This window comes from Nicotiana tabacum, chromosome 3 (genome assembly GCF_000715075.1).
Source record: "Nicotiana tabacum cultivar K326 chromosome 3, ASM71507v2, whole genome shotgun sequence".
Classification (NCBI taxonomy): Eukaryota; Viridiplantae; Streptophyta; class Magnoliopsida; order Solanales; family Solanaceae; genus Nicotiana; species Nicotiana tabacum.
The window spans coordinates 168,541,477-168,685,655 of NC_134082.1; the positions used below are offsets into that span (position 1 = coordinate 168,541,477).

The 144,179-nt window shown below is 39.2% G+C and overlaps 3 protein-coding genes, 1 long non-coding RNA gene and 2 pseudogenes across 6 annotated transcripts in view; 1 reads left to right on the top strand and 5 right to left on the bottom strand.

The window, feature by feature from the left end:
* The window catches only part of LOC107790222 (protein SRG1-like), a 2,342-nt gene extending 2,274 nt beyond the window's left edge, over nucleotides 1–68 (bottom strand). The window contains exon 1 of the mRNA XM_016612129.2: nucleotides 1–68. This exon is cut by the window's left edge and continues 181 nt beyond it. Within this exon, the coding sequence (XP_016467615.1) occupies nucleotides 1–65 (65 nt within the window). The 5' untranslated portion in view covers nucleotides 66–68.
* Nucleotides 69–5,642: 5,574 nt separating this feature from the next.
* On the top strand, nucleotides 5,643–9,124 carry LOC107796174 (uncharacterized). The gene is made up of 2 exons (XR_001650332.2): nucleotides 5,643–6,157; nucleotides 6,803–9,124. It is a non-coding gene; the product is annotated as an uncharacterized LOC107796174 (long non-coding RNA).
* Nucleotides 9,125–17,645: 8,521 nt separating this feature from the next.
* Nucleotides 17,646–66,066, bottom strand: LOC107796175 (protein SRG1-like; annotated as a pseudogene).
* Nucleotides 66,067–66,905: 839 nt separating this feature from the next.
* LOC107831060 (protein SRG1-like) lies at nucleotides 66,906–69,866 on the bottom strand (annotated as a pseudogene).
* A 410-nt stretch (nucleotides 69,867–70,276) lies between these two features.
* LOC107831059 (protein SRG1) lies at nucleotides 70,277–73,835 on the bottom strand. Of its 2 annotated transcripts, none has more exons than XM_075250177.1 (5): nucleotides 73,711–73,835; nucleotides 72,683–72,959; nucleotides 72,054–72,301; nucleotides 71,190–71,514; nucleotides 70,277–70,689 (listed from the first exon to the last, which is right to left on the bottom strand). In XM_075250177.1, exons 2-5 carry the CDS (start codon nucleotides 72,938–72,940, stop codon nucleotides 70,426–70,428), a joined length of 1,095 nt encoding a protein of 364 aa, XP_075106278.1. In that variant the 5' UTR covers nucleotides 72,941–72,959; nucleotides 73,711–73,835; the 3' UTR covers nucleotides 70,277–70,425. The 2 variants fall into 2 exon arrangements, with proteins under 2 accessions (XP_075106278.1, XP_016514266.1); XM_016658780.2 differs by lacking the exon at nucleotides 73,711–73,835 and adding an exon at nucleotides 73,549–73,699.
* Nucleotides 73,836–74,049: 214 nt separating this feature from the next.
* On the bottom strand, nucleotides 74,050–80,549 carry LOC107832557 (transcription factor GTE12). Of its 2 annotated transcripts, none has more exons than XM_075250175.1 (11): nucleotides 80,271–80,549; nucleotides 78,319–79,244; nucleotides 78,121–78,184; nucleotides 77,937–78,038; nucleotides 77,791–77,843; nucleotides 77,639–77,699; nucleotides 77,465–77,548; nucleotides 77,247–77,365; nucleotides 77,094–77,160; nucleotides 74,749–74,870; nucleotides 74,050–74,513 (listed from the first exon to the last, which is right to left on the bottom strand). In XM_075250175.1, exons 2-11 carry the CDS (start codon nucleotides 79,228–79,230, stop codon nucleotides 74,280–74,282), a joined length of 1,818 nt encoding a protein of 605 aa, XP_075106276.1. In that variant the 5' UTR covers nucleotides 79,231–79,244; nucleotides 80,271–80,549; the 3' UTR covers nucleotides 74,050–74,279. The 2 variants fall into 2 exon arrangements, with proteins under 2 accessions (XP_075106276.1, XP_075106277.1); XM_075250176.1 differs by having other exon boundaries at nucleotides 80,256–80,389.
* Between the last annotated feature and the right edge of the window lie 63,630 nt (nucleotides 80,550–144,179).

The following is a 144,179-nucleotide window of genomic DNA, read 5'->3' on the forward strand; positions in this document are numbered from 1 at the left end:
AGCTCTTGAACGCTAGGAACTTTCAATGTGCTACCTATCTTTCTCGAGCTTGCAGCTTCTTCCATCGATTAATGAGGTTTTTTCTAAGAGAACTTGTCTTAGATAGCAAACGTATATATAGAGATCTGAAATGATTGGGGTGCGTGTAAAATACTATATAAAAACGTGGGTGTGTGTATATATATATGATGTCCAACGTCAGTTTTTGCCAGCATTAATCGACACTCCATTGACGTTCTATTTTTTAGGAGGTAACAAATATTATTATATGCAGTACAAAGTAGTGCTAGGCCATTTTAAGGTTGTATTGTGGTCCGGGCCTGGCCCGGGACCGGCCCAGGACCGCAGGCCTAACGGGCTGGTTCAAGCGGGTCTGGGCTTTAGTGGTGCAAAAGCCCATGGTGGGCCGGTTCAACACAAATAGCCCGTGAGCCCGGGACCAGCAGGAGGGCCTGGGCCGGTTCAACCGGGCCCAACGGGCCTAACGGGCTCCAATGGCTAATTTTTTTAAAAAAAAAATTAAAAAAAAAAAAAAAATTAAAAAGACAAACGGTCAGATTTTTAAAATCTAGCCGTTGGCCTTCAAAATTTATCCGTTGGCCACTTTAAAAAATAGTCATTTGGCCCCCAAACTTTTTATAATTACATTTTTTCCCAATTCTCAACTATAAATACCCCTCATTCTTTCATTTTTACTCACAAATTCATCAATCTCTCTCATTTCTCAAACTCAAATTGAAGTATTCAAGTCTTCACTCGTCTCTCATTTCTCAAACTCAAATTCTTAATTCAAGTTAAATCATGCCCGGTGATTCTACATTGCACCCATTTGTTTTGGAACACTTTAATGTGGTAGAAGAAAATGAAGAAGTTTACATAATAAAGTGCAAGAACTGTGGTCGAGTCTACACTCGTCGTCGAAAGGAGGGCACAAGCTCTTTAAGGAGGCATATAAAGAGTTGTCTTGCGCGTTCTCCAGACGTTCGTATTTAAGATTTTAAGTTGATTTGAGACAATTTGTGCTATTTAAAATTATTAGACGTATTATGCTTAATGTTCTAATTTGTTAGATTAATTTGAAGTATTATGTTGAAGGTATTGAACTTTAATTTGAAGTATTAAATGTAAACTTTAATTTGAACTATATCTATAGCTTATATATGTATATAATACATATAAACTATATATAATATTTATAATATTGTTAAAGCTATATACCCTCCTCAAGCACAAGCTCTGACCACGTTTCAGTTTTATAATCAGAAACAGTCTCAATTTTATCAATCCTTACGATTCTAGAACATTTTAACGGTAGATTTACCCTTGAGCTTATTAAGCTCTGACCATGTTTCAGTTTTATAATCAGAAACAGTCTCAATTTTATCAGCAAAGTTTTTTGATAAATCAATTGGTCTAATATTTAAACCAGAAAGTTTCTTATCAAGAAGGTTTGCTAAGTCATCAAAAGATTTGATGATAAGTCTGCTATTTTTAATAGACATTTAATTATATAAGGCAATATATAATTATATATACACATAATACACCGTTATATATACATACTATATACATACTATATATATATATATATATATATATATTTATATAGCTATATATAAGCAATTTATAGTAGTATATACATATATAGTTTACAAGAAAGTTCCTTAGATAAAAAAAAATTTAAAAAAAATAGCCCGGAACAAAAAAAACCCCGTTAGACCCGACCCATTTAGCTCGGGACCATGTGGGCTTAGGACCACCGTGGGCCGGTTCCACACATTGGGACCATTTGGCCCGGGACCGCCAAAGCCCGGCCCGCCTAAGCCCTGGCCCATTTGGCACGACCCGTTTAGGCCCGGGCCCGAACCACAATACAGCCTTAGCCCATTTCTATAGTTGACAAAGAACTAGAAGTCATAGCTTTTTCTGAGTTTATGTACAGGGTTGACTTCAGAGATATTCCAAAAGTTAATTTTTACCGGCACTACTTGATACTATTGAGTCGCTCAACCCTGTCGATTTCTGTTTTGGGTTTTTGTTTTGTTTTGAGAATGGTAACAATATTATATTATATATGTGTAGCACTAAGGCTTGCTTGGCCATCTTTACAATTGACAAAAAACCAAAAGCTATAGCTTTCTCCTAACTCTTACTACAAGGATTCTCTAGATTATATAAATATATGAAATCAGAGATTTTCCAACGATAATTTTCGAATTAATATAATTGACACCCCATTGATGACTCGCTCAATTCTGTCGAGTTGTCGTCTAGGAAACTTGAATATATAAATGTTCAATGTCAACAAACTGCCAAAACCAGACTTATAAAATTCTTTAAGCTATAGATTCCAGTTAGCTTCTTTATCAATTCCCTAGCTAGTACCTAATCCATTTATTTATTAGTGTTTTTAACTTTTGTTTTTTTTTTTTTTTTTTTTTTTGTCTTAGGTATTACATTGCAGCCAGCACGCTACTCTATTTGATTCTCTACAATAATGACAAATTGAGGTCATGTACGTGATCCAAATTAAGTTTTTTTTTTATCTTATTTTTTTAGTTTTCAAAAAATTCCGAGGAATTATCCACTGCCTCGTTGCCATCTTCACAACTAGGGGCATTTGAAAATTAAAACAGTTAGATATTGAAAGTCGAACATACAGATGTTACGATGATACACTATAATTATGTATTTTAGTTAGTCGCTTATTACATTCTAATGTACTACACTTTAATTGAGTTTGAGCTTCAATCGCTAGTGTTTTGCAATAAATTGTGTATTTTATGCCTTGTAGGAGTGATTCCGAGCTATGTAGATATTATGGAATGAATTCAAGTGATTTGGAGCTTTAAAGTCTGAGTAAAAGCCCAAGGAATTAAGCTGAGATTGTGTTCGGGGATTAACAGATGATAGTTAAGAACGAAATGGAGAATCGAGCGAGCATACGGTGCATTGTCTAGTAAAATACACATAATTTTTCGCTTAGAACTCCTTTTGGCCTCCACAATATATCGTTGGAAAGCTATTTGAAAGGGCTACAACTTTCATGTTTTGCATTTTTCCGAATTCTCACTACTGCGGCGCATGTGGAAATTTTCTGCAGCCTGTCAGAATCAGCTCTCTGAACTTCCCCACAATCACACCGCGTAGCGCGTCGCCCCATGCGGCACGCCTGTGCAAATTTTACAGAGCCAGAGTCCTATTTCGTGCAGGAAAAGGTATTTCGTCTGGGCCCGACCCTATTTGGTATAAATACATGTAAAAACGCTATTTTGAGAAGGGGGACATACTTGTTGCGTTATTATTAAGGGGTATGAATGGAGAATAGAAGAGACACCTCTTGGATTGCACCTCTTCATATCACCCTTTCATTTTTTCTATAAATTTAGAGGCTTTGCCTCATTTTTCAGATAAGAAAATCTGAAAAATTTCTCATCTTTTGTTCATTGTTGCATTTTTTTTCCAAATAAACAAAGTGTCAAGTGTGATGTGCTTCGTTTGTTGAGTTCGCTAAAGTTCTGTAATTTTGATTGCAGTATTACAGAATAGTTTTTTCGTTCTATCCTGGGAGGAAGTAATCCATAACCTTGGGCAACAGTGAGGGGATTAAGTTCGTTAAGGACACATAAGCAACTTGCGGGTTCGGAAATTATTTTATGTTTTGTTTATTAAACTAACATTTTTTTCTTCTCTTATTTTCTGGTTTCGAACACAGATTACCAACAATACTTTTGACACAATTTAGACCTAAGGAGGCTAAGGAGACCGGGGATTCGACCTGGAGGCAAGAACACACTAGGAGTAAGGCGGAGAATTCTTCTACGAGTTTTTTACTTCCTTCTTCCTATTTTCATTATTGGTTATGGATTCTAGTATTGTAGTTTTGCATACTATTATGAATAGCTAGTTTGTTATCTAGGGTTTTGATGGAACCTATTGGATGATGAATTTCTTGTTATGTTAATATAGATTTGCTATAGTATTCTCTCTATTTGTTCAACTATATGCTTATTGCTGTTGGTTGAAGGGCCCTCAATTAACTGTTCCTATTTAGTATATATGTATTACTTGGGAGAGAGTGCATATTTAGGTAGTTGTTGAACAACATCACTCCTAACGTATATGAGGGATCAATACGAAGGGTTTAAAGGTGAGATTAGGGATAACGAAACCTTGGTGCGATCTAAGTGAGCTCTACTTAAGGCTAGCTAGCGTAATTCAGGAGAATATGTTCAGTATATTATTGTAATTACTCGGGAGAGAGTTACGACAGTCAGAGTGCTCATGATCGATAGAGAAAACTTAGGCAAATTTATAGGAAACGTAGCGGAAAGGATTCCGACAATAGTGGAAATCATAACTATAGACCACCTTAATCCTGTCTCCAATCATTATCCTTGTTAATTGATAGTTTTACTACTTTCTAGTATTTTTTAGTTAGTTAGATAAAAATAAATATTATAATCTTTATAATTAGGAAATTATTTGGACTTGTATTTCTTAGCGATATTGAACAACTGTAGTTAAGCCTTAGTTCTCTGTGTGATTCAACTCCGAACTTGTAAACCAAATTATATTTACAACGATCGCTTAATCCTTTTTATAGGGTATAATTGGGCGTGATCATGTTTACAACATGAAATTCAATTTCCTCATACATAGAGTCAGTCACTTAACTAAAGTACTCTAAAAGTAAGAAAAGAAGATTATTCCAAGTCTAAGCAGTCTATCTATTTACATGACACTGTTTCATTTTGGGACATCTCAAAATGTTTGACATTATACCCCTAGTAATTTTTTATACAACAAGTTTACAAGTATGCAGATTTATATACTATTCAATAATTAACATTACTGCAATCTTTTTCAATCAAACTAACTTCTCTCGACTATTGTTTTAATGTTTTCTTCCATCACGCCAATATAATACAACAGTTAAATTGACATTTTAAACCCTCATCAAGTTAAACACCGTCAAATATATATTTTTCTTCTTTATTACAATCATCAAACTGTGGGGTCCAGCCCCATGTTTTAAGGAAGATGTCTTCTTCCTTTTTTGGTAAATTGTCCAAGTTTTGGAGATATGGCCAACCGACCAAATATCTTTCCACAGACTATTTTGTGCTTGCTTGAGTCACTGCTTACATTAGCGAGCCCATTTTTTCCGTACAAATAGGTGTAGATATGTGATTTTTGACCCTCCCCAAAATTTTACATATTTTAGTATGTAAATATTTAATTTAGGCCTAATATAGTTATTTCAACTCATTTTTACTCTTTTACTTTTATTTTATTACAAGAAAACAAAAATTACAAAAAATAGGTTCGTTAATATTTTATAATCATTTTTTTAACCTTGAAAAAATACCAAAAAATAGTTTTTTTTAACGGTCAGTCTTATTTTAATAATTATTTTTTACTTAAGTAGGGCTAACTAATATTTTTAATAATATTTTTAGTTAATTAAACTAATTTTAAGCATAACTAGTCATAAAGGCCCAAGTTTCTAGCTCATTCCTTAAACCCAATACCCAATACCCATTAAGCTAATCCTAGGGACCCTTCTAGACTTTTTTTGGAACAATAAATAAATAAAAAGACTCTAAGGACCTAAGAGCAACTAGAACAAAAATATACATTTAGACCTAAATCTATATAATAGGAGTAATGCCTAATGCTGGAGGGGACCAAAAATTAGAATCCGCCGCTGAACCTAGAGCTAGACCCCTAAAAATCAACCGCAAATCTCTTTCTTTTTTCAGAAAAACGGCAGTTTCATGCCCAAATTCCACTTTTTTCTGATTCTTAAACCATCTTTCCTTTTCCATTTGAAGACACACACATATACAGAAGGAGATTAAACAAAGGAAATGGAAGTTTAGCCATCAAATAGCTAAAAATAGCTTTAAACCCAGCTGACTACAAAATGAAAAACAGTCTTCCCCCTTTGATTTTTGGGTTCATCTCCTATCTCTCAAAATTCAACTCACACATATAAATACTACACTAGTCATAACAAAAGGGGAGGGCACATCGAGTTCTGGTGAAAGTTCGAGGTCGATAGTGCATGCCTTTCCGTCGAGGTCTCTATCGTGATTCCATCTTTGGAACAAATCATCAGTTAAAAAATCAAAAGTGAAAGTCTAATATTAAGGTTGTTTCCTTTCTCTGTTTATCAATTAGTATCTAGGTTCTACTTTGTTCTTGCTTCAAAATATTTTTCTTTGGACATGTCTCCTCTCACTTAAGTTTGCTTAAATTTTGTTTGCATTAATTTTGTGTCAGTTTTTTTTTTTATCTTTCTTTTATAAAAAAAATGGCACAATTTAGTTTATTGTGTTAATACATTAGAGGGGCGTCTTTAATAAATATTAAGCAGTAGTAATTTGAGGCCAATTTTTGTCAAAATTAGTGATTTGAATTATGAACTTTTCATCTATGTTATTAATTTAAAATCATTTAAGAGATCCACATTGGAATTAGGATGTTAAATAGGTTAACTTTTTACAGGGATCGTGTGTAAATATTTCTGTACAATATTTTATTCCTTAATTGATATTTTATTGCTTTGTTTTTTTTGTAATTCCTTATTTTATGAGTTAAATTTATTTTAATTTATTTGACCAGAGTTGAATATTATCCTTTAGGCATAGAAACTGTAATATTTCTATTATATAGAAATGAGAAGTTGGTCGACCAGGGGTAAAATTGACATTTTACTCTATCATAAAAGTGCTTTAATGTAAATTGACATTTTACTCTATCATAAAAGTGCTTTAATGTAAATTGCTCACTGCAGTATTTTCCATTCCACATTGGTCTAGAATCATTTCTATTCACGGAGGAGTACTTTTCAATTTTCAGTTCTTCAAAATATTTACCTCTTCATTTTCTCATCAATCTCCTATAATTTCAGGTATGATTCTCTCCCAATGTTCTCTCTGTCTACTTTTTTTCTTTGATTTTTTCAGATCTCTGAATAGTTTCCTATTCGAGGCTTCAGGTTCGTCCAAGAAAAAGCCCTAACAGATTCAATTCACCCTTCCCGAACTACACACCATTTTTTATTTGATTTAGGCAATTTTTTAACTAATATATTGATATTCTTTATTATTTTGAGTTATGTGGACAATATATACATATACCGAGGCTTTGAATATTTTGGATCCCCGCTAATTTCAATCATTTTTATTTTTGAGAATTTTTTGCAAATTCAATTTTTCGGATTCCCAGATGCATATCTGTTTATACAGATTTTGCTCATTCTCATCCTAAAGTTTGCCCCTTTTGTTCCTCTCAAATACCGAATTGAATGTTGTTGCTTTGTATAATATTTTCTTGGTTGTTCTACTATGGTGCCATTATTCTGTCTCTAGAGAGAAGGAAAAATTAAAATGTTAGTTTAGCCTGAAAAGGCCTTTTATTGCTTTGATATGGTTTCCCTTTCTATTTTTTGTGGCATGGTTTATTCAATCTTTTAACTTTTCGTTTCTGCCTAAGAAGTTCTCTTATTCAGGAAGAAACTCAAGTAGATCAAAATGCATTTCAAAACACCTATTAATGAAAATTATACTATTTTTTGGAAATGATCCCATAGAGTAACATGTTGATCCTGCATCAAATTCAATAATCAAAGCGTTTCTTTAATTGTTGTTGGTGTTGTTGTTTCAGTAGCAGATAAATTCAGCCACTCCTACCTTTCTCACTTATTTCTTCTTTCATTAAACGGACTTGCACTCATACTTTCAGTTTGCTTTTTCATCAGACAAATTGATGATAATACGAAGGAAGAATAATTCTATGTTTCCACCATCTATTAGTTTCTTCCATTCCTTTTTTTTATTACTATTTCTCTCTGGGAATCATAAAAATGATCAAATAATTGAAAAAATTCATGCTAACAAAAGGTTTAGGCAGCGAGAATTATATAGACTGATGCCAATTGTCAAAAAGTCCTTTTAATGCAACTATGAACAAATAAAGCTGAATTAAAAGACATCGTCTGTGACAATGCAATTATTGCATAGTTGCAATAACACTCCGCATAGATGAGCATAATTAGCCGAAATAGTATGAGTCATTAGAATATCCTAATTCCTGGTTCAATTTGAACTAAAGGAACAAACAGTTAGGAAGTTCTCATGTATCAACCTTCAACATATTTATTATGCAGTTCCTCCTTACTATTGAGTAGAAAATTTGCTTTCAACACTTTTTACATGTCAAAGGATAATTTGTATTTGTGTAGGAGAACATTCACGTCTGATGGCTTTAAGCTAGCAAAGAATAATGTTAACATTCTATCTAATAACATCATCTTTTCATATCAAAATTTTGTTATTTTGGCTTTTGCTTAAATGTCATAATTGTTTTAAAAAAAAACGGATATTCATGAAATTGAACGTTGCACATAGATATCAATAGTAACTTGAAACAAGTTTATATATTGCATGAATTTTGTGCTTATTACTCATCTTTATTTCTTATATTGTAGTTGCGCACTAAAATACCTATCCTGCATTTTGATATTATAAATTCAGGAAAAAAGTTTATCAATATAAAGTGTTAAAAAGCTGCTTATGCATCTGCTAATGGACTGATGCATAAATGTTAACCTAATTAGATGTACCCCTTTAAGGGATTGGGTAATCTAGAATTCTTTACTTTAATCATCTGTCAATGCTATATATTAAATTACTATATGTTGTTGCACAATATACTCTCTAATTGATTTGGTGGCAAAAGCTCCCTTTATTAAAGTTTTGAAATTTTCTTAATTTTTTAAGATGAAATTAGTGGCTAGACCAAAGCAATTTAATATTTAATTCACAATTGATAGAGCTGGAGGGACAACAATAACTAGCACGTAAAATTGTTGTGACTACTCCAATCAATTCTACTGGATAGTTAGGTCACTTCAACCCCAACCCTCTTGTGATGATGATGTAACACATGATGTTGCCGTAGTAAGTAGTACTACCATTGTCTAGCAAGAAATAAACAATGAGATGTTACACATCAATATCATGTTTACAGTGATGTAGAAAATATTACATGAAAGATTGTAAAATTTGAGACATTGTACTAAAGGAATAGGCCACAAGAGGCTAACTTATGAGAACTTTTGCTATGCATTTATAATATAGAAGCTTATATCCTACACTATATATAAGACAATTGACCAGAATGGGTCATAAATTATATGCAATTACTTCATTAAAGAGGATGTTAGGAAGACATGAAAACTGAAGGCACATACTCTGCATATAATTGATTGTTGCTACTTGTATTTTTACATGTACCTGAAATATGTTCTTCTATGGGATATGATATCGAGTAATAGGATATCTGGCATAAGTTTCTTATTTATTTGGGACTTGAATATTGGTGTTCTTCTCACACTTTTATTATATATATACAGTGGCGGAGGCAGGATCTCCAGGGAGGGGGTTCAATTTTTTTTTTTTTTGTAGTTAGTGGAAATTGAACCTATGACCTTATAAAAATTTTGAACCCCCTTGACCACTTAACTACACTTTTGGATTGTGTTAAGTGAGTTCAAAACTTAATATATAAAGGTAAAAAGCAGATTTTGCCTTATATATACAGTGTAATTTTTCGGCGAAGGGCCACCGATTATAGCTCGATGGTGGTGAAAATAGTGTAATACTGTATATATATATATATATATATATATATATATATATATATATATATATATATATATATATATATATATATATATATATATATCTTTTCTAAGCCTGGGTTTACAAGAACGAAAATTTGGTGCAGCTTGCCACGGTTTGAAGCTCCAACTAGAATTCATGACATTTAACTTCTCAATGTATTGTTGGACCTTTTTTTCTTTCTATGTTTTCGTATTTCTTTATTTTAATTATTATGGACATAAATATGTGAAGTCGTCCACTAATTTCGCAAGTGAAGTATATGTATTGAATTAGTTCAAAGTACCCATGAGCATTATGTAATCCCTCTGAATTTATCTGCTAAGAGGATAAAAAAAATATTTGCAAACAGAACGGATTAGATTGGTTATTGTGGAGTAAAATTGTGAACTACATTGTTTTAACCCATCCCATTATTTTTTTAATAATTCTTTATAGTTATGAAATTTATTAATTTGGTTGTCGTTGGGTACGGGCTGCTCATATCTAGTGAAGAAGCAAAAGAAGAAGGGGCTAGGGGGTTCATTCAGTTAAATTGGGAAGAATTGGGTTTGTTGGTCTTTAGAAATAGTTGGAAATGAGTTTTCCTTCATGTGTTTGATCGTGGGGGGTGACATAAAAAATTAGATCTGGGCCAAATAATAAGCTAGTCCAAATATCGATATTGCTACAAGCTAGCCAGCCTTTCCATGAATTATTAACCTTATTTCCTCCATAATATTATTCATTTCCCATGGCCCTCGCAAAGTTGAAGTGCGTAGTTGCTTTAGGCACTTTATTTTAAAAAACTAATTTTCTAAACTCGGGTGCGCATTTATATGACCCAAATCCAAATCCCAACAATGTTAGATAAAATGTGTTGCGAAACTGCGGGTGCATTTATGTGACGTGGTTTGAAACGCGTTTTATGCGACGTTGAATCTTCCTAAAAATATTAAATAAAAGCGGTTATAAAGTTGAAATTGAACCATAGGCTAAAACATGTATTAAAATCAGATAATAAGTCGATTGTAACAGTTGAGCGACCGTGTTAGAACCACGGAACTCGGGAATGCCTAATACCTTCTCCCGGGTTAACAGAATTCCTTACCCGGATTTCTGTGTTCGCGGACTGTAATACAGAGTCGATCTTTTTCTCGATTCGGGATTTGAACCGGTGACTTGGGACACCATAAAATTAACCCAAGTGGCGACTCTGAATTTAATAAATAAATAATTCCGTTTCGATTGTCACTTTAAGTTAGAAAAAACTCTCTTATATCCTTTTAGGGGTGTAAGAAAAAGGAGGTGTGACAATAGGGATGCATATTTTCAGTTGTAGACACACCAACAAAGAGAGAAAAGATAGATAGAGAGAGAGAGAGAGCAAGTATTCCATAGACTATAAGAAAATAGTCTGTGAAGAAAAATAGAGTGTGAGAGATGTTGTAGTGAGGTGAAAAAAGTAAAAGAGTATTTTTTCTTTTGAGGGTGTAGTGGTCTTAGGAGTATTTGTACTCGTTACTACACAATGTAAAATTCTCGCTATAGTGACATCAATTGCTCTTCTTAGCCGTGGTTTTTTCCCTTATTCAGAAGGGTTTCCACATAAAATCTTGGTGTCATTATTGCTGCATTTTTACTCTTGTTGATTTAACCATAACTTAGTGTTTCGCGTTTATCACTAATACCGTGAATATTATTTTTTACGGGGCTTATTACCAATAAGTGGTATCAGAGCTAAGGTTCTGTCTAAATATGCTCTGTGGTTGCAGCACAATCTGAACTTCCACATAAGAAAAGAATTACTTTGGCCTCATAATAAATAGTATTTGTATTTGTGATAAATGATGGAAGCTAACACTAGTAGAATTGTTTCTTTGAATGGCACAAATTGTGCCATTTGGAAGGGCAAAATGGAAGATTTGCTCTATGTCAAGAATTTTCATCAACCTGTCTTCACCACTATAAAGCCTGATAATAAATCAGATGAATAGTGGAATTTGTTACACAGGTAGGTTTGCGGCTTTATTAGACAATGAGTTGACGATAATGTTTTGAACCATATTTCTAGGAAAACACATGCTCGGACCCTATGGGAGCACCTTGAAAGTTTGTATGCTCGAAAAACTGGAAACAATAAGATGTTTCTGATAAAGAAGATGTTAGGTTTAAAATACCATGATGGTTCCGCGATGACAGATCATCTGAATAATTTTCAGGGGATTATGAACCAGTTATCTGCTATGGGCATTAAATTTGATGAAGAAATTCAAGGCATGTTTCTACTTGGTTCCCTACCAGATTCTTGGGAAATTCTTAGACTCCATTATCAAATTTTGCTCTGAATGATGTGATCTCTATGGATCTTGTCAAGAGTAGCTTTTTAAATGAAGAGATGAGAAGAAAATCTCAAGGTTCCTCCTCATCAAATGTCTTGGTGACTGACTCTAGGGGGAGAAGAAAGAATCGGGGTTCTTAAAATAGAGAACATAATAGAAGCAAATCCAGAAACAAACTTAAAGATATTGAGTGTTAATTGCGGAAATAAAGGGCACACAAAGAAGTTCTGCTGGATTTTGAAAAAGGAGAATAGAGACAATGAAGAACAGAAAGAAGATGGCAATCGTGTGGCCACCGTCACTACATAAGATCTTGTTATTGTCCTTGATGCGGATCTGATAAATATTGCTTGTGATGAGTCAAGCTGGGTTGTGGACAGTGGTGCCGCATCTCATGTGACATCAAGGAAGAAATTTTTCTCATCCTATACTCAGGGTGACTTTGGAACTCTGAGTATGGGTAATGAGACTGTATCTAGGGTGGCTGGTGTTGGAACGATTTGTTTGGAAACTAGTATTGGAACTAAACTAGTTTTAAACAATGTAAAGCATGCACCTGATGTTCGTTTGCACTTGATCTCTGTTGGTGTTTTGGATGATGAGGGATATGTCAGTACCAATGGTGCTGGAAAGTGGAAGCTCACTAAGGGCTCCATGATTGTGGCTCGTGGGGAAAAGCGTCGTGGTCTATACTGGACTACGGCCTCTACCTGTGTTGATATGGTGAATGCCGTTGAGAGCCATAACTCTTCAACGTTATGGCATAAGAGGCTTAGCCACATTAGCGAGAAAGGACTAAATGTTCTGGCCAAGAAGAAATTGTTGTCAAATTTTGAAAGTGCAAAATTAGAAAAATGTGAGCACTGCTTGGCTGGAAAACAAAAAAGAGTTTCTTTCCAGTCTCATCCTCCTTCAAGAAAGACAGAGTTGCTTGAGTTGGTGCATTCAGATTTATGTGGTCCAATGAAAACAAGGACTTTGGGGGATGCACTTTATTTTGCTACCTTTATTGATGATTGCTCAAGGAAACTTTGGGTCTACATCTTGAAGACTAAAGACCAAGTGTTGGGTGTCTTTAAGCAGTTTCAGGCTTCAGTTGAAAGAGAAACTGGAAAGAAGCTGAAGTGTATTCGTACTGATAACGGTGGTGAATATTGTGGACCATTTGACAAATACTGCAAGCAACGGGTATCAGACACCAGAAGACTCCTCCTAAGATTCCTTGGCTTAATGGTCTAGCAGAAAGGATGAACAGGACCTTGATGGAAAGAGTAAGATGTTTGCTTTCTGAAGCAAAGTTGCCGAATTCCTTTTGTGGTGAGGCTTTGTTGACCACCGCACATGTTATTAATCTATCCCCTGCAGTTGCTTTGCAAAGTGATGTTCCAAACAGAGTTTGGTATGGCAAGGATGTTTCCTATGACCACTTGAAAGTGTTTGGTTGCAAAGCTTTTGCACATGTGCCCAAAGATGAGAGGTCAAAATTAAATGCTAAGACAAGGCAATGCATCTTCATTGGTTATGGCCTTGATGAGTTTGGTTACAAGCTATATGATCCAATTGAGAGGAAGGTCGTAAGAAGCCGTGATGTTATCTTCATGGAGGATCAAACCATTGAAGATATTAACAAAGCGAAGAAGATAAAATATCCAAGTTCTGAAGGTTTAGTTAATCTTGATCAAGTTCCTCATACAAATGCGGATGATATTGGTTGGCCCAATGATGATGGTGATGCCCAGAACCATATTCCAGATCAGCATATTGATGGTGATGGTGATAACAATGCTAATGCTGATGAGGTAAATGCTCCTACTCACGAAGCTGTGGACGAGTTAGATATTCCACTCAGGAGGTCTTCTAGACCTCGTACTCCTTCCTCCCGTTATTCACCCAATGAGTATGTATTACTCACTGATGGAGGAGAACCTGAATGTTATGCGAAGGCCATAGAATATGAGCACAAGGATCAATCGATTGAAGCCATGCAAGATGAGATTAAATCTCTGCATGAGAACCATACTTATGAGTTGGTGAAATTACCTAAGGGCATGAGAGCTTTGAAGAACACGTAGGTGTTCAAAGTTAAAGCTGAAGAACATAGTTTGAAGCCCAGATACAAAGCTAGATTTGTTGTCAAGGGATTTGGTCAAAGGAAATGTATTGACTTTGACGAAATATTTTCTCCTGTTGTGAAAATATCCTCCATTCGGATAGTTCTTGATTTGACTGCCAGTCTTGATTTGGAGATTAAGCAGATGGATGTGAAGACTGCTTTTCTTCACGGTGACTTAAATGAGGAGATTTATATAGAACAACCTGAAGGCTTCAAGGCAAAAGGTAAAGAAAATCTTGTATGCAAACTTAAGAAGAGTCTATATGGATTGAAGCAAGCTCCCAAACAATGGTACAAGAAGTTTGAGTTTGTTATGGGGGAGCAAGGCTACAAGAAGACTTATTCAGATTACTGTGTATTTGTACAAAGATTTTCTGATGATGATTTTATCATCCTCTTGCTATATGTGGATGATATGTTGATTGTAGGCAGGAATGCTTCTAAGATTGACGAGTTGAAGAAACAGTTGAATAAGTCTTTTGCAATGAAAGACTTGGGTTATGCTAAGCAGATTTTGGGCATGAAAATTACTCGTTCGAGAAACGAAAGAAAGTTTTACTTGTCACAGGAGAAGTACATAGAACTTGTACTGGAGCGCTTCAATATGAAAAGTGCTAAATTGGTTCGCACGCCCCTTCCTAGTCATCTAAAGTTGAGCAAGAAGATGTGTCCAACAACAACGGAGGAAAAAGAAAGAATGACTAAGATTCCTTATTCTTCTGCCGTCAGAAGTTTGATGTATGCAATGGTATGCACTCGACCAGATATTGCTCATGCAGTCGGTGTTGTTAGCAGATTTCTCAAAAATCCAGGAAAAGAGCATTGGGAAGCTGTAAAGTGGATACTCAGGTATCTAAGAGGAAGCTCACATGATTACTTATGTTTTGGAGGATCAAATCCAATTTTGAAGGGTTATACAGATTCTGATATGGCAGGTGACCTTGATAACAAAAAATCCACTACTGGATATTTGTTTACTTTTTCAGGTGGAGCTATATCATGGCAGTCGAAGTTGCAAAAGTGTGCCGCACTATCTACAACTGAAGCGGAGTATATTGCGACTACTGAAGCTGGCAAAGAGATGATATGGCTCAAGAGATTTCTTCAAGAACTTGGATTGCGACAGATGGAGTATGTTGTCTATTGCGACAATCAGAGTGCAATAGACCTGAGCAAAAACTCCATGTACCATGCGAGAACAAAACACATCAACGTCTTATATCATTGGATTCGTGAGCAGGTGGAGAACGAATCTTTACAGTTCAAAAAGATTCACACAACTGAAAATCCTGCGGATATCCTAACCAAGATAGTACCGAGGGACAAGTTCGAGCTTTGCAAAGAGCTTGTCGGCATGCGCTCAAACTAGAATCTCTGGTGTTACCTCCTTCAAGCAAATGGGACTGGAGGGGGAGATTTGTGGGGTCCAGCCCCATGTTTTAAGGAAGATGTCTTCTTCCTTTTTTGGTAAATTGTCAAAGTTTTGGAGATATGGCCAACCGACCAAATATCTTTCCATATACTATTTTGTGCTTGCTTGAGTCACTACTTACATCAGCGAGCCCATTTTTTCCCTAAAAATGGGATGCATATTTTCAGCTGTAGACACACCAACAAAGAGATAAAAGAGAGAGAGCAATGTATTCCATAGACTATAAGAAAATAGTCTGTGAAGAAAAATAGAGTGTGAGAGATATTGTAGTGAGGTGAAAAAAGCAAAAGAGTATTTTTTTTCTTTTGAGGGTGTAGTGGTCTTAGGAGTATTTGTACTCGTTACTACACAGTGTAAAATTCTCGCTATAGTGATATCAGTTGCTCTTCTTGACCGCGATTTTTTTCCTTATTTAGAAGGATTTCCACGTAAAATCTTGGTGTCATTATTGCTGCATTTTTACTCTTGTTGATTTAACCATAACTTAGTGTTTCGCGTTTATCACTAATACCGTAAATATTATTTTTTACGGGGCTTATTCCCAACACAAACAGTGGAACTCCAAATTACAATAGCAAGAGTAACTTGTAAGAATATCCCACACGATATAGGTAAGGTAATAACCAACTAGAGCATCAAATGCTACCTTGGATTCGTAATTTCTTTATTCTCTCGTCCCTACCTTTCTGAAATCAAGTTATGATTTTCCTTCAAGTTTTCGTTCAAAAAAGTCCTTAATATATTTTTTCACAGGAACTCTTCGGAAAATTGCAGGCTTATTTGGTCTAACAAGGCTGTGTGCAGGTCCCAAGTTGGAGTTATAGGATGTCTCAACAGATAGCGCCTCACTTCGTTTGAATTTACAATTGCTCTGTGCTCAATGCTCCTATAAACACCATTGCTCACTATCTGCCAAGTCAAATAACACATTTACAAAAAATTATAACTTGCGCCGCAAAACTGTAATTGTCATTACGGTACCATCCTTTGAAAAATCAGTTACTCAAGAAGGAAATTCTGATTTACCTCCATCATGTCGCCAATATTCACAATCAACGCATTTGGAAGGGGTATTAATTATTATTATGGGCATCCAGATTCAGTCTTTTCGGACTTGGAGACCTTCAGTTTCATTCCATGCTTTTTTTCTTCATCAATATCCTAATTCCAATGCCATTTATTCATATATTTTTTTTGGTCGAAATGGAGGTCACATACGTGATCCAAAGTGAAAAAAGAAGAACAATTTATAGTTTTCAAATATTTCCGAGGAATTGTCCGCAGCCACGTGCTATCTTCACAATTAGGGCTTTCGCATTTCACACATGTGTATATAAGTATATTATATACATATAATATATTTTATATACTTTTTGGCTAGCGAATGTAATTAGTTTTAACTGACCGGCCAATTTTATATTTTGGCAAAAAAATACATAGACGGAAAATGATAAAAGGAATAGGATAGGAAGAAAACTATAAATTCAAGGTGGAAATGTCTAATAGGATATAAGGTGGAGATGTCTAATAGGATGCAAGGTGGAGTTAAATAGAAAAAACAGTAAATGAAACAATAGGTTTATAAAATAATAAGTAAAGGCGTAACAAGAAAGAGAGATAATATAACGATTTCACCATACTATATCGATTGTCACATAAAATTGATTTTTTCATTATTACCTAACAATGGATTTACAAATACAGTACAATAAAAAATAAATACAATTAAAACAACCATTATTTTTTAAAATACTAGTTCGACAATATAGAAATATACAATACAATACAATACAGTATAATCAGAGGCGGAACTGGGATTTTAACCTTATGTTCTGGATTTAGTATACAACTTTAAAGTGTTAGTTAATGGGTTCTAAATTTAATATCTCTACATATTTGATGAATTTTAAACACCAAATACATTGTTTGAGCAAAAGCTACTTGATTCAGCAGAACCCGTAATTCGGCTTGTGCTTCCGCCCCTAAGTATAATATAGTTTAATACAATACAATACAATACAAGGGGTAACAACCATCAAAACAAGCTGGAAGTGTAATTTATTAAAAAGTTCATGTGCTATTGATAAGCTAATAAACCAAGTAGAATATCAAATGCGACCTAGGATTCGTCATCCTTCGTCTCTAACCTCATGCAATCAATGAACAATTTTCCATCAAGTTTTCGTGCAAAAAATTCCTGCAAAAATTTATCCACACGAACACTTCGGAATTTTGTAGGATTATGTGGTCCAATGAGGCTGTGTGCAGGACCTAACTCAGAGTCGAGGTTAAAGATATTGAATGTTGCAAGAGTTAGTCTCTCTTTGTTTGAGTTTACAACTGCTCTGTGCTCAATGCTCCTATAAACACCATTGCTCACTATCTGCCAAATCAATTTACACATTTACCTTAATTAAACACTTTCAAGAAAATTTAGAAGTTTGAATATCTCAAGTAAGACTTAACGTATAACAAGGAAGCCCTTATTTACCTCCATCAAAGCATTTGAGAGGGGTTTTATAGGAACCCAAATACCGTCTTTTCGAACTTGGAGACCTTCAGTATCATTAAGCTGGAGAAGGATGGTGAGGGCATCAGAATCAGAATGAGGACTTAAGTCAATGGTTTTGTCTGGCTCGGGGCAAGGAGGATAATAATCCATCTGTGAACAGATCTTTCATTTCCTTTTCATCCATCTTTAAAGCCTTTGCCAATTGATATAGGATACTTATTGTTAGGCTCTTGATTTCTTGGCAGTGTGCTTTCATGGTGTCCCTAAAGTATCCAGTCATATCATACAAACATTAAATGAGGAACAGAGTCATTTTTTTAGTCTTTCTTAATTCTTGGAGTTTTTAAAAGTTATTTTTTATACTGCAATATTTTAATATTCAAATATATATTTAGATTCAGATATCTTAATCTTAATATAAATAAATGAGTGTAGACTATTTAGATGGACTCAAGTACATTAACTAGTAAAATGGTCCACGGATAGCGGCTAGCTGTTTATAAAATTTTATTTCCAAAAGATCTTAAATGGTTAGTGCAGAAGCAAAATACAACTGGCAAAATAGTATGTATACCTTGTGTAATTCTTTCATGTTGTATTTTTCTTTTGGTTTCGTAATCTCTTGTAACTCTCTTTTGTTTTGTAACTTAGAATTTTGTGCGACTTATTAGAGAGAGAGAGAAAGAGAGAGAAGTACCTACGTGAGAGAGGGAACTTTGGGAATAAGTGAGGTTTTCTCAAATGGGTTGGGAGAGTGGTCATGTAAAACATATCTGCCCAGTCTAACTTTTGCTCTTCAGAAAAAACAAAGTTTTGTCCATATCCTTCAACATCCCTTTCTACTTGCTCAAACTTCTTCTTCTCTTCCAATGGTAGATTGAAAAATGCTCGGATTTCTGACTTCACTTCCTCCACCAATGATGGACTCACCCCATGATTCACCAACTGAAACAATTATTAAAAAGATTGTTAAATTTTATTGTAAAATAAATATATTCTTTGGGTGGTGGTTGTTGATGACTAATAAGTCATCACTAACAAGGGTGGACATGCAGTTGAAGTTACGAATTTGGCAGAATTTAATAGATTTAGCTCAAATCTTTTATTTATATAAATAAATCTACTTAATATGTATAAATAATTTATCCAGATAACCAAACAAGATTATGATGTTGGTTTCTGGTATCTTCTTACTTGCTGTATTTGTAAATAATAATTTTGGAGAAAAGAACGTTAGCGTATAAACGTAAATATAAATGAAACAGTAATTAATTCGAGCCCATTAAATTCACAGTGTTTCCTTAAGGAATTTAATCCCCTCCTAGTACCCAAGGTTATGGATTATTTCCTCCCAGGATAGAACGAAATACAAACTGGTGTAGCGGTACTTCAAACCCCAGTGTTTCAGCGAACACAAAGTTCGGCAGCAAATCACACTTACGGTTGCTTTGTTTGTAGTTTAAAACAATGCACAACAAAGGAGGAGAACTCAAAGTCGAATGGAAATTCTGAGAGGAAGGAATGCAATTTATAGCCGATGTTGAGTTCTTACTGAAGAGGATATCAACGATAGCCAAACTCTCAAATTCGTTTCTGCCAGTGCCTTCTCCTAACAGCTCTTATTCCGTTTTTCAGTTTTGTGTTTGTGTTCTGTGTCTTTGCTCTTGTGAGCACGTGATTTTTTCCCTATATGTATTACTCTCATAAGTTCAAACAAAATAATTTTTTTTATTGTTTGCAATTTTGTGGAATTTTGTGGCATTTTCTGTCAATTGTTTGCATTTATTTGTGCATGTTTACTTTATTTAATTAATGAAAAATACCAAAAAAATAAATATGTTGGATTTGCATTAAAGATTTAATTCTACATTTTAGGATTAATCAACAAATTAGTTGTTTTATAAAAAAGGGAAAATCGTAAAAATAGTTTATTTTTGCATTTTTAATTTTAATTGTTGAACTTTGGTAGTTTTCCTTTTATTTGGTTTTTAATTAATTGTGTTAATTGTTAATTAGAGTTAATTAATTTAATGTGATAGCATAATGTGATTAGGAATTAATTTAGGTTTACTTTTCTTAGTTTTAAATTAAAAGAAATTAGAAAAAAATGAAAAAAGAGAAACAAAGAGTGTAAAGACAGATTTGGGTCGAATTTAAGTAGATTACCCAGGCCCAAGTCATTCTCCCCCATGTCCATCCAAATTGGCCCAGACCCGCTCCCAATTACCCGGTCCACCCCCTTACAATCCAAACGACCCCGTTTTGTGTTGAGCAGATCTCAACCGTTAACTTTCCTTGATCCAACGGTCGCGAAGTGGGGGGGGGGGGTCGATAGTATTTATATGTCCGAACCTCTAACCCCCCTCCCAATCGTCTTTCTCACACCCCCCTCTCTTCAAAGACTAGAACCCTAATCCGCCGCCACCATTCCCCCACCGCCTTAGGGTATTGGCGCCTTCTCCAATCCCTCCCAAAATTACACCCTATAACCACCTCACTCCCCTCATCTCAAATCCCCATTCAGTTTCTTTCAAATAGCTCCAAAACCTTCTGAATCTTAAATCTAGGGTTCGAGTTCTAGAGGTCAAAGTCAGGGTCATCCATGCAAGGTCATCCCTCTAGTTCCCCCAAGTGTTCCAAACCTGGTTCGTCTCAGAATGATGTTCTTCGTGTGTTCTTGACAAAGAACAGACGATTTATACCATTTCGAGACTAAATCAGAATTGCCCGGTGTTTTCAAGTTTAAATCGGTAAGTTTGTTCTTTTTTTCTTCGCTTTTTGTTTGTCTTTCTGCCCCGCCTTTGCTTTTTCTTCTTGCTCTAGCATGCTTTGAGTGAAATCAATGTCGAGTTTAGTTTCCCCTTTAGGGATAGTTTGTTCCGTGTGTGTTTGCGTATTTGTTCCCATTTCTCCAGTTCTTCTTTTCAATCTTAGCCAATGTCCTTTGTTTTCTTCTTGATTTTAAGTTAATTTTTTTTCCTGATAAATAGTTTAGGATTAGATTGTTAATAAATTGGTAAATTAGTGTTACTTTCAATTTGGTATTTTAGCTTAAGGAAAAAATCATCATTTGTTAGTTTAGTTCTGAGTTTGAAATCACACAAATTTTTCCTTTGTTTGCTTATCTTTAATTTGATTGGGTTTTGAAAGTTTAGAGGCCCAAAGAAGAAGGGTTAGCCCAATTGGCAGGCCAGGGTTTGGGTCCTGGGTCAACTTGACCCGGGTTGGTTTTAGGGGTAAATAACAGGGTTGTTAAGGGTAATTTAGGAAATTGGGGTAAGGAATCTTTTGTACCTGCTTGGGAAGCTTCTAGGAAGCAGGGTTGGGGGCTATTTTGAAATTCTAATAATTAAGATAGGGGTATCTGAGCTAGAATGAGAATTGAAAAAGATTTTAGGTGCAAAATTGAACCATTAGGGCTGCCCAAAATGCCTGGCCTATAAAGGCACTCTACCTTGATATTCAAGGCAGACCTGAAAGGATTAGAGAAGGAAAATTCTGCAAAACTGAAACAACTGAAAACTTTGGGAAACACGCTGATTTCTCTGCATTCCTTTATGGGAAATTGTTCAAAATTCTGAGTGATTTGAAATTCTGACCCTCTTCATTAGTTTAAATCTTTTGAAAACTCTAATTCTGTACTTGGGTTAAAGATGGTTTGATTTTGGGGTTTCGAAAGTGGGGTTTGAGCTGGTTTTATGTGTAGTAATATCTAGTTTGCTGGTTCAATTCAAATTCCTTGGTTTTGGCCGATTTCAAACACTGTTTCATTGTTGTCCTGCTGTTTATTGCCTACTAATTTCTGCACTTCTCTTGTTTTCCCTTTCATTTCCAGGTATTTTTCAGCACTATGGATGTCACTTGAGTGTAATTTGAAGTGTGGATCTGGAAAAGTTGATGAAATTTGAGGCTATTTGTTATTGAGCTTCATTTCTCCTGCTTTCAATCATATGCATAACATGTAACACTTAGTTTTTTTCTAGAAAGATTTTGATTAGTATATCTATCAATGAATAGAATATAATTGAAATATGGAATATGTTAGTTTTTAAGTGTTGTTCTTTTATGTTTTTTCATCAAACTATGTAGTCAATATTGGACTTCTTTGCCTTGTTTGCTCATCTCTATCCTTGCCTCTTGAATCTGGTTTGTACTAGTGGATGAATTATAAGTTTATCTTCTTTGGTTTACACGAGCTAGAATCGAAATATTTCCAGTCAAGTTGTAGGTGTTGAATCTGTGCTAGTTCAGCTAAAATCAGTGGTTCGTTTGGTGTAGATTTCTGATTTTTAGCTTTGCCCAGTAAAGACTGAAATATGACCTCCTGTTAGTAGTATAGAGTAGTAGATGTCTTTCGTTTTCTGTCACCTTAAGGTTATGCACGTTGTTGGTTAAAGTTGTGATGGTATTAGATGCTGGATAACAAGAATGAGTTGATGCTTAGATTGTGTCTCTTGCATAAAAGTAAAGTGATGATAGATGTATTCTGGTGTTTGTTTAAAGGACAATCATTAATTGTTTTGATTTTCTTAAAGCAATATGATTGGTAAATTCGAATTCGAATGCATTGGCCTTGTGCATTGTGGGGAACTCGATACTGAGTCTTTCACTCAGAAATATTGAGGTTCTGAATTTGGGCTCATTCCTGGGTCCAAGCTTGACAACCTCCTTCGAATGAGACTTAGGTTACTTCCTTCTCGTAGGGCCAATTATTCTAGCCCAAGGCTCCTTTGCGTTATTTCTTAATCATCATGCCATTTGCTCGTCCTTTCTCACATTGGTCTGTTAGTTAAAGTTGGTCCATATTTTTAGTCCAAAAGTAGTGGTAATTTTTGCCCTTAGTCAATTAGATTTCACCAATTAAATCATGAGGTGCGCCATGCCAAACAAAATCTTGAAATGCATGGCATCTCGCTTAATTGATATTTTAATCCTTAGAAATTGAGGCGTGCCATTTAGTTGAATTCTTCATGGCCCTCGCACATTTTAAAGTGCATAGTTGCTTTAGGCGTGCTATTTGAATAATTTACCTTCCTAAACTCGAGTGCACATTTATGTGACCCAAATCCAAATCTCAACAATGTTAGATAAAATGTGTTGCGGACTGCGGGTGCATTTATGTGACGTGGTTCACAACGCATTTTATGTGATGTTGAATCTTCCTAAAAATATTAAATAAAAGCAGTTTCAAAGTTAAAATTGTACCCTAGGCTAAAACATGTATTAAAATCAGATAATAGGTCAATTATAACAGTTGAGTGACCGTGCTAGAACCACGGAATCCGGGAATGCCTAACACCTTCTCCCGGGTTGAATGAATTCCTTACCCGGATTTCTGTGTTCGCGGACTGTAATATTGTGTCAATCCTTTTCCTCGATTCGAGATTTGAACCGGTGACTTGGGACACCATAAATTATCCCAAGTGGCGACTCTGAATTTTAAATAAAGTAATCCAGTTTCGATTGTCACTTAAATTGGAAAAATTCCCTTATACACTCTTTTTCGGGGGGTGTAGTGAAAAAGGAGGTGTGACAGCTCCGGCGACTCTGCTGGGGATCGAACCCAGAATCTCTGGTTCAGGGTTCAAGAATTCGAGCTTAGATGAATTATGGTATTTGGCTTTATTTATTATCTGATTTTATTACATGTTGGATCTAATGTGCTAAATGTTGCTTTTTACCGCTTTGATATTATCTGAACTGTATATATAAACTGCTACGAAACCCCTCTATTCTCTCTCCCGAGGAGTGCACACTGGTCGTGACTTCTTTCTGTTAGTGTCATGTCCCAAATAGAATGAGGTTCGGACAAGTTGCAAAGCCAAATGATCTTTTGGTTACTGGTACGCAGCCCCCCTCCCCTGGTTCGAGTTGTCCGCTCGGGTAAGCCTGGTCTAGAACAATACACCCAGGTTTTAAACCTAGAATAACTCAGCCTCATGCTGGATCCCTAGTAGGAACGCTTATCTGCGTCATGTGCATTTGACTTTGGAGACTCAACACAGGGGTTGGGTCTGTCTAAGACAGGTGTACCCGAAATGAAAAGACCATCATGATGCATCCTACTTGCTGCTTGTGCATTCATTTGCTTCGGGTTGCATGTTGACCGGCTTATAGGGAAAAGGTTGAGAGAAGGAAAGTCAATGTGAGGGCTAAGAGAGATAATTGCTTGTTTTTGAAAAATCGATGTGCCAAAATATACTGAAACTCTTTCGGAATTTTGAAAAAAAAACTTTTGTTTTTTTTTGAAAAAAAAAAAAGAAAAAGGTTGGTTTTCGTTTTAAATTGCCCGAACTACGCCAGTTTGATTCCCACCGGATGTGGGATATGTAGGCAACCCCCATCGGGTCCAACTTCCTTTTTACAAAAATAGCCCAAAAGGCATCAAAATTTTCTTACTTTGTTGGAAATAAGTAAGGTGAAGTCATTCTTGTCGAAAATAGCCGAATGTCCCCAAAAGGATGCCAAAAGGCTATTTTTGCAAGAACATCCACCTTTGGCCTCTTTTTTGACATTTTGGCCGGTTAGCAAGCACAACCTTAAAATCTTCTCCCCGAAAGTGCTGAAAGGCCGTATTTGCAAATCCGGGTTTTATTTTGAAATGAAAATTTGAAAAGAAAAGAGAGAAAAATAGTGTTAACTTTGTTTTTGAGTCAAATGAGTCTTGATTTTGCTTAATCACCCTAATAAATATGCAGAATGAGCACGAGTCAAAGTTTGCCAGTAACAATCATGAACAAGATCCCTTTGGAGTTGCATATGTGGTGGGAGGATCTTGGTAAATCAGAGCAAGATAAGGTCAATCTACATTTGGGAGGCCTCGCCGGGTTGTTGAAGATAAGGCCTAGAGGAGACATCATAAAGGCGTTGGTTACGTTTTGGGACCCAACTCACAACGTCTTGCATTTCTCGGATTTTGAACTCACACCCACCTTAGATAGAAGAGATAGCATGTTATATGGGAAGTACTGAAGGTCTGAGGCATAAGTATCTGATCGCTCCAAGTGCCGTTAACTCTCACAAATTCATGGATTTGTTAAAAATAAGCAAGGGAGTCCTGTACTCCGAGTTGGAGGTTGGTTTTTCCACTCTACGTTTTATATACCAGAGGTACGGACATATAAGAGGGTTCAAAAACCCAGAAAGTGGGGTTTGTAGCAAAGGGAACCGAGCGAAATGGGATGAGCATAGACGTTTCGCTTTTATGGTAGCTTTCTTAGGCCTCGTGGTGTTTCCCCGAAAAGATAGGAATATCGATCTGTGGGTGGCTGAAGTCGTCAAAGTCTTGATTACCAATGCCAAGAGCACCCTTGCCCCTATGATAGTATCTGAGATATACCGAGCTCTCACATCTTATAAACCTGGGGCAGATTTCTTCGAGGGATGCAATTTGCTACTACAAATATGGATGATCGAACACCTGTGTCACCGCCCTTAGTATATGAGTTATAGGTCCGCAGAGAAAAGTTGCATTGAAGAGTTCGACACAAGGATTTCAGGATTCAAGTTACCAGAGGGGTTTGGAGATTCGGTATCCCGCCTTCGCTCCATCACTGCGGGGCAAATAGAATGGACACTGGGTTGGCTTCCTGTTGAAGAAATTGTGTATATGCCCGCCATCGGTCCTTACTTCCTCCTAATGGGTCTTCGAGGCATTCAACCTTATGCTCCATACTGGGTGATGAGACAGTTGGGAAGGTGTCAGGTGATGCACCCAGATGAAGATCTTAGTATTTATGCGGTCGAGGTTAGCTCTGACGGCCAATTTCATGAAGAAACAGTTCGTTCTATTTGGAACGAGTGCCAATATTTGACAGCTAATACTTGAGTGCGTGACCTATCTAGAGGCGAGGTCTCACCCGCCTATCTTTCCTGGTATAGAAAGAAGAACGCCACAAGGGTTGAACCTGAAAGACCAGCCAAAAAGCCTCACATTCAGGAATTCGTTGAGGCGTCGCAAGAACAGTGGGCTTGGTTGGCCAAGGAGAATGAGTACAGGGCCACCATAGGAAAACTGGAAAATCAAGTCAGGGATCTCCAAATCGAGAATGGTTTGCAAGCCGCGGCAGATGAAGGTGAAAAGAAAAACTAGCCAAAGAAAATGAGGCCCTTCGAGCCCAGATTCGAGAAATGAAAACAACAACTGAAAATTCTGCCAGAAGTGCAAAGGATGAGAAACTTATAAAAAACCTTAGGCAGAAGGTGGATGAGTATGGTTTTGATTTGAACAAAGCAGAGGGTGAACTAGTCAGGGCTTGAACAAAATTGGCTAAGAATGCGGAAGAACGACCGCGCTTGGTTAAACAGTTAAAAGAGAAATATGACAATGAGATTGTGGGGTTGAAGAAAAGGGTTACCATCTTTGAGAACAAAATGATCAAACAAGCAAAAGACTTTAAGGCAGAAAGGGAACACTGTTACACAGCGATGGCACAGTTAGAAAGAGATTTGCAACAACTTCAAGAACAGAATCATGTAGCCGAACAAACTTTGGAAGCCAGGGCCCAGCAGATTGGGCGTTTGTTGCAAGAAAAGGGTGTCATAAGAGATAGAATCAGAAGGATCGCCGACTACATCGCGATGAAATGTAGTAGTTGTGAGGATATGACTAGATCCATGTTCTTCGCCACCGCGATGACCTTTGTTCGCCAGATAATGGAAGATCTCTACCACCTCCAAGGGGATTTAGCGCGTAGGCCCGTGGCGAGACCGAATGATGTCCCGCGGGCCCGAGGAGCAGTTGAAACGTTGATGTATTCGTGATTTTCATTGAAGTCTGTTAGTCTGTTTTCGAGTCTGTATTTTTATTTTTCTGTTTGAGTCTGTATTTTCAGCTTTTCATCAAAGTCTGTTAGTGTCTTTTTGAGTCTGTTAGATTTTTGAGTCGTTGTAATCAAAGCATTTGCTTTTTATGAAAATTTGGAAAATCCCAAAATATTTTATTTTTACATTTATTTCTCAGAACTACGCTTGGTCTGATTCATGCGGGGTCATGATACATAGGCAATCTCTGTAGGATTCGACCATAACCAAAAGAAAGAAAAAAAGAGTGATAAAAAAGATGAGGAGAAGAAAAAGAGAGGAAAAATAAGAGCGAAAAGAAAAGGAAGAGAGAAAATAAGAAACCGTGAGAAGGAAACAATGACAAAACAAGAGAGGGAAATGAGAGAATAAAACAAAGGGAAATCAAGCAAAGGAAGGCAAGAATGAAAAAGAGAAGAAAAAAAATCAAAAAGAAAAGAAAAAAAGAGAGAGAAAAGAGAAGTTGCAAATGGAAATAAGGAAAAGCAGGGATGACGCAAGCAACTAATCAAATGCATAATAGAAACGGTTAACTGCTTAGGTGCATTCACTCCTCAAATGTGTGGTTGCCTATCTGTTAAAACCCTAATTCTATGGCACGTGATTTTTGCCTCGCATGAATTACTCCAACAGAATCTCCAAAATTAGGAATTTTCTTTTATTATTTTGTTTTTAGGAATTAATTGCTCAATTTTCGTGTTTGTTTATATTTTGTGTGCATAATTAATTTTATTTAAATCATGAAAAATAACAAAAATTATCACGCACTGCATTTAGGATTTAATTTTATATTTTTCAGATTAATTAGTAAATTAGTTTGTTTTATAAGATATGAAAATCACAAAAATAGTTCATTTTGCATTTTAACTCTTTAATTTTGAATTTTACAGTTTTTCTTTAAATTTAGAATTTAATTAATTATTGTAAATATTATGATGAGTGATTAATCTAATTGGGTAGGTTAATTTGGTTTTAAAAATTAATTTAGGTTTTATTTTAATTTGAAAAGAAAAAGGATTTGAAATTGAAAAAGAAAAATAAAATAATTTGAATAAGAAGTCTTTTTGGGCCATTTTTATTTAAAATTTCCCAGGCCCAAACGATTATGCCTCATTACCTGTCCAGAACCGGCCCAAACCCGCGTCTCAACCCGATCTGGTCACCCCTTCATCCGAAACGACTTCGTTTATTACCCTTTGATCACAGCTGTTGGATCTCCTTAATCCAACGGTCCGGAACTGGGGAGTCAATAATATATATATGTCCAAACGTTACCCAACCCCCAGGCTTCGTCTCCCCCAACCCCTTCTCTTAGAGACCAGACCTGAACCCTAGTAGCCGCCCTTGAAATCCCACCGCTACTGGTGGCGGTGCCACCACCAACCACCCTGAAATTAACACCTCATGATCTCCTCCACCTCCACATCCCAAATCCCCAAACAACTCCTTTCAAATCCTTCTAGAACTCCTTGAATTTCAGATCAAAGATCGAAACCCTAGCGCTGCCCTTGTTCTCTCCGGTGGCGGCGCCACCTCTGTTCAACCCCAAACTAACATCGGATAACCTCCGGGGCTCCCTCACTCCAAATCCCCATGTGTTTTTCTTCGAATCACTCTATCTTTCGTCGAATCTTGAATCGAAGTTTGACGTTTTAAAAGCCCAAAATCAGAATTTCTTGAATCTGTGGCATGCATGACCTTAGGCTCCCGAATTTTCGAGTTTTCAAGGGTTAATTTGACATAAAGCAGTGTTGGTCATTTGTTCTTAGCAAAGAACAAGTGATTAACACTGGTTGTGTTAAATCGAGATATCCAGTATTGGTTTCAAGTTTAGTTGGTAAGTTTTCGTTATTTTTCTGTCCACTTTTGTTATTTCACCTCTTATTCCTCTTCTTTTCTTCTACTTTTCTTTAAATAGACTAAAAATTAGTCAAGGTTTGAACCTAGATTTTCCCTTCTCGATTGATTCATGCTCGTATTTGTTCCATTTGCTTTCTCAGTTTTCCTTTCAATTTTTGAATGTTGTTTTCTGATTTTTGTTTAGATTATTCACTCGCCATGATTATGTGTTATTTATGACATTTAAGTTTTCTGATTTTTCTAGTCGTATAATTAGTTTAATCAGATGTTTTTATTTCTAACTCATTGTTTAGTTTAAAAGGAAATCAGTCATTTAGTTTAGATTTTGGTTTTGAAATCATTTAATTGGTTTCTTCTGCTTCTCATGAATTACCAAATGGATTTCTGATTGGTTTTGGGCCTTGGGGTCATTTCTGACCCATTTTAAAGAAAGCCCGTTCGTCGTGGTTTGAGTCTTGGGTTAGACTTGACCCATGTGGTATGTTGAAGTAATTGGAAGGAGTTTAAAGGGTAGTTTAGGATTTTAGTTAAGGGGAATCTTGTTGAAACTGCCTGAGAAGCTTCCTAGAAGCTGCATGATATACTTACTTGACCAACAAGTCAGTAAATGAAGGACTAAGCAGCAAAAAGGAAAATTAAAAAAGGACTAAAATGAAAAAACTGAACCCTTAAGGTTGCCCTAGTAACTTGCCTATAAAGGCATAGTTACTTGGGGTTCCATGGAGATTTTTTTTAGATTGGGAAGAGAGGAAAAATTTCAGAAAACAAAGACGGCTAGAATTTCAGTAAATAACTACTGTTTCATTGCAATCTTTCCGTGATTTTCCAAGCATTCCATTTCTGAAAAGATTTGCTGGTTGATCTGGTGTTAAAAATGGAGTGAAATTGTTTGTTTAAAGTTTGGTTTTCGAAGTTGCTTTGGTTTTGGTTTGAGTGAGGCTGTTTCTATTGCTTCCATACTCCTTTCGGTTTAAGCTGATTCTGCTATACTGCTGCTGCCTGTTGATATCTCATTCTTTTGTGGCTTTGTTTGTTAAACATCAGGTACACACTCTTGAAACTCACAATGTGATGTTCAAATTGGAGACTTGGAAATGGAAAATGGAATTCTTGATGTTTGAATATTAGACTGTTAGTTTCTAGTTAGTTTTATTTCTGTTTCTCTGTATTTTGCTCTTCTTTAGTGATATATGTTCAGTTGAGGGTTTTGATCTGATTCTGTTGAAATAATAATGGTTCTGAACATGCTAGACACCATGTTAGAGTGTGTAAAGTGATTCAGTATTTAGATCATACTTTTCATTATGTAAATTAAGTGACAAGAGATTGTGTCAAATGCTATTTTGCTGGGTTAGTATTCCTTTTCTTCATGAAGTAGTTCTGGACACGAGCTTTTAGTAATATTTGAAGCATTTTGTGTGTGTGGGTCACAGGGTAGTGATGATATCTGGTAATATCTGTTGTTTGTCAACTGTTGTCGTTTTGCACTAGCCTGGGTTCGATATTGAGACTGAGGTTCTCATGCTTTATTATTCAGATGTGTTGATATCTTTAAGCTTTGAAGATGTGAATTCTTTTGCTGGGAAAAGTTGTTTGTCGTTAGTGCTTGGGCCCCTTTTTTAGGCCCAATTATTCTTATATCTGTCCATCAAACATTCCCTGCATAAACATGCTTGGCTAGTAGGTGTTGGGACTGGCGATATAATTTCAATTAGGCAAGTTGTGGTAATTAGTTAAGGTTTGGGAATAATTGTTAGTTTAATCTTACTTTGCTTTAATCTAAATTAATTAACGATGGCGGGTGATTTGAACAACAAATGTTTAGTAGCAAGAATGGTTTATTTGTGATATTCAGTTACTAATTGTGTGATTTCTTAAAAAGCTCAAATTGTAAATTGGGAAGCAAATGACTGCCGTTCTACTGTGAGGGGATTCGAAATGGAATCGGTTTATTTCTCCAAATTTGGGCTTCCAATGAGCCCAATGTGATTCTGGCATATGAAAATATTAAATCAGAGTGGCCTTGCACGCTGCAGGCTGTTGGGCTTCATGCTCAATCCAGACGTCCCCTCAATCTTCAGTCCTTCCTTCTTGTTTAAACAACATTCTTGGTTAGTTTAAGTGATAGTAAAAGCCTAGTTCCATTAATGTTAAGATAATCAAACTTCTCTGACTAAGGGAGGTGAGCCATATTAGATAACACAAATAGCTTTTGGCCCTCCGAAATTTAGTTTGAATTCTCTTTTAAAAATCGAAATGGAGGTGCGCCGCACCAAATAAAATCTCAAATGCGTGGCCCTCATTTAACTATTTCTTTAAAATCCTTAGAATTCGAGGCGTGCCATTTAGCAAATTTCTATGGCCCTCGCAAAGTTAAAAATGCATAGTTGCTTTAGGCGCGTTATTTTAATAACATTACCGTCCTAAACTCGGGTGTGCATTTCATGTGACCCAAATCCAAATCTCAAAAATGTTGAATAAGTTGTTTTTCGGATTGCGGGTGCATTTCATGTGGCGTGATCCAAAGACATGTTTTAAATGATGTTAAATCTTCTTTAAAATAATTAAAAGCAGTTAATAATTTCTAAAAATTGTACCATAGGTTAAAACATGTACTAAAATCAGATAATAAGCCAATTATGATAGTTTAAGCGACCGTGCTAGAACCACAGAATCCGGGGGTGCCTAACACCTTCCCTCGGATTAACAGAATTCCTTATTCAGAATTTCTGGTTTGCAGACTTCAAAAGGAAAGTCGAAATCTTCCTCGATTTGGGATTTAAAATAAACCGGTGACTTGGGACACTAGAAAATAAACCATCCCAAGTGGCGACTCTGAACAAAAATGAATAATTAATCTCATTTCGAATAATGTCACTTAAATTGAAAAAACTCCCTTGTACTACCTTCAGGTAGTGTAAAAGGAGGTGTGACGGCTCTGGTGACTCCCTGGGGATCGAACCCAGAATCTCTGGTTCAGTGTTCAAGAATTCAAGCTTAGAATAGCTGTTATGATTGGCTTTATCTATTATCTGATTTTCCTACATGTTTGAGCCTAACGTGCTAATTGCTTTTACCGCTTTAATATTTTGTGAACTGTATATAAACTGCTACGAAACCATTTCTTCTCTCTGAGTCTTCTAAATCATGGAGAAGGGTGCACTTCGTGTGGCTTCTCTTCTTTCTAGAGTCTTTTCCCATTTTAGAATAAGGTTCGGATAAGTTGCTAAGCCGGTGAAGCTTCTGTATTCCCGGTACGCTGCCCCCCTCAGCTCGAGTTGTCCGCTCGGGTAAGCCAGGTCTAGAACAATAAACCCAAGTTCTAAACCTAGTATAACAAAGCCTCATACCGGATCCCTAGTAGGAACGTTTGTTTGCATCACGTGCATTTGACCTTGGAGACTCAATACAGGGGTTGGGTCTGTCTAGGACAGGTGTACCCGAAATGAAAAGACCATCCTGATGCATCTTACTTGCTACTTGTGCATTTATTTACTTCGGATTTGCATGTTGACCGTCTTATGAATAATAGGAGAAAAGTTAGGAAAAAGAAACTCAATTACTTGTTTTGAGAAATCAGTGTCCAAAAAATACTAAAACTCTGCCACAATTTTGAAAAAAAAAGAGAAAAAGAAAAGAAAGTTTTATCTTTAGAATTAGTTGGTTTATTTTCGTCCGATCTCCCCGAACTACGCCAGTTTGATTTTTACCGGATGTGGGATATGTAGGCAACCCTCACCGGGTCCAATTTCCCTTTTTGCAAAAATAGCCCAAAAACAACAAAATTTTATTTTTTGTCACAATAAGCAGGGTGATGCTGTTCTTGCTTAAAATAAGTCGAATGTCCTCAAAAAAGGGCGCCGGAAGGCTGTTTTTGCAAGAATAGCCCCTTTTATTCATTTTTGTACGGTTAGCAGGTACAACCTTAAAATCTTCTTCTCCGAAGTGTTGAAAGGCCGTATCTGCAAAATTGGGTTTCATTTTCAAAGTAAAATTTTTTTAAAAAAATGGTATCACTTTTGGGTCAAAATGAGTTACTAAAACACCTTAATAAATGTGCAGGATGAGCGCAAATGAAATTGAACCCTTCACAGTCCTTAAAGAGATCCCCTTACAGTTCCACATGTGGTGGAATGATCTAGGAAAGGGCAGTAGAGAAAGAGTGGTAAGAGTTCTGGGAGGCCTCGTCGGACTATTGAACACCAAGCCAAGGTTGGACATAATTGAAGCTTTAATACCTTTTTGGGACCCGACTTGCAATGTGTTCCGCTTCTCTGACTTTGAGCTCACACCTACATTGGAGGAAGTTGCAGGTTATGCGGGCCTTAATGGAAACTTTAGAAGTCGATATCCATTGGCACCAAGACCGGTATCCCCCCACAGATTTTTGGATTTGCTGAGTATTAGTCGGGATATTCGGGATGGAAACTTATCTGAAGGGTATTGCACGCTCCAGTTCTTGTATCATCGATATGGTAACCCCCGGGGTTTTGAAGAGCTGAACACTGGTCTAACCCATGCTGGAAATAAAGACAAATGGGAGGCAAGGCGGGGTTTAGCTTTTATGGTAGCCTTCTTGGGTGTTGTAGTTTGTCCGCGAAAAGATGGTAATATAGAGATAGGTCTCGTGGGAATGATCGATGTTGCAATCAAGAAATCCAAAAGAACTGTGGTTCCTCTAATCTTATCTGAAATCTACCGAGCCTTAACTATCTGTCGGGAAGGAGGAAAGTTCTTCCAAGGTTGCAATCTGTTACTACAATTATGGATGCAAGAACATCTCTGTCACCGGGTTGGGTATATGAATTACGGTTTGACCGGTCTAAGCTGCATTGAAGAATTTGAAAGCCCAGTGGAAGGTATTGAATTCCCCGAGGGTACTGAAGCTTGGATTGCACATTTGAGATCCTTGACTGAAGTTAAAATTAAGTGGGTATTCGGATGGCTTCCTGCCACCGAAGTAGTGTACATGTCAGCTGAAGTGTGTTATCTCCTCTTGATGGGCATCCGGAGCATCCAGCCTTATGATCTACGCAGGGTTTTGTGCCAATTAGGAAGATTTCAAACCGTCCCCAATGATGAAGATTTGAGTAAACATGTCATTGAATTGGGCCCAAAAGCCGCATTTCCAGAAGGGAAAATTCGCCAAGTGTGGAATGAATGTAGATTTCTTGAACTTAAGACCATGGTGTGAAATCTAGCTAGAGGTGAAGTGAACCCTAAGTACATTGTCTGGTTCAGCAAAAGATTCCAGATTCCTTAAAGGCCCGCAAAAGACCCCATATCCAACAGTTCACCAATGGGGCACAGGTGCAATGGGACTGGTTGACCAAAGAAAACGAGTACAGGGCCAAAATAAGCCAGTTGGAAAGGCGAGTCATGGAGCTTCAGTTTGAAAATGGTGTTCAAGCCGCCACATACGAGGGAGAAAAAAATTTGACTCAGGAAAATGAGGCCCTCAAAGCTCAGATCCGGAAGATGAAAATAGCTGCTAGAAACTCGGAAAGAAGTCGGGCTGATGAAAGACTTATAAGCGGTCTGAAAAAGAAAGTCCTTGAGTGTCAAGAAGACTTGGAAAAGTCTGAATCCAGTCTAGCGAAAATCTGGGCACAATGGACAAAGAAGGGAGAAGAGCGGGCACGGGTTGTGCAACAAATGAAGAGGAACTATGAAGGGACCATCACTAGCCTAAGAAGAAAGGTAACCACTCTCAAGAATGAGGCAGCCAAACAGGCTAAAGATTTCAAAGCTAATAGGGAATACTGTTATGATTTGATGGCTCAAATGGAGGAAGGAACGCAACAGTTGCAAGATCAACACCTTCATGACTCTCAAGTGTTAGAAGCCCAGAATCAGCAGATAGGGTGGTTGCTTCAGGAAAAAGGCAGAATTAGAGAAAGGATAAGAACCATCGCTGAATACATTACCATGAAATGCCAAGCGTGCGAGGACATGACTCGTACCACCTTTTTCGCTGCAGTGATGACTTTTGTCCGCCAAGTTATGAGTGATTTGGAGCGACTGCAAGGGGATCTCGCATTTAGGCCCGCGGCGAGACCGAATGATGTCTCGCAAGCACCAGGAGCATTAATGTATTCTTGATTTTACTGGAGTCTGTATCTTTCTTTTCTGTTGAAGTCTGTTAGTTTATTTTCGATTCTGTATTTTTCTTTTTGTCAGAGTCTGTTAAGTCAGTTCATGAGTTTGTATTGTCATCATGTTTTTGGAGTCTGTTGTTTTCCTTTTTGAGTCTTTTAGCTTTAAATCATTGTAATCCAAAATATTTCCTTTTTATGAAGAATTGAAAATTCAAAAATATTCTATTATTTTTTTTTTTTACATTTTTATCGCCCCTTGAACTACGTAATGATCTGATTCATGTGGCGTCGTGATACGTAGGCAATCCTCATCGGATTCGGTCATGATTTTGTTAATAACTCCAATGAGATAGGGTGCGAAAAGAAAAATCCGAAAGAAAAACCCAAAAAAAAGAAAAGAGGAAAAAGCAAAGGAAAAGAGAAAAGAAAGCGAGGAAAGAGATGAAAAGAGAGAGAGTGGAATTGGAAAGAAAAAAATAAAAAATAAAATATAATAAGTAAAGTTGGGATGAAGCATGCAACCGTTGCAAAATATGTTATATAGGTGCATCACACCCCAACATGTGATTACCTATCTGTTATTTGTTTCAAACTAACCGTTTGCTGCTGTTATTTTGAGTCCAGATTTTTATAGAACGGTGGTTGGTTTTTGTGGTAACCTGGATTCACACCCATACTTTACTAGGTCAAAGGGGAGCATCGGAATGTCTTCTAAAATGACTCTTCCAACAATTCCCATCACGGATGATAGCCCAATCTCGGCCATCCCGACCTTAGAATCGGCAGTTGCCGAAGAAAACAGAATCCTGCGTCTTCGGGTTATGGAGATGTGGTACGCTTGGGCAAATGGAAGAGAACTGCCAAGCACCATCCCGGGATTCCCCGAACTCTTTCCTAGAGCAAGCGGTACCTCCACTATACAGATCAGTCACTCAAATACCCCACTAGGACACCCAACTATTTCAGCTCATTTTGTGGGAACACCTTTTGAGGTTCGCCCCTAGGTATCAATGTCCGGTGCAGCTTCGAATATCTTCACTGCTTCCCCATGCTCGGCCACGGCACAACCTACACTACCTAGGCCAGTTTTGACCCCTCAGCTTTCACCTTCCAAACACCCACCTTCCAAATGGAACCTCCTCCGTTTCCCACTTATATTTACTCTCAGCCGCCCCAATTTGAGTTCACTCCAGTGCAAGAAAAGACCGCAAAAACTCCTGAGCAAGAAGAGATTGTGAGGAAGATGAGAAGTATGGAACAGAGTCTCAAAAGCATACAAGGCTGAGTGGACAGAAAAGTGTATCCTATGCCGACTTGTGCATGTTTCCCCATGTGCACCTACCATTGGGATTCAAAACCCCAAAATTTGAGAAGTACGACGGGCACGGTGATCCTATTGCTCATCTCAAGAAATATTGCAATCAATTGCGAGGGGCCGGTGGAAAGGAAGAACTGCTCATGAAAGTCTGGTTGGCATCGCTTCTAGGTGGTATATGGACCAGGATATATCCCGCTGGCACATCTGGGATGATCTTGCTAGAGACTTCGTCAGGCAGTTCCAGTACAACATTGATATCGCTCCAGATAGGAACTCGTTTAACGAACTTGAAAAAGAAATCCTCGGTAAGCTTCCGGGAGTACGCAGTTAAATGGCGATAGCAGGAATCTAGGGTAAAACCTCCGATGGATGAGGTCGAAATGGTCACAATTTTCTTACAAGCTTAGGAAGCTGACTACTTCCAAAATATGATGTCCGCCATGGGTAAACCGTTCGCTGAAGCCATCAAGATTGGCGAAATGGTTGAAAACGGGTCGAATTCTAAGCCAATCCGCTATCAGAGCTACTTCCCAATCCATTCATGTGGGTCCGTAGGAATAGCAAAAGGCAATAAAAAGGAAGAAACATCCATGGCAGCGTCAGGTACAAGAAAACACCGTACTCCCTGATCCCTTCTCCCAGAAAGGACCCCGCAACACTATTACCCCCACCAAGACATGGCCTATGCTCCTCATCCATACACGGTCATGAATGCTCAACATTATGTTCGTCTACATCAACAAGCCAACCATAACCAAGCTCCATTTCCTAGAAACCAGCCTCCTAACCAAAACCACTACAACCCCCGTCCTCCACAAAATAATTTTCCCCCTTGTGAACCACCTAGAAGGCCAAATTTCACACCAATCGGCGAATCCTACTCCAGTATGTTTCCAAAGCTTGTACAAATAGGTCTGCTACAGCCGGTTCCTCAAACCAGGCAAAACCCAGCATCACCCGCTTACAGAGTCGGTACCCGATGTGCCTATCACTCAGGGGCAGAAGGGCATGACACATATGACTGTTGGACTCTGAAGAGAGTCGTAGAAAACTAGATAGAACAAAGAAAGATAGTGCTAAGGGATGAAGATATTCCCAATGTGACTAACAACCTGCTGCCGGCCCACAACAACGGGCTGGTTTTCGGAGTGATTTGTGAGGACAAGGAATTTGACCCGGCATTGAAGGCCATCATTGCCATTGATGATGTAGAAAATAAACCAAAAGCTGCCCCGAAGCAAGACAAAGGGGAGAAAAAGAACAAAACCACCCCTCCAAAATCAGAGAAGAAAGTTGAAGTGGGGATTGGGGCAACACCTCCCAAAGATGGTGTTCTCTATGTCCCTCGGGGTCGCAAAGAAAAACAGATGACTTTGAGTCCTTCTAGGAGATTCGAGCTGAACAAGGCAGCCCAAATGTATGTGCCCAGGGGAGCCTATGTGATGCGGGGGCCAATTAATCCACCAAGGCTAAGTGAGCCCATGGTTATTGGACGCGCACCACAGAGGCCCATGACAAATCCTACCGCTGTGCCCTGGAACTACAACAAAACGGTGGTGACCTATGAGGGTAAAGTAATATCAGGAGAAGTTCAAGAAAATAACCCCGTTGAAAAGTATTCTAACTTGGAAAAGGTGAACAATGGCACTCGAAAGCGCTTTCCATCTAAGAAGCCCGTGAGTGCCGAAGAAGCGGAGATTTTCTTTCAAAAGATGAAAATGGCGGATTATGAGGTGATCGACCAGCTTCAAAAATTTCCCGAACAAGTCTCCTTGTTGGCTTTGCTAATGAACTCCACCGAACATCAGAAGGTATTGGTCAAGACCCTTAACGAAGCATATGTTCCTATTGAGACTTCTGTAGAGCAGTTGGAGAGGATGGCAGAAAGGTTTTTCGCAATTAACCAGATTTTCTTCAGCAAAAATGACTTGCCCCCAGAAGGGGCCGCGCATAACAAAGCCCTACACCTGACACTCAAATGCGAAGGGTACTATGTGAAAAGGGTTATGTTGGACGGAGGCTCTGGGGTAGATATCTGCCCACTCTCAACTCTACAGCGCATGGAAATTAGGACCGAAAGAATTCGACCCAACAATGTCTGTGTATGGGCTTTTGATGGTATAAAAAGGGACACAATTGGAGAGATCGATCTGAGTCTGACCATTGGCCCAGTAGATTTTGAAGTAACCTTCCAGGTTTTGGACATGGACACATCCTACAATTTTCTCTTGGGAAGGTCATGGATTCATGCAGCGGGGGTTATACCCTCTACCCTCCATCAGATGGTAAAATTTAAGCATGAAGATCAAGATATTGTGGTCCACGGGGAAGACGAGCAATCAATTTATCGGGACCCATCAGTCCCATGTCTTGAAGCGAGAGAGGGGAGTGAGCACACAGTTTATCAGGCCTTTGAAATTGTGGTTGCAGACCAGTACGAAGAGGGAAACCCTTGCCCTCAACCCTTTCTTTCTAATGCATCCATCATGGTGGCCAAAGAAATGATCAGACATGGCTTCGAACCGGGGAAGGGGCTCAAGAAATAATTGCAAGGAATAACTGAACCTATCACCCTAACCGCCAGTGAAAAATTCTTTGGGATAGGCTTCTGACCCACTCCAGCTGATGTAAAATGGGCAAATGATAGAAAAAATGATGGGTGGGTCTTGCCTCAGCCGGTGCCGCATTTGTACAGAACATTTGTCAAGCCAAAATACCATGAGGAAGAAGAATATGAGGTCTTCACGGCCGCAGAGATTGAAGAGATCTGTGGGGCGATGAGGAAGATACTGTATGAAGCCCACATGGTTCAACCAGGGGAAGGCTCAAGCACCATTGAGGTGCTGTATATGGGACCTAACGCTAAGCTACAGAATTGGAAGGCTACGTCATTCCCGATCAGGCGGGAGTCCCGGTAGACCTGTCCTGCCACCTTTTCTGCATCACAAGTTATTTCAGGGTGTAACTCGGATGTTTCCTTTAGCTTCTTGTCTTTTAATTTTCCAATGTAAACCTTGTTATCTTCAAATTCCAAGAAATGAAATCAATATTTCATCGTTCATCTTTCTTTATTCTTTCTGATTTTGTCATTTTTCTCTTTTCTTTCAGTTCTAATAATGCGGCTTTAAATAACATGACATGATTGCGGACTTCATGCCCAGATCCAAACATGCTATCTAATTGCGAAATAATGAACCAAGAGCCAGAATACGATGAAGAGGAGGCTTTTAGGGAAATAAATCGAGAATTGGAACAATTTGAGAATAAACCTAAGCTGAACTTAAATGATACTGAACCGGTTAATTTGGGTAGTTCTGAAGAAATCAGGGAAACCAAGATAAGCATTTTCACAGATGGAAAAACTCGAGAAGCATTAATCCAACTCCTATTTGAGTTCAAAGATGTGTTTGCTTGGTCATATGACGACATGCCAGGGCTGAGTGTTGATTTGGTGGTTCACAAATTGCCAACATACCCCGATTGTTCCCCAGTCCAGCAAAAGCAAAGGAAGTTCAAAACTGATATCAGTGATAAGATCAAAGAAGAGGTCACAAAGCAGTTGAAAGCGGGGGTGATCCGAGTGGTCCGGTACACCACATGGTTAACTAATGTAGTCCCAGTGCCAAAGAAAGACGGGAAGAGCCGAGAATGTGTGGATTATAGAGATTTAAACAAGGCAAGTCCCAAAGATAACTTCCCTTTGCCGAACATCCACATCCTTGTTGATAACTGCGCCAAGCATGAGATACAGTCCTTCGTGGATTGTTACGCAAGATATCACCAAGTGTTGATGGATGAAGAAGATGCAGAGAAGACAGCTTTTACTACATCTTGGGGTACATACTATTACAGGGTCATGCCATTTGGTCTCAAGAATGCCGGGGCAACCTATATGAGGGTCATGACAACCATTTTTCACGATATGATGCACCAAGAGATAGAGGTGTATATGGACGATGTAATCATCAAATCCAAAACCCAGGACGACCACGTTCGGGACTTGAGAAAATTTTTTGAGCGGCTGCACAAATATGATTTGAAGTTGAACCCAGCCAAATGTGCATTCGGGGTACCATCCGGAAAACTCTTGGGATTCATCGTCAGTCGGAGGGGCATCGAGTTAGACCCAACAAAGATAAAGTCTATTCGAGATTTGCCTCCTCCGAAAATCAAGAAGGATGTTATGAGTCTGTTGGGTGGATTGAACTACATCAGCCGATTCGTTGCCCAGCTGACATCCACATATGAACCCATATTAAAATTGCTGAAGAAAGACGCAACAGTGAAGTGGACAAATGAATGTCAAGGAGTTTTTGATAAAATCAAGGAATATCTGTCGAATCCGCCAGTCTTGGTCCCACCTGAGCCAAAGAGGCCCTTGTTCTTGTACCTGACAATCTTGGAAAATTCTTTCGGCTGCGTCCTAGGGAAACACGATGTGACCGGAAAGAGAGAGCAGGCTATTTACTATCTGAGCAAGAAATTCACCAGTTATGAAGCCAAATAAACTTTGTTGGAAAGGACCTGCTGCGCTTTGACTTGGGTCTCTCAGAAGCTAAGGCATTATTTTCAAGCCTACACCACTTAGCTCATAACCAGGTTGGATCCTTTAAAATACATATTTCAGAAGCCGATGCCCACTGGGAGGCTAGCAAAGTGGCAGATCCTGCTTACAGAATTCGACATAGTATATGTCACTCGCACGACAATGAAAGCCCAGGCGTTAGCAGATCATTTGGCTGAAAATACGGTCGATGATGAATACCAACCTTTGAATACTTACTTCCCAGATAAAGAGGTAAACTCAGTTGAGGCAATATCTGAAGACATCAATGCTTGGAAAATGTTCTTCGATGGAGCGGTAAACACAAAAGGTGTTGGAATTGGGGCAATCTTGATTTCACCCACTGATCAGCATTACCCGCCACAGCTAGGCTTCGGTTTTTCTGCACAAACAACACTACCGAATACGAAGCTTGCATTATGGGTATGAACATGGCAATCGACCAAGATGTCGAAGAACTGTTAATCATGGGAGACTCAGATTTGATTATCCGACAAGCTCAGGGAGAATGGGAAACCCGAGACGTCAAGCTTATTCCTTACAGGCAACATGTGGAAGAACTTGGCAAACGATTCAAGTCAATAGACTTCAGGTACATTCCTCGCTGCCACAATGAACTAGCTGACGCACTTGCCACTTTAGCCTCAATGCTACCATACCCAGGCAATGCCCATATTGATCTCTTGGAAATCCAAATCCGAGAAAAGCATGGTTATTGTAATACAGTCGAAATAGCACCAAATACCCAACCAAGGTATCATGACATCAAACGGTTTTTGAAAACACAAGAATACCCCGAACAAGCCAGTGGAGACCAGAAGAGAACTATTAGGCGGCACGCGAGTGGTTTCTTTTTAAGTGGTGATGTCTTGTACAAGAGAACTCCGGACCTTAACTTGTTAAGATGTGTTGACGCAGAAGAGGCTGGAAGAATCATGCATGAGGCACACGTGGGAGTATGCGGACCCCACATGAATGGGTATGTTTTAGCAAAGAAAATCCTTCGAGCGGGCTATTACTGGATAACCATGGAAAAGGACTGTTTCAGCTTTGTCCGAAAGTGTCATCAGTGTCAAGTGCACGGTGATTTGATTCATGCACCACCCACAGAATTGCATCCCATGCCAGCACCTTGGCCATTTGTTCCTTGGGGTATGGACGTCATTGGGCCAATCGAGCCGAAAGCCTCAAATAGGCACAAATTCATACTAGTTTCCATTGACTACTTCACGAAATGGGTTGAAGCCATCACTCTTAAATTCGTCACTAAGAAAGTTGTGGTAGATTTCGTGCACTCCAATCTTATCTGCCATTTTGGCATTCTTGCAACTCTTACCACCAATAATGCTGTCAACTTGAATAGTCATTTGATGGGAGAGATATGTGAACAATTCAAGATAACGCACCGGAACTCTACTCCTTATCGGCCCAAAGCCAATGGTCGTCGAAGCAGCAAACAAAAACATCAAAAAGACTTTGAGAAAGATGATTTAAAGTTCCAGGCAGTGGCATGAAAAAGTTACCGTTTGCATGGTTGGGATATCGCACTACTGTGCGCACATCAATTGGAGCCACCCCGTATCTTTTAGTTTATGGCACTGAAGCCGTAATACCCATGGAGGTTGAAATCCCCTCTCTCCGGATCATCGTTGAAGCTGAAATTGAAGATAGTGAGTGGGTTAAAACCCGGCTGGAACAGTTAACCTTGATCGATGAAAAGCGAATGGTCACAGTCTGCCACGGGCAATTGTACCAATAAAGAATGGCCCGTGCCTACAACAAGAAAGTGCGGCCTAGAAATTTCGAAGGAGGGCAACTTGTTTTAAGGCACATCCTTCCCCATCACCAGGAAGCGAAAGGAAAATTTGCTCCTAATTGGAAAGGCCCATACATCATCAGAAATATATTGCCAAAAGGGGCATTTTATCTGGGCGATATCGAAGGGAATGATCCCGAAGCAGCTATAAATGCGGATGCAGTCAAAAGGTATTATGTTTAGCTTTTCTGCAGTGACAACTTTGTCCAATTGAGATGACGAGGGCTTTCATTATCGCTACCCAAACACTCCCCACCCTTTGCAAACCCATTTGAGCCGGTTACTCTTCTTTGATTACCCTCTTGGGAACCGTAAAGTGTTAAAAAAAAGGGCAAGCAAAAAGCAAAAGCAAAAGCAAAAACAACAAAACAAATGTTTCCCTGAAATACGTTTGACTTGATTCCGAAAGGATACGTAGGCAGCCTCTCCCTGGGGTTCATTCACACCAAAACAAAGATCCAATTTTCCCCAAAAGTGAAACTGGGGCAGATGTTATAATAGTTTGGCAATGAGCCTACCTGAACGGTTCCAAAGTTGTAATTTCATCCAGATTCTTTTTACCCAAACCTTGTTCAAGTCCTTATGATCAATCAGCAAAGGCGTCGGAATTAGAAAACATAACTATTTGGATCCAATGCAATCAAACGAGAGAAATAAAATGAGAGAGTCTTATTGATGAAAACCACACGGGCACCATGAGGCGATGGTAAGCAGAGAAATGAAAAATGAGAGAGTCTTGTTAGTGAAAACTTGTAAAGAGCACTATAAAGCGACGATAAGAAGAGAAATGAGAGAGGTCGATTGGCAAAAACCCGCAAAAGGCGCCGTTGATCAAAAAGAAGAAATTCCTCACCACCATTGGTATTGAAAGAGTCCTGGAAAGGTTTCTCTGTTTAAAAACATGGGTCGCAATGGGTATGTGAGAAGTTGGATAGTTGTGCGGATCGGACATCCAGTCCAAGAAGCATGTCATGTCTATTGAAGTCTGCATGCACCCCAGATAAGTCCATCCTTCCTCCCCGAAATGGACACTTCTCTCTAAATTCATTTTCTTGCCTTTTGCTTACTTTTCCTTGAATCCCTTTCGGTCTAACTCTGTTTCCGAAACTAATACAAAGAAAAGGTGGCAAGATTGGCTTTACAGGGTCCTGCTTAACAGAAGCTAAAGAAAAGTACCCAGCCTCAACGGGTGCATCAAGTTGATCCCGACTGGCCATGATAGCTGATGCTTTGAAATCAAATTTATTGAAAAGGAAAAGAAAGCCAAAGGCAAAAGCCCAAAGGCGGAATAAAGTGAAAGGGTCGAATCCCCATGTGGGTAAGCCATCATGAAATCTTAAACGCTGAGTCCCTCAGTTTGAAAGATAGATCAATCTTCAGAAAACCACTAAGCAGCAGAGGTTCTCAACAAAGGTTCGGGCCGAGATCGAGTGATTGAGACAATCAAGGCCACAAAACCAACCACCGTTTCAAACTAATAATTGTTCTTTGTTTAAATTTGAAACATGTGCAACCCAAGGAAACCGTGCAAAAGCAGGTGCAGCCAAAAGAAAAGCTGCACAAAAGCTAGAAATAGCTTCGCAGAAACAATCAATCCAAAAGGGAAGTTTTCCTCCAAAAATTTTTCCTGCATTTTATTGAAATAAAAGAAATGAAAGGGAAAATGAAAAAAAGAGAGAGAAGGAAAGAAGAAAATCTAAACAAAATGATAGTTTAGAATCCCTAATCTCAACCTTTTACGACTTTTGCCAACATTAGGGCTCCAATCCCTGAATTGAGCTTTTTTAGACATAGGGCCTCTATTCCCTAGTCGCCTTTTGCCAACATTAGGGCTCGAATCCCTAAGTTGAGTTTTTTAGACATAGGGCCTCCATTCCCTAGTTGCCTTTTGCCAATATTAGGGCTCCAATCCCCGAGTTGAGCCTGTTTAGACATAGGGCCTCCATTCCCTAGTCGCCTTTTGCCAACATTAGGGCTCCAATCCCTGAGTTGAGCTTTTTAGACATAGGGCCTCCATTCCCTAGTTGTCGTTTGCCAACATTAGGGCTCCAATCCCTGAGTTGAGCTTTTTAGACACAGGGCCTCCATTCCCTAGTCGCCTTTTTGGCAACGTTAGGGCTCCAATCCCTGAGTTGAGCTTTTTCGACATAGGACATCCATTCCCTAGTCGCCTTTTTGCAAATATTAGGGCTCCAATCCCTGAGTTGAGCCTTTTAGACAAAGGGCCTCCATTCCCTAGTCGCCTTTTGCCAACATTAGGGCTCCAATCCCTGAGTTGAGCCTTTTAGACATAGGACCTCTATTCCTTAGTCGCCTTTTGCCAACATTAGCGCTCAAATCCCTGAGTTGAGCCTGTTTAGACATAGGGGCTCCATTCCCCAGTCGCCTTTCGCCAACATTAGGGCTCCAATCCCTGAGTTGAGCTTTTTAGACATAGGGCCTCCATTCCCTAGTCGCCTTTTTGCCAACATTAGGGCTCCAATCCCTAAGTTGAGCCTTTTAGACATAGGGCCTCCATTCCCTAGTCGCCTTTTGCCAACATTAGGGCTCCAATCCCTGAGTTGAGCCTTTTAGACATATGGCCTACATTCCCTAGTCGCCTTTTGCCAACATTAGGGCTCCAATCCCTGAGTTGAGCCTGTTTAGACATAGGGCCTCCATTCCTTAGTCGCCTTTTGCCAACATTAGGGCTCCAATCCCTGAGTTAAGCCTATTTAGACATAGAGCCTCCATTCCCCAGTCGCCTTTTGCCAACATTAGGGCTTCAATCCCTGAGTTGAGCTTTTTAGACACAGGGCCTCCATTCCCTAGTCGCCTTTTGCCAACATTAGGTCTCCAATCCCTGAGTTGAGCTTTTTAGACACAGGGCCTTTTCGCCAACATTAGGTCTCCAATCCCTGAGTTGAGCTTTTTAGACATAGGGCCTCCATTCCGTAGTCGCCTTTTTGCCAACATTAGGGCTCCAATCCCTGAGTTGAGCCTTTTAGACATAGGGCCTTCATTCCCTAGTCGCCTTTTGCCAACATTAGGGCTCCAATCTCTGAGTTGAGCCTTTTTAGACATAGGGCCTCCATTCCCTAGTCGCCTTTTGCCAACATTAGGGCTCCAATCCCCGAGTTGAGCCTTTTTAGACATAGGGCCGCCATTCCCTAGTCGCCTTTTGCCAACATTAGGGCTCCAATATCTGAGTTGAGCCTCAATCTCTGAGTTGAGCATTTTTAGACATAGGGCCTCCTTTCCCTAGTCGCCTTTTGCCAACATTGGGGCTCCAATCCCTGAGTTTAGCCTTTTTAGACATAGGGCCTCCATTCCCTAGTCGTCTTTTGCCAACATTAGGGCTCCAATCCCTGAGTTGAGCCTTTTAGACATAGGGCCTCCATTCCCTAGTCGCCTTTTCGCCAACATTTGAGCCCTAATCCCTGAGTTGGCATTTTAGATATAGGGCTCCATCCCCTGAATAGTTTAGATTTTGTTGCAAATAACTCATGAAATTTTCCTAGTGAAAACTGGGGCAGAAATATTTCGTTCGTTTGTTTGTTTTTGGCGTCTGAGCAGGTTGTACCTCGAGACACAGGGTTCGAGATGACCGAAAGAATGAGTCTCAATTCAGCATAAAGAAAGAAGAAAAAGAACAAAAAAGGGGTGAATTCAAAAGGCTGAAGCGGAGGAAGATGCGGACTGCTCAAGAAATAATTGAAGTCACAAGATTTGCCTGTCCCACCTTGATCCAATGCTGAAGAAAGAATCAGCACCTACAACTTGCGAGCATCAAGATTCAGATCGGGGTCCACAGCAAAATTAGCTAAGACTCAAGATCAAGTTTTAAGAGATTTATAGATAGGAATTTTGTAACTCGTAGCTGATAGGCCTAACTAGATTAGCTTTAGATTCCTTTTCGGTGTAATAAGGAGGTCATCAAGCAGTAGCAGCAGCAGCAACAGTGAAATCACAGCTTCCTGGTAGGCCCAGCTACCGAAATTTCCAAAACTACACTCACTTGATTCCTTTATAGCTAAGGATATGTAGGCAACCTTGAAGCAAGGTTCGGACAGACTCTTTCCAAAAAATGCTTCTCATGGAGGGCAAACGGGCAAAAATCCCTCACAATTGCTCATTTTATATTTGCCCGAAAACACTTCGTGTCTCCGAGCAAAGAGGGGCAGCTGTGAGCACGTGATTTTTGCCTCGCATGAATTACTCCTACAGAATCTCCAAAATTAGGAATTTTCTTTTATTATTTGGTTTTTAGGAATTAATTGCTCAATTTTCGTGTTTGTTTACATTTTGTGTGCATAATTAATTTTATTTAAATCATGAAAAATAGCAAAAAATATCACGCACTGCATTTAGGATTTAATTTTATATTTTTTAGATTAATTAGTAAATTAGTTTGTTTTATAAGATATGAAAATCACAAAAATAGTTCATTTTGCATTTTAACTCTTTAATTTTGAATTTATTTGTGTAGGTTAATTTGGTTTTAAAAATTAATTTAGGTATTATTTTAATTTGAAAAGAAAAAGGATTTGAAATTGAAAAAGAAAAAGAAAAGAATTTGAATAAGAAGTCTATTTGGGCCATTTTTATTTAAAATTTCCCAGGCCCAAACGATTATGCCTCATTACCCGTCCAGAACCGGCCCAAACCCGCGTCTCAACCCGGTCCGGTCACCCTTCATTCGAAACGACGTCGTTTGATTACCCTTTGATCACGGCCGTTGGATCTCCTTAATCCAACGGTCCGGAACTGGGGAATCAATAATATATATATATATATATATATATATATATATATATATATATAATCCAACGGTCCGGAACTGGGGAGTCAATAATATATATATGTCCAAACGTTACCCAACCCCCAGGCTTCGTCTCCCCCAACCCCTTCTCTTAGAGACCAGACCTGAACCCTAGTAGCCGCCCTTGAAATCCCACCGCTACTGGTGGCGGTGCCACCACCAACCACCCTGAAATTAACACCCCACGATCTCCTCCACCTCCACATCCCAAATCCCCAAACAACTCCTCTCAAATCCTTCTAGAACTCCTCAAATTTTAGATCAAAGATCGAAACCCTAGCGTCGTCCTTGTTCTCTCCGGTGGCGGCGCCACCTCTGTTCAACCCCAAACTAACACCGGAGAACCTCCGGGGCTCCCTCACTCTAAATCCCCATGTGTTTTTCTTCGAATAACCCTATCTTTCGTCAAATCTTGAATCGAAGTTTGAAGTTTTAAAAGCCCAAAATCAGAATTTCTTGAATCTGTGGCATGCATGACCTTAGGCTCCCGAATTTTCGAGTTTTCAAGGGTTAATTTGACATAAAGCAGTGTTGGTCATTTGTTCTTGGCAAAGAACAAGTGATTAACACTGGTTGTGTTAAATCGAGATATCCAGTGTTGGTTTCAAGTTTAGTTGGCAAGTTTTCTTTATTTTTCTGTCCACTTTTGATATTTCACCTCTTATTCCTCTTCTTTTCTTTTACTTTTCTTTAAATAGACTGGAAATTAGTCAAGGTTTGAACCTAGATTTTCCCTTCTCGATTGGTTCATGCTCGTATTTGTTCCGTTTGCTTTCTCAGTTTTTTCTTTCAAATTTTTGAATGTTGTTTTCTGATTTTTGTTTAGATTATTCACTCGCCATGCTTATTTGTTATTTATGACATTTAAGTTTTCTGATATTTCTAGTCGTATAATTAGTTTAATCAGATGTTGTTATTTCTAACTCATTGTTTAGTTTAAAAGGAAATCAGTCATTTAGTTTAGATTTTTGTTTTGAAATCATTTATGGTTTCTTCTGCTTCTCATGAATTACCAAATGGATTTCTGATTGGTTTTGGGCCTTGGGGTCATTTATGACCCATTTTAAAGAAAGCCCGTTCGTCGTGGTTTGAGTCTTGGGTCAGACTTGACCCATGTGGTATGCTGAAGTAATTGGAAGGAGTTTAAAGGGTAGTTTAGGATTTTAGTTAAGGGGAATCTTGTTGAAACTACCTGAGAAGCTTCCCAAAAGTTGCATGATATACTTACTTGACCAACAAGTCAGTAAATGAAGGACTAAGCAGCAAAAAGGAAAATTAGAAAAGGACTAAAATGAAAAAACTGAACCCTTAAGGCTGCCCTAGTAACTTGCCTATAAAGGCATAGTTACTTGGGGTCCCATGGAGATTTTTTTAGATTGGGAAGAGAGGAAAAATTTCAGAAAACAAAGATGGCTAGAATTTCAGTAAATAACTACTATTTCACTGCAATCTTTCCGTGATTTTCCAAGCATTCCATTTCTGAAAAGATTTGCTGGTTGATCTTGTGTTAAAAATGGAGTGAAATTGTTTGTTTAAAGTTTGGTTTTCGAAGTTTCTTTGGTTTTGGTTCGAGTGAGGTTGTTTCTATTGCTTCCATACTCCTTTTGGTTTAAGCTGATTCTGCTAATTCTGCTATACTGCTGCTGCCTGTTGATATCTCATTCTTTTGTGGCTTTGTTTGTTCAACATCAGGTACACACTCCTGAAACTCACAATGTGATGTTCAAATTGGAGACTTGGAAATGGAAAATGGAATTCTTGATGTTTGAATATTAGACTGTTAGTTTCTAGTTAGTTTTATTTCTGTTTCTCTGTATTTTGCTCTTCTTTAGTGATATGTGTTCAGTTGAGGGTTTTGATCTGATTCTGTTGAAGTAAGAATGGTTCTGAACATGCTAGACACCATGTTAGAGTGTGTAAAGTGATTCAGTACTTAGACCATACTTTTCATTATGTAAATTAAGTGACAAGAGATTGTGTCAAATGCTATTTTGCTTGGTTAGTATTCCTTTTCTTCATGAAATAGTTCTGGACACGAGCTTTTAGTAATATTTGAAGCATTTTGTGTGTGTGGGTCACAGGGTAGTGATGATATCTAGTAATATCTGTTGTTTGTCAACTGTTGTCATTTTGCACTAGCCCGGGTTCGATATTGAGACTGAGGTTCTCATGCTTTATTATTCAGATGTGTTGATATCTTTAAGCTTTGAAGATGTGAATTCTTTTACTGGGAAAAGTTGTTTGTCGTTAGTGCTTGGGCCCCTTTTTTAGGCCCAATTATTCTTACATTTGTCCATCAAACATTCCCTGCATAAACATGCTTGGCTAGTAGGTGCTAGGACTAGCGATATAATTTCAATTAGGCAAGTTGTGGTAATTAGTTAAGGTTTGGGAATAATTGTTAGTTTAATCTTACTTTGCTTTAATCTAAATTAATTAACGATGGCGGGTGATTTGAACAACAAATGTTTAGTAGCAAGAATGGTTTATTTGTGATATTCAGTTACTAATTGTGTGATTTCTTAAAAAGCTCAAATTGTAAATTGGGAAGCAAATGATTATCGTTCTGCTGTGAGGGGATTCAATGGAATCAGTTTATTTCTCCAAATTTGGGCTTTCAATGAGCCCAATGTGATTCTGGCGTATGAAAATATTAAATCAGAGTGGCCTTGCACGCTGCAGGCTGTTGGGCTTCATGCTCAATCCAGACGTCCCCTCAATCTTCAGTCATTCCTTCTTATTTAAACAACATTCTTAGTTAGTTTAAGTGATAGTAAAAGCCTAGTTCCATTAATGTTAAGATAATCAAACTTCTCCGACTAAGGGAGGTGAGCCATATTAGATAACACAAATAGCTTTTGGCCCTCCGAAATTTAGTTTGAATTCTCTTTTAAAAATCGAAATGGAGGTGCGCCATGCCAAATAAAATCTCAAATGCATGGCCCTCATTTAACTATTTCTTTAAAATCCTTAGAATTTGAGGCGTGCCATTTAGCAAATTTATGGCCCTCGCAAAGTTAAAAATGCGTAGTTGCTTTAGGCGCGTTATTTTAATAACATTACCTTCCTAAACTCGGGTGTGCATTTCATGTGACCCAAATCCAAATCTCAACAACGTTGAGTAAGATGTGTTTCGGATTGCGGGTACATTTCATGTGGCGTGATCCAAAGGCATGTTTTAAACGATATTAAATCTTCTTTAAAATAATTAAAAGTGGTTAATAATTTCTAAAAATTGTACCATAGGTTAAAACATGTACTAAAATCAGATAATAGGCCAATTATGATAGTTTAAGCGACCGTTCTAGAACCACGGAATCCAGGGGTGCCTAACACCTTCCCTCGGATTAACAGAATTCCTTATTCAGAATTTCTGGTTCGCAGACTTCAAAAGGAAAGTCGAAATCTTCCTCGATTTGGGATTTAAAATAAACCGGTGACTTGGGACACCAGAAAATAAACCATCCCAAGTGTTGACTTTGAACAAAAATGAATAATTAATCCCATTTCGAATAATGTCACTTAAATTGGAAAAACTCCCTTGTACTACCTTCGAGTAGTGTAAAAAGGAGGTGTGACAATCGCTAACAAGTTTGTTATTGATGAAATTCAGTTCAGGCAGGTGGTTAGTTTGATTGGCATTCTGGCAACTCACTCCTACAACACCCGGTCCAAAAACAATCTGAACATGGCCAACCAGGAACTTGAAGCAAGTATTGTCGATCCGTCAAAAGAGGTGGAAGAATCGGACGTTAATCTGAAAGATGAGTTATATAAGCTGAAGCAGCAAATGGCTGAAATATACCAAGCATGACCAAAATGGCACCCACCGCCAGTTTACCCCGCCAACCCAGCTTTTATCCCGCCATTGGCTCAGACCCAAGAACCTCCCACTATGAACTCATCTCCGGCCTTTCCCCTCTACCAACAATGCCATGGTACCACTTCCCACACATCACAAGCTCCACCACCTAAACTAGTCTCGTACCCTCCTCCACCAGTCACTCCTGTTTTTGTGACACCCCCACCTGCTGCATTATACCGATCCTCCAGTGAGCCTCTTTTCCAGACTCACGACAACCAGTATTACCCCCGGAGGCCACTTTCAAGGTTCCCGAATCCTATTCCTACACTCCTTATTTTGACCTCCCTGCGGAAACCGAAAAACCATCTAAAAATCCCGAACAGGAGGAGATGTTTAGGAAAGTTAAAAGCCTAGAACAGTCATTCAGAGACATGTGGGGGTTGGGAGGTCAAGTAAGTGTGGCTTACAAAGATCTATGTCTATTTCCAGATGTGCAATTGCCAACAGGTTTTAAGATGCCCAAGTTTGATTTGTATGATGGGCACGGTGATCCAGTGGCGCATTTGAGAGGTTTTTGTAGCAAAATGAGGGGAGCTGGCGGGAAAGATGAGTTGCTAATGGCATATTTCAGTCAAAGTCTGAGTGGTTCGGCGCTGGAGTGGTACACTCGGTAGGATCACAGAAGATGGTACACATGGGATGATCTAGCCCAAGTATTTGCTTGCCACTTCCAGTACAATCTCGAGATTATTCCGGATCGTCTGTCTTTGACAAAACTTGAGAAAAAGCACAATGAGAGTTTCAGGGAATATGGTTTTAGGTGGAGAGAACAGGCAACAAGGGTTGACCCTTCAATGAAAGAAAGTGAAATGGTGGATTATTTTCTGCAGGCCTTAGAACCTACGTATTACGGTCATCTGGTATCAGCTATAGGTAAGTCCTTCAATGAAGTGGTAAAGATGGGCAGTATGGTAGAAGAAGGGCTCAAGACAAACAAAATCATGAGTTATTCGGCTATTAAGGCAACCACCCAGGCCATTCAAAGTGGAACTGGGGGAGTAATTGGAAAGAAGATGAAAGAGGATGTAGCAACGATTGATTCAGGAGCTTGGTTTGGACCCAGGGGCCCATCACATTACTATAAACAGCCTCGACCCCACCACCAAACCTACCCTCATACCCTATATAGCCCACCACAACAATACTACCCATCACTAGACCCCCATTTTTCTATCCACCATGCCCAAACATATAGCCAACCTTCGGCCCACGCACAATGGCGTGCACCAGTCCCACAAAATACGTACCTAGTTCCACAAAATACCTATCCACCCCCAAGAGCCTACCGAAACCCTCCTGAATCAGGTTTTCGGCCTAACCAAGCATTTAAGAACGAGAGGTTGCAAAAGAAGAAAACATTCATTCCATTGGGAGAATCCTATACCAGTTTGTTCCACAGGTTGTTGGGTATGCTAAGTTCGATCGAGCCAAAACTGCCAAATCCTCCCTCGAGGAATCTTGATCACTCTGTGAGTTGCAAATACTGTTCAGGTGCTTCGGGGCACGACACAGAGAAGTGCTTGCAATTTAAAACAGCTATTCAACAGCTCATTGATACTAATCGGATTGAGGTCCAAGCTCTGGAGGCACCCAATATCAACCAGAATCTGTTGCCGGCCCATCCTGAGACAAATATGATCGAGATAGTGCATAGGGGAGGGGAGCCCAAGAAGCCTTCACAGACCGTCATGATGATTCGGTCCAGTGAAGTTAGGTCAGTTGAAAAGTTGACAAGTGAGAAATCAGATATCAGGTTGAGCGGGGCAAACAACGAGCCATCTGCGGTGGTCAAGAAGGGGACCCCAAGTGATGTAGCAGTAAAACAAGAAAGAACAAAAGTGGTTGTGCCAGGAGTGGCGAACAAGCCTGTTGTAATTGTGGAGGGTGCTCGCACAGATCCTGTAATTATCAAACCTGTCATACCAATAGTCAACAGCAAGGCTGTCCCATGGAATTATGAACGAGTAATAGTGACTTACAAGGGGAAAGAGGTTAAAGAAGAAGTTTGTGAGACCCATGGTTTGACTCGATCGGGGAGATGCTTTGCCCCCGAAGAGTTGAGAAAGGCTAAGATTTCCAAAGATAACCCAGTGTTGGTGAAGAAAGCTGTGACCGAGGAAGAAGCAGAGGAATTTTTAAGAAAGATGAAAGTGCAGGACTATTCCATTGTAGAGCAGTTGAGGAAGACACCTGCTCAGATTTCACTATTGTCATTATTGATTCATTCAGACAAGCATCGTCGGGCTTTGATGAAGATCCTGAATGAGGCCCACGTTCCTGACAAAATCTCAGTAAAACACTTGGAAAAGATAGCTAACAAGATATTTGAGGTAACAGAGTCGCTTTTTCTGATGATGAGTTGCCCGTGGAGGGTACTGAGCACAATAGAGCCCTCTATCTTATGGTGAAATGCGAAGATTCCGTGGTTACTCGGGTACTAGTCGACAATGGTTCTAGTGCGAACATTTGCCCTCTCTCCACTCTGAACAAGTTGAAGGTGGATGATGAAAGAATTCACAAGAACAGTATCCGCGTTACGGGGATTCGACGGTGGAGGGAAAGATTCAGTCGGGTACATAGTGCTTGAGCTTACAATAGGGCCAGTTGAATTTACCATGAAATTCCAAGTGCGCGATGTGGCTGTTTCTTACAATCTGCTGTTGGGTCGACCCTGGATTCATGCTGCCAAAGCAGTCCCGTCTACTCTGTATCAAATGGTCAAGTTTGAATGGGATAGACAGGAAATTGTTGTGCACTACGAAGATAATTTGTGTGTTCCCAGTGACGCCATTGTTCCGTTCATAGAATTTGAAGACGACAAGGGGCCATGGGTTTATCAGGTTTTTGACACGGTATCGGTAAAGAAAATTCCAGAAGAGAAGTGTGTTCCAACTCTGAGGGTAGCTGCTGCATCAGTCATGGTAGCCGTTGAAATGTTAAAAATGGTTTTGTACCGGGAAAGGGTTTGGGTGCATCTCTGCAAGGTATCGTACAGTCGGTGTCTCTCCCCAAAAACTTGGATACATTTGGTTTAGGGTTTAAGCCCACAGTCGCGGACGTGAAAAGAGCTAGAAAGTTGAAACAGAGGGTCTGGGTCCTCCCAAAGCCCATCCCACGGCTCTCCAGATCATTTGTCAGGCCTGGTGCCAAGAAACGCCCAGTAACAACAGTTTCCAGGTCTGTGGTTGTGATAAGGAGTTGCTCGAAAGGTTTGAGAAGTTATTCGACGAGGTAAACATGGTGGAACCTGGAGAGGGTTCTAGCAAGGCGGATGTGAAATTTGTTGGGCCCAGTGCAATGATTAACAATTGGGAAGCTACTCATCTCCCCACCAGGAAGGAGTTTTGGTAGTTTGATTTGATTTTCTTTCAGTTTATCTGGATTATTTCAGGGTTGTAATTCAGATTCTATGTTCCGTCCATTTGGATGTATAAACCTTGTTATCTTTAATTTCAATGAAATGCAATTTCCCTTCTTCCTTCCTGATAGTTTTATTTTTGTTTTTCTTTTCTTCCTTGTACAGTTCTTTTTATGCCTGTTTTAATGACATGACATGCATGAGGAATCTCCGGCCCAGTCTTAAAAACCAATCTAATTCTGAAATAGTAATTCAAGAAATAGAGTGTGATGCCGAATCAGAATATGATGAGGATGAGGCCTTTGAAGAGATTAATAAAGAATTAAGCCATTTTGAAGAAAAACCCAAGTCTAACCTTAGTGATATAGAAGCAATCAACTTAGGAGACCCAGATAATATCAGAGAAACTAAGATAAGTATCCATCTTGAACCTCAACTCAGGGAGGAGATAATTAAAGCACTGTTTGAGTACAAAGATATTTTTGCATGGTCGTATGACGACATGCCGGGTCTAAGCACTGACTTGGTGGTTCACAAATTGCCCACTAACCCGGCATTCCCTCCTATCAAGCAGAAGCTGAGGAAATTTAAGACTGATATGAGTATGAAATCAAAGAAGAGGTCACCAAGCAGTTTGATGCAAAAGTCATTCGGGTCACTCGGTATCCCACTTGATTAGCCAATGTAGTACTTGTGCCAAAGAAGGATGGCAAGACTAAGGTGTGTGTTGATTATCATGATCTCAACAAGGTGAGCCCCAAGGACAACTTTTCACTGTCAAATATCCAAATTCTGATTGACAATTGCGCCAAACATGAGATTGGGTCCTTTGTGGATTGCTATGCGGGCTATCATCAGATCCTAATGGATGAGGAAGATGCAGAGAAGACGGCATTCGTCACGCCATGGGGAACGTACTACTACAGGGTCATGCCTTTCGGTTTGAAAAATGTTGGGGCAACTTACATGAGGCCAATGACAACCATATGCCATGACATGATACACAAGGAGATCAAGGTTTATGTGGATGATGTGATCATAAAGTCTAGAAAGTAGTCTGACCATGTCAAGGATTTGAGAAATTTCTTCCAAAGGCTTTGCAGGTACAATCTTAAGCTCAATCCTGCAAAATGCGCATTCGGTGTTCCATCTGGAAATTTGTTGGGATTCATAGTCAGCCGTCGAGGTATTAAATTGGACCCGTCAAATATCAAAGCTATCCAAGAGTTGCCACCCCCAAGGAACAAGACTGGGGTGATGAGTCTATTAGGGAGGTTGAATTACATCAGCAGGTTTATTGCTCAGCTTACGACAACTTGTGAGCCTAACTTCAAACTGTTGAAGAAAGATGTTGCGGTCAAGTGGACAGATGCGTGTGAAGAAGCATTTGATAAGATAAAGGGGTATTTGTCGAACCCACCTGTGTTGGTGCCACCAGAACCGGGGAGACCTTTGATTCTGTATTTGACAGTTTTGGATAATTCATTCGGTTGCGTGTTGGGTCAGCATGATATCACCGGCAGGAAAGAGCAGGCCATCTATTATCTCAGCAAGAAGTTCACATCTTACGAGGTTAAGTACACTCACCTGGAAAGGACATGTTGCGCCCTAACTTGGGTGACACAGAAGTTGAAGCATTATTTGTCATCTTACACTACTTACCTCATCTCTCGTTTGGATCCATTAAAGTATATCTTTCAGAAGCCTATGCCCACGGGGAGGCTCGCAAAGTGGCAGATTTTGCTTACAGAGTTTGACATCATCTATGTAACCCGGACTGCAATGAAAGCCCAGGCATTGGCCGACCATTTGGCTGAGAACCCAGTAGATGAGGAATATGAACCCTTGAAGACTTATTTCCCTGATGAAGAGGTAATGCACCTTGATGAGTTGGAACAAGTTGGAGAGCCAAGTTGGAAACTTTTTTTGATGGAGCTGCTAACATGAAAGGCATTGGGATAGGAGCTGTATTTGATTTCTGAAACAGGACATTAGTACCTTGTTACGGCTCAGCTTCGTTTCTACTGTACTAACAACATGGCTGAATATGAGGCATGCATTTTGGGCTTGAGGTTAGCTGCAGATATGGTTATCCAGGAAGTTCTGGTCTTGGGGGACTCGTACCTTCTAGTACACCATATTCAAGGGGAATGGGAAACACGAGATTTGAAACTCATACCATACCGGCAATGTTTGCATGATCTTTGTCAACGGTTTTGATCAGTGGAGTTCAGGCATATTCCAAGGATCCATAACAAAGTTGCTAATGCTTTAGCTACCTTGGCATCAATGTTACATCATCCAGATAAGGCTTATGTTAACCCGTTGCATATTCAGGTCCATGATCAGCATGCTTACTGTAATGTGGTAGAAGAAGAACTTGATGGAGAGCCTTGGTTTCATGATATCAAGGAATATATCAGGATGGGGGTGTATCCGGTACAAGCCACAGGCGATCAAAAGAGAACAATTTGGCGTTTGGCAAACAAATTTTTCTTCAGCGGAGGGGTTTTGTACAAAAGGACTCCGGATCTTGAATTTTTGAGATGCATAGATGCTAGACAGGCCACAACTATCATGACCGAAGTACATTCTGGAGTCTGTGGACCACACATGTGTGGGTACGTGCTAGCAAAGAAGATTCTCGGAGCAGGTTATTATTGGCTCACTATGGAGCGAGATTGTATCAGTTTTGTGCGCAAATGTCATCAGTGCCAAGTGCATGGAGATTTGATTCATTCTCCACCATCTGAATTGCACACAATGTCTACATCATGGCCTTTTGTTGCGTAGGGCATGGATGTCATTGAACCAATCGAGCCAGCAGCGTCCAATGGGCACAGGTTTATTTTGGTGGCCATTGATTATTTCACCAAGTGGGTTGAAGCTAAAACTTTCAAGTCCGTGACCAAGAAAGCAGTGGTTGATTTTGTGCACTCGAATATCATTTGCCGGTTCGGGATCCCGAAGGTAATCATCACAGATAATGGTGCTAATCTCAACAGTCATTTGATGAAAGAGGTATGTCAATAGTTTAAGATCACGCATCGCAATTCCACCCCATATCACCCCAAGGCGAAATGGAGCAGTCAAGGCAGCCAACAAGAATATAAAGAAGATACTTCAGAAAATGGTGGAGGGTTCTAGACAGTGGCATGAAAAGCTGCCTTTTGCATTGCTGGGTTATCGCACTACTGTTCGTACTTCAGTAGGGGCAACTCCTTATTTGTTGGTATATGGCACTGAGGCAGTGATACCCATGGAAGTTGAAATCCCGTCCCTTCGGATTGTCGTTGAGGCCGTAATTGATGACGATGAGTGGGTCAAAACTCGCTTGGAACAGTTGAGTTTAATTGATGAGAAGAGATTAGCAGCAGTTTGTCATGGTCAGTTGTATCAACAGAGAATGACAAGAGCATATAACAAGAAGGTGCGTCCATAGAAGTTTGAAGTGGGTCAGTTAGTATTGAAACGTATCCTTCCTCATCAGGTTGAAGCGAAAGGCAAGTTCGCCCCAAATTGGCAGGGGCCGTTCATCGTAGCTAGAGTGTTGTCCAATGGTGCTTTGTATTTAACAGACATAGAAGGCAAGTGTGTAGAAATGGCCATCAATTCCGATGCGGTCAAGAGATATTATGTATGATTTCTTTGTTTAAATTGTATTTGTTTGTACTTGGCATATTTTGAAGATTGGAATGACGAAGGCATTTCGTTCTGCTATCTAAACACTTTATCCTTTGTTCCCCCCTTTGAGCCTTGTTTATTTATTTTCATACCCCTCTTTTGGAATCAATAGCAAAGATCAGAAACACAAGCGTGAAAGACAAATAAAGGAAAAGAGAGAAAAGAAAAAATGAAAAGAGAAAGAAAAAGAAAAAGAAAAAGAAAAAGAAAAAAAAAAGAAAAAGAAAAAAAAGAGAAAAACAAGAAGAAAAGAATATAACAAAACAACAAAGAAGAGAAAAAGAAAGTAAAAATAGAAAGAAAAGAAAGAGAAAATCACAACAGCAAAGCAGTTTCTATGACATGAACTACGTTCGGCCTGATTCCTTTTAAAGGATACGTAGGCAGCCTCACGGTTCGGTCCCATCAAAACAAAATCCAAAAGTCCCCAAGCAAAGAAACTGGGGCAGAAGTTGTGGTTGTTGCAAGAAATCGGATTCCAAAAGTTGTAATTTTGAACCCATTTGAATTTTTTTGAGCCTTTGATACCCATTTTTCTAACCTTATCCAAAAGCCCACATTATGGTCCAAAGAAAGACCTTCCGATCAGTCTTCGAGAAATGCCAAGTCAAGCAAGGAGAGGTGATTCATATCAGGGGCAACACTCTGGTCCAAGCAAGAAAATGAAAAATGAGAGAGTCTTATTGGTGAAAACCCTCAAGGGCACCATAAGGCGACGAGAGCTGAGAAAAATCAAAAATGAGAGAGTCTTATTGGTGAAAACTCTCACGGGCACCGTAAGGCGAAAGTGAGTTGAGAGATGAACAAATGAGAGAGGCTTGTCAGTGAGAACCCTTCAGGGCACCGCGGGCTGAACAAGGTCAAGGTTTTGGCGAAGAAGTCAGGTTATGGAAACTCCGGGGCAACAAAGTACGGCAACTGAAAGTTGATTGGTTGGACAAATTGGGCTGATTAATCCGAAATGCATGTCATGATCATTGGTGTCAGCTGCTCCACTCATATAAGTCTCTTTTCTTTTTCCCCTTCAGATAGTCTTCCAGTTTTGGATTTTTCTTATCCTTGACTCTGAAAGTCATTGCGTTTCATTTCTTCGGGGTTTATTTCTCTAAGATGTTCCCAATGTCAGTTCTGTTTAAGCAAATAAGAAGGAATTTCAAAGCTTACTCCCAACTTCCAAAGTTGCACAAGGCATAGGGCAGCCAAGGCATTGCTAGAGATAGTATGATGTGAAATGGGGAATAAAAGGTCAGAGGAAGTTCCATCATTGAAATGGTTTGGTAATTTCGTGGGGAATGCAGAGGTTCAAACAGATGGGGCAGAGATGTAACACAACGGTTTGGGTATAGAAAACCCGAGTCATCCAATGTCATGGGGTTTGAAAGTCAGTCGGGAAGTCAAGCGGTTCTTGGTCAGTTCAAGAGAATTCAGTCAAAACAAAGCACTACAGCGAGGAGGTCATTTTCAGCAAAAATGCCACAAACTAATCACCACAATTTAAACTAATAAGATTTTTCTTTTATTAAAACAGGGGTAGGAAATTTTGATTGTTTCGGAGAAACCTACCGTAAGGAAAGGCAAGCATCAGACAGGTTTGACTGAAAATTTTCAGGACCCTCCTGGAAAATGGGACCTAGTTTAAAATTCAAAACAATCATGAGTAGCATAATCTAACATAAATGTACCACAAAGGAATATAAGTTAGTTTCAAAGTTTGCAAATTTGAGATAGGATTTAATTAAGAATTGTCAGGACCCTCCTGAATAATGGGACCTAGCTTTAAAATTTCCATTGGATAACAAAATTTAGCGTAGTTTTGGTGTAGGGTAATATAATTTAGCCGTAAATAGTCATTCTTAAGATAAAACTTGACTTTTTGATTTGCAGGACCTTCCTGGATAATGGGATGTAGTTATAAGACCTTCTTAGATAACAAGATTTAGCGGAAGTCATACCTTTAGAAAACATAATTCAGCTAGGAGTTTTCAGGACCCTCCTGGATAATGGGATGTAGCTTTAATACTTTCTTACCTTCAGAAGATATAACTTAGATTTAAAATTATCGTTTAATTAAGAGTTGTCAGGATCCTCCTGGATAATGGGGTATAGTCTAAAGATCGGCTTAGATAACAAGATGTAGCGAAAGTAATACCTTTAGGAGATATAATTTAGATTTAAAATTGTCGGGTAACTAGGAGCTGTCAGGACCCTCCTAGATAACGGGACCTAGCTTTCAAATTCTTAGTAATATTTGGTAACATGATTCAGTTTAACACTCACATATGTGCCCAGCTACCAAACTAGGGCAGAAAATTTTCTTTATTTTGTCTATTTTTGTTGAAATCAGGCTCCCACCTGGAGAGCACGGGAATACAATTCAAGTTCAGCAGTCAGGCGCCCACCTGGAGAGCACGGGAATACAATTCAAGTTCAGTAATCAGGCGCACACCTGGAGAGCACGGGAATACAATTCAAGTTCAGCAATCAGGCGCCCTCCTGGAGAGCACGGGAATACAGTTCAAGTTCATCAGTTAGGCGCCCACCTGGAAAGCACGGGAATACAGTTCAAAGTTCAGCAGTCAGACGTCCACCTGAAGAAAGGGAAAACATCTCAGATTATAATTCCAGTCGACAACAAAGGAATTTCACCGGGAGAATACAAGTCAACATGGCAACAAGAGCTGCAAGATCACATTTAAAGATATAGATAGGATCGCTTGTAACTCATAGATCATAGTTTAGTCTAGCTTCTTTTATTTTGGCATGGTGTAATAAGGGGTTCAGTAGGTAGTAGCAGCAACAGCAAAATCACAGCTCATGGTAGTCCCAGTTACCAAAACTTCCCGAACTACACTGACCTGATTTCTTTATAGTCAAGGATATGTAGGCAACCTCGGAAGTAGGGTGCGGTCAAATCTTTCAAATATTCTTCCCACGGATTATTCAAACGGGAAAAAATCGCTCGTATCCGCTCACTTTATCTTTGCACGAAAACTCTTCGTGTTTCCGAGCAAAGAGGGGCAGCTGTGAGCACGCGATTTTTTCCCTATATGAATTACTCCCATAAGTTCAAAACAAAATAATTTTTTCCATTATTTGCAATTTTGTGAATTTTTGTGGCATTTTCTGTCAATTGTTTGCATTTATTTGTGCATGTTTACTTTATTTAATTAATAAAAAATACAAAAAAAAATATGTTGCATTTGCATTAAGGATTTAATTCTACATTTTTAAGATTAATCAACAAATTAGATGTTTTATAAAAATGGGAAAAATCATAAAAATAGTTTATTTTTGCATTTTTCATTTTAATTGTTGAACTTTGGTAGTTTTCCTTTTATTTGATTTTTAATTAATTGTGTTAATTGCTAAGTAGAGTTAATTAATTTAATGTGATAGCATAATGTGATTAGGAATTAATTTAGGTTTACTTTTCTTAGTTTTAAATTAAAAGAAGTTAGAAAAAATTGAAAAAAAAGAGAAACAAAGAGTGTAAAGACAGATTTGGGCCGAATTTAAGTAGACTACCCAGGCCCAAGTCATTCTCCCCCATGCCCGTCCAGATTAGCCCAGGCCCGCTCCCAATTACCCGGTCCACCCCCTTACAATCCAAACGACCCCGTTTTGTGTTGAGTAGATCTCAACCGTTAACTTTCCTTGATCCAACGGTCGCGAAGTGGGGGGGATGGAGGGTCGATAGTATTTATATTTCCGAACCTCTAACCCCCCCCCTCCCAATCGTCTCTCTCACACCCCCTCTCTCTTCAGAGACTAGAACCTTAATCCGCCGCCACCATTCCCCCACCACCTTAGGGTGGCGGCGCCTCCTCCAATCCCTCCCAAAATTACACCCTATAACCACCTCACTCCCCTCATATCAAATCCTCATTCAGTTTCTTTCAAAGACCTCCAAAACCTTCCGAATCTTAAATCTAGGGTTCGAGTTCTAGAGGTCAAAGTCAGGGTCATCCATGCAAGGTCATCCCTCCAGTTCCCCCGAGTGTTCCAAGCCTGGTTCGTCTCAGAATGATGTTCTTCGTGTGTTCTTAACAAAGAACAGACGATTTATACTATTTCGAGACTAAATCAGAATTGCCCGGTGTTTTCAAGTTTAAATCGGTAAGTCTGTTCTTTCTTTCTTCGCTTTTTGTTTGTCTTTCTGCCTCGCCTTTGCTTTTTCTTCTTGCTCTAGCATGCTTTGAGTGAAATCAATGTCGAGTTTAGTTTCCCCTTTAGGGACAGTTTGTTCTGTGTGTGTTTGCGTATTTATTCCCATTTCTCCAATTCTTCTTTTCAATCTTAGCTAATGTCCTTTGTTTTCTTCTTGATTTTATGTTAATTTTTTTCTGATAAATAGTTCAGGATTAGATTGTTAATAAACTGGTAAATTAGTGTTACTTTCAATTTGGTATTTTAGCTTAAGGAAAAAATCATCATTTGTTAGTTCAGTTCTGAGTTTGAAATCACACAAATATTTCCTTTGTTTGCTTATCTTTAATTTGATTGGGTTCTGAAAGTTCAAAGGCCCAAAGAAGAAAGGTTGGCCCAATTGGCAGGCCAGGGTTTGGGTCCTAGGTCAACTTGACCCGAGTTGGTTTTAGGGATAAATAACAGGGCTGTTAAGGGTAATTTAGGAAATTGGGGCAAGGAATCTTTTGTAACTGCCTGGAAAGCTTCTAGGAAGTAGGGTTGGGGGCTGTTTTGAAATTCTAATAATTAAGATAGGGGTATCTGAGCTAGAATGAGAATTGGAAAAGGTTTTAGGTGCAAAATTAAACCATTAGGGCTGCCCAAAATGCCTGGCCTATAAAGGCACTCTACCTTGATATTCAAGGTAGACCTGAAAGGATTAGAGAAGGAAAATTCTGCAAAACTGAAACAACTGAAAACTTTGGGAACACGCTGATTTCTCTGCATTCCTTATGGGAAATTGTTCACAATTCTGAGTGATTTGAAATTCTGACCGTCTTCATTAGTTTGAATCTTTTGAAAACTCTAATTCTGCACTTGGGTTGAATATGGTTTGATTTTGGGGTTTCGAAAGTGGGGTTTGAGCTGGTTTTGTGTGGAGTAATATCTAGTTTGCCGTTTCAATTCGAATTCATAGGTTTTGGCCGATTTCAAACATTGTTTCGTTGTTGTCCTGCTGTTTATTGCCTACTGATTTCTGCACTTCTCTTGTTTCCCCTTTCATTTCCAGGTATTTTTCAGCACTATGGATGTCACTTGAGTATAATTTGAAGTGTGGATCTGGAAAAGCTAATGAAATTTGAGGCTATTGTTATTGAGCTTCATTTCTCCTGCTTTCAATCATATGCATAGCATGTAACACTTAGTTTTTTTCTAGAAAGATTCTGATTAGTATATCTATCAATGAATAGGATGTAATTGAAATATGGAATATGTTAGTTTATTAAGTGTTGTTCTCTTATGTTTTTTCATCAAACTATGTAGTCAATATTGGACTTCTTTGCCTTGTTTGCTCATCTCTATCCTTGCCTCTTGAATCTGGTTTGTACTAGTGGATGAATTATGAGTTTAGCTTCTTTGGTTTACACGAGCTAGAATTGAAATATTTCCAGTCAAGTTGTAGGTGTTGAATATGTGCTAGTTCAGCTAAAATCAGTGGTTCGTTTGGTGTAGATTTCTGATTTTTAGCTTTGCCCAGTAAAGGCTGAAATATGACCTCCTGTTAGTAGTATAGAGTAGTAGATGTCTTTCGTTTTCTGTCACCTTGAGGTTATGCACGCTGTTGGTTAAAGTTATGATGGTATTAGATGTTGGATAACAAGAATGAGTTGAGGCTTAGATTGTGTCTCTTGCATAAAAGGAAAGTGATGATAGATGTATTCTGGTGTTTGTTTAAAGGACAATCATTAATTGTTTTGGTTTTCTTAAAGCAATATGATTGGTAAATTCGAATTCGAATGCATTGGCCTTGTGCGTTGTGGGGGACTCGATACTGAGTCTTTCACTCAGAAACAGCGAGGTTCTGAATTTGGGCTCATTCCTGGGCCCAAGCTTGACAACCTCCTTCGAATGAGACTTGGGTTACTTCCTTCTTGTAGGGCCAGTTATTCGAGTCCAAGGCTCCTTTGCATTATTTCCTAATCATCATGCCATCTCCTCGTCCTCTCTCACGTTGGTCTGTTAGTTAAAGTTGGTCCACATTTTTAGTCCAAAAGTAGTGGTAATTCTTGCCCTTAGTCAATTAGATTTCACCAATTAAATCATGAGGTGCGCCATGCCAAACAAAATCTTGAAATGCATGGCATCTTGTGTAATTGATATTTTAATCCTTAGAAATTGAGGCGTGCTATTTTGTTGAATTCTCCATGGCCCTCGCACATTTGAAAGTGCGTAGTTGCTTTAGGCATGCTATTTTAATAATTTACCTTCCTAAACTCGGGTGCGCATTTATATGACCCAAATCCAAATCTTAACAATGTTAGATAACATGTGTTGCGAACTACAGGTGCATTTATGTGACGTGGTTCACAACGCGTTTTATGTGACATTGAATCTTCCTAAAAATATTAAATAAAAGTAGTTTCAAAGTTAAAATTATACCCTAGGCTAAAACATGTATTAAAATCAGATAATATGCCAGTTATAACAGTTGAGCGACCGTGTTAGAACCACGGAATCCGGGAATGCCTAACACCTTCTCCCGGGTTAACAGAATTCCTTACCCGAATTTCTGTGCTCGCGGACTGTAATACAGAGTCAATCATTTTCCTCGATTTGGGATTTGAACCGGTGACTTGGGACACCATAAATTATCCCAAGTGGAGACTCTGAATTTTAAATAAAGTAATCACGTTTCAATTATCACTTAAATTGGAAAAACTCCCTTATACACTCCTTTTCGAGGGGTGTAGTGAAAAAGGAGGTGTGACAGCTCTAACAGCTACTGCACATATTTATAGTGCAGTTAGCTATTAGGAGAATGACCATCCACCACTCATGGTGGAGCAATCACTAGGCTGTTATGGAGGAAGCACTTGACATGGTGGAAGGAGCACTTGCTCATGGAGCACTAGGCTGCCAATGGACAATGGAATTTGCACTTGGCCGACCTGGTGGGACACTTGAATTCTATCCACGGATTGGAAAACATCCGTTACAAACAAGGATAATATTACGTTAATATTTACTATTAACAAATAAATTTGGTCCAAAAAATTAATCAATCAATCATTTGGCCGAAGCCGTAGCCGTAGCCGAGCGAGCGACGACGACGACGGCGCAAGGTTTGCCTTCTTCTTAACTCTTTAAAAGCTACAAGAAGAGCAATTGTATATATACCCACCAAAAGTCTTTTCCTCTTCCAATATGGGACAATGTTTCAAGAGAGGGAAACTTAAAATTTTACTCAAAAATTTCATTTTTCCTCCATTTTTCATCACCCTCTTTTTAAGACTTTTCCATCTTAAAATCCTCAACATATGAGTCCAGAACCCAAAAATTTAAAATCCTGAATCCGCACTTCTGATCACTAACCATTTAGACCATTTCTTAAAATCTTAAAATGAGAAAGCATTTGATCATTGAAATATATGTACCCGGAAAAATCCCCAGTCTATGCAAGCAAAATGAAGCCTCTGAATGGCCAGCAGTTTTTCCATGTCAATGACTGGAACTTGAGGCAAAATGGATGATGTCATAGGCATTTCGATATCATCACGAATATACCGCAGCGGAACGGCTACTTGTTGCTTTACCAGCTCTTGAACGCTAGGAACTTTCAATGTGCTACCTATCTTTCTCGAGCTTGCTTCTCCCATCGACCATCGATTAATGAGTTATTTTCTAAGAGAAGTTGTTTAGATAGCAAACGTATAGAGATCGATCTGAAATTGTAAGTGTGCTCGTAAAATATATACACATGTTCATACTCCATTGACTCGCTCAACCCTGTTGAGTTCCTTCTTTTTTAAGAATGGTAACAATATTATATATGTGTACTGTGTAGTATGTACGAAGGATTGTTCTAGGCCATCTTTACAGTTGACCAAAAAACAAAAGTCAGAGCTTTTTCCTAGCTCCTACTACAGAAATTATTTAAATTTTTGCCGGCGTTAATAGACAATGACAAATTGAGGTAGTGATGCACGTGACCCAAAGAAAGAAAACAATTTTTTGTAGTTTTCAAAAAAATCCGTGGAATAATCCAGTTGCCATCTTCACAACTAGGGCATTTGAATATTTCACACGTTACTTGCCAACTTTCAAAAACCATTTGCAGCATAATACCACTCCAATATCCAAACCATGAAGCAGCACTACAAATAAATCTACCAGTGCAACACTTAATTCTCCGGCAGAATTGTCTTAGATTTTTTTTAATCTGTATCCAATTCCTTGTTTGAGAATTAAAACAGTTAGAAATTGAAAATCCAAACATGACAGATATCGCTCATGACAAGGAATGCAATTTCATCATCATACATAGAGATAGAGTCAGTCACTTAAATAACTACTCTAAAAGTAAACGAAAAGATTATTCCAAATCTAAGCACTCTTTATATTTATATTACTCTGTTTCCATTTGGGCAAATCCCAAAATGTTTGACATTATACCACGTGCAATATTTTATAACAACTTTCAAATTTATATACTATTCAAAATTTAATACTGCAATCTTTCACAATCAAACTGACTTTTCGACTTTGTTTTAATATTTCTTCCATTACGCCAATATAATACAAGAGTCAAATTAATTTTTCTACTCTATTACAATCATCAAACAGAGAAACTCCAAATTACAATAGCAAGAGTAACTTGTAAAAATATTTCACGGGATATAGATAAACTAATAACCAACTAAAGTACCAAATGCTACCTCGGATTCGTCATCCCTCGTCTCTACCTTCATGAAATCACCATATGATTTTCCTTCAAGTTTTCGCGCAAAAAAGTCCTTAATATATCTTTCCACCGGAACTCTTCGGAAAACTTCTGGATTATTTGGTCCAATAAGACTGTGTGCAGGCCCTAATTCAGATTCAAGGTTAGCGGTATAGAATGTTGCAACAGATAGCCTCACTTCGTTTGAATTTACAACTGCTCTGTGCTCAACGCTCCTATAAACACCATTGCTCACTATCTGCCAGGTCAAATAACACATTTACACAAATATAACTTGCTATCACTACGTTACCATCCTTTGAGAAATCAGTTACTCAACAAAGAAATTCTTATTTACCTCCATCATGTCGCCAATATTCACCATCAACGCATTTGGGAGTGGTTTTATAGGCACCCAGATACCATCTTTCTGGACTTGGAGACCTTCAGTTTCATTTAGCTGGAAAAGGATGGTGAGGGCACCAGCATCAGAGTGAGGGCTGAAGCCAATGGTCTTGTCTGGCTCGGGACAAGGAGGATAATAATTCACCCGTATTGACTGCATTCCATCACTGAATAGATCTCTCATTTCCTTTTCATCCATCCTTAAAGCCTTTGCCAGTTGACAAAGGATGATTATTGCTAGGGTCTTGATTTCTTTGCAGTATGCTTCCAAGATGTCCCTGCATTTCCAGAGTAGCATACTCATAATCATGCAAATTTTACCACATCCGAATCAAATTTATGATCTGAAATACAGCACCGCTATGTTAACACATCATTCCATGTGAAAGAAAAATCAGTTTTAAGATTATAAACGGAGTGTGTTAGAATAATCTTATATCTAACCATAAGTATATTAGAGTTAAGTTATATGCGCTGACATACAAATATAACACATTCAGGTTACTTTAAAGTTTTACGATAATTACAAGTAAATCTCTATGATGAACATTGATCCATAACTTGGTAATTTTATGGCCATCAATGTATTGTCCATATCAAGCGATGTTCCAAATACTATACAAAGGGGTCTTGGTCCCTCCTTCAATACAACAATGTATAAAGTAGCTAATCATATCATATAAACATTTAGAGAGTAGTAGATTGAAGATCAATGCACACGTACTCAGAATACTTCTGCGAAAGAGTAAATAATAATAAGTTCGGTTATTCTCAAGCAACCTTAAGGCACAAGAATATTATGGCTCAAGTTACAGATTCGTCCTTCTCATTTTGTGTTGGTAAATTATTAACTTACAGATCTTACTACCTATTTTCTTACAGGTCCCAGGAGGATAAAAGAAAGGCACCTTACTCCTGGTTCAAGAATGGTCCAACCATTGAGGGATCAAACTTGGAACATTTTCCCTTTATTATTTTAAGACCTCAGTAGAGAGATAGAGAGGAGAGATCCGGCACCTGAGCTTTAAAGGCAACTTTAGAAACAAGTTCCGGATATGCGGGGGAAGAGTGGTTATGCCAAACATATCGCTCCAATCAAGCTTTTGCTCCTCTGATACAACATTTAGCTGCCCAAACCCCTCATAGCTGTCTTCCTGTTGCCATAGCTTCTTTTTTTCTGCCATTGGAAGTTTGAACAATTCTGAGACCTCTCTCTTGAAGTCCTCCAGTATTGAAGGTGTCAGTCCGTGGTTTATAACCTAACTTCAACAAATAAATGCTAGGAAATTTTACAACCCTTACACAGTTAAAGCTTAGATCTAACAGAAACAAAATCAAAATGAGAAGGAAGGGAACATGGAGTCTTATGCATTTTAGACTCCGTTACTGCGATATTATGCTTAATCCTTGAGAAGTTGAATAGAAGTCCCTTTGGGGAAAAGGGAAAAGTTGAAGATAAGTGTTACGCTCCAAGTTTTATCATGTCTTGGATGTTTAACTCGAGCAAAATAGATGAAAATTATGTTAAGAATCTTAATAGAAAAGTGGAAAAGGACTGAATGCAACTAAGAAAATTAGATTGATGTCAAGAAAGTGTACTTAATATTTGTCATAAAATTAAAAATATTTTAGACTTGTCTGTCCTGTAATTAATGAAAAAGCAATAATTTCAAAACTAATACAATATGATAAAATATTGTAGTAAAATCTAGATTTTAATAGCTTAATGAATTAGAATTCTTGAAACTAGTTAGAGTTGCATATTACTAGTGGTGAATATATTAAAAGGCTTTAAATTTATAAAAATACCACATAGTTGAGACAGAAAAGGTAATATCAGTTTCACTGATTGACAAAGGAAAGTATTTTTACTCAGGTTTTAGGAACTAAGAGAAATTCCAAATCAGTATTTTACAAACCACATAAGCTTCAATTTATGGATACAACAGGCCGCGAAAAGCTAAGAATAATTGAGTAAGTGTCAAACCTGGAGGAAACCCCATTCTTGACAAGCTGAGTGAAGCTTTTGAAGCTCAGAATCCATGGAATCCCCTGAAATCAACTTTTTTAAGATCGATAATAGGGACAGCAGGAACCACTGCTCCGTCAGATATGACCAGAGATTCTTGTTCTGGGCAAACATACCTGGCTGGAATCTTGGTTAGGTGCTCTTTGGCAAGCTCTTGAACACTTGGCACTAACAGAGACTTCCCCAAGTTCACTACGGCCAGTGGTGACTCCATTGGCTCACACAATCCTGTTGAGCTCTTGGAAACTTGAATGTATTAATGTGTCAATGAAAACAAACAGCCAAAACCAAATATGTAGAATCCTTTTAGCTATAGATTCCATTTAGCTTTGGGTTTATCAATTTCTTCCAAAGCCATTTATTTATTAAGTAATTATGAATATAATATATGTCTTTGGTATCATCATCAACTACCAGTTTTACATAGCCATCGGTGTACCGCATCTCTTTGATTCTCTAAAACAATGAGAATTGGAAGTCACGTACGTGATCCAAAGTAAGAAGACAATTTCTATAGTTTTCAAATTTCCTCCGAGGAATTCTTCAGTTCTTAGTTGCCATCTTCACAATTAGGTTCGAATTTCACACGTACCTGCAAATATCAAAACCATTGGCAGCATACCACTCTGAACATTGAAACAATGCTAAAACCTCTGCCTCCATATTTGTTTTCCGGCAAAAAGAACTACAATGCAAGACTGAATGCTCCGACAGTATTATCTTAGATTTATGTCAATATATAAGTCAAACTAGTCGTATATAATGAAACAGAGATTATAATATTTTTTTTCTTCTTTATTACTGTTATCAAACAGTGGAACTCCATATTACAATAGCAAAAGTAACTTGTAAGAATATTTCACTGGATATAGATAAGCTAATAACCAACTAAAGTATCAACTGCCACCTAGGATTCACCATCCCTTGCCTCTTCCTTCATGAAATCAATGTACGATTTTCCATCAAGTTTTCGTGCAAAAAAATCCTTGAAATATTTTTCCACGGGAACTCTTCGGAAAATTGCTGGACTACTTGGTCCAATGAGGCTGTGTGCAGGTCCCAATTCCGAGTCAAGGTTGGAGCTATAGAATGTTGCAACAGATAGCCTCTCTTTGTTTGAGTTTACAACTGCTCTGTGCTCAATGCTCCTATAAACACCATTGCTCACTATCTGCCAAGTAAAATTGCACATGCATAGAATTATAAAATGATACTTTCACTAATATCCTTTTTGAAATGGGCTCTTTATTTCCAAAGATAAGATTATAAGGTTCTACATCCATGTAAAGGGATTAGTAATATTTATTTATTGTTAATCGACATGTCTTGAGCTGATTCCAATTTGTATAGCTTCCAATATGTTCTAAACAAGAAAGTTTTTGACTTAATCAAATAAAATGAAGATGTTAAGACTGCCCTACTTCACCTCCCTCAAAGCATCTTCTTCTCTTTGCAAAGAACGGTTAAATACTTTAAATCATGTGTAATTTTATTAACTCGCAAAACCAATGGTCTGAATTAAGTCCTTTCAAGATTTTAAAAGAGTTAATATATAAAGCATGATAACACGGTGAATAAACCAGAAGTTAACCTATAGATTGCACACTAAAATTGCAACTTTCACTATGTTACCAACCTTTGAGAAATTGTTACTCAACAAGAATGTTTTACCTCCATAATATCGCCAATATTCACAATTAAAGCATTTGGGAGTGGTTTTATAGGCACCCAAATGCCATCTTTTCGAACTTGGAGGCCTTCAGTTTCATTTAGCTGGAAAAGGATTGTGAGGGCATCAGCATCAGAATGAGGGCTGAAGCCAATAGTTCTGTCTGGCTCAGGGCAAGGAGGATAATAATTCATCCTTATTGACTGCACACCATCACTGAATAGCTCTCTCATTTCCTTTTCATCCATCCTTAAAGCCTTTGCCAATTGACATAGGATGATCATTCCTAGGCTCTTGATTTCATTGCAGTATGCTTCCATGATATCCCTGCATTTTGAAATTATCAATCATGATCACCTTGAAACTATACAACCATCAAATCACATTTATCATCTAAAAGTAGTAACACAATGTTTGCATTCCACTTGACAGAAAGATGAGTACTAAGATTATCCACAGATTGTGTTAGAATCATCTCTTATATCTAACCATTAGTATATAAACAGAATATGCATAAAAGTAAATAAGAACAGAATAGGATAGGACACAACCATTCGGCAAAAATAACTTCTAAGTAATGAAAGCTTCTAATCTTAATACACCACTTTTCAGATGGTGTGTTTTCTGAAAGTGTTGACAAATGGGACTCTTTATATGTTTTTCTAATACAAATGTGTTTATTTCTTTGCATCTTCCTTTCAAAGATGTAACTCCAGTAAACATATGCTTTAGTATACATCAGATATAGGTGAAATAAGACATGGATGTGTTACGCTGTAACGTGGTTTACGGGTATTGCAGTGTGCACACGACTTCGGGGTAGAGGGGACCACGGCATAAGAGAGAGATAGCGAGGAGAGAGGCACCTGAGGTTTGAGGGCAAGTTTTGGAATAACTCCATTTGCCGGATATGAGGGGGAAGAGTAGTTATGTAAAACATATCACTCCAATCAAGTTTCTGCTCCTCTGATACAACAAAGAGCTGCCCAAATCCTTCATGGTTGCCTTCCTGTTGCCATAGCTTCTTCTTTTCTTCCATTGTGAGACTGAACAGTTCGATAACCTCTCTCTTGAAGTTCTCCAGTATTGAAGGTGTCACTCCATGGTTTACAACCTACATTTTCAAGAGAAGTGGTAAAAATGTTAATATTGATCAACCAATAAATGAGAAGGAAGAAAACATGGAATCTTATGCATCTCAGATTCTATTACTGTGATATTACGCTTCATTCCTGAGAAAATGAATACAAGTCCCTTCTGAAAAAGAAAAGAAAAAGGAGAAGTTGACTCTAATGGAGATCCAACTGAAGTATAACCAAGCGTAATCCTATATCACAGTCAAGAGTAAAGAGATAAATTTAGACCTTTTTCCCAAAGTATTTTGACATGAAGTATTTTGGAACAATACAATAAATTGTGCTAAAAGTTAAATTTTAATATGCTAGGTGAAATTATTATAATTGAATAACTAAACAAGTCATGAAGAAAATTAAACCTGGAGGAAACCCCAGTGTTGGCAAGCCGAGTGAAGTTTTTGAAGCTCAGAATCCATGGAATCACCAGATACCAACTTTTTCAGGTCGATAACGGGGACTGTAGGACCCACCGTTCCATCGGATACGGCCGGAGATTCTTGTTCAGGACGGACATACCTTGCCGGAATATTAGTAAGGTGCTCGTTGGCAAGCTCTTGAACACTTGGAACTAACAGAGATTTCCCAAAGTTCACCACTTCCGGCGGCGACTCATCCATTGCCTCAGTCAACTGGCCTCTTCAATGAAAACAAACAAAACCAATAGATTCCGCTTAGCTTTCTTTCTCTCTTCTTTTTAATCGTTTTGCTTATTCAATTCCTTGAACTGCTCAATGATTTGAATTATATATGTATATATATTGGTCTTTTTTCCCAAGTGGAACCACCAAACCTCCAGCGTGAATCTATAGATAAAGCTTTTACTTATTTTGGAAAGAATAATTAAGGAGGAGTTCCTAGTTGTAATTGAAAAATGAAAGAGGATAGATACTATCCCCATTACATTGCAAAAATAAACTACTCTGTAAATAATTATCAATATAATACGAAACACGATCTTGCCTAGCAAGAGTGTACTAAAGCAAATAATTACTTAATATGAAGCTCTCAAGATTGAATGTCTTGTCAGGTAGCTACCAGTTTTACATCGCAACTCTATTTGATTCTCTAGACCACTTAGAAGTTAGAAATGGAGCTCACGTACGTGATCCAAAGTTTAAAAAAAAAAAAAACAATTTTTATAGTTCTCGAAAATTTCCGGGGAATTGTCCGCAGCCTCGTTGCCATCTTCACACAATTAGGGCATTCGAATTTCACATGTACCTACCTGCCTTTTCCATTCCAAAACATGAAGCAACACTAGAACTTCTGCCTCCACATTTAATTTCCAGCAAACAAGACTACCATGAAAGATTATGAATGCGTGAACAATATAGCATGGAAATCAATATTGAGTAAACTAAGAACAGAGAAGGATCTGATTCTGTACCATGTTAAGATATTGGGTGAGGAGTAATGTTGTTCTGCATTTCGGCTATGACTTTTGCATTAATGTTTGAATGTTCCTAGTTCGTACAGAGAATTATTTTCTTGTTTGCAGCTGAATATTTGATTGATTTAACACTGACGTGAGGGGTGATCAATTAGCAGTGGCTCGGCTTCATCATTTGTGAAATTGGCTGCAGTTGGCAATTTCAGTTTGTTTTGTTACCTATCATACTTATCCAAATATTCCATTAAAGGCTTAACGCAACAGCAAAAGCAGTAAACCATGTTATCCTAGACAATGTTCTTGTCTGATCATATCTCTGGGACGTAGAGATGGATATGCATAACTGGAACCTTGAAATCAAAGATTGAAGCGATTGAGTCCATCTTGCTCTACTTAGTATATCACAAGCTGGAATACTTACACATATATGCAGTTAAATACATTATTGCACTATGAACAAATAAAGGGTGGGATAAAAATTGATGCGCATTTACACAGAGCAGTCTACTATGGACAAGAGGCAAGGAACAAGAAAAGATTGACAAAAATGTGCAGAGGCACCGCCTCTATGCCGATATCTCCCCATCTTCCCAGTCTCCATTCAATATTTCATCTTCATCATCATTGACGTAATCCTCTTTGATGCATAAGCCAAGCCTTTCCAGAGGGTTGTCCCCCAATATGATTGTGAATCCATCTCCATTACCAGTGAGATTCTCAGCTTCTGAGCAGCATTTACATAGTTTTTCGAGGTCTCTTAGTATCTTCAAATTGTCTTCAAATTCAACGGTCCTTTCCATCTGTTCAGGCAGAAAAAAATTTTTTACTTGAGGACTACAATTGGGATAAAGAAAAGGAATTCAGTTATTATAATCTGTACGGGGATATATTTTCTTCATTTGTTATTTCTACTCTCGCTTCTTCCTTACTTTTTTTCAATTCTGGAAAGAGGGAGTATTGGCGGTTGGGGAGGGATGTGTAAGAGTGGGTTGGGGGCAGAGGGGAGGAGGGATAGCTTCAAAAGTAACTGTCAACCTTCTGTAGAGCAATCCGGGCTGCTTCCCGTTGTCTCTCCCGCTGCATCTTTAAATCAGCCTCTGCCTTCCTTCGAGAGGCAACTTCCGCAGCTTTAAGTTCTGCCTCAATGCGAGCTTTCTCTGCACACACCCAATGTTCTGTTAGAGAAACAGCACACATGAAATAAAGAAAATCATGTACAGTTAACTTGAGATGTAACCACTTAATACAGATATGTACTGCCTGTCTCTCTCGAAATATCACAGATTTATCCACTGAGTCGACTACCTCAAAAGAGAGATATAATGAAAAAAGGCCATCAACTACTTCAGCCACACAACACCTAGATTCACTCCAAGGTAGGTGTGGGCATAATAAATAACCAAACCGACGAAAATTTTGATTATGTGATTTGATTGTTCCGTTATATTTTTTGGTTTGGTTTCAGGTGGAGAATTTAAAATCTTCAATTATTTGGTTGGGATTCGGATATTTCCAATAAAACCCCTAAAACCGCAGTGTTTTTCTATTTTTCTTTAGCATTTAAATATCTCATGTTCTTAGAAAGTTGGGATTTTGCAACTTCACTTAAGCCTCACAAAAACTTCTTCCAGTGTTGCAATCTTTCTCGGTCATTCTATTTTCTCACTTTTACAACCAAAGGGCACTAATATTTTGATTGGAAGCATGTGACTCACACAAAAGATACTTAATGAATCATCAGATAGTATCTATTTGCTTTATCTGTCACTTTGTATGGAGCATCAAGAATTTTCAGTTGTTTATTATCTCATTTTTTAGAGTGAAATTAACCATCCTGATGCTATTGTTTCTTATTTGCCATAGTGAGAGCTAGGGGTGGCAAAATGGTTAAAAGAAAACAGTTAACCACCCATATTATCCACTAAAAATGGGTTGGATAATGAACTTTTTAAAAATGGGTTAAATATGGATAAGAACCATATTATCCATTTAGAAAATGGATAACCAATGAGTAACCAATGAGTCTAACTTTTATATTTGTAAAGCTTCAAATTGAGGGTTCCTCAAGTTAGTGAGACTAAGAATTCTCTCAAAAGTGATCATATGCAAGAATTCATGGATAATATGGTTACCCATATTATCCGCCGTTTAACCCATTTTTTATCCGTATTAAATATGGGTCGGATCGGATAATTGATCCGTTTTTTCATTACCTATTTTCGACTCGAACCATATCCGACCCGACCAGCCCGTTTGCCACTCCTAATGAGAGCTTTAGTACAAACATTTTAGTATATAAGATTACTTTTGTATTATGAGTTTGCACGATAAACATTAGTTTAGGTTTCTCTTCCCTCTAGAAAGATTTTTTGGAAAAAAAACCTACATTTGTTGTTTATGAAACTATCTATATCTGCAGAAAACATGCTAAATCTAGATATTAGCTCACTTGGCAAAGGTTGAGAGATTTGAGGCTTAGGTCACAAGTTCGATCCCTTAGCCAAACGAACTAAGCCTAGTATTAAGTGGAGAAGGATACAGAGGCCAGCCCAGCATCTCCGAGTTTTGGAGGCTGTAGTTGGTCCTAAGGGTTGGCTCCAGATTGCTCAGGATAAAAAATAAGATATGCTTAAGATCTAATTTAGTTTGAAATTACTGATATCCATTTAATATACCGATGCAATATGTTGAAAGTTTCCAATACACATTAATTCGCCAAATCTCATAGCTAATAAAGAGGAGAAGGCAACAAAGCTAAAACTCAGAAAAACCAATCCAGGAAAAAACAAACCTAGAAGGAAAAAGCCAATCAGCCTGAGCTTGCTTTGGTTTGAATCGGTTTTTAAATCAAATTCAAACACTACAAGACCAAACAGGAAAAACTTGATACACGCCTTAAAGAACTTGTTTTTGGTTCAGATAGTTTGAAGCTTCTGTCCATTCAGCTACTATAGCCTATTTTAAAACAGGGCACTCCAGAAGATTAATTAACATCACATTAAGAGCTTTCTAGAATCCATGGCAGGACTAGAAATGGTGATAGTGCATAAAGCATCAGCTGGCCATTAAAAAAAAAAAATATCCTTTTGTCTTGTATAATTTTGTTTTGATTCATAAGTAAGCAATCCTCTATTTTATCTGGCATCAATATTGATAACAAGCCAGATAGAGATTGTGATTCCACGTTAGTGTGTCGAAATTACTTTTTGAGATGGAGTGTGTTGAAATTACTTAATAGTTTTTTTATATAGATAAAACTGCTGGAGTTTATTATCCCAATTCCATTTGAGCTACTACCATAAGAAGTCAATCAATCAATCACACAACATAAACTATCTTACCTTCGATTATAAAAAAAATTAAAAAAAAAAACATCTTACCTTCAAGCTTCTGCTTTTCTAGTTGGGCTCTTTCCTGCTGCATACTATGCAGATCAGCCTTATCACCCTGATTCAGCAATAAACAGCTGTCTCAAACCAAACTTAAATAGTGTATGTAATGCGTTCTCTCAAAAGGAAAAGGCAAGGAATTACATCAACTGGAAGAGATTTCTGTTTCGCTTTGATAATAGTGTCAGCAAATCGGCTCTTCAGCATTGCAGCCCGTAGTGCTTTAGTCGGGGACAGATCAATGTTCATAAGAGGATCCCAGCCTATTTCCAGAAAACAGTCATCAGCAGATTAGGCTTCAGTTCATTGGCCTTCTTGGGTACCCAAAAACATGATAGAAAGAGTACAAGCAACATACTCACCTTCATCATATGTAGTAGTGGAAGCACAGATTGATCTACTTGGACTGGAACAAGAGTTTTCTTCATAAAGTACTCCTAGACCACCTGCATATTGTCGGCAACAGCATGTCAATACGAAGATTAATATTTTTTTATGCATGCTAGTGAACAAATATAAGAGTGTTTTGCAATCACCATGAGAGTTCAGATCAGCTCTGCATGAAACTGATGCCAATGAGTTTGTCACCTCTCTGTCCTGAAAATGCATACAAGGTGTCAGTTGGAAGGAAAGGAATGGCAAACGCCCTAAATCTATTCAAAGATATTTTAACCATCAAGACACCGACCCTTTTAGGAACACCCGAATGATCTTGTACTAGCTTTCTTTCTGTTGGAAAATCTGAATTGCAAACAGAAGTACAACTTGTTTATTAGCAATTGAAGATTTGAGCTCCAAAGCAGCTGAAGAAAGAAGGGGGCAGAACAAACTTACTCCTGGGACGAGCATGGGTATCAACACCTTGAAGGTGGCAAGCAACAGTGTTTGCTTGTTGCTTGGTATTGGCAGAGCAAATAAAACCTGTGCTACTACTATCTGTGCCCAAAAAGACACATCTCCAATCAGCCCCTGGAAAAGATCCATAAGAGCAGAAATTTTATACCCGGCCTTTTCATACCTTTTTGAAGAGTCTCCTGGGACGACAGATGCCCACCACTTTGTTTTACACTAGCGGGCTCTGCCTGTAAAAAAAAAAGCACCAATTAGATAACATTTTAAGAGTTACAAAAAAAGATAACGGTTTAAAGTTTCCTTTGCAATAAACAGCTATTATACCAGTTGAAGTTCGATCGTGTGACTAAGATAAACTTCTTACCTTTTCTGTAGCTAAATTGGAATAAGCTCTAACCACCCTCTTCAATTCCAATAGTGTGTTATCATCATACTTATCCAGGTCCAGGCTAAGCTTCTCTTCTTTAAGACCCACCAACCCAAACTTTTGGAGAGCATTCTGCATTTTCTTAATTACATTTCCCCTAAGTAAATCAACAAGTTCTTTCTTCAGCTTTTGCTTCTCCTCCAAAGGCATTAGCCTCTTGCTCAGACCATTAGCATGAGGTGCAGATTTCTTAAAGGAAGTCTCCCTTGTATTCTTAAAGTCATTTCCTTTATCACTTGAAACACAATCCTGAATGAATTTTTTGCTCTCAGATTTCCACTTACCTTCCAGCAGCTTCCACCTCTGATTAAAAATATTATCTAATCTCTTAGCCATGAGATGAAAATCATTATTAGGAGGATTATACTTCATCGCATTTGCAAACGTCAACCTCACATCAGCAGCAAATGCATCAACATTGAAGTACACATTGCCATCCAGTTTAGCTTTGACTGTCCCCAAATCCATTGGTCTTGTAATTATAGTGAAGTAGTCGGGAATATTATATTGGACTGGATCCACTGGTACAAGGAAGGGCCACCCACTAGGATGAGCCATCAAGGCTTTCAGAATGTTACCACATTGTTGCTTTACATTCCGATCCATTTTCCGCCTTTTCTCTCTTTCATTGTCCAGCACTAACTCAGGTCCACGTTTATTAGAGTCGGATGGCATAGGTAGTTTCACCTTTATATTCATCTCAGAGCCTCCCCCAGATTCAGCCCGCACCCCCTTGGAAGAAATTTTTATTTTCAGCTTCTTCGTCACCATGCTATCACCAACATTCATGGTGGGCAACTCCAGGAGCTGAAGAGAACTGTTCACTTTCGGAGATTGAGCAGTAACCATTGAACATACAGACCCTGGAAAATATAGAGTAAAGGAAAGGAATTAAAAGGGAAACCAGATGGCAACTTAGACAGAAATTTTTGAGATAAACTTTGATATGAGTACAAAGCAAACTAAAAAAATGCAACACTTGCCCAACAAAAGAGATGATTTAAAAACAAAAATCGCCTTGATATCAAGACTAAGTTTATCACTTGCAAGTAACCAAAATCCCACAAGACAGAACAAAGCAAAGAAATTGTTATATACTCCTAAAACAGGGACTTTAAAAGTTAGCATAAGCTCTTAGTTAATGTACTATACTTCCTTTTTTCATTATTAAGCTCTTCAACATGAAAATTCTTTTTTTTAAGCATGAAATTTAGATGGCAACTAAAGTGTATGATCTCATCATCAAACTAAGAACTGATCAATATTGACGGAAAATTTGATGTATGAATAATTTTTTCCGGAATTATGAAGTATACAGAATAGTTGCCAAATACGAAAAAAACTAAAGGAGATGTTGCCACTTTTTGAGAAATTAAAAAAACTTCAGAGAGTTGAAGCAAAAGATGAATTTAGAAAAAAAAGATAAGTTTTATGTTCCCCATGAATTACATACAGAATTCAAACAAAGCTACAAATTCCAAAAGCAGATGAATACTTTTCCCCCAAAATTAAGCGCATGCATAAAGAAGGAAGTTGAACCAAATAACGAATTCTCAAAAGCATCATGCTTATTTTTCCCCCAAAACAAAGAGAGAAGCACAAGAAAATGATTTCAAAACATAATCCCATAATCTTTCTGCCCCTAAAAATCACACAGAAAGAACCAACGGAGTTGAATCAAACCAAATCAATTCATACAAAAAGACCCATGATTTTATTTACCCTAACTCACACACAGAGAACCAACAAAGTCGAACCTAAACAACCAATTCCCCCAACACACAAAGAACACGATCAATCAAAGAACTATGATATTCAACAAAAAAGAAAAAAGACCCACAATTTATTTAATAAATTCGCACAAAGAAACAAACCTGATACTGAATTACCTGAAATTAAAATCAAAACCCCATTCAAGCCGAGATCAGCTTTCTTCGGAAGGTTAAAAGTTCTTAACAACAGAACTGAAAGAAGAGAAGACGGGCTCTGAGGGCCCTCTCCCCGATGCAGAAGGTGAAAGTTTTGGGGTAGTGGAAGAAACAAAACTGCTATGAGTAGAAGCGTAGGGCTTATAGAGAGAGAGTAAAGAGCGAGCGAGTCTCAGAGGTTTTAGGGTTTTAATCAATTCTTTGTGCCGTCGTTTCCTTGTCTCCCTAGTATGTGCCGCCTTTAATATTATAAAAAGACCCTTTAACCCTTTGAAGGAATTTGGAATATACCTGCTTTTATTTATTGTTTTGCTTGAGCCCCAAGTTTAGGTTTACTAGTGTGTACTTAGTAATTAGTGATGACATAAACTTGGAAATAATTAATTTTATAAGTTTACTCGAGATTAAAAGGATAAAATTTGTGCTAGTTCTTGCGTATAAAAATTAATTCTTTAAAATAATTAATATTTTTGTTAGAATTAAATCTAATGAATTGTATTTTTTATTGTTCATTTTCGTTATAGATAATATATGAGGCCTTCGTTTTTTATGTTTCACTAATCTTAAAGTACGCGCTTTGCGCGTGTAATCATACTAATGAATACAAAGCTTCAAATAATTAGATTAATATTATTCGTCTACTTTAGTTTAACTGGATACAGAATTTAAGAAAATAGAAAAGAGAGACCTTTGAAACTTGTAATCTTGCACATATCATAATATTTGAGTGGCTATAAATATGTATTATTAAAGATAAAATAAAATATTTATGTTTAATTATTTTCAAATTTAAAAGCACTATTAAATTTTTAAATGAACTAAAAAAGAAATAGTATTATTCTTTTTGGAATGAATAGACTATCAAATAATATATTTGATCTCAAAAAAGAAAGAAATCTTGCTATCACAAAAGTTCTCAGATACTAAGAGTTTAGTTAATTGAAAAATACTTTTACTCATGTGATGAATTTAAAAAAGAACTAAATTTAATTTTTTTGCTAATCAATTAATGTAAAGATTTAGTTATTTCTTTTCTACTTTAAAGGTAACTTAATTTAAACACTTGATTATTTTTTCCTCGAAGTTAAATGTAATAACTTATTTTTATTATTCAGATTTTAAATATCATCTCATCACAAATTTTTTATAATTTTAACTAAAATTATAATTTTTTCGACTAAGTATTCTACTCTCAAAGAATAAAAAATTTAACCTGACATTTTCTTTTGAATCTTTATTTTTATTGACTCTTGCCAACATTTTTTTTTCTCTTTTATAATTAAATGTTTTTATCCGTTCTAATTATTCAATGTAGTTTTAAAATAATGTCTTACAAAAATAAATGAATAAAAACTTCCTTTTAAATGGAAAATAAATTGTTCGATATGATTGTGTTAAGTATTCAATTTATAATTAAAGAGAATAATGAACCGTATGTTCATGTGATTTTATTCCTTCTCATAGTTCCTAACTAATTTCATATATTTGTTGATTTCCTACTAATTCAACTAATTTCTATCTTTTAATAAAAGTTAATTCTAAAGTTATAATACTAAAAAAATTAACGTGGAAGGGTTCAAATAAAGCAAGGATATATGTAAGTTGAAATCTTTAACAAATTTTAATGTAACGACCCGACCGGTCGTTTTGAGCTCTAGCACGTCGTTCAGGAGTTTGAGGCCATGAGCAGCTTCACTTCAGGTATTATGACTTGTGCGCACGGTCAGAATTGAATTCCGGGAAGTTCGGAGTTTATTTGGAAAGAGAATTCTCATTGCGGGAGCCTTAAGTTAAAAGAATGGATTAAGATTGAATTTTTGAGTAAACGACCTCGGATTCGGGATTCGAAGGTTCCAGCAGGTTTGTATGATGATTTCGGACTTGGGCATATGTCCGGATTGAATTTTGGAAGACCTGGGAGCGTTTCAGCGCCTATTGTGGAAGTTAGCATTTTGGAAGAATCTCATAAGTTTGGGTTGAAGTACATTTCAATATTATCAATGGCCACTTGGGATTCCGAGCCTAGGAATAGCTCTGTATGGTGATTTTGGTATTGGGAGCGCGATCGGAAGTGAATTCGAAGGTCCGTAGGTCATTTTGGAGTCATTTGGCTAAAGATAGAAATTTGATGGTTCTTGAGAAGATTGACCGGAAGTGGATTTTTTGATATCGGGGTCGGATTTTGATTAGGAAGTTGGAGTAGGTCCATAATATCAAATATGACTCGTGTACAAAATTTGAGGTCCATCGGACGTGATTTGATAGGTTTCGGCATCGAATGTAGAAGTTTGAAATTCTAAAGTTTATTAATCTTGGATTGGAGTGTGATTCATGGTTTTAGCGTTGTTCGATGTGATTTGAGGCTTCGAGAAAGTCCGTGTTATGTTTTAGACTTGTGCTGGTGTTTGGTTTGGAGCCCCAGGGGCTCGGGTGTGATTAGGGATAACTTCGGAGTGATTTGCTAAGAAATAGGATTGCTGATACTGGTATGATCGCAATTGCAATGCCTTGGTCGCAAATGCGACCTCGCATTTGCGAGTTTCTGTTCGCATTTGAGAGCATGGGCTTCTAGGGGAAAGTTTGCATTTGCGAACGAAGGATCGATTTTGCGAGGCTGTCACCTTCGCATTTGCGAAGAATATTGTCGCAAATGCGACCATGGCAGGGTAGGCTAGGCTTGGCATTTGCGATGCAATTGTCGCAAATGCGACATCGCATTTGCGAGCCGGATGTCGCAAATGCGACATCTGCGACGGAACTCAGGGCTTTTTATCCCGAGACTTAGCCCATTTCTTTCATTTCCCACTTGGCCTTAGGCGATTTTTGAGAGCATTTGAGGAAGGATTCCATCATCATCAAAGAGGTAAGTAATTTCTACACATCATAAGTTAAATACATAGATTATGGATAGATTAACATGTGAAAATTAGGGAAAATCAAGGGTTTTAGATAAAAAAACCTAGAATTTGGTAAAAACAAGATTTAACCACGAAATTGTTAGGGAGTGAAGTAATATATATATATTCTTTATCCTTAGGTTATGGTTAACAATTTTCTTCAAAAATTTCCGAAATCCGGGCACGTGGGCCCGAGGATGAATTTTAGGAACCTTACATTTAGGGTTGGGAAATTGGTTTAATAATTAGAATATGAACTTTTGAGCATGTATTGACTAGTTCAGTTCTTACCCTATTTGAATAGTTTTGGATCGTTCGGCTCCAAATTGGAGGTTTGAGCGCGTTCTTGAACCGGAATATAGGCTTCGGAGCGAGGTGAGTCTCCTTTCTAACCTTGTAAAAGGGAATTGTCCCTATAGGTGAGTTAATTGGTTATGTGCTCCTATTTGTGGGGGCTACGTACGCACAAGGTGACAAAAGTCCGTGCGTAGCTACTATTATGCTATTGTTCGGGTAGTCTAGGACCCAAAAACATGTTGTACTTGGAAATATTTGTAATCCTATTGATGGTTTGAATTGCTTAAATCACATCGGATTAGTAAGTGAATTTTTAAAAAACTGAGCTTCATTTTCTTGAATTGTAAAATGAGAATTAGATTTTCCTTGGATATTTGTTCTCTGATGAAGTCTTGATTAATTGTTTGAATATGTGATTCTATGTGTACATGCGTCTCATGTATGATTCGCGAGCAGGGTATTTGTTTATTTTGTGTTGACCGTGTCGTATGGATGATTCGCGAGTGGGGTAATAGATGCATCTATGGTTCGCGCCGTTCGACCCTCGGCAGTGCACATTTTACATTTATGTTGGATCGGGTCGTACAACCTCGACATGATATGCGCATGCTTGTATTGTTGCTTGAGATTTATAAATGTTGACATTTGCCTTTCCTGGCCGGAGATAAAGTGATAAAGATAATGAAAAGTATATCTTTGGAAATCCATTATTATTTGGGAAGTTGTTTACCTGCTATCTGGCTTTATGAATTATAATTGTTGTTTTATAAAATTCCCTGATCTTCTCACATTTTTACTATATTATCATTGGACCACTAGTAAGTGTCGAAGTCGACCTCTCGTCTCTACTTCTTCGAGATTAGACGGGATACTCATTGGGTACACGTTGTTTTTGTACTCATACTACACTTGTTGTGCATTTTTATTGCACAGGCACATGTATGTCTAGTGGCCTAGTTGGGCGCAACGGCATGGTTGATACGGAGACTTAGGTGAGCTGCACTTCTCGAGACGACCCGCAGCTAGCAGAGTCTCATTCAGAGTATCGTACTGTATTTTCTTTTCTGTCCAATTTATATTTCAGGCAGTAGTTGTATTACATTATTTCCTAGAAACTGCTCATGTACTTGTAACACCGGGTTCTGAGATGACTATGGGGTAATCTGTATTAACTTCTAGACATTCTTTTATTTATTTAGTAAAGATTATCTTTTACTAGCCAAATTGAAGGAAAATCATAGTTTTCACAATTATTTAAACGAAAATTTAATTAAGTATTTATGGTTGGCTTGCCTGACAGCGGTGTCCGGCGCCATCACGACCCTTAGTGGAATTTGGGTCGTGAGAAGGTCCTAAATTTTAGAACTTTATGCATAATTCAAATAAAGAAAAAATGTATTGATTAAAATTTTAGTTGCTTTTAAACTCAAAAATTTTAGAAAAAATTATCAAATTCGAATTTAAATATATATATTGAAGTAAGAAAGTTACCATATATAATTGACATTATGGTTAAGCCAAGTGGCAAGCTAATAAATATCAATAGTATATGGTAACTTTATTCTATATTTGACTATTTTAGTTAAATACAAATATAATATATATATACGGAATTTGAATTAAAATATAATTTTGAATTTATAGATAAGTTTTGAGGCTATGCACAGGTTGCTATGATGCTCATGAATGGTTATCGCACGGTATTTGATGTGATGGTGGGATGTTTGTCCATGTGTGGAAGCAGTGTATGACTTGATAGGAGGTCTACTCAGTACATGATTCCGAGATTCGGTATTTCATTTATGGCGGAGAAAAGCAATTGGCCTATGAATGTCCAGATTTGGATCGATGGAGTAACGAGACTTGGTGTTTTCAAGTGCGGTGGAAATTTCTATTTGCGACGCGGTGTCGCCATCCTCGATGGAATATGTTAAGGTCGACAATGTTATGATCTTCTGTGATTCGCCTTTGCGGATGGATATTGTGAAATAGTATTGGAGAAGCGACCGCCAGAGATAGCAGTGTGCAGTGGTTCAGGATCGAACTTGTGATTCTAGTGGTGATGGCCCGAGAAAGATGTTCTTCGGGGAGATTTAAAGTCAGCGGCGAACTGCAGATTCAAATGCTGCAAAAATAGGGTTCAAATCAAGGCAACAACTGGGCATCAAGGGAAGAAGAAGGACAAGTGGGAAGTGTCATGAGATGGTTAAATTTCCAAGGAAGCCAGGTGTAAGGAGCAAAAGTCGAATAGTTGCTTAAAGAAGAGGGTTCAACCAAAGGGGGAGAGTAGCAGAGTAGTCTATGGATTCAGTGGCAGGATAATTACATCATTGAGGAAAGTTTAGAGTGATTTAGGAGTTCAAGTGGACGGTGATAGGGTCTACTGATTTAATTTGAAGTATTGGCTATTTTGCGTCGGGAGGTTGGAGATGACGGAAAGGACTTGCTTGATATGAAAAAGGATACAACATGACTTTGGATATGAAGATATTGTCGCACATTTAGTTGATGTCCTCGAGGAGTGCATGGACTTGTGCAGCTGGTGAATGAGCACGGGCTCAGGTGGGTTATTTTCTGTGAGCAGGTCAGTGGTCGCGTGGTTGGTGAAGCTTCTGCGAAGGATTTTATTGGCTATCTGGTAAGGGGTGGAATATGTGGGTGTTGATAGAGACTCAGAGTGTTCATGAAATGCTAATTGAAGGATTTCGAGGAATCTAGAGGTATAATTTCGTAAGGTCATGTCAATAAGAAATAAAGAATCTTGGTGGGTTTCAGAGATGTGTAATAGTGGCTTCAAGCTAAGTGGGAGAGTCCCACCGCCTATGGTCGGGATGCATGGTCGTCTATTTGTAAGGTTTAGGATTACCAGCATATTGGTGAGTTATTTTAGCTAAAGGAAAGAACATAAGTAGTAATTTGAGTGAACAAATTATTAAAGGTGTGTTATAGTTGACCTTATTGGCTCATGTTCGGGCTTTAGGAAGATTCGGGATTTATGCTTCATACAGAGGTGATTTACAAGGGAAGTGATTCAGGCGGGTGCTTCGTGGAGATGGGTGTTCATGTGAATAAAGGTCCTAGTGGATTCAAAGGTTAAAGTGTGGTGCCTAAGGATTTTGAGTCCATAAGTATGGTTAAAAATCGAGCTTTGTAGAAGATTATGATAAGAGGCTCGGAATGTTCTATGATATTTTCAACTTGCAGTGTAGCATTGGGAGGAAAATGAGAAAAAGACTTCAGATTCGTAGAGGAATTATCAGAATGGGTGTATCAGTTGAAGATGCGAATGTGCGTGCAAGGAGGGTGTGAAACGGTTCATGGGTTTGGAGACAATATGGTCTCGTGGAATGGGGTTACTCAAGATAAGTGCGGATTTAGGTTGGTGATGTAAGGAATGAAGCTATTATTATCTCTAAGGCAAACTAAGGATGAATTAGAAGAAGATAGATTGATTAGCCATGGTTGAATTGGCATAATGGTGGCGGTGATCAGGTTCTTCAGCGTGATTAAGTTATGCATGTGATTTATGGCGGTACGTGCGAGGCTTGAAGGCTGTCGTAATTGATTTTATTTGGAAGTATTCAAGTATTATGGCCTTGTTATGTGTAGGCGGATCCCGGAAGGGTCATGGTAGTTTAGACCACTACTTGAGGATTTGAATGTTCTGCGGTTTTGAGAATTCACTCGTGTGTAGTTATGGTTCTCTTGGAATGAGTTAAGTAAAAAGTTTCTATGTGATGAAGTGTTTACCCTAATAGTGGTTCAGGAGTTATGATGAAATTCTTGTACTATCGCATATTGGCTTGTTAGGTGCAGTAAGTAGTATGAAATTTGAAAGTGAGGATCAAGGTTGCGGTTCGGTGTTTGACGAGGTATCACGAGCTCGGATGAGCAAGAAGTGGATTTGGATATTTGGAGTAAGCTGTTATTGTCTTCAGCGTCACCTAAGATCAGGATTTTGTGTCGGAGGCTTTGCATCTTGGTTACGGATTCTTGATACGCTCTACAACAGTAGTGTGACCGGTGGTATAGATGTGCAGACTCGTTATCTAGTGTGGAAGGTCGTGGGAGCGTACCTCACGGGAAGATTGTATAAGTGTGACATGTAGTCACTTGATTGATTAAAGATTTAAACCAAGTATGAAGATCGTGGTAATATCACTAATTTGAGAATTTATGCCTGGAGGGCACTCGACTTATTGGGTTGTGGACCGTGGAGGATTGCCCCGGTTATGATAGTAGTTCTCGTGTGTTATGAGAAAATGGGAGTTATTAAGAACCTTCGAAAGGTTATTAGCCTAGTTCAGTGTGATCAGAATTAGCTTGAGGTTTGTGGGTGGATCTAAATGTGAATATGGACTCTATATCAGGCCAGATGTGTTCATTTCAGCAATGCGCTCATTTGGACAAGTAGTCGGGGTACTATTTCGTCGTCAGCTATTTCATGTAATGATATATTACGTCGTATAAGTTGTGAGACGGCTTGATGAATTTTTTATGTGTTGAGGTTTTGTGTAGAGATGATGTTATATGAGCAGGATGGCTCTCGAGATTCAGATCGTATATCACACCTCAGTTGTGCTTGAGTTTTGTAGCCTATGGCACCATATGTCTCCTCAGAGATGGTATTATGCACTTAGCGTACTTGTGACCGATATTCAGTATTGTGTTGTGATGAGCAATTTAGCTCGATGTATATCTCCTTATGTGAATTCTATGTGTGGATTGGGTGGCACGCCACCATGGGTATGTTATTTGGATTTGCACGCCGCAACAGTGTGATGTTGAGTACAGTTCCCTATATCTGTTTTTATGTGTTTTGTTTCCTATTTTTCTGAGGGAAACTCATATTAGCTGTGTGCCCGCATCACATGTATGATTCGGGAGCGGGGTGTCTGTTCAATTATGTTGACCGCGTCGTATGTATGATTCGTGAGCGGGGTAATTGGATTTCCTTTTCAGAGTTCGTTTCCTTTATGTATCATGTTCGAATTGATAGCCTATTGGCACATTGGGATAGTATATGAGACTTTTTTATCATATTCGGGGTGGCTTATTGCCTGAGCAGTTCGTACTGGGTGAGACGAGATCGTAGATTTAGGATTATTGCAATCTGATTATATGAAGTATATTAAGGATCGAAGACCATTATTTGGTTCAGAATGAGGTGATTGTTCATGTTAGGAGTATATACCCAATGAATTGTTGATTCGGCAGTTAGTTATGAATTTCTACACATCTCTCCCATCGTGGCAGTATTGTAAGAGTTAGAGCAAGACCTATGTATGTCATGAGGTGCAATGGGAGCATTAGATTCATGGAATTTCGACTAAATTGATCAGAGAATGTTATTGTGGAACTGTGAGTAAAGTGGTGCAAGGTGTGAATTCAGCCAAGGTATGCAGTCATGTTTTGGTGCTGCGTGTAGTTATTGATTCGGTGAGCGTATGTTGGAACAGGCCTGGCAGAGAATTCTAGATGTTGGAATTGGGCTCTAAGGCTTATTTGCCTAAGTGAAAAAGGGTATCTTTAGATTGATCGAGCTAGGGTGCCCAGCTGAGTTGTGGTAGCAAGGGTAGGTGCTCGAGGTGTTAAATAGTGATTTCGGGCAACTCCAGCACAGTTCTTAGCACGTTCAAGGATGAGCGTATGTTTAAGTGGGAGAGAATGTAACGACCCGACCAGTCGTTTTGAGCTCTAGCGCGTCGTTTAGCAGTTTGAGGCCATGGGCAGCTTCACTTCAGGTATTATGACTTGTGCGCACGGTCGGAATTGAATTTCGGGAAATTCGGAGTTTATTTGGAAAGAGAATTCTCATTTCGGGAGCTTTAACGTGACAGAATGGACTAAGATTGAATTTTTGAGTAAACGACCTCGGATTCGGGATTCGAAGGTTCCAGCAGGTTCGTATGACGATTTCGGACTTGGGCGTATGTCCGGATCGGGTTTTGGAAGACCTGGGAGTGTTTCAGCGCCTATTGTGGAAGTTAGCATTTTAGAAGAATCTCATAAGTTTGGGTTGAAGTGAATTTTAGTGTTATCAATGCCCGTTTGGGATTCCGAGTTTGGGAATAGCTCCATATGGTGATTTTGGTATTGGGAGCGCGATCGGAAATGAATTCGGAGGTCCGTAGTTCATTTTGGAGTCATTTGGCTAAAGATAGAAATTTGATGGTTTTTGAGAAGTTTGACCGGAAGTGGACTTTTTGATATCGTAGTCAGATTCCGATTCCGGAATTTGGAGTAGGTCCCTAATGTCAAATATGACTTGTATGCAAAATTTGAGGTCAATCGGACGTGATTTGATATGTTTCGGCATCGAATGTAGAAGTTTGAAATTCTAAAGTTCATTAAGCTTGGATTGGAGTGCGATTCATGGTTTTAGCATTGTTCGATGTGATTCGAGGCTTCGAGCAAGTTCGTGTTATGTTTTTAGACTTGTGCGGGTGTTTTGTTTGGAGCCCCGGGGGCTCGGGTATGATTCGGGATAGCTTCGGAGAGATTTGCTAAGAAATAGGATTGCTGGTACTAGTATGATCGCAATTGCGATGCATTGGTCGCAAATGCGACCTCGTATTTGCGAGTTTCTATTCGCATTTGCGAGCCTGGGCTTCTAGGTGAAAGTTCACACACTTGCAAACGAAGGATCGATTTTGCGAGGCTGTCGCCTTCGCATTTGCGAAGAATATTGTCACAAATGCGACCAGGGCAGGGTGGGCTAGGCTTCGCATTTGCGATGCAATTGTCGCAAATGTGACATCGCATTTGTGAGTCGGATGTCGCAAATGCGACATCTGCGACTGGAACTCAAGGCTTTTTATCCCAAGACTTAGCCCATTTCCTTCATTCCCACTTGGTCGTAGTCAATTTTTGAGAGCATTTGAGGAAGGATTCCATCATCATCAAAGAGGTAAGTAATTTCTACACATCATAAGTTAAATACATAGATTATGGATAGATTAACATGTGAAAATTAGGGAAAATCAAGCGTTTTAGATGAAAAACCTAGAATTTGGTAAAAACAAGATTTAACCACGAAATTGTTAGGGAATGGAGTAAAATTTATATATTCTTGATCCTTAGGTTATGGTTAACAATTTTCTTCAAAAATTTCCGAAATCCGGGCACGTGGGCCCGAGGATGAATTTTAGGAACCTTGCATTTAGGGTTGGGAAATTGGTTTAATAATTAGAATATGAACTTTTGAGCATGTATTGACTAGTTCAATTCTTACCCTATTTGAATAGTTTTGGATCGTTCGGCTCCAAATTGGAGGTTTGAGCGTGTTCTTGAATCGGAATATAGGCTTCGGAGCGAGGTGAGTCTCCTTTCTAACCTTGTAAAAGGGAATTGTCCCCATAGGTGAGTTAATTGGTTATGTGCTCCTATTTGTGGGGGCTACGTACGCACAAGGTAACAAAAGTCCGTGCGTAGCTACTATTATGCTATTGTCCGGGTAGTCTAGGACCCAAAAACATGTTGTACTAGGAAATATATGTAATCCTATTGGCGGTTTGAATTGCTTAAATCACATCGGATTAGTAAGTGAATTTCTAAAAGTTTGACCTTCATTTTCTTGAATTGTAAAAAGAGAATTGGATTTTCCTTGGATATTTGTACCCTGATGAAGTCTTGATTAACTGTTTGAATATGTGATTCTATGTGTACCTGCGTCGCATGTATGATTCGCGAGCAGGGTGTTTGTTTATTTTATGTTGATCGCGTCGCATGGATGATTCGCGAGCAGGGTAATAGATGCATCTATGGTTCGCGTCGTTCGACCTTCGGTAGTGCACATTTTATATTTATGTTGGATCGGGAAGTACGACCTCGGCATGATATGCGCATGCTTGTATTGTTGCTTGAGATTTATAAATGTTGACATTTGCCTTTCCTGGCCAGAGATAAAGTGATAAAGATAATGAAAAGTAAATCTTTGGAAATCCATTATTATTTGGGAAGTTGTTTACCTGCTATCTGGCTTTATGAATTATAATTGTTGTTTTATAAAATTTCCTGATCTCCTCATATTTTTACTGTATTATCATTGGACCACTAGTAAGTGTCGAAGTCGACCTCTTGTCTCTACTTCTTCGAGATTAGACAGGATACTCATTGGGTACACGTTGTTTTTGTACTCATACTACACTTGTTGTGCATTTTTGTTGCACGAGCACATGTATGTCTAGTGGCCTAGTTGGGTTTAGCGGCATGGTTGATACGGAGACTTAGGTGAGCTGCACCTCTCGAGACGACCCGCAGCTAGCAGAGTCTCCTTCAGAGTATTGTACTGTATTTTCTTTTCTGTCCAATTTGTATTCCGGGTAGTAGTTGTATTACATTATTTCCTAGAAATTGCTCATGTACTTGTGACACCAGTCTGGGATGATTATGGGGTATTCTGTATTAACTTCTAGACATTCTTTTATTTATTTTGTAAGGATTATTTTTTACTAGCTAAATTGAAGGAAAATCATAGTTTTCACAATTATTTAAACGAGAATTTAATTAAGTATTTATGGTTGGCTTGCCTGCAGCGATGTCCGGCGCCATCATGACCCTTAGTGGAATTTGGGTCGTAACAAGGTCCTAAATTTTAGAACTTTCTGCATAATTCAAATAAAGAAAAATGTATTGATTAAAATTTTAGTTGCTTTTAAACTCCTAAATTTTAGGAAAAATTATCAAATTTGAATTTAAATCTATACCTATATATATTAAAGCAAGAAAGTTACCATATATAATTGACATTATTGTTAAGCCAAGTGGCAAGCTAATAGATGTCAATAGTATATAGTAACTTTATTCTATATTTGACTATTTTAGTTAAATACAAATATATATATATGCACTTCTGAGAACATTGATGCTATGCACAGGTTGATATGATGCTCATGAATGGTTATCGCACGGTATTTGATGTGATGGTGGGATGTTTGTCCATGTGTGGAAGCAGTGTATGACTTGATAGGAGGTCTACTCAGTGCATGATTCCGAGATTTGGTATTTCATTTCTGGCGGAGAAAAGCAATTGGCCTATGAATGTCCAGATTTGGATCGATGGAGTAACGAGACTTTGTGTTTTCAAGTGTGGTGGAAATTTCTATCTACGAAACGGTGTCGTCATCCTCGATGGAATATGTTAAGGTCGCCAGTGTTATGATCTTCTGTGATTCGCCTTGGTGGATGGATATTGTGAAATAGTATTGGAGAAGCGGCTGCCAGAGATAGCAGTGTGCGATGGTTCAGGATCGAACTGGTGATTCTAGTGGTGATGACCCGAGAAAGATGTTCTTCGGGGAGATTTAAAGTCAGCGTCGAACTGTTGATTCAAATGCTGCAGAAATAGGGTTCAAATCAAGGCAACAACTGGGCATCAAGGGAAGAAGAAGGACAGGTGGGAAGTGTCATGCGATGGTTAAATTTCAAAGGAAGCCAGGTGTAAGGAGAAAAAGTTGAAAAGTTGCTTAAAAAAGAGGGTTCGACCAAAGTGGGAGAGTGGCTGAGTAGTATATGGATTCAGTGGCAGGATAATTACATCCTTGAGGAAAGTTTGGAGTGATTTAGGAGTTCTAGTGGACGGTGATAGGGTCTACTGATTTAATTTGAAGTATTGGCTATTATGCGGTAGGAGGTTGGAGATGACAGAAAGGAGTTGCTTGATATGAAGAAGGATACAACATGACTTTGGATAGGAAGATATTGTCGCACATTTAGTTGATGTCCTCGAGGAGTGCATGGACTTGTGCAGCTGGTGAATGAGCACGGGCTTAGGTGGGTTATTTCCTGTGAGCAGGTCAGTGGTCGCGTGGTTGGCAAAGCTTCTGCAAAGGATTTTACTGGCTATCTGGTAAGGGGTGGAATATGTGGATATTGATATAGACTCAGAGTGTTCATGAAATGCTAATTGAAGGATTTCGAGGAATCTGGCGGTATAATTTCGTAAGGTCATGTCAATAAGAAATAAAGAATCTTGGTGGGTTTCAGAGATGTGTAATAGTGGCTTCAAGCTAAGTGGGAGAGTCCCACCGCCTATGGTCGGGATGCATGGTCGTCTATTTGTAAGGTTTAGGATTACCAGCATATTGGTGAGTTATTTTAGCTAAAGGAAAGAACATAAGTAGTAATTTGAGTGAACAAATTATTAAAGGTGTGTTATAGTTGACCTTATTGGCTCATGTTCGGGCTTTAGGAAGATTCGGGATTTATGCTTCATACAGAGGTGATTTACAAGGGAAGTGATTCAGTCGGGTGCTTCGTGGAGATGGGTATTCATATGAATAAAGGTCCTAGTGGATTCAAAGGTTAAAGTGTGGTGCCTAAGGATTTTGAGTCCATAAGTATGGTTAAGAATCGAGCTTTGTAGAAGATTATGATAAGAGGCTCGGAATGTTCTATGATATTTTCAACTTGCAGTGTAGCATTGGGAGGAAAATGAGAAAAAGACTTCGGATTTGTAGAGGAATTATCAGAATGGGTATATCAGTTGAAGATGTGAATGTGCATTCAAGGAGGGTGTGAAATGGTCCATGAGTTTGGAGACAATATGGTCTCGTGGAATGGGGTTACTCAAGATGAGTGCGGATTTAGGTTGGTGATGTAAGGAATGGAGCTATTATTATCTCTAAGGCAAGTTAAGGATGAATTAGAAGAAGATAGATTGATTAGCCATGGTTGAATTGGCATAACGGTGACGGTGATCAGGTTCTTCAGCGTGATTGAGTTATGCATATGATTTGTGGCGGTACGTGCGAGGCTTGACGGCCGCCGTAATTGATTTTATTTGTAAGTATTCAAGTATTATGGCCTTGTTATGTGTAGGCGGATCCCGGAAGGGTCATGGTAGTTTAGACCACTACTTGAGGATCGGAATGTTCTACGGTTATGAGAATTCACTCGCATGTAGCTACGGTTAAACAATTAAACAATAAGAAACATTCTAAGCATGAACAAATAAACCAAAGTAGCAGATGATATCATAAATATGCGGAAGAACAATCCAACTCAGCCCGATACTAGGGTGTCACTAGTCATGAGCATCTATAAATCCTAATACAAGTCAGGTAAGTCTATAACTATTACAATTGTCTGAAAAGAGATGGAAATGACAAAAAGGGAGAAATAAGGGACTGCGGACGCCAATCAGCTACCTCTTGAACTTCGAATGTCCGCCGGGAGCTCTCAACTCGCACTGGCAGGATCAGCAATGCCTGAATCTGCACATGGGGTACAGGGAGTAAAGTGAGTATTCCAACTCAGTAAGTAACAAATGTAAATAAAGACTGAAAGCAAGAAGTCACGTAAGGCACAAAGCATTCTATAAGGAAGCAGTAAAACCATTTAAAAATCAGTGAATCAGTAAAAGATAGGAAAAAATCCTTTATCTCAAATGTAATTTCATGAAAAAAAGCATTCTTCAGCAATTACGCAGGTAATTGACAGTCAATTAAGAAAAATAAACACATAAAGGTTCACCTTTCGGGCATAATATCAACAATTTCGCCCCTCGGGCAACATCTCAGAACCATACCAGCCCCTCGGGCAATCACATAGATTAATACCAGCCCCTCAGGCTCAATATCACATCTCAATGGGTACCCATGCTTACTGGGGGTGTACAGACTCCTAGAGGGGGCCCCTTACGGCCCAAGCGCAATATTAAGCCTTGTCATGGCATCATCACTAGGCCCTCGGCCTCATATCAATCAAGCCACCTCGTGGCGTACATATCTCAGGCCCTCGGTCTCATAATCAGTATCAAATGATTCCTCATAACATAGGCCCTCGGCCTTACTCAGTCAAAAATCCTCACAAGCCACTCATGCATAAGTAAAACATGATTCTCATCCCAAAAATATCATTTAAAAGATCATGTAAGTGTTAAAATAGAGTAAACATGGCTCAGTACGAAAAACAGTGAAATATAACATGACTGAGTTCAGTACAAAGTCAAAACAGTGAGGAAATACTAGTAAAAATCTCTGAAGGGTTCAAATAGTTAGCACAAGGCCCAAATATGGCATTCAGCCCAAATCATGATGTTAGCAAATAGATTTCAGTCAAATATGCGGTAAAATAGTCATTCGGGACAGACTAAGTCACAATCCCCAACAGTGCACGACCCCACGCTTGTCATCAAGCGTGTGCATCACCTCAATATAGCACTACGATGTGCAATTCGGGGTTTCAAACCCATAGAACATTATTTACAATCATTACTTACCTCGAACCGGTCAAATCTCTAGCTCGCGACGCCTTTGCCCCTCGAATCGGCCTCCACTCGCGTCGAATCTATCCAAAATCAGAACGAGGACGTCAAATTATGCTAAGGGAACGAAGCTCAAACGAAAATAATCAAATTATACCAAAAATCCTGAAACTACCAAAACCCGACCCCCAAGGCCCACGTCTCGGAATTCTATAATTTTTACATTAATAGATTCCTTATCTCCCCACGAGTTCATACAGATCAAAAGTTCTGAAATCCGACCTTAAATGGTCCTTCAAATCACTAAGCAAAGGTCTAAGTTTCCAAGCCCTAGTTTCCCCAATTTTCACCCTTAATTTCCATGATTTCTAGCTCTAATCCGTGTAATAATAGCATAGGAACGAGTTTTAGGTCCAAATTCCTTACCTCAATGAAGTTCCCTTGAAATCCCTCTTTCAAATCGTCCAAAAAGCTCTCAAGCCGAGATAAAAAATGTTGAAATTAGCTAAAATTTGCGCGAATGCCACAATTTATACTTTCTGCCCAGTCATTTTCGCATTTGCGTCACAATACCCGTTTCTGCAGTACCGCATATGCGGCCACATAACCGCTTCTGCGGTTCTTCACTTAATGGACCAAAATCGCACCTGCGCTCAACATTCCGCACTTGCGGCTTCGCATGTGCGTTCCCAAAACCGCATCTGCGGTTCCTGACAACTCCTCAATAATCTGCTTCTGCGGCTCCTCTTCCGCATGTGCAGCGTCGCGCCTGCGGTCCCCAATCCGCAGGTGCGGAAATACCAGAAGCAGCAAGGTTCAGCAGCTGCAACAAGTCTCAAACCTTTCTGTCAACCATCCGAAATCACCCCAGGCCCCTGGGACCTCAACCAAAAGCACCAACATATCCTAAAACCTTATTCAAACTTATTCCAATCTTCAAAACGCCTCAAACAATATCAAATCGACCAAAACACATCGGATTCAAGCCTAACTTCCTAAAATCTTCCGAATTCCGCTTTTGATCAAAAACCCAACCAAACCATGTCCGAATGACCTGAAATTTTGCACACACATCCCAAATGACACAACAGAACTGCTGCAACTCTCAGAATTCCATTCCGACCCCTATAACAAAATCTCGCCTACCAATCGAAAATGGCCAAAATATCAACTTCGCCAATTCAAGACTAAATCTACTCCAAACCTCCAAAACTCATTCCGATCGCGCTCCTAAGTCCCAAATCACCTCCCGAAGCTAACCAAACCATCAAAACTCACATTTGAGTCCTCTAACACCTAAGTGAACGTCCGGTTGACTTTTCCAACTTAAGCTTCCTCAAAAGAGACTAAATGTCCCAAACCTTACCGAAATCATTCCGGATTCGATCCGACCAACCCGATACCACAAAACACGGATAAACAAAGCAAAAAGAAGCAGGAATAGGGGAAAATGAAGCAATAATTCATGAGACGACTGGCCGGGTCGTCACATCCTCCCCAACTTAAACAAATGTTCGTCCTCGAATGAGTCAAGAGACATGCCTGAAGCCTCAAACATGTAAGGATATCTGCTCTGCATCTCTCGCTTGGTCTCACAGGTAGCCTCTTCCATGGGCCGACCTCTCTACTGCACTTTCACTGAAGCTATATTTTTCGACATCAACTTTCGAACCTGACGACCCAAAATAGCTACTGGCTCCACATCATAAGTCAAATCATCATCCAACTGAACCGTGCTAAAATCCAAAACATGAGACGGGTCCCCAATATACTTCCGGAGCATAGAAACATGAAATACCAGATGTACACTCGATAAGCTAGGTGGCAAAGCAAGCTTATAAGCCACCTCCCCAATCTTCTGAAGCACCTCAAAAGGCCCAATGAACTGCGGACCCAATTTCCCTTTTTCCTTCCAAATCTCATAACACCCTTCATGGGTGAAACCTTCAATAAAACCTTTTCACCAACCATGTAGGACATATCTCGAACCTTCCTATCAGCATAGCTCTTTTGCCTTGACTACGCTGTACGAAGCCTCTCCTAAATCACCTTCACCTTTTCTAAAGAATCCTATACCAAGTCTATCCCCAATAGCCTAGCCTCACCTGGCTCGAACCAACCAACTGGAGATCTACACTGCCTCCCATACAAAGCCTCATATGGAGCCATCTTAATACTCGACTGGTAGCTGTTGTTATAAGAAAACTCTATAAGCGGTAGAAACTGATCCCATGACCCTCCGAAATCAATGACACAAGCACGCAACATGTCCTCCAATATCTGAATAGTGTGCTCAGACTACCCGTCTGTCTGAGGGTGAAAAGTTGTGCTCAACTCAACCTGAGAACCCAAATCTCGCTGCACAGACCTCCAAAACTGCGATGTAAACTGAGTGCCCCTATCTGAGATGATGGAAACTGGGACACCATGCAAACGAACAATCTCCCGGATATAAATCTCTGCCAACCACTCTGAAGAATAGGTAGTACACACAGGAATGAAGTGCGCGAACTTGGTCAGCCGATCCACAATCACCCAGATAGCATCGAACTTTCTCAAAGTCCGTGGAAGTCCAACTACAAAGTCCATAGTGATCCTCTCCCACTTCCACTCTGGAATATCTATCCGCTGAAGCAAGCCACCCGGTCTTTGATGCTCATATTTCACCTGCTGACAGTTGAGATAGCGAGCTACAAATTTCACAATGTCTTTCTTCATTCTCCTCCACCAATAGTGCTGCCTCAAATCTTGATACATCTTTGCGGCACCCAGATGAATGGAATACCGCGAGATATGGGCCTCCTCAAGGATCAACTCCCGAAGCCCATCCACATTGGGCACACAAATCCGACCCTGCATCCTCAACACCCCATCATCACCTATAGTCACATCTCTGGCATCATCGTGCTAAACTCTATCCTTAAGGACAAGCAAATGCGGATCATCATACTGGCGCTCTCTGATGCGATCGTATAAGGAAGATCGAGAAACCACACAAGCCAACACCCGACTGGGCTCCGAAATATCTAACCTCACGAACCGATTGGCCAAGGCCTGAACATCAACTGCAAGAGGTCTCTCCCTGACTGGAATATATGTCAAACTTCCCATACTCATTGCCTTTCGGCTCAAAGCATCGGCCACCATATTGGCCTTTCCCGGATGGTACAATATAGTGATGTCATAATCCTTAAGCAACTCCAACCACCTCCGCTGCCTCAAATTGAGTTCCTTATGTTTCAACAAGTGCTGGAGGCTGCGATGATCAGTAAACACCTCACAAGACACACCATACAAGTAATGCCTCCAAATCTTTAACGCATGAACTATGACAGCTAACTCCAAATCATGAACAAGGTAGTTCTTCTCATGGGGCTTCAACTAACGAGAAGCATAAGCAATAACTCTACCCTCCTACATCAATACACAACCAATACCAACTCTCGAAGCATCACAATACACGGTATATGAACCTGAAGCTGATGGCAAAACTAACACTGGAGCTGTGGTCAAAGCTGTCTTGGGCTTCTGAAAGCTCTCCTCACACTCATCCGACCATACAAATGAAGCACCCTTCTGAGTCAACTTGGTCAAGAGCGATGCGATAGATAAAAATTCCTGAACAAAACGATGATAATAACCCGCCAAACCAAGAAAGCTACGAATCTCTGTGGCTGAGGATAGTCTGGGCCAACTCTGTACCGCTTCTATCTTCTTCGGATCAACCTGAATACCCTCGCTGGACACCACGTGTCCTAAGAAAGCCACTGAACTGAGCCAAAACTCACACTTGGAAAATTTTGCATAAAGCTTCTCCTCCCTCAATCTTTGCAACACAACTCTCAAATGCTCCGCGTGCTCCTCCTGACTACGCGAATATACCAGAATATCATCAATGAAGACTATGACAAACGAGTCAAGATAAGGCCGAAACACACTGTTCATCAAATGCATGAACGCTACTGGGGCATTGGACAGCCCAAATGAGATCACCAAGAACTCATGATGATCATATCGAGTCCTGAAAGTTGTCTTTAGAATATCCAAGTCCCTGATCCTCAACGGGTGATAACCTGAACAGAGATCAATCTTGGAGAACACTCTTGCTCCCTGAAGCTGGTCGAATAAATCATCAATGCGAGGCAAAGGATACTTGTTCTTAACTGTTACTCTGTTCAATTGTCTATAATCAATGCACATCCTCATAGTTCCATTTTGTTTCTTCACAAATAGAACCGGTGCACCCCAAGGTGACATACTAGGCCGAATGAACCCTTTATCAAGGAGTTCCTGAAGCTGTTCTATTAATTCCTTCAACTCCGCTGGTGCCATACGATACGGCAGAATAGAAATGGGCTGAGTGTCCGGCACTAGGTCAATACCAATATCAATATCCCTTTCTAGTGGCATGCCCGAAAGGTCTGAAGGAAAAACATCGAGAAAATCCCTCACAATTGGAATAGAATCAATACTGGGAGTCTCAACACCAACATCCCTCACGAAGGCTAGATACGAAAGACAACCCTTCCCAACCATACGCTGGGCTTTCAAGAATGAGATCATTCGACTAGGAACATAATCAATCACATCTCGCTACTCGATCCGTGGCACGCCTAGTATAGCCAATATGACTATCTTAGCGTGACAGTCCAGAATAGTATGACACGGAGATAGCTAATCCATGCCCAAAATGACATCGAAATCCACCATACACAATAATAAAATATCCACACGGATCTCCAGACCCCCAATAGTCACCACACACGACCGGTACACATGGTCTACAACAACAGTATCACTCACCGGGGTAGATACATGGACAAGTGAAGCAAGAAACTCACGGGGCGTACCCAAATAACGAGCAAAGTATGATGACATATATGAAAAGGTGGAACCGAGATCAAATAATACAGAGGCATCTCTGTGGCAGACTGAAACAATACCTTTAATAACTCAATCTGAAGCAATAATATCGGGTCTACCTGGAAGTGCATAGAAACGGGCCTGACCACCACCTGATCGACCTCCCCCTCTAGGGCGACCCCTAGCTGACTGACTGTTGATACCCAATTTTTATTTATGTATTTTTGTATACAAAATACTTTCAAAATAGCATGTACATACATATATAAGCATGCCCAAGAGTTTTGGTATGTTTTCCTAATTTTTAAGATTTTAAAATCAATTTATTGTCTATTTTTAGCAGTACAAAATCCAATAATTATTCTCAAAATTATCATCTTGGTGAATAACTTATTTTATTCTCATATTTACAACAAAATATAATTAAGGTAATTTTTGTATATTTTTTTTACAAATCTATTTGGTATTTTAAGCTAAATTGCATTGCAATTATAGCCTATTTCATGATTAGTAGCATTTTATAATTATAAAATTATTTTCAGTATTTTTAAATTAATATTTATATAGTATTTGTTGTCTCAGTGTTTTTAATTTACTTTTAAAATTATTATAACTATTTTTATAAAATAAAAAGAGAAAATAGGCTATTTAACACTTAGCCCATTTCTATTTCAATTACAGCCCTTTCACCTTTCAATTTTGGCCCACAATTTGAGCCAATTCCGCCCCCAAATTAAATCAGCCCAATTCCCAAATTACCTAACCCCTGACTCAATTTACAAACCCACCCGACTCCCCTTTGATCCAGGCCGTTGATCATTTTGATCAACGACCATAAACTCCCCTTTCCTTTTACAGTTCCCAAACCACCCTTAACCTAATTCATTTCCCCTGAGATGCCGCCTTTGAACCCTCTTCGTCTCTCAAACTCTCTCGAACCTCTCCGAAATCCTAATCGTTTCCCACCTTATCTCACCATGTTTCCACCAGAATCCATGGCGTTTCCGGCCATGGACGGTCTGTACTCATCCTTTCTCACCATCAGACCTAAGCTATTCAAGGTTTGAAGCCCGACTTCAATGGCCTTCTTTAGATCCTTCTCAGATCTGTAGATCTATGGTTTCTCCGGCCATTATTCCGGCATGTTCAAGCAATATGAGTCTTTTCAACTCAGGATCTGACTTTCCTCAATACCTTTCTCATTGCTAGGATTTTCTCTGCAACTCTAAGTTGTCTAAGGTTCTGTCCCTGCCTATTTTCTTAGATCTGTGATATGTTTGGGCTTTATTTGACATTTTAAAGGTTTTTCCCAAACTTTCTTTTTAAAATCGTTCAATTTCGATTTTAGGGTTTCTGAAAAAGTTTCTTCAAATATCTTTCTAATTCTTTCCATTCTTTCTTTATGTGTGTTTATCTATGTTAGGCTCGTATGTTTTCTTTTCTACTACGCATGAGTTTGCTCTCTTGTTTCTTTTCTTTTATGCGAGACTCTTTTATTTTTGCTGTCACTCTTATGCTCTCATGTTAATCCGTGTTGTTAATCCTTATTCTTTGCTATATGTGTTTATGGTTGAGTTCTTTGATTTTGTTCACTTTGCTGAGTTCTGTTTGTGTTCCTGCTAAGCATATTTCATCTACTTTTGTTTAAAGCTCGTATCATCTCTTTCTTCTGAACTTGTTTAAATTCCAAGTTTTCTCGAGCATGTTCTCATGACTTTGAATCAGTGTTCTTTCTATCGTGTGTGTTTGTCTCTCATAAGTCCTGGGAAAAGACTTCTGAGCCTCTCTCAAGTGGCTTGCCTTCTCATCCCCATTGTCTGACTCAATTTGAAACCCTAGGATTTGGGGGTTTCTTTGGCAAGTGGTATTAGGGTTCCACTTTGGGACCCTAGGCTTTCAGGCTCACTATGAGTCTGTAACTGAACTCGAATCCCTTTTGCTTGTGGCTCTAAGACTTTCAATGTTAGACTCTTTTTCTAAGAAACCTGACGATTCCTTTTGCTTGATCTGTGTGCTTTATATATGAGAAATTCCTCTTTCAAAAGTTTTCACCAATTAAGTGATTGATTCTGAAATCCCTTTAATAAGGCTGATGAATTGTCACTGATTTTTCTTCGATGGAACCTCTTTTACCTTTTTTGACTTGGTTCATTCGAATTGAACTTGTAATTTTGATTTCATGGCTGTTTGATTGATTCCCTTGCCATATTTGGCACAAACCGTATGTCGTTGATTGTTTTCCTTAAATAACTTCTATGTACTTACCCCTTTTGTGCTACTTTGAAAAGGTTTTAATTAAAACTTCTTTCCTAATTTTGACCCGTTGAAATCAGAATCCCTTAACCAAAGGGAGGTTGATTTCAATGATATTTCCTTGCCTTTATTACTTGCTTTCTGCACTATAAAAGGGACTGCCCTTCTGCACTTTTAAGACACCTTACACCTTCAGCTCACACGACCTACGCACTACCAGTCCTTAACTCCAATTCAATACTTGCACACTTGCAATATTGCTTTGAATTCAATACTCTTTCAACACTTTGCTTTTGCTTGAGATCTTTTGGAATTGCTTGGCTTGCAACTTGGCTTTTTCTTAGACTACTGTTTTTACTTGTTTTTCCCTGAAATTGGTATGTTCTGATTTAACGTTTTTGCCTCACCCCTATGTGTTTATTTATAGTTTTCTGCAATCCTGTTTACTTTACTGCTCATGTTCAATGATTTGTGCTAAGTATGTTCTTTCCCTGCACCTGTTTCTATTGTGAATCCCTACCCCTTATTCCCTTCTATGTGTTTGAGTTAAGGCTCATGGCCTGACAGTATTCAAATTGCTGCTCAAGTCATAACCTGATCCACAATAGATCCTAACTCTTAAGATTTAGCTAACAGGCTGGTCGGGGGTGTGCCAACATTCCCAATTGCTGAGCGTGACCACCAGCCTGCCATGGCTTTCCCCTAATTCCCCTATGAACTTACACTTATTCTTAGTCTCTTAAGTTCTGCCCCCCTCTTATGAGCCTTGCTTTGGGACTTTGAGTTCCTTCTGAACTTGGACATCAGAGGGTTGGCCCTTCCACACCGCACTATGATCTCAATTTTGCAATGTGCTTGGGGTGTAAGTACTGCCCGGGGCCCTTTGAGACTCTTGGGAACTTTCACACATCCCAAACATGAGAAAGGTTTTTGGAAATCTGATCCTGGAAGTTGGTTTATCTCCTATTGTTGGACTTTGAGTCTGAATTAGGCTGTTTGGTTGTAGCTGGAGTTTCTGATGTAATTTTACTTTTTTTTTCTGATTCATTCAGGTCTATAATAATTTGTAATAACTATTGGGGTTGGCTAGTGAAAGGGGATGGGGATGAATATATGCAAAGGGTAGAAACCTTGCCTATAAGATTTTTTTTGATTTCTGCATTCTCATCTTAGAACTCATGCCTATAAGATTTTCTGATTTCTGCATTCTCATCTTAGAAACCATGCCTATAAGTTTTTTTCTGCATTCTTATCTTAGAAACCATGCCTATAATTTTTCTGCATATAGAAATCCTGTCTCTAAGATCTGCATTTCTGCATATAGAAAATTATGATCATAGTTTTTCTGCACTTTTGCATGTCATTAGGCAAACAATCATAGGTTTAATAATAATCAACTTCATTCTAGATATCGTGCCTATAGGACTCTTGCATCTATGTAATCATTTAAAACCAATAACGCTTAGATAACTTTCCTATAGGAGTAATCAATTGAATCAGCTTCGTCTATTTCGTCTATGAGTCTAAAATCAGTCATAAGGTCGTTAAACTGCATATCTTTTGTTTATCGAACTAGTAATCCTCTCTTTAAGATCATTACGCTCCGTTAGATATCATTCCTATAGGTGTCACATAGGCAAACCATTAGGTCATTAATTAACTGTGTTAGTTTTGATAACTACAACTAGACAAGGCTAATTCGAACTCCTCATCTGAGGAATATGTGATAAATCAGCCTGTCCTAACGCTTTTAAATTTAATTCATACTATAACCAATATTTGAAGTCATGCTAAATAATTTTCTCCTTTAAGTGAAGAGGCTTGTTTGAGCCCTTAAACTGCTATTTGTTTCCCCCTGCTTGCTTATGTGTTTTGTTTGTCGCATTAGAATTTTGTCCTTTTAAAAACTCTGGAAAAAAAAACCAACCTCCCTCCCTTTAGGACTAATAGTCCCAAATGCCTCTGGGACTAGTAGGATCGGGACGTGTAATAGCATGTAGTAAGTAACGATACTATTTCGCGTTTAATACCTTAACGGGGTGGGAAAAGGTAGATATGGACATGATGACCGGTGCGCTAATACCACGTGAGACCCCTCTTCTGAGGAGTGATTGCCGGGTATTGCATTGATGTTATCCATATTGTTTGTAAACCTAGGACCCCTTCCCCTTTACTTGTTATCCCTTTTTTAACTATCCAGACTATTTGCTTAAGATTTCTGTTTTCTTTCTTCAACTTTCAATTCACTAGCAACATTATGTGTAAATCCCCTTCTATTTGTGACCTTTATTTGCTTACTTGTTAGTTAAAGTCACAATTGTAACATGGCCGGGAACCACACTAGTGGATCTTGGGGGGTGCCTAACACCTTCCTCTCGAGATAATTTCTAGCTCTTACCCAAACTCTGGTTTTCCAACTCGAACTCTTCTTTAGTGTCCTAATGCACTTTAATCATTAGGTGGCGACTCTTCAATCCAAAAACCCAATTCCTAAGAGGGAACGAGTTGTCCTCCCAAATGTCATGAACCCGATTTCGCCTTTAGAAAAAGGGGGCGCGATAGCATGGCGACTCTGTTGGGGACTTCTTTAGGATCTCATGTTACTTGTGGCTTCACTGCTTCTTTATTACCTTTATTTAATGTTTTTACCTCTTTTCTGCTATGAAACTGACTTGGCTATTTGTTTCTTTTCTTTAATGCTTTCTTTTACCGCTTTCCTTCAATGCCGTTGTAATTATGAGCAATTATTGTAATCATTACTTTATGAATGTGCAAATACGTGACAACTTTTTTCATTCTTATAATTGCATATTCAACATCATATTCCACTCGTGTCAAACAAAATCCCATAGCAATGCTTATAATAAGTGGTTGTGCCCTTCCAATATTATCACCCCCTAAATTTGGTAAAGGCGTATTTGGGTAAAACCAGTCGATCAGCGGTGCAGTCGACGGTTCCGTGTCTTTCCCTCTTGAGTTGTTCGCTCAAGGGTACCGATCTAATACCCCATAGAAACCTTACTCTATTCAATTGTGCATGCATCACTGTCAAACCTAGCCGAGTCAGTTATGTTGTCCGCATAATGACTCTTTAAGATAGCCTTGTCCAAAGTCCACTAGGTTCTCTTGGAACCCAAACGGACATTATCGTGTCTGTGCATTTATTTGGAGAACTAAATGCTGCTTATGCCAATTATTGATATTTAAATAGTCGAGTCTGGCGGGGGTAAGGGTCTAACACTTTATTTTGCAGAAAATGAGGCACGAAGTCCCCAGATTTGGCATGATAACCAACATTCACCCAAGGTTGCTAAGTTGGTGGGAAGACCTTCACTTTAGTGATCGACCCTCATCCGCAAATATTTGGGAAATTTGCCTTCTCTTTTGGAGATCCAACCCGACAACAAAATCATAGAGGCTGCAACTCTATTCTGGGATGGCGATAGATCAGTGTTCTGCTTCGGGGACCTTGAAATGACATCTCTACTAGAGGAAATAGGAGGATTAGCTGGTATTCCATGAGAGACTCCGGGTTTACTTATGCCGGAAAATCTCAAGGGTAGTGGCTTTCTCAAAATGATGGGACTAAAGAAGAACACAGACTTGACCTGCTTGAAGGATTCCTACATTCCTTTCGACTATCTGTACGAGAGGTATGGCCATAGCAAGTCCTACCGCACTTACCCAGATGAATTCGCCCTCACATCATTAGGGCATATCCACATAAGAGTCTTCGTCTTTATGTTCTATTTTTTGGGGATGATAGTATTTCCTATGAAGAAGGCTAGGATCCATACCAAACTGGTCATAGTCACCAAGACTTTGATGGAAGGAATTGGAAAGCAGCCTTTTAGCATTGTACCTATGATCATTGCGGAGATATACCGAGCCCTGGAAAAGTATCAACGAGGGGCCAAACACTTTGAGGGTTGTGACTTACTTCTCCAACTCTGGCTCATGGAGCACCTCCAAAAGGGTGAATATCGGCAAGAGATCCTACGCAGAGACTGGGATGATCATATCGCCTTCCATTAGCCAAGGCGAATGAACTTTATGCCTAACATGTTTGCCAACCAGAAGATGCTAAAGGGTGGGTAGAGTTGTTCAGAAATCTGAAAGAGGACCAAGTGCAATGGATGTTAGAATGGTTCCCTATTGAAGAGTTCATCGCCCGATCCAGGGACGCTCTATTTCTGATACTGATCGGTTTGAGAGGAACCTACCCTTATGTCCCTCTCCGAGTTATGAGACAGGCTGGTAGGAAGCAGGTTATACCAAGGGTCGACAAGATAAGTCACTTCCGGGCTGACTTCCAAGCTGATGACAGTCCTTATAAGTGCCAAGCTCAACATATGTGGCATTTCAAGATCATCATGGGAAGAGATACTATCGAACCAGACAGATACCATACTAGCTGTACCCCATATTATTCAGGCTGGCTGGAGGATAATCACGATGGTCTAGGCCAACCCGGGTTTATTCGAGGTCACAGAATCATTAATGAAAGGGCTGAAGTACATGTCAAATACAACCAACTACGCAAGAGGATTCGGGAATATGAAAACGAGCACCGTGAGATTCAAGAAGCCCACCAAAAACTAATTGAAGAGTGGAAAGACATGGCTGTCAATGCCAACAAGCAATTAGGATACTTAGAACGAGGTTTAGTGGAGCTAGAAAGGAAGCTCATCCAGAGGATCGAAAACTGCCAGAATGCTGAGGGAAACGAAGGAGGACACCTGGCTAGAGCCTACTTACTCCTGGGACAACGTGAGCTAGTGAAGCTGTTCAATGGAGCTAAAGAGGCCGAGTCTGGGAAGGTCCTTCTGGGACCAAGTAGTTAGGATCTTTTCATTTAAATGTAATAAGGCCAATGGCCATAAGTGACATTTTATTTCTGCTATTTTAGTGTCGTTTTGGGATTCGTCTTATTTTTATCAATAAAATGAGGCATTTAGAATTATAAGTTCTCCAGATCAACTTGTCGCTAGGCCTACCTCGGGCACAACGATGCTCCTAAATTAGGACACAAATTATATTCTCGCACTATGTGTTTAAATATCGCAACTTCTTTTTCTTACACCCCGCACTAACTTGCTACCTTTGTTTTTATTTTTTTATTTTATTCCCCTCCCCAAAGGTTAGTTCGTGCACTCTGGCATCGTCATCATACTCCACAAGATCTAAGGGCCCTTCGCCTCCTCCTCATTCGAGTCCTATCAGAAACAAGATCAAGGGAAAAATGGAAGATTTGAGCAACATCAGAAAGGAGAACTCAGCTGAAAGGGTAGAGGTTCCTTAGGGTATTCAGGTTTGCAAGGAAAGTGCCTCCCAGCTCGAGAAAAAGTTGTTGAAATTTCAGGAAGAACTGGACCAATTTCGGAACTTGGCAAGCTTGTCGTTTTCCCTCACCACCCCAGATGTCAACTTTCCCAACACTCAAAACCCCATGCCTCCACAAAATATCCCGAAACCATAAAACCAACCCGCTCCCCATCACCACTGCAACACATGCCATACTTCAAACAACACCCCACTGCTCATCCCTGAACCATTAAACTCCACAAATGATCATCTCCACAACACCCCCATCTATGTGGAAACCATACCGCACTATACTTAACCTATTTCAAGCACACCTGAGTCTGATGACAAAGACTCTATTATCAAGAATCTGGCTGCGGAACTCAAGAAGCTGACTAGCAGAGTTCAGGGTGTTGAAGGAAGCAAGGGGATCGAGGGATTGAATTACGAAGACCTTTGCATTCAGCCAGATATCGAACTGCCCGAGGGGTACAAACCTCCCAAGTTCAAGATGTTTGATGGCACAGGGGATCCCAGAGTCCATTTGAGGACCTACTGCGACAAGCTGGTCGGAGTAGGGAAGGATGAAAAGATTCGCATAAAGCTCTTTATGAGAAGCCTGAAAGGGGATGCTCTATCTTGGTACATTAGCCAAGACCCGAAGAAGTGGTCGAATTGGGTAAGTATGGCGTCCGATTTCATGGACAGATTTAGATTCAACACGGAGAATGTGCCAAATATGTTCTACATCCAGAACTTAAAGAAGAAACCTACGGAGACATTCCGCGAGTATGCTACTCGTTGGAGATCAGAAGTTGCTAAGGTCAGGCCGGCTTTAGAAAAAGAACAAATGAATAGGTTTTTCGTCTGGGCTCAAGACCCACAATATTATGAGAGGTTGATGTTGATTGAAAGATAGAAATTTTCCGACATCATTAAGATAGGGGAAAGAATCGAGGAAGGTATTAAAAGTGGTATGGTCACAAACTTTGAAGCATTACAGGCCACCAACAAGGCTCTACAGTCTGGTGGCACGTCCAAGAAAAGGGATGTGAGTGCCGTGATGGTTGCACAGAGAACAAAGTCCCCAATCAAATACCAAACCTACCCATTACCTCCACTCACATATCAGCCTACCCCAAATTACCAAGCACCCTTGCCCTCTTACCAAGCTCCACCGCCTACTTACCAATCATCTCCACCTCCCACATATCAGCCCACTTCGCCCAGATACTCTTAACCCGCACCTATCTACCAAGCCTACAACACCCAACAAGCCCACTATCAATCACCTCCCCCTCGCTAAAATTTCCTTAAACCCCGACCAAACTTTGACCGCAGACCCCCCAAATAGTATACCGCCATTGCCGAACCTATCGACCAGCTGTATGAAAGGCTCAAAGTTGCTGGTTACGTCACCCCTATCCCTGCCATAAACCCCGAAAACCCCTCCCTATGGGTCAACCTAAACAAAACCTGCACATACCATTCCGGCATGAAGGGGCATACCATTGATGAGTGTCGCTCTCTAAAGGATAAGATCCAAGCTTTAATTGACAACAAGATCATTGTGGCAAAGGATCCTACTCCGAATGTCCGTAACAACCCTCTACCAAACCACAAGGGTGGAGTTGTTCACATGATTGAGATAGAAGACGATTGGGACCCCAAAGGGTTGATTGGACTGATTGCTGAATGTGAAGAGCCAAGGAAACCAATAGTCACCCTTAACCCGATTGTGGTCCAGATGCAACCTTCTTGAGACGCCGAAGTGAACATGTACATACCACTTGAGTTCGAAGCACCTTCTTCTACAAAGACGCCAGGGCCTATTGAGGTCGAGTTTGGGTTCCCAAAGACATCTATGCCATTTGAGGTTGCTGTATTACCTCCCAAAGCAATGGTGCCCATTCCGGTGGCCATGACAGCGTAACACCATTCCACCCAAATACCATACCGTGGGATTACACCGTCGAGGCGAGAAGGAAAGGAAAAACCAAATCTGGAGAAGCAATTACAGCACAGGGTATGATAAGAACTGGCAGGTTTTATACTCCAGAAGATCTAGTTGAGTCCAGCAAGCAGGGCTCTGGATGACCAACCATCACTGAAACTAGGCCTGACGATCTCTGGAGGAATATACAAGCCAAAGAGTATTCGGTCATTGATCAGTTGAACAAAATGCCAGCCTAGATCTCTATCTTGGCTCTACTACAAAGCTTTGACGCACATAAGAATGCCTTATTAAAGGTGCTGAACGAGGCATATGTGCCCAACAACATAACTGGAGGAGAAATGGCAAACATGGTAGGGCAAGTATTGGAGAGTCACAAAATCACTTTCCACGAAGATGAGCTGCCACCTGAAGGGCTAAGACACAACAAGGCATTGCACATCACTGTGCAGTGCGAAGATTATTTCATCACCAGAATCCTGATTGACGGAGGGTCCAGCCTCAATATTTGTGCATTGGTGACTCTCAGAACATTGGGAAAGAGCCTGCATGAGATCAAGGATGGAGCCATCACTATCAAAGCTTTCAAGGGATCCCAAAGATCCACTATCGGGGAAATCAGTTTGTGTCTGCAAATGGGACTGACTTGGTTCGACGTTGATTTTCAAGTAATAGACGTCCCAACATCTTACAACTTGCTATTGGGACGGCCTTGGATCCACGCCGCTGGGGCTGTAACATCAACCCTATATCAAGCAGTGAAATTCGTATGGAATCACTAAGAGGTAATTATTCACGACAACGGTAGCAATCCCATATACAGTCGCTAGACCATCCCAGCAATTAGAGGAAGAAGGAAGATATGCGGAGAAACCTACCATAACATTGAGCGAGTCAATGCCGTGGACAAGGATAAATGGTAGGATAACAAAATTGAAAGTATACTGAATTGGTGTGAATACGAACCTGGCAAGGCCTTGGCAAGAATCTCCAAGGAATCGCAAAACCTATCAAGTTGAAGAAACACGGTACCACTTTCAATTTAGGATATGAATACACTTGGGAGGAGTTCAACCACTGGTCGCCACCATGGCGCAGTCCCTACTACCCACTGGAGCATCCGATACCTCGCTTAGAGTAAACCTTTTGGGTAGTCGATGTCATATATGGGTCAGAAGAAGAGGAAGCACTAGCGGCGATGAGGAATTTGTTTTTGGAAGATGACAATATGGACTGTTGTGTCATTTTCGAGAAGGAGGGGGGGAAGGCCCTTCTATACAAGTTGTGAGCCGAGGAGCACGCCTCAACAATTGGTCCATCAGAACCACCAGGGCCCGGAAAGCTTCAGGGTAGCAAGGCTAAACAAAGCACCATGCATTATCTTTATTTTTCGCTAGTTGACTTTCTTTCCGCATTTTTAATATTGAAATAAGAGCTCCAATGTCCAAAACAATTATGAAATTTATCAAAGCATTCCAGTTTCTCATAAATCTTACTCTTGTTACTTTTTACCGTTTACTTTATTTACACAACATTACTATTACTTATCTTGATGAACCGACGATTGTGACATGCAACGAGACAACACAACAAACGGATATAGACTTAGAAGAAGATGATATACCAGAAGAGGTTGTTAAAGAGGTTGAGGATTTTGAGAACAGACCTAAGTCTAACCTGGACAAAACTGAGGTTGTCAACCTAGGAGATGCAGAAAATGTTAAAGAAACGCGCATCAGTGTTCATCTGTCACCATCAGAAAAGAAAGAGTACACGAAATTTCTAAAGGAATATGAGGACATATTCGCCTGGTCTTATGATGACATGACTGGTCTCAATACATCTATTGTAGCTCACAAACTGCCAACCGATCCAACATGTCCACCAGTAAAACAGAAGCTCAGGAAGTTCAAACCCGACATGTGTTTGAAAATCAAGGAAGAAGTCACCAAGCAAGTCAAAGCCAAGGTTCTCAGGGTAGTAGAGTATCCATCATGGTTAGCCAATATTGTGCCAGTGCCGAAGAAGGACGGGAAGGTTAGAGTCTGTGTCGACTACCTAGATCTCAACCGGGCCATTCCGAAAGATGACTTCCCCTTGCTAAACATATGCATTCTAATTGACAACTGTGCTAAGCATGAACTACAGTCGTTCGTTGATTGTTTTGCTGGGTATCATCAGATATGGATGGATGAGGAAGACGCGGAGAAAACAACTTTCATTACGCCGTAGGGGATGTATTGTTACAAGATGATGCCGTTTGGGTTAAAGAATGCTAGGGACACCTACATGAGGGCCATGACTATTATTTTCCATGACATGATACACAAAGAGATCGAGGTGTATGTAGACGACGTCATCATCAAATCCAAGAGATCCACTGACCACATAGAAGATCTGAGAAAGTTCTTCAACAGACTAAGAAGGTACAACTTGAAGCTGAATCCCGCCAAGTGTGCATTCGGGGTTTCGGCCAGAAAACTACTTGGGTTCATTATGAGTCGCCGAGGAATAGAACTAGATCCGTCAAAGGTCAAAGCCATCCAAGAATTGCCACCATCGAAGAATAAGAAAGAGGTTATGAGTTTTTTGGGAAGACTCAACTACATCAGACGTTTCATAGCTCAATCCACTATAATTTGTGAGCCAATCTTTAAGATGTTGAAGAAGGACGCTGCTACCAAATGGACTAATGATTGTCAAAAAGCCTTTGGCAGAATCAAGGAATACCTGTCAACGCCGCTAGTTTTGGTCCCGCCCGAGCCGGGTAGACCTCTATTACTCTACATTGCAGTATTGGATAAAACTTTTGGTTGTGTTTTGAGGTAGCATGATGAAACAGGAAGAAAGGAGCAGGCCATCTATTGTCTCAGCAAGAAGTTCACCCCGTACAAAGCCCGGTATTCTCTATTGGAACGCACCTGTTGTGCTCTTACTTGGGTAGCTCAGAAGTTGAGGCACTATTTCTGTGCATATACTACTTATCTCATATCAAGAATGGATCCTTTGAAGTACATCTTTCAGAAGCCCATGCCCACTGGCAAGCTAGCCAAGTGGCAAATCCTGCTGAGTGAATTCGACATTGTTTACGTGACTCAGAAGGCAATCAAAGGACAAGCACTGGCAGATCATCTTGGAAAATCTCGTGGATGGAGAATACGAGCCTCTAAAGACGTATTTTCCTGATGAAGAGGTATATTTCATAGGGGAAAATATTGCAGAATCATATGATAGTTGGAGAATATTTTTCGACGGAGCAGCAAATTTCAAAGGAGTTGGCATAGGAGCAGTGCTAGTATCAGAAATCGGTCAGCATTATCCGGTATCTGCCAAGCTCAAGTTCTCGTGTACTAACAACATGGCCGAGTATGAAGCCTACATCTTAAGGCTCAAGCTGGCCATTGACATGAACATTCAGGAATTGCTAGTGATCGAAGATTCAGACCTGCTTATACATCAGGTCCGAGAAGAATGGGCAACCAAGAACTCCAAGATACTCCCTTATCTGCATCATGTACAGGAGTTGAGGAAGAGGTTCACAAAGACAGAGTTCCAACATGTTCCCAGAGTTCAGAATGATTTTGTTGATGCATTGGCTACGCTATCGTCCATGATACAGCACCCAGACAAGAACTTCATTGATCCTATTCCGGTAAAGATCTATGATCAGCCAACTTACTATGCTCATGTAGAAGAAGAAGCATACGAAAAACCTTGGTTTCATGATATCAAGGAATATTTGACGAAGGGTGAATATCCAAAACTCGCAAATCCTACTCAGAAGCGCACACTTCAGAGACTATCTAACAACTTCTTTCGTAGTGGAGGAATCCTATATAGGAGGACTCCTGATTTGGGATTACTAAGGTGTGTCGACGCAAAGGAATCATCCAGATTATTGGAGGAAATTTATGCGAGGACCTGCAGACCACATATGAACAGCTTTGTCTTAGCCAAGAAAATACTCCGAGCTGATTATTTTTGGATGACTATGGAAACAGACTGCATCCAATATGTCCGAAAATGCCATCGCTGTCAGATACATGCAGACATGATAAAGGTGCCTCCAAACAAGCTTACTGCAACAAGCTCGCCATGGCCGTTCGCCGCTTGGGGAATGGATGTTATTGGACCTATCGAGCCTGCCGCATCAAACGGGCACATGTTCATTCTAGTAACAATTGATTATTTCACCAAATGGGTTAAAGCAGCATCGTACAAAGCAGTGACTAAGAAAGTGGTAGCAGATTTTGTCCGCGACCGTATTGTTTGTTGGTTCGAAATTCCGGAGTCAATCATCACTGATAATGGTTCCAATCTCAATGGCGACCTAATGAAAGCCATGTGTGAAACCTTCAAGATCAAACACAAGAATTCTACGGCTTACAGACCTCAGATGAACGGAGCTGTAGAAGCCGCCAATAAGAATATCAAAAAGATACTAAGGAAGATGATAGAGAAACATAAGCAGTGTCATAAGAAGTTATCATTTACTTTATTGGGATACCGCACCACAGTTCGCACATCAACCGGGGCAACTCCCTATATGTTGGTTTATGGTACAGAAGCAGTGATTCCTGCCGAGGTAAAAATTCCCTCTTTGAGAATCACAGGAAACAGAACTTGACAATGCAGAATGGGTAAGGAGTCGCTACGAGCAGTTAGCTCTTATAGATGGGAAAACAATGAATGCAGTTTGCCATGGTCAACTTTATCAGAACAGAATGTCCAGAGCCTTCAACAAAAGAGTCAAGCCGAGACAGTTTACACCGGGGCAGCTGGTGTTAAAAAAGATTTTCTTGCATCAAGATGAAGCCAAAGGGAAGTTCTCTCCCAACTAGCAGGGTCCATACATGGTTCACCGGGTTCTAACTGGAGGAGCCCTCATACTTGCAGAAATGGACGGTGAAGTTTGGCCGAAGCCGATCAATTCAGATATAGTAAAGAGATACTATGTGTAACTCTTACGATTTCCTGTATAATGTATTTGAACTACGCCTGACCTAATTCCCGTTTAAGAAGGGATACGTAAGCAGCCCTATGGGTTCGGTCACAATTCAATAAAATTTTCATTTCCCCCGCTATTGGAAACTGCGGCAGAATTTTGAGGGGCCATTTATCGCACGCAGCCGCCAGAAGCACCAGCCCAGTAAACTGGGGCAGAATTTTAAGGACCCTCAAAATTCCGGAGCGAGAGAGGTTGCAATGTCTTGAACCGCGTCGCATTCGTCGGTTCATCTAAAGAAAACTATTTTAAATTATGTATTTATGTTACATTTTTTCTAAATCATGCATGTCTGGTATCAAAATTGCTTTGTTTAGCAACGCTACCTCAATGATACACAACACCAAGCAGGACAAGCGAAGCTCATGGGGAAACGAACTAACATTCCCCCCTTTTTACAAAACTCACGATTTTTCTTTGGATGCAGGCACTCAAGTCGTAAAATCATCAGATATATCTATACACTCATACTTCCCGGGAATATAACTCTCAGAATAATCACCTATTTACAGTTGCTATCCGCACATGACATCCACAACAGCCACAATATAGTAATCAGCTATCAGCTATCATCTATCAGCTAAGATATTTCATTACTATTCGCCTTTTATTTTCTGCTTAAGGCTATCTTTCTACCTTTCGAGGTTAAGCTCTGCCTCCATCTGCATTTCTCTACATTGCATAAGGCTACCTTTCTGCCTTCCGAGACTAAGCTCTATCTCCATATGCATTTTCTATATTGTATAAGGCTACCTTTCTGCCTTCCGAGGTTAAGCTCTACCTCCATCTGCATTTCTATGTATTGCATAAGGCTACCTTTCTGTATTCCGAGGTTAAGCTCTACCTCCATCTGCATCTTTTGCATTGCATAAGGCTACCTTTCTGCCTTCCGAGACTAAGCTCTGTCTCCATCTGCATTTTCTGCATTGCATAAGGCTACCTTTCTGCCTTCCGAGGTTAAGCTCTACCTCCATCTGCATCTCCTGCATTGTATAAGGCTACCTTTCTGCCTTCCGAGGTTAAGCTCTACCTCCATCTGCATGGCTGAAATACCACCACCTTATTTCTCTTGCATGGCTGAAATATCGCCACTCTATTTCTCTTGCATGACTGAAATACCGCCATCTTATTTCTCTTGCATGGCTGAAATACCGCCACCCTTTATTTACGTATTGCATCGGCTGAAAGATCGCCACCTTCTACATTTTCACGGGCTGAAAGATCGCCAAATTGTCCAAAGGCGTCATTGTTCGGAGGCACCATTTTCATAGCCCAAGAACGCCATGCCATGGCTTGAAGACCCCATTTTATCTTTTGCATATCATTATTCAAAGGCATCATGGTTCGGAGGCATCATCCTCATAGCCCGAGAACATCATTTCATAGCCTGTGAATCCTTTATCATACACTTCATGGCCCAGGACATCATGGTCCGAGGACGTCATCCTAACCGTCCAAAGACAACATTCACGGTCCAACGGGAACTTGCATCACGTTTAAATTTATGCACAATATATATATGCTGGTATTGTTCATTCGCAGGTACACCGGCTAGCAATGGCCGTCTCAGCAGGAGCGATCCCGCTCCAGTTCCCGCAGTCTATCAGACTTTGACCATCCTTTCTCAACCTGAACATCGCGTCCGCTTTTCAAAAATCTTCATCAGCATACTCCGCCGATGGATCCCGAACTACATATGGCCTGATTCCTATAATACCAGGGATATGTAAGCAGGTCAGAAACTAGAGCTCGGTCAAAACTCTTCAAAATCATTTCATTCAGTCAAAATTGGCCATCATATCTTTACCCAACAACTCTTTCATCCTTCCCGGGTAAAGAGGGGCAACTGTTGATACCCAATTTTTTTCTATGTATATTTGTATACAAAATACTTTCAAAATAGTATGTACATACATATATAAGCATTCCCAAGGGTTTTGGTATTTTTTCCTAATTGTTTAAGATTTTAAAATCAATTTATTGTCTATTTTTAGCAGTACAAAATAAAATAATTATTCCCAAGATTATCATCTTGGTGAATAACTTATTTTATTCTTATATTTACACCAAAATATAATTAAGGTGATTTTTGTATATTTCTTTACAAATCTATTTGGTATTATTAAGCTAAATTGCATGTAATTGCAATTATAGCCTATTTCACGATTAGTAGCATTTTATAATTATAAAATTATTTTCAGTATTTTTAAATTAATATTTATATATTATTTGTTGGCTGAGTATTTTTAATTTACTTTTAAAATTATTATTACTATTTTTATAAAATAAAAAGGAAAAATAGGCTATTTAACACTTAGCCCATTTCTATTTCAATTACAGCCCTTTCACCTTTCAATTTTGGCCCCCAATTTAACCCAATTCCACCCCCAAATTAAACCATTCCAATCCCCAAATTACCCGACCCCTGACCCGATTTAAAAACCCACCTGGCTCCCCTTTGATCCAGGTCGTTGATCATTTTGATCAACGGCCAAAAACTCCCTTTTCATTTTTAGTTCCCAAACCACCCTTAACGTAATTCATTTTCCCTGAGACGTCGCCTTTGAACCCTATTCATCTCTCAAACTCTCTCGAACCTCTCCGAAATCCTAATCGTTTCCCACCTTATCTCACCATGTTTCCACCAGAATCCATGGCATCTCCGGCCATGGACGGTCTGTACTCATCCTTTCTCACCATCAGACCTAAGCTATTCAAGGTTTGAAGCCCAACTTCAATGGCCTTCTTCAGATCCTTCTCAAATCTGTAGATCTATGGCTTCTCCGGCCATTATTCTAGCATGTTCAAGCAATATGAGTCTTTTCGACTCAGGATCTGACTTTCCTCAAGACCTTTCTCATTGCTAGGGTTTTCTCTGCAACTCTAAGCTGTCTGAGGTTCTGTACACGCCTATTTTCTTAGATCTGTGATATGTCCGGGCTTTATTTGACATTTTAAATGTTTTTCCCAAACTTCCTTTTTAAAATCGTTCAATTTCGATTTTAGGGTTTCTGAAAAAGTTTTTTCAAATATCTTTCTAATTCTTTCCGTTCTTTCTTTATGTGTGTTTATCTATGTTAGGCTCGTATGTTTTCTTTTCTACTACGCATGAGTTTACTCTCTTGTTTCTTTTCTATTATGCGAGACTCTTCTATTTTTGTTGTCACTCTTATGCTCTCATGTTAATCCGTGTTGTTAATCCTTATTCTTTGCTATATGTGTTTATGGTTGAGTTCTTTGATTTTGTTCACTTTGCTGAGTTCTATTTGTGTTCCTGCTAAGTATATTTCATCTACTTTTGTTTAAAGCTCGTATCATCTCTTTCTTCTGAACTTGTTTAAATTCCAAGTTTTCTCGAGCATATTCTTATGACTTTGAATCAGTGTTCTTTCTATCGTGTGTGTTTGTCTCTCATAAGTCCTTGGAAAAGGCTTCTGAGCCTCTCTCAAGTGGCTTGCCTTCTCTTCCCCATTGTCTGACTCAGTTTGAAACCCTAGAATTTGGGGGTTTCTTTGGCAAGTGGTATTAGGGTTCCACTTTGGGACCCTAGGCTTTCAGGCTCACTATGAGTCTGTAACTGAACTCGAATCCCTTTTGCTTGTGGCTCTAAGACTTTCAATGTTAGACTCTTTTTCTAAGAAACCTGACGATTCCTTATGCTTGATTTGTGTGCTTTATATATGAGAAATTCCTCTTTCAAAAGTTTTCACCAATTAAGTGATTGATTCGGAAATCCCTTTAATAAGGCTGATGAATTATCACTAATTTTTCTTTGATTGAACCTCTTTTACCTTTCTTGACTTGGTTCATTCGAATTGAACATGTAATTTTGGTTTCATGGCTGTTTGATTGATTCCCTTGCCATATTGGGCACAAACTGTATGCCGTTGATTGTTTTCCTTAAATAACTTCTATGTACTTACCCCTTTTGTGCTACTTTGAAAAGGTTTTAATTAAAACTTCTTTCCTTAACTAATTTTGACCCGTTGAAATCAGAATCCCTTAACCAAAGGGAGGTTGATTTCAATGATGTTTCCTTTCCTTTATTACTTGCTTTCTGCACTATACTGCCCTTCTGCACTTTTAAGACACCTTACACCTTCAGCTCACATGACCTACGCACTACCAGTCCTTAACTCCAATTCAATACTTGCACACTTGCAATATTGCATTGAATTCAATACTCTTTCAACACTCTGCTTTTGTTTGAGATTTTTTGGAATTGCTTGGCTTGCAACTTGGCTTTTTCTCAGACTACTGTTTTTACTTGTTTTCCCCTGAAATTGGTATGTTCTGATTTAACGTTTCTGCCTCACCCCTATGTGCTTATATACAATTTTCTGCAATCCTGTTTACTTTACTGCTAATGTTCAATGATTTGTGCTAAGTATGTTCTTTCCCTGCACCTATTTCTATTGTGAATCCCTACCCTATATTCCCTTCTATGTGTTTGAGTTAAGGCCCATGGTCTGGCAGTATTCAAATTACTACTCAGGTCATAACCTAATCCACAATGAATCCTAACTCTTAGGATTTGGCTAACAGGCTGGTCGGGAGTGTGCCAGCATTCCCAATTGCTGAGCATGACCACCAGCCTACCATGGCTTCCCCCTAATTCCCCTATGCACTTACACTTATTCTTAGACTCTTAAGTTCTGCCCCCCTCTTATGAGCCTTGCTTTGGGACCTTGAGTTCCCTATGAACTTGGACATCAGAGGGTTGGCCCTTTCACACTACACTATGATCTCAATTCTTCAATGTGTTTGGGGTGTAAGCACTGCCCGAGGCCCTTTGAGACTCTTGGGAACTTTCATACATCCCAAACATGAGAAAGGCTTTTGGAAATCTGATCCTGGAAGTTGGTTTATCTCATATTGTTGGACTTTGAGTCTGAATTAGGCTGTTTGGTTGTAGCTAAAATTTCTAATGTAATTTTACTTTTTTCTGATTCATTCGGGTCTGTAATAATTTGTAATAACTATTGGGGTTGGCTAGTGAAAGGGGATGGGGATGAATGTATGCAAAGGGTAGAAAACTTGCCTATAGGATTTTTATTTTATTTTTGCATTCTTATCATAGAACTCATGCCTATAAGATTTTCTGATTTCTGCATTCTCATCTTAGAACCATGCCTATAAATTTTTTCTGCAGTTCTGCATTCTCATCTTAGAAACCATGTCTATAAGTTTTTTTCTTCTGCACTTCTGCATTCTCATCTTAGAAACCATGCCTATAAGTTTTCTGCATATAGAAATCCTGTCTCTAAGATCTACATTTCTGCATATAGAAAATTATGATCATAGTTTTTCTGCACTTCTGCATGTCATTAGGCAAACAATCGTAGGTTTAATAATAATCAACTTCATTCTAGATATCGTGCCTATAGGACTCTTGCATCTATGTAATCATTTAAAACCAATAACGCTTAGATAACTTGCCTATAGGAGTAATCAATTGAATCAACTTCGTCTATTTCATCTATGAGTCTAAAATCAGTCATAAGGTCGTTTAAAATCTGCAGATCTTTTGTTTATCGAACCAGTAATCCTCTCTTTAAAATCAGTACGCTCCATTAGATATCATACCTATAGGTCTCACTTAGGAAAACCATTAGGTCATTAATTAACTGTGTCAGTTTTGATAACTACAACCAGACAAGGCTAATTCAGACTCCTTATCTGAGGAATATGTGATAAATCAGCCTGTCCTAATGCTTTTAAATTTAATTCAGACTATAACCAGTATTTGAAGTCATGCTAAATAATTTGCTCCTTTAAGTGAGGAAGCCTGTTTAAGCCCTTAAACTGCTATTTGTTTCCCCCTACTTTCTTATGTGTTTTGTTTGTCGCATTAGAATTTTGTCCTTTTAAAAACTCTGGAAAAAAATCAACCTCCCTCCCTTTAGGACTAGTAGTCCCAAATGCCTCCGGGACTGATAGGATCGGGATGGGTAATAGCATGCAGTAAGTAACAACACTATTCCGCGTTTAATACCTTAACGGGGTAGGAAAGGGTAGATATGGACATGATGACCAGTGCGCTAATACCACATGCGACCCCTCTTTTGAGAAGTGATTGCCGGGTATTGCATTGATGTGATCCATATTGTTTGTAAACCTAGGACCCCTTCCCCTTTACTTGTTATCCCTTTTTTAACTATCCAGACTATTGCTTAAGATTTCTGTTTTCTTTATCTTTCTTCAAACTTTCAATTCACTAGCAACATTATGTGTAAATCCCCTTCTATTTGAGACCTTTATTTGCTTACTTGTTAGTTAAAGTCACAATTGTAACATGGCCGGGAACTACACTAGTGGATCTTGGGAGGTGCCTAACACCTTCCCCTCGAGATAATTTCTAGCCCTTATCCGAACTCTGGTTTTCCAACTCGAACTCTTCTTTAGTGTCCTAATGCAGTTTAATCATTAGGTGGCGACTCTTCAACCCAAAAACCCAATTCCCAAGAGGAAACGAGTTGTCCTCCAAAATGTCATGAACCCGATTTCGCCTTAAGAAAAAGTTGACTGACCTCCACCCCTATCTGGGTGGGTGGGTGGTGGTGAAGTAACTGGCGCTGAAGCCGAAGACTATCCCCTCTGCTGAGATAAACTCGCAAGACAACGAGGGAACTGCCTCCACATATGACCTATCTCACCACACTCATAACAACTCCTAGGTGCTGGAGAAGGGGACTGAAGGGAACCCCTCGCACCGGAGTGACTAGTAGATGCACTCGGCATAGAAGAGCCCTGGATTGATGGAGCACAGGTCGAACTCTAAGCTAGAAGGGAACTAAGGGATGACTGGCCCTGATGAGAACTATGAGAGCCATGACCCGACGATGCCCCACAATAACCTGGGTGAGCTGGCTGAGCATGCCTAAATGGACGACCTCTGCCGTGCTGAAACTGACCTCTCGAAGGAGTACCACTGTAACTACCAGATCCTCGAGGCCTCTTGGCCTCCCTCTCCTCTCGCTCCTGGCGACGAACAGACTCAATCTCACGGGCAATATCCACAACCTCCTCGAAAGTAGCACCAATCACCCTCTCCCTGGTCATGAGAAAACGAAGCTAATAAGTGAGGCCATCAACAAACCTCATAATCCTCTCTCTACTTGTCGGGACCATCCAAATAGCATGACTAGCTAACTCGGATACCTCATCTCGTACTGCATCACTATCATCTCTCCCTGATGCAATCACTCAAACTCCCTATGCAGCTCCTCTCTGTAGGACTGCGGCACATACTTCTCTAGAAAGAGAACGGACAACTGCTTCCAGGTAAGGGGTACTGCACCAATAGGCCTATGCCTCTCAAAAGCCTCCTACCAAGTGAAGGCAGCTCCAGAAAACTGACAAGTAGTGAAAAAGACCCCACTAGTCTCCAAAATATCCGTTGTACGAAGCATCCTCTGACACTTATCTAAGAAACCCTAGGCATCCTCGCCCTCTGCACCACTGTAGGTCGGAGGCTGCAGTCTATCAAACCTCTCCAACCTACGTTGCTCATCCTCCGGCATAGCAGGAACTACATAGTCCTGAGCAGTTGTAACCAGCTGGGCTGGATGTGCCCCCGACATCTGAAGTCCCTACACGACCTGCTCAGGTGTGCGAGCGGCAGGAGTCTAATTGCCTACCCTAGCCTGAGAAGTAGCTGCGGCTATAGTGGCTGAAATCGCTTGAGCTAGGCTAGTGCCAACTGATAAGATCTAAGCCAAGGCCTCTTGAAGACCCAGAATCATAATGGGCACAGCTGTTGCCTGAGTTGGTGCTGCTGGAGTGTCCATAACTAGGACATGATCCTGAACTGGGGCAACTGGTTGCTGCCCAGGCTGCTCTACCCCTACCACGACCACGACCACGTCCTCGGCCTCTGGTGGCCACGGTTGGTGGTACTGGTGGTCGTCTATCCTCGGTAGCACGTTTCCTCGCCATCTGTGAGAGAATAGAACAACAGAAGTTTAGTACTCAGATCAATAAATTCGCACGACAAGAATTTCAAGAATATGACGTTTTTCCTAAAGGTTCTGCAGCCTCTCGAGGATAAATATAGACGTCTCTGTACAGATCCGCGAGACTCTACTAAACCTGCTCATGACTCGTGAGACCTATGTAACCTAGGCTCTGATACCAACTTGTCACGACCCTAAATCTGGACCCGGTCGTGATGGCACCTCCCGTGAAGACAAGACCAACCAATTAAACCCAATTCCATTTTTAAACAATTAAACAATAAGAAATAGTCTAAGTATGAACAAATAAACCAAAGTAGCAAATTATATCATAAATATGCGAAGAACAAACCAACACAGCCCGATACCGGGGTGTCACTAGTCATGAGCATCTATAAATCCTAATACAAGTCCGGTAAGTCTATAACTATTACAATTGTCTGAAAAGAGATGGAAATGACAAAGAGGGAGAAACAAGGGACCGCGGACGCCAAACAACTACCTCGTGAACTTCAAATGTCCGCCGGGAGCTCTCAACTCACACTGGCAGGATCAGCAATGCCTGAATCTGCACACGTGGTGCAGGGAGTAAGGTGAGTACTCCAACTCAGTAAGTAATAAATGTAAATAAAGACTGAAAGCAAGAAGTCACGTAAGACACAAAGCATTCTATAAGGAAGCAGTAAAACCATTTAAAAATCAGTGAACCAGTGAAAGATAGGAAAAAATCCTTTATCTCAAATGTAATTTCATGAAAAAAGTGTTCTTCAACAATTACGCAGGTAATTGACAGTCAATTAAGAAAAATAAACACATAAAGGTTCGCCCCTCCGGCACAATATCAACAATTCCGCCCCTCAGAAACATCTTAGAACCATACCAGCCCCTCGGGCAATCACATAGAACAATACCAACCCCTCGGGCTCAATCTCACATCTCAATGGGTACCCGCGCTTACTGGGGTGTACAGACTCCTGTAGGGGACCCTTACGGCCTAAGCGCAATATCAAGCCACCTCGTGGCATCATCATTAAGCCCTCGACCTCATATCAGTCAAGCCACCTCGTGGCGTACATATCTCAGGCCCTCGACCTCATAATCAGTATCAAATGTTTTCTCACAACATAGGTCCTCGGCCTTACTCAGTCAAAAATCCTCACAAGACACTCGGGCAATAGTAAAACATGATTCTCAACCCAAAAATATCATTTAAAAGATCATGTAAGTGTTAAAACAGAGTAAACATGGTTGAGTACGAAAAACAGTGAAATATAACATGACTGAGTTCAATACAAAGTCAAAACAGTGAGGAAATACTAGTAAATCCCCGAAGGGTTCAAATAGTTGGCACAAGGCCCAAATAGGCGAAATGACTTCCTGGCCACTTAAACTTGTCGGGTTTTTTAAAGCCGATACACAAACTTTGGGTTTTCCCATTTGAACACTTGCACTCATTTTTTCCGTAACTAATAAACACATTTGAACAAATTCTTTCGCCGGTTTGATGCTTTGAGGGTAGAGCGGAGGAGAATGAATAAAGACATTGTGGGATTTGTAGCTCGGTGTCTCAATTGTCAGCAGGTGAAATATGAGCATTAGAAACCGGATGGCTTGCTTTAGCGGATAGATATTCCTGAGTGGAAGTGGGAGAGGATCACTATGGACTTTGTTGTTGGACTTCCACGGACTTTGAGAAAGTTCGATGCTATTTGGGTGATTGTGGATCGGCTGCCCAAGTCTGCGCACTTCATTCCTGCGTATACTACCTATTCTTCAGAGCGGTTGATAGAGATCTATATCTAGGAGATTGTCCGTTTGCATGGTGTCCTAATTTCCATCATTCCAGATAGGGGCACTCAGTTTACTTCACACTTTTGGAGGTCTGTGCAGCGAGAGTTGGGTACTCAGGTTGAGTTGAGCACAGCTTTTCACCCTCAGACGGACGGGCAGTCCGAGCACACTATTTAAATATCGGAGGACATGTTGTGTGCTTGTGTCATTGATTTTGGAGGGTCATGGGATCAGTTTCTACCGTTTGCAGACTTTGCTTATATCAGCAGCTACCGGTCGAGTATTCAAATGGCTCTATATGAGGCTTTGTATGAGAGGCGGTATAGATCTCCAGTTGGTTGGTTCGAGCCCGGTGAGGCGAGGCTATTAGGGACAGACTTGGTACAGGATGCTTTGGAAAAGGTAAAGGTGATTCAGGAGAGGCTTCGTACAGCACAGTCGAGGCAAAAGAGTTATGTTGACAGAAAGGTTCGAGATGTGTCCTACATGGTTAGTGAGAAGGTTCTGTTGAAGGTTTCGCCCATGAATGGTGTTATGAGATTTGGGAAGAAAGGTAAATTGGGTCCTCAGTTCATTGGGCCTTTTGAGGTGCTTCAGAGGATTAGGGAGGTGGCTTATGAGCTTACGTTGCCACCCGTCTTATCGAGTATGCATCCGATATTTCATGTTTCTATGCTCCAGAAGTATATTAGGGATCCGTCTTATGTTTTGGATTTCAGCACAGTTCAGTGATGATGATTTGACTTATGATGTGAAGCTAGTAGCTATTTTGGATCGTTAGGTTCGAAAGTTGAGGTCAAAATATATAGCTTCAGTGAAAGTGCAGTGGAGAGTTCGGCCCGTGGAGGAGGCTACCTAGGAGACCGAGCGGGAGATGTAGAGCAGATATCCTCACCTGTTTGAGGCTTCAGGTATGTTTCTTGACTCGTTCGAGGACGAACGTTTATTTAAGTTAGGGAGGATGTGACGACCCGGCCAGTAGTCTCAAGAGTTTCCGCTCCGTTTTCCCCATTTCTGCTTCTTTATGCTTTGTTTATCCGTGTTATGTGGTATCGGGTTGGTCGGATCGAATACTGAATGATTTTGGTAAGGTTTGAGATACTTAGTCTCTTTTGAGGAAGCTTAAGTTGGAAAAGTCAACCGAATGTTGACTTATGTGTTAGAGGGCTCGGATGTGAGTTCTGATGGTTCGAATAGCTTCGGGAGGCTATTTGGGAATTAGGAGCGCGATCGGAATGAGTTTTGGAGGTTCGGAGTTTATTTAGGCTTGAATTGGCGAAGTTGATATTTTGGCGATTTCCGGTTGGTAGGCGAGATTTTGATATAGGGGTCGGAATGGAATTCCGAGAGTTGCAGTAGTTCTATGGTGTCATTTGGGATATGGGTGCAAAATTTCATATCATTCGGAAGTGGTTTGGTTGGGTTTTTGATCAAAAGCGGAATTCGGAAGATTTTAGAAAGTTTGGCTTGAATCTGATGTGTTTTGGTTGATTTGATGTTGTTTGAGGTCTTTTGAAAATTGGTACAAGTTTGTATAAGGTATTAGGATATGTTTATGCTTTTGCTTGAGGTCCCGGGGGCCGCTGGGTGATTTCGGATGGCTGACGGGAAGTTTGAGGAATGTTTGCAGCTGCTGAACTTTTGTATCTTCTGGTATTTCCGCACCTGTGGATTGGGGATCGCAGGTGCGACACCGCACATACCGGAGATTGGCCGCAGAAGCGAAAAAAGGGCTTGAGGGGCAGGAACCGCAGAAGCGGCTAAGAGGACCGCATCTGCGACTTCGCAGATGCAGGTATGGGATCCTAGGTGTGGTAATGAGGCGCTAAGTGATTTCCGCAGAAGCGGAGGAAGAACCACATATGTGGTACCACAGAAGCAGGTATGGGACCGCAGATGCAAAAAGGTCTGGGCAGAAGGTATAAATTGTGGCCTTCGCAAAATTTGAGCTATTTCACCATTTTTTACTTCGGCCTTGGAGCTTTTTGGACGATTTGAAAGAGAGATTTCAAGAGAACTTCATTGAGGTAAGGAATTTGGACGTAAAACTCGTTCCTATGCTATTATTACACGGATTAGAGCTAGAAATCAATGAAATTAAGGGTGAAAATTGGGGAAACTAGGGCTTGGAAAGTTAGACCTTTGCTTGGGGATTTGAAGGACCATTTGAGGTCGGATTTTAGAACTTTCGATATGTATGAACTCGTGAGGAGATAAAGAATCTAGTGATGTAAAAATCATCGAGTTCCGAGACGTGGGTCCGGTGGTCGGGCTTTGGTAATTTTGGAATTTTTGGTATAATTTGATTATTTTCGTTTCGGCTTCGTTCCCTTAGCATATTTTGACACCCTCGTTCTAATTTTGGATAGATTCGATGCGAGTGTAGGCCGATTCTTGGGGCAAAGGCATCGCGAGTTGTAGATTTGACCGGTTCGAGGTGAGTAATGATTGTAAATAATGTTCTGAGGGTTCAAACCCCGAATTTGCACATCGTAGTGCTATATTGAGGTGACACACACACTTGATGACAAGCGTGGGGTCGTTCACTATTGGGTATTGACTTGGTCCGTCTCGAATGACTATTTTACCGCATATTTGACTAAAATCTATTTGTTATCATCATGATTTGGGATGAATGCCATATTTGGGCCTTGTGCCAACTATTTGACCCTTCGGGGATTTTTACTGGTATTTCCTCGCTGTTTTGACTTTTTACTAAACTCAATCATGTTATATTTCACTTTTTTTCGTACTCAGCCATGTTTACTCTGTTTTAACAACTTAAATGATCTTTTAAATGATATTTTTGGCTGAGAATCATGTTTTACTATTGCCCGAGTGGCTTGTGAAGATTTTTGACTGAGTAAGGCCGAGGGCCTATGTTGTGAGGAAACATTTGATACTGATTATGAGGCCAAGGGCCTGAGATATGTACGCCATGAGGTTGCTTGATTGATATGAGGCCAAGGGCCTAGTGATGATGCCACGAGGTGGTTTGATATTGCGCTTGGGCCGTAAGGGGCCCCTCCAAGAGTCTGTACACCCCTAGTGAGGGCGGGTACCCATTGTGATACGAGATTGAGCCCGAGGGGCTGGTATTGTTCTGAGATGTTTCCCGAGGGGCAGGTACTGTTCTGAGATGTTGCCCGAGGGGCGGATTTATTGATACTGTGCCCGAGGGGCGAACCTTTATGTATCTACTTTTCATAATTAATTGCAAATTTCCTGCTTAATTGTTGAAAAAGGCTTTTCATGAAGTAAATTTTGAGTTAAGGGATTTTACCCATCTTTCACTGATTCACGGATTTTTAAATGGTTTTACTACTTCATTATAGAATGCTTTATGCTTTACGTGATTTCTTGCTTTCAGTCTTTATTTACATTTGTTACTCACTGAGTTGGAGTACTCACTTTACTCCCTGCACCCCATGTGTAGATTCAGGCATTGCGGATCCTGCCAGTACGAGTTGAGAGCTCCCGACAGATATCAGAGTCCACGAGGTAGCTGCTTGACATCCGCAGTCCCGTGTTTCTCCCTCTTTATCATTTCTATCTCTTGTCAGACATTTGTAATAGTTTATAGACTTAGTGGACTTGTAGTAGGATTTATAGATGCTCATGACTAGTGACACCCCGGTTTCGGGCTGTGTTGAGGTTATTTTCCTTAAATTATGTTTTTAACTGCTTAAACCTTGGTTTAATTGATTATGTTTATTACTGTTTCTTAATGTTTATCTGCTTAAAGATTGAACTGGGAGTAGTTGGCTGGCCTTGTCTTCACGAGAGGTGGCATCACGACCGGTCCGGGTTTGGGTCATGAAACAATTCCACCATTGACAGCCATTAAAAAGCTTTGAAGCTTTGAATGCGAATTTGGGTTTTCAAAAAATATTATTTGTTTAGATTAGGTGTTGTTGCAAACAATTGAGATTATTATTTGGAGTTTATATCTTAATTTTGAGGGTGTATTGGTGAAAATTAGACTTGATTTTGGCTGAATTTCAGATTGAAACTCGATGAAGAAGAAGAAGAAGAGAAGACGACATGACATACAATATACTTACAAAATTGTAGTAAAATTGTAGAAAAATTGTATTCTATTATTTATATATATTTATATTTATATTATATATAAATAATATATATATATATATATATATATATATATATATATATATATATATATATATATATTAGATATTGTATGAAAGTTGAACAATATTGTATAAAAATTATATTTAAGTTGTATAATATTATAGTTGTATATAACTGGGTAGAAATAATATATGAAAATTGTAGATAAGTTGTAGATAAATTGTAGATAAGTTACATAATATATAATTAGTTGTATATATATATGTGTGGATTGTATATATTTTGTAACTAAAATGTGTTTAGATCGAGTAAATACCAAAACATGAACATTTTTCGTAATAAGGTTTCGAACAGTGTTAGGTACGTAAAAATCCCTGATTGATTCCCATTTTGAAAGAGAAGATTTTTGGATTAGATTGGAGGATTAGAAAATAAAAAGATTGAAGGGCCCCGTGAGAATTGAATCATACCTATTGTGTGGAAGACTCCTATTATTATTACTGTCACTAAGGCCTCATTTGTTTGCACTTAATGGAGATATGAATCTTAATCATTCAGATCTCAGATATTAAGTGCGTTTATTTTTAAAGTCTGTATCTTAGTTATTCAAACTAATTTGTTTGGTTTTTATTGTTGTTACATATCTATTGTCTCTGAGCCGAGGCTTTCCTGGAAACAGCCTCGCTACTCATCCGGGGTAGGGGTAAGATCATCGTATACTCTACCCTCCCCCTACCCCACTAGTGGGATTTAATTGAGTTGTTGTTGTTATTGAATTTTAGGACCCGTTTGGCCATAGATTTTGCCAAATTTTTCCCCTTTTTTGGCAAATACATGTTAGTTCATAAATTTTATCCATATTTTGGCAAATTTTCAAATCCCAAAACCAACTCAAGAGTTGATTTTGGCCCGAAATATTACTATTACATTTTTTAAAAAATTTAAAAATTTCCCCTAACTTTTGTATTTTATAAAAAAGCTCACCATTTATTATATTGCAACAATGTTGTTTCGTCTTGTCGGTTATCTGATAGTGTATTATGTAGTTCATTATAAAAATGATAATTTTGTACCAAATTTATTTATGTTCCGGGCTATGGTTTGTGATAATGATAATGAATGTTAATGATGAAGGCACTATTGGATATTTGTGATAATTTTTAGAACTTGTGATATAAGTCATGTTTCATTTTTTCTCAAAAAAATAAATAAAAGTGAAACATGTTTTGAAAACTGATATCCAAACACATTTTCATCTTCAAATCAAACTTCACCCAAATTAGATTTTTCAAAACAAATTTGGAAATCTATGGCCAAACGTTACAAATATTAATCATTAAGTTTTTTTAGGAATAATACATAATTATCCCATTGAGGTTGTATAACTTTACCAGTTTCACCTTCGAACTTTGCAGGGGTCCTATGAACCCTCTATCATTGCTTGAAGTGAAATAAGTTTCCCCTTTTATGGCTAGTACCAGTTTCAAGAAAATTAGTAGACAACACGCACCAATCACATTTTGCCACGTAATTCCTTTTTTATACTGTTTTCTTTATTGTTTATTCATTTCATTTTTTTCCTTTCCTTTTTTATTTCTTTTGTTTTTCTTTTTCTTTTTTCTTTTCTTCTTCTTCTTTGACACAATGGTGGCTCCGCCATAGCCACTGTCACCATCACCCATGTCCATCGGAAATTAAATTCACCACCGCCAATCAAAATTACTATTATAATTGATGGGTCCTTTCCCACCAGTCTATTTTTCATCTCTGGAATTGGAGAAATTTTAGATCTTTGAGTAAGTGATTGCTTCAAATTATAAATCTTTGAACTTGGTCCCCATTTTTTTCGGCGAAGAGGTCGTCAGAATTTTTGTTAGCACGGTGAATTTTAAAGAATTCGCAGAAAATTCAAGTAATTTAGTACCATCAAACTATTGCACAAACAAAAAATGTTAACAAACACAATAATTATCAATAGCAAGAAACTATATTTAGATTCTAAAAACAACGGCACCCCAATTGAAAACCTGAATAAAACACTAAATGCGACAGAAAGTAATTTCACCGGGAAAAAAATAGATCTTGTTTATATTATGTTTTCATATTAAATAATGGTGAAGAAAATGGAAGAAAACAGGGGAAAATGAAGAAGGAGAAGGCTGAAGGCAGCCACGGTTTTACGCCAAAGAGAAAGAAAAAAGGAAAAAGAAAGGAAGAGAAAAAAATCATAGAAAAAAACTGAAAAATTAATAATTAATGAAAGAAATGCTAATAAAAATAGATTTTACAATTTTTTTACCCCTCACTCTCTTCAAGAGAGTGATTACACTCTCTATGCCACATTAGCTCAGAAGGTTATACTTATTATACTTTTAACAAGCACAAGGAGGTTATAGGACCCCCGCAAAGTATGCGGGTGTATCTGGTAATGTGCTACAACCCCACTGGTGAAATTATATATTATTCCTTTATTTTATGTAACGACCCGACCGGTCGTTTTGAGCTCTAGTGCATCGTTCAACAGTTTGAGTCCACAAGCAGCTTCACTTCAGATATTATGACTTGTACGCATGGTCGGAATTGAATTCCGGGGAATTCAGAGTTGATTTGGAAAGACAATTCTCATTTCAGAAGATTTAAGTTGAAAGAATTGACTAAGATTGGATTTTTGAGTAAACGACCTCGGAATCGGGATTCAAAGGTTCCAGCAGGTTTGTATGATGATTTTGGACTTGGGCGTATGTCCGGATCGGGTTTTGAAAGACCCAGGAACGTTTTGGCACCTATTGTGGAAGTTAGCATTTTTGGAAGAATTTTATAAGTTTGGGTTGAAGTGAATTTTGGTGTTATCAATGTCTGTTTGGGATTCCGAGTCTAGAAATAGCTCCGTATGGTGATTCTGGTATTGGGAGCGCGATCGGAAGTGAATTCGGAGGTCCATAGGTCATTTTGGAGTCATTTGGCTAAAGATAGAATTTTTAAGGTTTTTGGGAAGCTTGACCGAGAGTTGACCTTTTGATATTAGGGTCGGATTTCGATTCCGGAAGTTGAAGTAGGTCCGTAATGTCAAATATGACTTGTGTGAAAAATTTGAGGTCAATCGGACGTGATTTGACGAGTTTAAACATCGGAAGTAGAAGTTTGAAATCTTAAAGTTTATTAAGCTAGAATTGGAGTGCGATTCATGGTTTTAGCGTTGTTTGATGTGATTTGAGGCTTCGATCAAGTCCGTGTTATGTTTTCAGACTTGTGCGGGTGTTTGGTTTGAAGCCCCGGGGGCTCGGGTGGGATTCGAGATAGCTTCAGAGTGATTTGATAAGAAATGGGACTGCTGGTACTAGTGTGACCGCATTAGCGGTGTTTTGATCGCAAATGTGACATCGCATTTGCGAGGGGAGGGGGTCGCATTTGCAAACCTGGGGCTGCTGAGTGGGGGATCGCATTTGCGAGGGTGGCCAACGCTTTTGCGATGCTGTCCTCCTCGCATTTGCGAGGATTCTGTCGCAAATGCGACCATGTTAGGGGAGATTGGGCTTCGCATTTGCGGTGCTTTTGTCGCAAATGCGACATCGCAATTACGAGCCTGGAGTCGCAAATGCGACTTCTGCGTCTGGCGCAGTGGCTTTTATTCCGAGATTTAGCCCATTTCCCACTTGGCCTTAGGCGATTTTTAAGAGCATTTGAGGAAGGATTCCATCATCATCATCAAAGAGGTAAGTAATTTCTACACATCATAAGTTAAATACATAGATTATAGTTAGATTAACATGTGAAAATTAGGGAAAATCAAGGGTTGTAGATGAAAAACCTAGAATTTGGTAAAAACAAGATTTAACAACGAAATTTTATTAGGGAATGGAGTAAAATTCATATATTCTTGATCCTTGGATTATGGGTAACAATTTTCTTCAAAAATTTCGGGAATCCGGGCACGTGGGCCCGGGGATGAATTTTAGGAACCTTGCATTTAGGGTTGGAAAATTGGTTTAAAAATTAGAATATGAACTTTTGAGCATGTATTGACTAGTTCTTACCCTATTTGAATAGTTTTGGATCATTCGGCTTCAAATTGGAGGTTTGAGCGCGTTCTTGAATCAGAATGTAGGCTTCGGAGCGATGTGAGTCTACTTTCTAACATTGTAAGAGGGAATTTTCCCCATAGGTGAAATAATTGGTTATGTGCTCCTAATTGTGGGGGGATACGTACACACGGAAATGAGAGTCCGTGCGTAGCTACTATCATGTGAATGTCCGGGTAGTCTAGGATCCAAAAGCATGCTATATTTGAAATATTTGTAACCTTATTGATATATGAGTTGCTTGAATCCTATCGAATTGGTAAATGAATTTCTAAAAGGATTAAACTTTATTTTTATAAAATTGTTAAAAGAGAATTGACTTTTCTTTAGATAATTATTCCATCTTGACTTCTTGATTGATTGTCTGTATGTGTTTAATTTCAGAACGGGCCGAACGCCTCGGTAGATTAAATAGATGCATCTATGGTTCGTGCCATTCGACCCTCTGGCAGTGCATAATTTAAATATTGTTGGGTTGGGCCGTACGTCCTCAGCATGATTTGCACATGCTTGTATTGCTTGCCTTGAGATTTATTGATATTGATATTTGCTCTCCCCAACTTGAGATAATTGTTAACTAATGGATTATGAATCCGGAGACTTTGAATAAAATAGAACTTTTACTTGTTTCATGACTTATTTGAATTTACTGTTGTTCTTAATAAATTCGTGATTCATCGCATTAATAATATTACTATTAGACCACTAGCAAGTATCGAAGTCAACCTCTCATCTCTACTTCTTCGAGATTAGATGTGATACTCGCTGGGTACACGTTGTTTTCGTACTCATACTACACTTGTTGTGCATTTTTGTTGCACAGGTTTATGTGGGGATAGTGGCTCAGTGGCATGGTTAGTACGGAGACTTAGGTGAGCTGCATTTTTGAGATGCCCCACAGCCAGCAGAGTCTCCTTCAGAGTATTGTATTGTATTTTCATTTCTGTCCACTTGTATTCCGGACAATCACTGTATTTTATTTCATTCACTGGTAGATGCTCATGCACTTGTGACATCGGGTTCTAGGATGATCACGGGATTTTTCAGTAAATAAATTTTGTAAAGACATCTTCATTTATTCAGTGGAGTTTATTATTTATTATTCATTTGTTTAAAGGAAATGATTTAAAAATAATTAAAATGAGAAATTGCTAATAAATTGTAGTTGGCTTGCCTGACAGTGGTGTCCGGCGCTATCACGACCCTTAGTGGATTTTGGGTCGTGACAACATGGTATCAGAGCATTAGGTTCTCTTAGGTCTCACGAGTCATGAGCAAGTCTAGTAGAGTCTCGCGGATCGGTACGGAGACGTCTGTACTTATCTTTGAGAGGCTATAGGACTGTTAGGAGCACCTCCCTTCTTGATTTCTCATCGTGCGACTTGATTCCTTGAGGCTTGTGCCTTTGTTTCCTTCCTACTCAATCTTATGTGAAGCGCTTATTATAAATCGGGAATTGAGAAAATGTAATGGTACTATAGATGTGGTGCGGGATATTCCCCCCTGCGTATTTGATCGTGCTATAGATGTTCAAGTTGGTTTGATAGAGTAACGAGACTTGGTAATTTCGAGCATGGTGGAATTTTTATCTGCGATGTAGTGTCATAATCCTCGATTGTATGTGTTAAGTTTGCTGGTATTATGGTCTTCTTCAATTCACCCTTGTGGTAGGATATTGTGAAATAATATTGGAGAAACAACTGTTGGATATTGCGGGGGTGCGGTGGTTCAGGATTGAATCGGTGTTTCTAATGTCGACAGCTCGAGAAAAATGATCTCCGAAAAATGATCTCCGAAAAGGTTTAAAGTTAGTAGCGATTTGTGGGTTCAAGTGCTACGAAGATAGATTTATTAAGGCAACAACTGAGCAGCAAAGGATGAGGAAGGGCATGTGGGGAGTGTCAGGTGGTGGTTAATATTTCTAGAAGGCCAGGTATAAGAAGCAAAGGCCGAGTGGTCGATTAGAGGGGTGAGTTTCGCTAAAGTGGGAGAGTCGTGGAGTTGCATATGGGCTTTGTGTTAGGATGACTACGCACCTTAAGGAGAGTTTGGAACGACTTGGGAATTTTAGTGATTGATGATTGGGGTCTACGGATCTAATTTGAAGTATGGGCTATTATGCGGTAGGAGATTTGATAAAACGGAAAGGAGCTACTTGAAATGAAGAAGGATACAACCTAACTTTGAATTGGAAGGATGTTGTCGCACATTTAATTGATGTCCACGAGGGGTGAATAGACTTGTACAGCTAGAGAGTGAGCTCGGACTCAGGATGGATTATTGATGTCGTAGTGATTGTACCCTGTGCAGCAGCATTGGAAGATGTCGGCACGTAAATTCCACATGTGGGTTATCTCCAGTGAGTAGATCGGCGGTCACATGGTTGGCGAAGCTTCTACGAAAGAATTCTATTGGTTATACAGCAAAGAGATCGGTCGTGCGAATGTGGTTGATGATTCAGAGTATAAAAAAGGGGTTTTACAGAAAGATTCCGAGAATTTTAGCGATTGATTGCACAAGGTTATATCAATAAGAGATAAAGAATCCTGGTGAATTCCAGAGTTGTGTAATAGTGGCTTCAAGCTAAGTGGGAGAGTCCCATCGCCTATGATGGGGTTGCATGGTTAACTACTTGCGACGTTTCTGGTTATTAGCATATTGATAGGTTATTTCAGCTACGAGAAAAGAACATAAGTGGTAATTTGAGCAAAGGAATTGTTAGAGGTGTGCTATGGTTAGCCTTATCGGCTCATGTTCAGACTTGGGGAAGGATTCAGGATTTATGCCTTGTATAGATGTGGGTTTCAAGGGAAGTGATTCTACTGGGTGCTTCGCCGAAAGGGTATTCATGTGCTAGAAGAATCATGAAGTCGATTATATTCGGGGCCAAGTCAGAGCGGGTGCTCTCAACAACGGTCCTAGTGGATTCAAAGGGGCAAAGTATGGTGCCTAATAATTGCGAGCCTATAGGTATGGTTAAGAATCAAACTTTGTAGCAGCTTATGAGAAGAGGCACATAATGTTCTATGATGTTTTGACTTGCAGTGTAGCATTTGAGAGGTATGAAATGGTTCATGGGATTTGAGACAGCAGGGTCTCGTGATTCAAGGTAACTCGGGATGAGTGCGAATGAAGTGTGTTAGGTGTTGAATGGAGTTATTATTATTTCTAAGGCAATCAACAATTAATTTGGAAGAAGATAGATTGGTTAGCCATAGTTGAATTGGCATATTGGTGGTAGTGATCAGTTCCTTCAACGTGATCGAGTTATGCAAGTGATTTGTGACGGCACATGTGAGGCTTGTCGACCGTTGTAATTGATGTTATTCAGAAGTATTCCACTGTTATGGCCTTTCATGTGTAGGCGGATCCCGGAAGGGCTATGGTGGCTTAGACCACTACTTAGAGATTTGCATATTCTACGGTTATGAGAATTCACATGTGCGTTGCTATGGTTCTCCTGAAGTGAGTTAAGTGAAAAGTTTATATGATGAAATGTTAATCTATTAGTGGTTACGGAGTTATGATAAAAATCGTGTTCTATCGTATATTGGCATGTTGAGTGCAGTGAGTGGTATGGAATTTGAAGTGAGCATCAAGGTTATAGTTCAGTGTTGACAAGGATGTCAAAAGCTCGGATGAGCAGTAAAGGAGTTTCGATGCTTAAAGTAAGTGGGTATCGTCTTCAGCGTCACCTGAGATCGGTGTTTTGTGAAAAAGGCCTTGCATCCCGGTAATGGATTCTTGAACGCTTTCTCAACATTAGTGCGGCTGATGGTATGGATATGCATACTTGTTGTCTGTTACGGAAGGTTGGGGGAGCGTTCCCCACGGGAAGGTTGTATAAGTGTGGTATGTAGCCACCTAATTGATTGAAGAGTTCAATCAAGTATGAAGATTGTAGTAATATCGTTAAATTGAGAATTGATGCCTGGAGGGCACTCGGTTTATTGGGTTGTGGACTGTGGAGGACTACTTCGGTTATGATGGTTGTTCTTGTGTGTTATGAGAAAAAGGGGGTGATTATGGACCTTTGAAAGGTTATTAGCCTAGTTCAGTGCGATCAGAATCAGCTTGAGGTCTGTGGATGGATTTAAATGTGAATATGGGCTCTAAACCAGGCCATATGTGTTCATTTCAGCAATGCGCTCCTTATGGGAGAGTAGTCGTGGTGTTAATTCGTCGTTAGCTATTTCATGTAATGATGTATTGCGCCGTGTGAGTTGTGAGACGGCTTGGTGAATTTCTTATGTGTTGAGGTTCCGCGTAGAGATGATGTTATATGAGTAGGATGGCTTTTGAGATTCAGATCGTATATCGCACCTCAGTTGTGCTTGAGTTTTGTAGCTTATGGCGCTATATGTCTCTCTAGGGATGGTATTATGCACTTTGCGTGCTTGTGACCGATATTCGGTAGTTTGTTGTGATGAGCAATATAGCTCGATGTATATCTCCTTATGTGAATTCTATGTGTGGATCGGGTGGCACCCTACCATGGGTATGTTATTTGGATTGGGTTGCACGGCGCAACAGTGTGATGTTGAGTACAGTTCCCTATATCTGTTTTTATGTATTTTGTTTCCTATTTTTCTGAGGAAAACTCATATTAGCTGTGTGCCCGCATTGCATGTATGATTCGCGAGCGGGGTATCTGTTCAATTATGTTGACCCTGTCGCATGTATGATTCGCGAGCGGGGTAATTGGATTTCCTTTCCATAGTTTGTTTCCTTTATGTATCATGTTCTAATTGGTAGCCTATTGGCACATTGTGACGGCATATGAGACTTTTTGATCATGTCCGGGGTGGCTTATTACCTGAGCAGTTCGTACGGGGTGAGACGAGATCATTGGACTTAGGATCATTGCAATCTGATTGTATGAAGTATATTAAGGAACAAAGACCATTATCTGGTTCAGAATAAGGTGATGGTTCCGGACAGGAGTATAGACCCAATGAATTTTTGATTCGGCAGTTAGTTATGAATTTCTACACATCTCTTCTGTCGTGGCGGTATTGTAAGAGTTAGAGCAAGACCTATGTATGTCATGAGGCGCAATGGGAGCATCAAATTCATGGAATTTCGACTAAACTGATCAGAGAATGTTATTGTGGTCCTTTGAGTAAAGTGGTGCAAGGTGTGAATTTAGCTAATGTATGCAGTCATGTTTTGGTGCTGCGTGTAGTTATTAATTCGGTGAGCGTATGTTGGAACAGTCCTGGAAGAGAATTTCGGATGTTGGAATTGGGCTCTAAGGCTTAATTGCCTAAGTGAAAAGGGTATCTTCAGATTGATCGAGCTAGGGTGCCCAGCTGAGTTGTGGTAACATGGGTAGGTGCTTGAGGTGTTAAACAATGATTTCAGGCAGCTCCAGCGCAGTTCATAGCACGTTCGAGGACGAACATATGTTTAAGTAGGAGAGAATATAACGATCCGACCGGTCATTTTGAACTCTAGCACGTCGTTCAGCAGTTTGAGGCCATGAGCAACTTCACTTCATATATTATGACTTGTACGTATGGTCAGAATTGAATTCCGGGGAATTCAGAGTTGATTTGGAAAGAGAATTCTCATTTCGGAAGCTTTAAGTCAAAAGAATTGACTAAGATTGGATTTTTGAGTAAACGACCTTGGAATCGAGATTCGAAGGTTCCAGCAGGTTTGTATGATGATTTTGGACTTGGGCGTATGTCCGGATCGGGTTTTGGAAGACCCAGGAACGTTTCAGCACCTATTGTGGAAGTTAGCATTTTTGGAAGAATTTTATAAGTTTAGGTTGAAGTGCATTTCAGTGTTATCAATGCCTGTTTGGGATTCCGAGTTTGGGAATAGCTCCGTATGGTGATTTTGGTATTGGGAGCGCAATCGGAAGTGAATTCGGAGGTCCGTAGGTCATTTTGGAGACATTTGGCTAAAGATAGAATTTTTAAGGTTTTTGGGAAGTTTGACCGAGAGTTGACTTTTTGATATCGGGGTCGGATTTCGATTCCGGAAGTTGGAGTAGGTCCGTAATGCCAAATATGACTTGTGTGCAAAATTTGAGGTCAATCGGGCGTGATTTGACGAGTTTAAACATTGGAAGTAGAAGTTTGAAATCTTAAAGTTCATTAAGCTTGAATTGGAGTGTGATTCATGGTTTTAGCATTGTTTGATGTGATTTGTGGCTTCGACAAGTCCGTGTTATGTTTTTAGACTTGTGTGGGTGTTTGGTTTGGAGCCCCGGGGGCTCGGGTGAGATTCAGGATAGCTTCAGAGTGATTTGCTAATAAATGGGACTGCTGGTACTGCTAGTACAGGTATGACCGCATTTGCGGTGTCTTGGTCGCATTTGCGAGGGGGTGGAGCTCGCAATTGCGAACCTGGGGCTGTTGAGTGGGGGATCGCATTTGCGAGGGGGACAATGCTTTTGCGATGCTGTCCTCTTCGCATTTGCGAGGATTCTGTCGCAAATGCGACCCTGTCAGGGGAGGCTGGGCTTCGCATTTGCGGTGCTTTTGTCGCAAATGCGACTTCTGCACCTGGTGCAGTGGCTTTTTATTCCGAGACTGAGCCCATTTCCCTCATTTCCCACTCGGTCTTAGGCGGTTTTTGAGAGCATTTGAGGAGGGATTCCATCATCATCAAAGAGGTAAGTAATTTCTACACATCATAAGTTAAATACATGAATTATGGTTAGATTAAGATGTGAAAATTAGGGAAAATCAAGGGTTGTAGATGAAAAACCTAGAATTTGGTAAAAACAAGATTTAACCATGAAATTTGTTGGGGAATGGAGTAAAAATCATATATTCTTGATCCTTGGGTTATGGATAATAATTTTCTTCAAAAATTTCGGGAATCCGGGCACGTGGGCTCGGGGATGAATTTTAGGAACCTTGCATTAGGGTTGGGAAATTGGTTTAATAATTAGAATATGAACTTTTGAGCATGTATTGACTAGTTCTTACCCTATTTGAATAGTTTTGGATCATTCGGCTCCAAATTGGAGGTTTGAGCGCATTCATCGGAATATAGGCTTCGGAGTGAGGTGAGTCTCCTTTCTAACCTTGTAAGAAGGAATTGTCCCCATAGGTGAAATAATTGGTTATGTGCTCCTAATTGTGGGGCCTACGTACGCACGAGGTGACGAGAGTCCGTGCGTAGCTACTATCATGTGAAAGTCCGGGTAGTCTAGGATCCAAAAGCATGTTATACTTGGAATATTTGTAACTTTATTGACACATGAGGTTCTTAAATCCTATCGAATTGGTAAATGATTTCTAAAAGGATTAAACTTTATTTTTATAAAATTGTTAAAAGAGAATTGGCTTTTCTTTGGATAATTGTTCTTTGTTGACCTCTTGATTGACTGTCTGTATGTGTTTAATTTCGTAACGGGCCGAACGCCTCGGTAGATTAAATAGATGCATCTATGGTATGCTCCATTCAACCCTCTGGCAGTGCACAGTTTAAATATTGTTGGATCGGGCCGTATGTCCTCGGCATGATTTGTGCATGCTTGTATTGCTTGCCCTGAGATTTATTGATATTGATATTTGCTCTCCGCAACTTGAGATAATTAACTAATGGATTATGAATCCGGAGACTTTGAATAAAAAGGAACTTTTACCTTTTTCGTGACTTATTTGAATTTATTGTTGTTCTTAATAAATTTGTGATTCATCACATTAATAATATTACTATTGGACCACTAGCAAGTCTCGAAGTCGACCTCTCGTCTCTGCTTCTTTGAGATTAGATGGGGTACTCGCTGGGTACACGTTGTTTTCGTACTCATATTACACTTGATGTGCATTTTTATTGCACAAGTTTATGTAGGGATAGTGGCTCAGTGGCATAGTGGCATGGTTAATACAGAGACTTAGGTGAGCTGCATTTTTGAGATGCCTCTCAGTCGGCAGAGTCTCCTTCTGGGTATTGTATTGTATTTTCATTTCTGTCCACTTATATTCCGGGCAGTCATTGTATTTTATCTCATTCACTGGTAGATGCTTATGCACTTGTGACACCGTATTCTGGGATGATCACGGGATTTTTCAGTAGTTAAATTTTGTAAAGACATCCTCATTTATTCAGTGGAGTTTATTATTTATTATTCATTTGTTTAAAGAAAATGATTTCAAAATAATTAAAATGAGAAATTGCTAGTAAATTGTAGTTGGCTTGCCTGACAGTGGTGTCCGGCGCCATCACGACCCTTAGTGGATTTTAGGTCGTGACATTTTACTTCACAACCACTTAATGGGTTAGAAGGGCATCGGTCGGTTCGGTTGTGAACGTTATCAGTTTGACATATCGGTTATTGATTTATAAATATGCTACCAAACTGACAAGATATCGGTTATCGATTAATCGGTAATCGATCATTATCGGTTTACCCGATAAGATAACTCAATCTAGTTTCTAGAGGGAAGAAGTAATGAAGGATAATGTATACTATATAAAGAATATGATAAACTTTCTCGACTGTTGTAACCCTTTCAAAGAATATGATAAACCTTACAACATTGTTTCTCTATGTGTTGAATGACAAATTTGGGAGGATTACAATAGTAGATAGAGAATTGGGATAAGTGAAAATTTTATATACCTAAGGGTAAAATCATATTTTTATAAAGTTTATTGGGTTATCCGTTAAACCCTTAATAAAAATGGGAAAACCGAGACTCGAACCGATAACCCAATAGTAAAATAACACTAAACCGTTATCAAATCGTTAACCCAATAACTCGATACCAATAACTCAATAAGCTTTTTTTGGTTCGGACTATCGGTTTTACCAATATATGCCTGACCCTAGTCAGAATAGGCATGTATGATTAAATTTATAACATAATCTTAATTTCATTAAGATGCTATCATCCATATTCATTATTGACTGCCACCACTACCTACCATTATCAACTACCACCATGCCACCACCACCACCACTATCATCTTCAATCATAGCCGCCACTATTATCGAGTACCATCACCCACCACCCCCACCACTCCTACCACCATCATTCTCAACCATAACCAACACTCATTCACCTCAATTACCACAACTAACTACCCCATCACCATCAACAACCATAGCCGACACTGTCCATCATTATAAACTACCACTACCCATCTTCACCTTCCTCAATCACAACTACCATCACCACTCGCTTTTATTAACTATCACCACTCACTACCACCATCATCAATCATAATCGTCACCACTACTAATCACCACTAGCTACTACTCTGAACCACCACCATTAACAAAAACTACCACCAACCACCGCCTCTAGTCGGCATTCACAAGCATCACCGTTAGCCATCACCACCAGAAACTACCATATTTATAAAAAAATATATATTTTATTGATAGAATATTATATTATTTATTAATTTCAAAATAAATATAATTTTATGCTTATTAACTTCAAATAAAGATAATTTCATTTCAGCTGTTAAAAATCAAACAGTCTTAATCATTTAGTATTTAAATCGTAATACACATCTTAATATTCAATTTTATATTCAAATTCAGATGTTTTAATCCTAATACACATCTTAATATTCAAACATGTATTCAGACGTCTCAATCTTTAAAAAGAACAGATGAGACCTAAGTTATAGCCTATAAGTTGTGGTTCACACTTATCACAACATTTTGTTACACCCTGCAATATTACGTCAATATTGCGTCCCGCAGTATGATATTACGACGATGTTATGCTCTGCAGTAATATGTTACGATGATGCTACGTCCTGCATTAAAATATTACGACAGTGTTATACCTAGAAGTAATACATTACGGTGATGTTACGCTTCGCAGTATTAAGTTACGATGATGTTGCACCCTGAAGTATTGTACGTAGAAATTGTCGTAAGGTAATTGACATCAGTCCAAGTAAAAGATTATTTGGAGATTATAAGGATTATGCTATTTCACAAGTGATTAGTAAATTCGTGAAGGTGAGAGGAGAAGCAAGTCGAAGAAAATGAATTTCATTGAAATTTGGCATTTTGGGATAAAAGATGGCCCGAGCTAAAATACTCGATATTTATGGACTAGTACCATACAAAGTACCACATAGCCATGATAGTAAGGTGTATAAGGCATGTTAAAAGTGGGTAGTATTTTAAGTAATTTGAGATAATTTTTAATTATACGGGTAATTGATCAATTACCGGGTAACAGAACACTGCCTAATTACCTAATAAGTAGATAAAGATGAAAACACCTCATCACCATGTGGCAGCCCCTCTATTTTATTTAGTGAATAAGCCTTTAGATCATTAAATTAAGAAGACACTTGGAGAAAGCACACACACCACATATTCAATGTGTATGTTTTTGCACATGTCTCTGTGTATATAATGTGTATTGTCCAAGACAAAGTTACGGCTGCTATCTAGATTTGATGAATTTCTCTTGGAATACAACTACTTTATCAAGTATCAGTAGAAGTCGTTGATAGAATTGTTGAGCTAAGTGCTACTACTTGTGCATTGTAGAAACAGTTAAAGATAAGAAATTGAAATATGTAGCTTTTAAGACTGAATTTCTGGAATTTTCGTAGAAGGCTTCATATTACAATAGTAACGTGAGTTCTTGGTTAGTAAAGGAACTCCTACGAAATTATACCGTGTAATCATAGCGTATCAAAGAGAGCACGGTACAATCTTTTCCAAGAATATCATATGAATTTTTCTCTACCCCAGGTATGTTAAGGCTATCCCTTCTTTCTTTTGGCATGATCCATACGATACGAGCGAAAAGTGCAAATACACAAATTCCATGAATGACTCTATTCTTAGAAGTATTAGAGATATCTATGTTCTTGAATTTCTGTGTGTCATAATATTTTATCATTTGTTCATGGGTCTCAGAAAAAAATAATACGAAAGTTAAAAAGAGTTTACTTTATGATATTACTCAAAGGCAAAATTGTCTTATGAGCTCCGAAAGATTTTATTAACGTACTTTTCATGCATTGCATTCATGTGTATTTACCCATGACCATACGACATTATATACACGTATATATGTAAATATATGTATATGGGATATGGGATATAGGAAAAGGTTACGGCGTTATATACGCACCACCGCCTGATCAGCTGGTATATGATGATGATATTGCCCACAGTGGCTGAAATATGATTCAAACAGCGTTATATACGTATATATA

Coding starts and splice junctions, on each gene's coding strand:
- LOC107832557 (XM_075250175.1), bottom strand. CDS start 79,230: ATGGTTACTGCTCAATCTCCGAAAGTGAACAGTTCTCTTCAGCTCCTG. Junction 77,700..77,790: donor ATTCGGGTGTTCCTAAAAGG/GTCGGTGTCTTG, acceptor ATGCATTTTCAG/GACAGAGAGGTGACAAACTC. Junction 74,514..74,748: donor CCCGGATTGCTCTACAGAAG/GTTGACAGTTAC, acceptor CTGCCTGAACAG/ATGGAAAGGACCGTTGAATT.
- LOC107831059 (XM_016658780.2), bottom strand. CDS start 73,571: ATGTTTTGGAATGGAAAAGGCAG. Junction 72,960..73,548: donor TTTTGGAATGGAAAAGGCAG/GTAGGTACATGT, acceptor TTTTCATTGAAG/AGGCCAGTTGACTGAGGCAA. Junction 70,690..71,189: donor ATATTGGCGATATTATGGAG/GTAAAACATTCT, acceptor TTTACTTGGCAG/ATAGTGAGCAATGGTGTTTA.